Source organism: Rhamphochromis sp. 'chilingali' (assembly GCF_963969265.1).
Source record: "Rhamphochromis sp. 'chilingali' genome assembly, chromosome: 12".
Classification (NCBI taxonomy): Eukaryota; Metazoa; Chordata; class Actinopteri; order Cichliformes; family Cichlidae; genus Rhamphochromis; species Rhamphochromis sp. 'chilingali'.
In genome coordinates, this window is record NC_137939.1 from 33175895 (window position 1) to 33320073 (window position 144179).

At 40.4% G+C, this 144179-nt stretch overlaps 8 protein-coding genes and 1 long non-coding RNA gene across 14 annotated transcripts; 7 read left to right on the plus strand and 2 right to left on the minus strand.

Annotated features, from left to right (window-relative positions):
- Positions 1-11716: 11716 nt before the first annotated feature.
- Positions 11717-24126, plus strand: LOC308407336 (scavenger receptor cysteine-rich domain-containing protein DMBT1-like; the record flags this gene model as incomplete). The annotated part of the gene is made up of 11 exons (XM_080898901.1): positions 11717-11785; positions 16063-16140; positions 16938-17372; positions 17680-18000; positions 18159-18497; positions 19442-19861; positions 20180-20500; positions 20659-20997; positions 21942-22361; positions 22678-22998; positions 23882-24126. Coding segments are annotated over exons 1-11 (3279 nt in total), but the record flags the coding sequence as incomplete, so codon positions are not given.
- A 55-nt stretch (positions 24127-24181) lies between these two features.
- Positions 24182-26831, plus strand: LOC308407589 (uncharacterized protein). Its single transcript, XM_080899364.1, has 4 exons — positions 24182-24301; positions 25126-25239; positions 25635-25678; positions 25823-26831. Exons 1-4 carry the CDS (start codon positions 24190-24192, stop codon positions 25862-25864), a joined length of 312 nt encoding a protein of 103 aa, XP_080755490.1. The 5' UTR covers positions 24182-24189; the 3' UTR covers positions 25865-26831.
- A 2125-nt stretch (positions 26832-28956) lies between these two features.
- On the minus strand, positions 28957-57715 carry LOC308407338 (uncharacterized protein; the record flags this gene model as incomplete). Its single annotated transcript, XM_080898903.1, has 15 exons — positions 28957-29070; positions 31064-31259; positions 31369-31507; positions 31596-31640; positions 33391-33494; positions 33603-33741; positions 33830-33874; positions 34081-34184; positions 34281-34419; positions 34507-34551; positions 35468-35571; positions 35674-35812; positions 35903-35947; positions 36967-37044; positions 57331-57715. 15 exons carry the CDS (start codon positions 57713-57715, stop codon positions 28957-28959), a joined length of 1821 nt encoding a protein of 606 aa, XP_080755029.1.
- A 2105-nt stretch (positions 57716-59820) lies between these two features.
- Positions 59821-70314, plus strand: LOC308407709 (uncharacterized protein). Of its 2 annotated transcripts, XM_080899537.1 has the most exons (9): positions 59821-60211; positions 61679-61728; positions 62283-62474; positions 63320-63370; positions 64612-65010; positions 65139-65573; positions 68365-68478; positions 68623-68663; positions 70178-70314. In XM_080899537.1, exons 3-9 carry the CDS (start codon positions 62435-62437, stop codon positions 70295-70297), a joined length of 1200 nt encoding a protein of 399 aa, XP_080755663.1. In that variant the 5' UTR covers positions 59821-60211; positions 61679-61728; positions 62283-62434; the 3' UTR covers positions 70298-70314. The 2 variants fall into 2 exon arrangements, with proteins under 2 accessions (XP_080755663.1, XP_080755662.1); XM_080899536.1 differs by lacking the exons at positions 59821-60211; positions 61679-61728; positions 62283-62474 and having other exon boundaries at positions 62483-63370.
- A 1530-nt stretch (positions 70315-71844) lies between these two features.
- On the plus strand, positions 71845-80589 carry LOC308407711 (uncharacterized protein). Of its 4 annotated transcripts, none has more exons than XM_080899539.1 (7): positions 71845-71982; positions 75211-75324; positions 75757-75945; positions 76794-76841; positions 78071-78108; positions 78192-78335; positions 78734-80587. In XM_080899539.1, exons 1-7 carry the CDS (start codon positions 71943-71945, stop codon positions 78920-78922), a joined length of 762 nt encoding a protein of 253 aa, XP_080755665.1. In that variant the 5' UTR covers positions 71845-71942; the 3' UTR covers positions 78923-80587. The 4 variants fall into 4 exon arrangements, with proteins under 4 accessions (XP_080755665.1, XP_080755666.1, XP_080755667.1 ...); XM_080899540.1 differs by having other exon boundaries at positions 71846-71982; positions 75214-75324; XM_080899541.1 differs by having other exon boundaries at positions 71945-71982; positions 75214-75544; positions 78734-80589.
- Positions 73028-74158, minus strand: LOC308407444 (piggyBac transposable element-derived protein 4-like). Its single transcript, XM_080899077.1, has 2 exons — positions 73920-74158; positions 73028-73830 (listed from the first exon to the last, which is right to left on the minus strand). The coding sequence occupies exons 1-2, from the start codon at positions 74103-74105 to the stop codon at positions 73282-73284; spliced, it is 735 nt and encodes a 244-aa protein (XP_080755203.1). The 5' UTR covers positions 74106-74158; the 3' UTR covers positions 73028-73281.
- A 152-nt stretch (positions 80590-80741) lies between the features above and the next one.
- On the plus strand, positions 80742-87505 carry LOC308407710 (uncharacterized protein). Its single transcript, XM_080899538.1, has 7 exons — positions 80742-81167; positions 82955-83299; positions 83502-83675; positions 84198-84308; positions 84545-84579; positions 84662-84808; positions 86454-87505. Exons 1-7 carry the CDS (start codon positions 81125-81127, stop codon positions 86628-86630), a joined length of 1032 nt encoding a protein of 343 aa, XP_080755664.1. The 5' UTR covers positions 80742-81124; the 3' UTR covers positions 86631-87505.
- Positions 87506-106029: 18524 nt separating this feature from the next.
- LOC308406716 lies at positions 106030-109165 on the plus strand. Its single transcript, XR_013973580.1, has 3 exons — positions 106030-106587; positions 106808-106848; positions 107737-109165. It is a non-coding gene; the product is annotated as an uncharacterized lncRNA (long non-coding RNA).
- A 2201-nt stretch (positions 109166-111366) lies between these two features.
- LOC308407365 (uncharacterized protein) lies at positions 111367-116506 on the plus strand. Of its 2 annotated transcripts, none has more exons than XM_080898938.1 (7): positions 111367-111683; positions 112404-112739; positions 112958-113098; positions 113657-113758; positions 114079-114116; positions 114199-114336; positions 114785-116506. In XM_080898938.1, the coding sequence occupies exons 1-7, from the start codon at positions 111644-111646 to the stop codon at positions 114971-114973; spliced, it is 984 nt and encodes a 327-aa protein (XP_080755064.1). In that variant the 5' UTR covers positions 111367-111643; the 3' UTR covers positions 114974-116506. The 2 variants fall into 2 exon arrangements, with proteins under 2 accessions (XP_080755064.1, XP_080755065.1); XM_080898939.1 differs by having other exon boundaries at positions 113711-113758.
- The last annotated feature ends 27673 nt before the right edge of the window (positions 116507-144179 follow it).

Below are 144179 nucleotides of genomic sequence, written 5' to 3' on the forward strand. Positions count from 1 at the left end.
CTAAACATAAACCTAAACTGGGAGAACTAATAAACAAAACTGAAAACATAAGGACACCGGAGGACACACGGGAAAGGCACGGAGAAAGCAGGGCAGAGAGACGTGGAGGTGATCAAAGTACACAGATTAATATTGAGTTACACAGACGACGCGACGTCGTTATTTGAACCTGTGTTGATTTTGTAAGTTTGCTCACTAACGAAGAAATGATCAGTATAATTTCAATGGTAGGTTTATTTGAAGAGTGAGAGACCAAACAATAACAAAAAAACGTATTTCAAAAAAGTTATAAATTGCATTTTCATGAATGAAATAAGTATTTGATCCCTTTTCAAAACGTGCTTTAGTACTTGGTGTCAAGACCTTTAGCAATCACAGAGACTACTGACATGTCTTGTAGTTGGCCACACATTTTGCACACATCTCAGGGGGAATTTTGTCCCACTCGTCTTTGCAGAACCTCTCCAAGTCATTAATGTTTTAGGGCTGATGTTTGGCGACTCAAACCTGCAGCTCCCTTTTTCTATGGGATTAAGGTCTAGAGACTGACTGGACTACTCCAAGACCTTTTTCTCAATCCAATCCTTGGGCCAGTTTTTGTTGCCTTGTTGTGTGTTTTGGATCATTGTCAAATGATCTAAAACTGGATCAGTTTTGGATCATTGTAGACTGAGGTATTGGATGGATTTATTTGTTGCTGTTACGGCCCTGGGCTTTGGAGAGAGTGAGTGTGGAATACACCAGGCACAGACACACGCACACACAGGTAGGTACAGCCAACTTCCACATTTATTCAAGTGTTTGTTGTTTTGACAGCTGACTCAGTCACACAGTCTGACAGCTCACGAGCCCAGCTGATCTCTCTCCTGGCCGCTCCTCCTCGTCTCACTATAAACACAGCGGAGGGAGACCATCATCAGTCCATAAACAACATCAGCTGTTCTTACCGGCCTCGCAGCGCCGCCCTGATGAGCCTTCCGCTCCACTCCTCCCCTGCAGCTGCGCCCGGGGCCACGCCTCCGCCACACACCCCCACCGCCCGTTCGAGGCCAGGGAGCCGTCCGGCCGAGCCAACTCCCCCCCCCGCGAGCGAGAGAGGAAATCGGCCACTGCCATCTGCGCCCCCGGCCTATGGATCACCTTGAACTTAAAGGGCTGCAACGCCAGATACCACCGGGTGATCCGGGCGTTGGCATCCTTCATGCGGTGGAGCCACTGCAGCGGGGCGACCGCCCACCGGATGGCCAGGCACTCCTTCTCTACGGTGCTGTACCGGCGCTCGCGCTCTGCTAGCTTCCGGCTGATGTATAGGACAGGGCGGTCGGCCCCCCTTACCTGCTGGGACAAAACGGCTCCCAGCCCTCTGTCCGAGGCGTCAGTCTGCAGAACAAAAGGGAGGGAAAAGTTAGGAGTGTGAAGCAGCGGCTCCCCACAGAGAGCCTTTTTCACCTGCACAAACGCCGCCTGGCACGGCCCCGTCCACTGGACCAGATCCGGGGCACCCTTTCGAGTGAGATCGGTCAGGGGGCTGGTTAGCTGCGCAAACCCCGGCACAAAGCGACGATAGTAACCCGCCAACCCCAAGAACCGTCTCACCTCCTTTTTCGTCCTGGGGCGCGGGCAGGATGCGATAGCCGCCGTCTTCTCCACCTGTGGACGCACCTGCCCGCCCCCCAGGTGGTACCCCAGATACTGCACCTCCCTCCGTCCAACCGCGCACTTCTTCGGATTGGCCGTGAGCCCCGCCCCCCTCAGGGACTCCAGGACCGCGGCCACCCGCAGCACATGCTCCGCCCAGGTGTCGCTGTGGATGCTCACGTCATCCAGGTAGGCGGCAGCATACGCTGCGTGCGGACGCAGTACCCGGTCCATGAGACGCTGGAAAGTGGCCGGGGCCCCGAACAGGCCGAACGGAAGTGTCACGAACTGGTACAAACCGTACGGAGTGGAGAAGGCCGTTTTCTCCCTGGCCTCGGCAGACAAGGGAATCTGCCAATAGCCCTTGGTTAAGTCCAGTGTCGTGAAAAAGCGGGCCGTGCCTAACCGGTCCAGGAGCTCGTCGACCCGAGGCATGGGGTAGGCATCAAAGCGTGACACTTCGTTCACCCTGCGATAGTCGACACAGAACCGTATAGACCCATCCTTCTTCGCCACCAGAACGATGGGGCTACACCAGGCGCTGTGCGACTCTTCTATTACTCCCATCCTCAGCATTTCCGCCAATTCCCTCTGCACGATTTTTCGCTTGTGCTCCGGGAGCCTGTAGGGCCGTGAACGCACAGTCACGCCAGGCTGCGTCACGAAATGGTGCTCGATGAGGGACGTCCGGCCGGGCAGGGGGGAGAACACGTCCGCAAAACGCTGTTGCAACGCGACAACATCCGCTCTCTGGGCCTGTGTGAGATGGTCATCACAAGGGAGGGAGGCGGGAATGATAGAATTTGGCACCTCCCGCACTGCGAATAACAGAGGGTCTAGCCAGTGATCCCAATTGCGTTCATCCTCGTTAATGAACTTCCGAATCATGGACTTTAAAGTCTTATTCAGCCGCTCCACCAGCCCGTCAGTCTGAGGGTGGTAGACGCTGGTCCGAATAGATTTAATGCCCAGTAATTCGTACAGTTCCCGCAGTGTACGAGACATAAACGACGTGCCCTGGTCAGTCAGTATCTCTTTCGGGATTCCGACTCGGGAGATGACCTGAAACAGTGCCTGCGCCACACTCTTTGCAGAGATGGTGCGCAGCGGAACTGCTTCCGGGTACCGCGTTGCGTAATCCACCAAGACTAACACAAAGCGGTAGCCGCGTGCACTCTGGTGAAACGGCCCGATGAGGTCCATGCCGATGCGCTCAAACGGGACCTCAATGAGGGGGAGAGGGCGCAGCGGCGCCTTCGGTATGGCCGGCTGGTTAACAAGTTGGCAGTCCGGGCAGGACGCGCACCAGCGGCGCACATCCGCTCGGATGCCCGGCCAATAAAATCGGGCCGTTATTCGCTCCAGAGTTTTCTCATAGCCCATATGCCCTGCCATGGGGTTATAGTGGGCCGCCTGGAAAAGCGTTTCCCGGCGGCCCTGCGGCACCAACAACTGGGTGTGTGTTTCCTCTGTCTGAGTGTCACGACTCACTCGATATAATCGGTCGTTTAATAAGACGAAACGCGGGTAGGTCTGCGCGGCCTCAGGGCGCACCACGTGACCATCAATAGCCATCACTTGGTCAAAGGCTGAGCGTAGGGTGCCGTCACGAGACTGCTCCAGTGGGAAATCACCCATGGGGGACACTTCCGGGGCCGGCGGGACGTCCCGTGAGGGACCCGCCGGCTCCTCCCCCCCGGAGTCAGTGTCGGACGACCCCGCGTCACCGCTGAACGCCGCGCACACGCTACACCCCGCTTCCGGTCGTGATCGCACCCCCGCGTACTGTCCCAGTAGCTGATGAAACCCCGGCCAATTGGTACCCAGAATCAGGGGGTGCGACAGGCGCGGGCTAACCGCCGCCGTTACTCTATGCGTTTTGCCCTTATACTTTAATAACAGCGGCACTATGGGATACCTGTGAACGTCACCATGCACACACCTCACCTCCACCCATTCTGCCTCCAGCAATGCCCCGGGGCGAACCAAGCTTTGGTGTACGAGGGTCTGCGTGCAGCCCGTGTCCACCAACGCCTGGCGTATACCCCCTCGAGTCCTTACCGGAATACTGTATGTCCCTCCTGGACCGGGGGAGGGTGCTGGGGCGCCAGCAACACGAAACACCTGCCCCACTTCCATAAGCGGACAATCCCTCCTCAGGTGCCCCGGCTGCCCGCACTTCCAACACTCTGTGCTGCTCTCCGTGGCTCGGGGGCGGCTCCACTTGGCTCGGCTGCCCTGGACGGCACCAACGCCGCGAAAGGGTTAGTGGGGCTCAGCGCCGGCAGCCGCTCTGCCTGCCCTGGTGCCGGCACACGGCGCCTCGGGGCCGGCACCGGGGCCTGTTTGTTCGGCCTCCGTCCGGCGTCCCCGGGTTCCCCTGCTCCAGCGGCAAGGTGGTCCTCCGCCAGCGTCACCGCTACCTCCAAGCTTGCGGGCCGGTGGCACCGGACCCATCTCGCCGTCTCCGCTGGCAATCCCTCCGTGAACTGCTCCAGCACCACCTTGTCCACCAGCTTCGTCTCCCCCTCCGATGTTCCCGGTTGCAGCCAGCGTACCGCCGCGTCGCGCAGCTGCCGGGCCCAGGCGAATGGTCGGTCCGTTGTAGCCAGCCGACAGGCCCGGAACCGCCGGCGGTGGTCTTCGGCGGTGAGCCCTAGCCTGTCCACCACCGCCCGGCTCACGTCCGCGAAGCTGCTCCTCGACGCCGGAGGCAGACTCAGGGCCGCTGTTTGTGCCTCCCCGGACAGCAGGGGGAGCAGCCGCGGAGCCCACTCCTCCCGCGGCCATTGGCAAGCCTCCGCCGTGGCACGGAAGGTCTCCAAAATAACCTGTGGGTCGTCCCCGTCCCCCATCCGGGGCACCGCCACCGACAGTGGCGAGGGCTTCGGCGTGGCAGCGGCCCCGACCAGCCGCTCCAGAACTTGCGTCTGCCGGTCCGTCTGCTCCCGCAGCGCGGCCAGGTGGGCACGCTGGTCGGCCGCCTGATCCCGGCTCATCGTCGCCATCTCCGCCAGCATCTGCGCCAAGAATTGCAGAGGCTGGGCGGGTGGCGCGGCCTGTGGGTCGGACATTTCCCCACCGGCACTTTCCTGGGTTTCGGCACCACTTGTGGAATACACCAGGCACAGACACACGCACACACAGGTAGGTACAGCCAACTTCCACATTTATTCAAGTGTTTGTTGTTTTGACAGCTGACTCAGTCACACAGTCTGACAGCTCACGAGCCCAGCTGATCTCTCTCCTGGCTGCTCCTCCTCGTCTCACTATAAACACAGCGGAGGGAGACCATCATCAGTCCATAAATAACATCAGCTGTTCTTACCGGCCTCGCAGCGCCGCCCTGATGAGCCTTCCGCTCCACTCCTCCCCTGCAGCTGCGCCCGGGGCCACGCCTCCGCCACAGTGAGACTACCCTTTTGTTTATGCAAATCTAAGTATGCCAGGACTCGTGAATGACTAGCTGCTGGGAGTCCTGTGCCAGCCTTCTTTTATGCAGATCACAGACCTCGCGGACGATTGGCTGCCTGGAGATCCCATGACCACTCCATGACCAATTGACTGGCTGATTGTCTGCACCTGGGAGTATAAAAGGCTGAAGATCCTTCACACTATAGGGAACGGCTGCTCTGAAGTGAACATGCAGTGGCCTCCTCGTCTGCTTTGCATGTGAAGCTTGTTTGTTAAATCTGATTGCTGTGTTGCTCTTTGTTTAAACCTGGTATACAGCTGAACTTAGTTTCATTAGTTTTGTGATGCTGGCTTGCCTTAGTTAACCCTTAGCTTTTACTCTTGCCTGTTCTTTTCATTGTGTAATTGTTTCCCCGGTGGTCTGTTGAACAGCCCCGTCAGTTTTTAGTTTAATGTTTGTAATAAAACCCCTTCAGATTTCGTGAGAGGGCTTGTGTATGTTTCTCCCCTCCTGTCGCCTAGCAGAGGGGGTCGTAACCAGTGTTGGTCAAGTTACTTGAAAAAAGTAATCAGTAACTAATTACTGATTACTTCCCCAAAAAAGTAATCCCGTTACTACCATGCGGCCCAAACCAGACCAGCAATAAAGTGGTGTGATCAGAACTTTAATGCTAAATGGAAAGATATTGAAATAAAAGTACAGGATGTCCCAGTCCAGACATTTCTTGGAAATGAGCAACTTAAGAAAACCTTACAGCATTTCCTTGATCCTATAACACACTCTAGAGATATGGTTTGGCCTAGTTAAACAAAGTAAGTTGGAAAGGGAGGTTAAGATGTTAAACTGGGCTGCCTATGTTGCTGATGTTATACCAAGTGCTCACGACTCAGGATTCAGGAAGTGGGAACAAAAAGGAATAACAGCGATTTGTACAGTAATGAAAGATGGCCATTTGATGAGTTTCCAAGATTTAAAAGATCGGTATAGTCTAGAGAAAACTGATTTTTACCGGTACCTGCAACTCAGAGACTACTTTTCAAAGGAAGTACGAAGTTCGCGTACGTCTTATGGCATCCTGAATTGCGTAATTAAATCATACAGGGGCCTCCAATTCAAGGAAATTTCTGTACTATATAAAAATCTAAGGGAGAACACAGCAACATCAACTGAACACATAAAAAAGAAATGGGAGCAGGAAATAAAAACTGATATCTCAAATGAGGAATGGTTAGATATGTGTGAAACCCAGAACACAACGACTAACTCAAGATGCTGGAGAGAATTTGGATGGAAACATCTTACTCGATTCTTTATTACACCAAAAATCGAAAGTAAACAGACTCAAGACAGTTTGCCATGCTGGAGAAGATGTGGTAACATGGAAGCACACCATACGCACGTGTTTTGGGATTGCCTGAAACTGCATAATTTTTGGAAGAACGTGACTCTTGTAATAGGCAATATCTTGGGCTATCAATTACCACACAATTTTAAAACTGTATATCTTGGGAATATTAGAGAGTATGTTATGTACGATGACTTGTATTTGACAAAAATCCTATTGATAGCTGCAAAGAAAGCTATAACAAGAAACTGGTACAAACTGGATCCGCCTTCTTCAAAAGACTGGTTAAATATTGTTGAAGAAATCTATGCAATGGAAAAAATGACTTACATTCTCAGATTAAAGGAAGATATTTTCGTTGCTAAGTGGGAGAAGTGGACATTTTATGGCACCAAGGAAAATTAAAGAAAGAACAAAACATTTAAGGTCTATAACTCTGTATGTTTAATGATGCATGCCCGTATAAAAGTATATAAGCTGGAGTATGTATGCTGCGGAGTAAAGGCAGGCATGCATATAACCTTTATTAGTCCCACACGTGGGAAATTTGTTTTGTCACAGCAGGAAGTGGACAGTGCAAAAGTTATGAGGCAAAAATTAGAATACAATAAGAATAAATACAGTACACAACTGTACAGAATAGAATAAAATAAAATAAAATACTATATACAGTAGAATAAAATAAAATAAATATACAATAAGATAAAAATAGAATACAAATACAAATACTATATACAACTGAGTAAAAATACAACGATGACAGAAAGGATTATTGCACTTAGTATTATTGCATATGTATGGATGTGTGTGCTTGATCAGTTAAAGTCTTTATTATGGAGTCTGACAGCAGTGGGGAGGAAAGACCTGCGAAATCTCTCCGTCCCACACCGTGGGTGCCGCAGTCTCCCACTGAAGGAGCTGCTCAGTGCTGTCACAGTCTGCTGCATGGGGTGGGAGATGTTGTCCAACAGGGATGACAGCTTAGCCGCCGTTCTCCTGTCACTCACCACCTCCACTGGGTCCAGAGGGCATCCTAGAACAGAGCTGGCCCTTCGGATCACCCTGTTCAGTCTCTTCCTGTCCCCAGCAGAGATGCTGCCGCCCCAGCAGACCACGCCATAAAAGATAGCAGAAGCCACAACAGAGTCATAGAATTTCTTCAGGAGTGGGCCCTCCACTCCAAATTAATTACTTAGTTACCGAGTTACTTAATTACTTTTTAAAAACACGATTTACAACCTGAATAGGTGATAAAGCGATAGATCTGTCAGCCCAATTCTACTTTTTCTGCATAATCCATCATACAAAATGTAATCAAATGGAAAAGTCTCTTTTTAAAACTTGTTTTATTAGTTTTAATCTTTTAACTTTATGCATCAAGCAAAATCTAATTATATGCAACATTCACTGACTGGAAGAAATTTGTTTAATATTTAAACCTATTTTCTGCACATTCCAGCATATAAAAAAAAAAAAATATGTATTATATATATATATATATATATATATATATATATATATATATATATATATATATATATATTGAAAGAGTGTAAACACTCTATTTGAAAGAGTGTTTACACTCACTCTTTCAAATAGATGCAAGTAAAACACAGCAGAAAATAAAGTCAAAGACTAGCAGTCCTTTTGCTCTATTTTCACCTGTAAAGCAGGGGTAGGGTAGGCGGTGGTTTACCCTGGTGCAGGTGTCAGTGGAAGAATCCGTGAGTTTCTCTGTGAGTTTCCCATTACGTCGTAGCGCACTCGGTGCTTGCTTGGAAGTTTAGGGGGGTTTTTTTTACTGTAAAAAGAAGTTTTCTTCCCACGCACAACGGATGCTAATGTTTTTGTCACTTTTTATGGAATCAAACTGAAAGTAAGGTCAGTACTTCCACGCTTTAAACGCTGAGAGTATGCATGCTCATACTCTCTCCATACTTGATATATTATCCACTGTTGATCTGCACACAGCTGTTGTCACGAATGTCGCACTCGCTTACATCACTGTCATAAGACATTCTCGCAAAAAAAATCACGGTTTTAGTAACGCAGTAACGCAGCGTTCCTACGGGAAAGTAACGGTAATCTAATTACCGTTTTTGCAATAGTAACCCCTTACTTTACTTGTTACTTGAAAAAAGTAATCGAATTACAGTAACACGTTACAAGTAACGCGTTAGACATAAATAAAGCTAAAATACAAAGGTTTGGACACCGTTTTGCATGTTTCCCTACTGTAGGGGTCTCTGCAAGCATACAGAGGGGGTACTCTGAGAGGGGACAAGATGACAACTTTGGAATTCTACTAGAAACAGTCGATCATATTTGTTTGTCAAAGCTGAATTCAGGGCAAACTACGCTAAATTAGCGTTTTTAGCTAGCAGCTACAATAAGCATAAAAGTTACCTTACGGCTATCATTTGTTAACATGACGCTTGTTCTTATACATGTAATACATTTATTACCAACCTGAGAGTTTATCCGCTGGTCATTCGACATGACGAATGACTTCTGAATGTCATGGTCCTGGGTCGTGTGACCCAGTGTGTTATGCTTAACCTATTTTGATGTTTATTGTTTGCTTAGGTTCTTTAAGGTAGTCCAGTCCTTTTTGTAATTATGTTACCCTTGCATTACGTCTCCCTTGCCCTTCGTGTGTTTATGTCTGTGTGTCTTGTACTGTCAAGTTCATGCTGTCAGTTATGTCACCTCCCCCTGTACTACGTCTCCCCGGTTCATGTCTCATGTTTCCTGTTTTACTTTGAAGGCCTGCATTCACTGTCTGTGTATTCAGCTCACTCCTCCTGTCCTGTCGTTAAGTTCATGTGTGTCAGCTGCGTTCCCATGTGTGGCCACTTCCCCTGATCATCCCTCATGTGTATTTAGTCTCTGTGTTTCTTACAGTCTGTGTCGTGTCGTCTGTGTTCCCACCCTCCGTGTTTCCATGCCTGGTCTGTTGTCTTCCAAGCCATAGCCTCACCATAGTTTGTTTCCAGTTTAGGTTTTTGTTTAGCCACGCCATCCCTGCTGTATTTGCACACCTTGTTTTCAGCCATATTAAAGGCTCGCCTTCTGTTAAAGCTCACTCCCGTCTGTTCACTTGTGTACGCACCTGGGTCCAGTACACGCATTCTCCACTCGGTCCGTCATAGCGGACCGTGACACTGAAGTCTTAATTCAGCTAAAGACGCTGTAGATTCCCGTCGGTAACACTTTCGGTCCGCTAGTAAAACGTAGTTCTATTAATCTGCGCTTGAACCGGAACCGGATGTAAGTTCCAAAAAACTGAATTTTGGAACTGAAATTGAATTGTAGAACTGAAACTGAATGGTGAGAAGTGAAACTGAAATTATTCAAGAGCTGAATTTTTAAAGGATAAAATGCAGTTTCAAAGCAAATCAATTCATTTTCAAAATATAAAATTCCATTTCAATTTAGTGATGATCATTTTCAAACCATAAATTCAATTTCAAATTAGACTAATTCAAATTCGGTTTTCAAAAGCATTTATTCAAGTTACAATTCAGATTCAGTCTGAGCAATTCAAATTCAAATTTAACTTATTCAAATTCAGTTTCTGATGGCACAGATTTCTGCCCATACCAATGTTTCTTCTTCCCCTGAAACACTTGTAATAATAACTATCATCACATTATCATTATACGAATTATCATCTGGCTTTTTTGTCTCTTAAAGTTCCTTGCAGGCTTTAGTGCCTTTCAGATTTCCATTTGTTCTTTTTACTTTTTTCCCACACAATGCTTTCATCAAAATTTTTTCAGTTATAACAAAAAAATAAATAAAAATCATAATAAAAGAGCACACTACACATTTCAAAGTCAAGTACTGAGTAGTCAAAGAGCCAGATACAAATACTGTACTTGTTTATACTGACAAAAAAAACAAAAAAGTTATAAGAAATTCATTAATGATGCTATTGTGTCTCTGTTTCTGTGTAAATCAGCGCTCCTCTGAGCCTGGCTGCTGTGGTCAGCTTGAAATCCAGTAATTTTTTCACTGGTGCATAAAAGTGTAAAGCCTTAATACCTAGTGCAGGGGTGTCTAACTCCAGTCCTCAAGGGCCGGTGTCCTGCAGGTTTTAGATCACACCACGTGTCAACACACCTGAATCAAATGATTAGTTCATTAACAGGCTTCTGGAGAACTTCAAGACATATTGAGGACGTAATTTAGCCACTCAAATCAGCTGTTTTGGATCAAAGACACATCTAAAACCTGCAGGAGACTGGCCCTTGAGGCCTGGAGCCGAACACCCCTGACGCTAGTGTGTCATATTTGATACGTGTGTTTTTGTCAGTTTTTCAGACTTCAGCATCATCAGTGGGATCCCCTCCCCTCCAAAAAACAAACAAACAAATTTAAGTAAATTGCACAATACAGTTTGCAAGTACCTTGATCTAGTGGGCTAAATATGCACATTCAGCCCGTCCTCTCCCACAGCAAGGCACATATCTACCTGCTTCTTTACACATAATATTATGCAAAATGAATTACAGAGGAAGAAGAGAGAGAATAAAAATATGTTTAGTATCTTTCATCTCATTTCATTAGTTTTATTGTTGCTGTTCACACTTATCAACTTTGATTCAATCAAAAAATCAGATCAGCTAAATTTACCATGCAATACACACAGCAGTAGTCAAAGTTCACATCTATTCCATAGATGAAAGTAAAAAGCGGAAGTGAAAAGTGTTTAATAGTTGCACACCAAACACAGAGACAAGATATTGAAAGCAGATTTACTGACTTGGTCATTGGTTCAGAAGCAGTCTCTAAGACTCATAATTTGAAGTCAGTAGGTGGCCGCAGCTTGTTTTCTTGGCACACTTTAGGTATTTGATAACTAATGAGTCGGCCTGAGAGCTCTTCCTGATCCTGTGCATCCCTTTATGTCCTCAGTTTTGAATCTTTGAATTCGACATTGGTGCAAAACTTCTCTCTGTGTGCCTGTCCACAGCTTGGTATATCTTTTAATCACTGCTGTTTTGGACAGAAAATGGACAGGAAGTGTTTTCACTGTTTGACATGTTGAAACTACAGTACTGCAAGATGATAAATTAATATTTTGCAATTCAATACAACACAAACAGCCTGTTTTCAGTAGCGACTAAATGAGGGAAAACAAAGAATATTTAAGTTTTGAGGGATAACTTGAAAAGATATAACTTTAATTCATACACAGTTATTCTTTGACAGTGCAGTTGGTAAACCCTTAAGCAGAGGGGAGGAGTCAGGAGGAGGGGGACATAAGAACAAGAGAAGTAAGAAGTTCCTGGTTTGCAAGTAAAAAAGAAAAGAAGCAACATTAACCCATCAGTGACTCAAGATGAAAGTCTATCACATTTTGATCTGCTTCATCCTCCTAAGTGAGTAAATTGTCATCTCTAATATTCAGTGTTACTTGTCTTTTCTTTTCTCATGAATTAATCCTTAAACTTTGTTAATTTTTAAACACTAACTGCTTCAGCAGTTCATGTATTCAGCCTTTCTTCATTTTATTTATTCGGCGTTGAAAATAGGTCAGCAGTGAACCACGACATACACCACTTCCAAGTACATTAAAAGTAAAAGATAACTTAATATAAATAAATATAAACCTGCCAGGAGTAAGTTCATATCATTTCTTTTAGCACAACTGCTATGTGCTACTTATGGTGTGTTCTTTCATCCCTGTTTCATCCCCAGAAATTATTTTTCAGATCGCTGGTGTTTTTCCTCCAGTATAAAAAGAAAAACTCAGAACAATTTCCACTGCTCAAAAAACTTTTAATTCGAGTATAGCATCAAGTTAATTAAAGCTCTGGCTTATTAATCTGGTTAGTTAAGTAGCAGTGGGGTATATTAATCAGTTTAAGCTGCTTTGACTTCTTCTATCTGCTGGTGCTACATACCATGCAGGGGTCTGTCCTTTCATGATGGTTCTTCTCCTTGTGCCTCTTCTCTACAGTATGAGGAGTAACGGAATACATGTACTGCCGTTACGTATTTAAAATACAAAATATGAGTAACTGTCTTCCGTTACAGTTACCATTTAGAAGGGTGGTATTCAGAATACAGTTACTTTGTTGTAATAAATGGATTACACGGCGGTCTTTTCCTGTTTCATATATTAGGCTATGCCCATTCTATTTTTGGTAATTCCACATCATTGGAAACCCAAACCAAACACGCATTAAGAGGCTCTAAGGCCTGTGTCTCAATCTGACAGCCCATGTCACCCCTACTTGCGGCCCGCATAATGACGTGAAGAAATATTTAAAAAAGTTATTCCAAAAATGATTTAATATGAAGCAATAGGCAGAGCGTTACAGGCATAGCCCTAAAGAATCTAGCTACGAGCTGGACACGGAACCAGACACGGAACTCGACGTATTAGCCAGAGGTCCCTTTATGGTTTTACGGCTTTACGGTTCGGAGCCTCAAACCTGTTTTATATAGTTTTCTATGCGAGATCGCTTCAAAAAAGTGGAGCCTTACCCAATGTCCACCCTACTGTTACTCATTTTATATTAAGATTTAAAAATTTTGTTGTCACGGCAGGGTGCGCCAGTGTGAAAATGAGACCCAAAAGTACCGTGACATTAGTTAGTATTGATATGGCGAATAACCTTAAGTAATAGTAATAAATCACCCTGCAATAATACATTTGTGTAATTGTAAAAAGCATGATAATATATGAACTAATCCAAAGTATTCAGAATACGTTACTCTCATTGAGTAACGTAACGGAATACGTTACAAAATACATTTTGGGGCATGTATTCTGTAATCTGTAGTGGAATACATTTTAAAAGTAACCTTCCCAACACTGCTGAGGTATTCATTAAGCACAAGGTTGGTTATGGCCATCTTCCTGATGTTCTCGTGGATATTTGTTGTCTTATCCTGAACAGCGGTTCTGACACTCACCAGTCCTTGGCCTCCTTCCTTCCGTCTTGGGGTGAAACTGTCATGATCCTGGGTCTTTTGACCCAGCGTTTTAAGTTTGAGTTTATTTTGTTCATTAGGTTATCTAAGTTCATTTGGTTATTAGACTCCTTGTGTTTTCTTCCCCTGTATTTAAGTTTCCCCTCAACCTTCGTGTTTCATGCTGCGTGTCTTATGTTATCAAGTTTGTATTATCATGTCTGTCTCATGTTTCCTGTTTTATTTTGAAGGAGTCGTGTGTTCTTTGTTCATTGTATTTAGTTTCACTTCCCTTGTCCTGTCATTAGGCTCATGTCAGTCAGCTGTTCCTCCATGTGTTCCCACTTCCCCTAATCACCTGCTGTGTATTTAAGTCCTCTGTTTTCAGTGTGTGATTGTCAGGTTGTCTGTTGTCCACGCCATGTTTCCTATGCCATGCCATGCTTCCAAGTTTCTTGTCTAGGTTTTTCTTATTGTTTGTTTAGATTCCCCAGTTTAGGTTTGTGTTAATTTTGCTTCAGTTTGCCTTGCCCTTTGTTTGTACCTTTTCTACCAGCCATATTAAACGGCTCGCCTTTTGTTAACATTTCAAGTTCTGTTCCCTGTTCCTTGGAGTCTGCGTTTTGGGTCCTTTTCTCAATTCATACAGTCTGCCCTTGCCAGACTGTGACAGAAACCCTCCATCCATGATCTAGAACCTTTCTTATCTTGATGTCAGTGGCTTCTATCTCCTCCTTTGGCCAGATTGTTATCCTAGCAGGGTATGTGGTCACGGGCAGGATATAGGTATTGATTGCCCGAATCTTGTTCTTTCTATTACAGCTGACTTCTCAGGACTTGCCTGACCCTCCGCAGGTATTTGGTGGTTGCAGCTTACCTGCGGCCTCTTTGTGGTTCCTATTTTCCTGTGGGGATTCCTAGATACATGTTGCCAATGTTACCATCTAGTAGTACAATCCCCTCAGTTCTGACTACCTTACAACTACACTTCTCCAATCCGAATTGCATTCCAATTTCGTTGCTGTGTATCCTGGTGGTGCTCTGTCTACCAGTAGCTGGTGCTTTGCTCCTCTGGTATTCTTCCCAATTCCTTTATGTGTCTTTTTGAGGAATGTGCCTGTTCATCTTAGCCGCTGTGATGCCTGACAGGAGCTTCCATCTGGTACTGAGGCAGGTTCTGGCGGACCCTTGGGGATCAAGACTGTCAGGCCTTCAGTTAGCCATTCTTGGTGTCTCTTATTAACTAGCAGCTGGTTCATTTGTACTGCGAGACGCTCATGGAGTGCAAGCAGATTCTTCAGCCAGTAATTGTGAATCATGTCGGGGCCTGGTGATGTCCAATTCTTCATTCTGGAGACACTTTCTTGGATGTCTGCCAATGTGATGGTTACTGGACCATGCTCGGGTCCAGTAATGGCAGTGCTCATGAGCTTTGCAGTTATGTGTTGTGCGCTTATCACATATGCACCTCCAGTATTGCTATGTCTCTAGCCTTGGTGGTGTTGTTCTTATATTCCCGTGCCACTACGACTACACCTTGGATGGTTCTGTGGAGAACAACTGGTTTATTCTCCTGCCTTCTGTTTTTCTGGTATACCTCTTTGCTCGGCAGTTTCACAGCGTGCTGTACTTGTTAGGCACCTTCTTCATTCTACCTTTCTGCAGTCTAGTCTCCTTCTCCATGGAGGGTACTGCTCCTTGTGGCTGATCACTCACTGATCACTGCTGCTTTGGTCAACTGGTTAGTCTTGGTAATTGTGGCAGCGCTGCATTCACATCATCTAGTAGATCCTCAGGGGGTACTTCACGTAGCCTTGGTAATAGGCTACGGAGGGTCCAGGTTTCAAGTTTTGCCATGATGCCATCTTTCAGGTCAGTTCCTCTCACAATGCGTCGTCTTCCATCGCACTTGGGGCTTGGTACCCAAACTCGGGTGGGGGTGATGATGATATCTCCTCCCTGACCTGTCATCCTGGTGCCGCTTGCCGTAGCATTGTGTTGTACCTCATCAATCTCTAGCCATGAGAGCAGTACCTTCTTCCGAATTTTAGAACACTGAGCTACTAGTTGTTTCATCATCAATCTGGATGCTGGGTATTGAAGATTCCATAGGTCCCTTGTCCTATTCATGTAACCCCTTCTGCTGGGGTTATTTGCGCAGTAGCATTCCAACAGCGCCCAATTTTCATCTCTTGCGCACTTATACCATCTTCTTCTAGTAGCCCACTTCTCATCAGTGTGTCCTGGTTACTCTGTCTCTCGCTCATTCTTGGTTAGCATGCGGGGGTCTAGCCTAGGGACGCTTACAGGATACAGTAGCCCACGACTCCCATTCCAAAGGCATGTAGTCTTACCACTACACTATCCAGCTGCAACACAACAAAAATAAATAAATAAATAAATACCCAATTTCAAATGTTTAAACAAGTTCAAAAGCCTAATTTAACAAGTGTAGAAAAAGCTGAAGAAGATGTCATCACAAACAAACTCAAATCCTAATTTCTTCTTCACAACCTTTTAACATAATCATTATCAGTAGATGGTTTGTGTAGGGAAGGATCACAAAGTTTTGATTTTTGCAAATTCAAATAATTAAGTGAAAATATAGCAAGTTTAACAACTAATTTTAAAACTTTATCACAATAAAATAAAGTAAATATTCAATTAAAGTATAAATATTATATTTTAATGTGTATTTAACAGGACAGTAACTACTGATTGCTTATCTTTTTAACAGATCTTCAGGATGGAATCACTTGTCTTGCCAATCCAGAAACTCCCAACCATACAGAAATGGATGGACGAAACACCACAGGTGGATATTGGGCTGTAGCACAGAACTCAGGGCCCAATATACAAGCATTCCCTGAGTGCCCATTCCTTTCTTTATTGATATCTTTTATGCATCTTCTGCTTTTGGGGGAATGGGTAAAATTCACTTCCTCTTGTTTGTGTTCATTATTATTATTATTATTATTATTATTATTATTATTATTATTATTATTATTATTATTATTATTATTATGATATTTGGCTGAATTTTAGCAATTTTCTGGTACTTTACTTTTACAGATTTCTACTTGAGATTTTATAAAATGATCTGCGGTCAGTTCAACACCTTGGAAAATTTAAATTGTTCATCTTACGATTTTTAATTTATTTATTTATTTTTTGCCAGAAAACCTTGGAATCTATGTTGTTAAATCTGTCCCAGGCTTCACACACTCTTGTACTCCAAATTGCCACCAATGCACCATCATAATGTGAAAGTGCGTGATAGTCAGAAATGTGCTTAAAGCAAAGAATAAAAGTGAGATGTATAAACTCAAACAGGTGTGGATCCTATGCTCCAGTATTTTGCAAAATGTGCAGTCCTTGGAAAGGCAATTGCTGCAATTGCTATTTTGGTGATATTCGGTGCGTAATTTGATAATTCATACAACCAATATCATGCTTGCAAGAGGCAAAGCATGACATAAACGCTATGGACCAGAGTGTCTATTACTGCGTAATACTGGTCAAAATAAAATAAACTGTTTATAAAAAATATGGTTCAAGCATCATTGCTGAAATACTATTATTTATTTGTATTTCTTTTTTAATGTCAAACAGAAGTGAACTCAACAGATCTGGGCTTTGGTTTATCCACAACTACTTCAAGAACACAGACCTCTCCATCTGTTCCGGTTAATGTCACTGGTTCAACAGCAGTGGACAACAGCACAGGAGTTGAGGGGGAGGTCCGCCTGGTAAATAGGGGTTACGGCTCCTGCTCTGGCAGGGTCGAGATCTTCCACAGTGGGCAGTGGGGGACAGTGTGTGATGATTCCTGGGGCCTGGAGGATGCTCGGGTGGTATGTAGGCAGCTGGGCTGTGGTAGGGTCCTGTCCATACCAACTAATGCACAAATTGGACAAGGCACAGGAACCATCTGGATGGATGAGGTGTCATGCACAGGGAGGGAATCCAAGCTTTCTGAGTGTCGCCACTCAGGGTTTGGATCTCACGACTGCCGCCACAGTGAAGATACTGGTGTCATCTGTCAAGGTAAATTTGAGAAGGTGGCAAGCCTGAGGTTCCACCTGTTTGACTGTATGTCCCTGATATAATTTCAACTGGTCACTGGTTTTCAGTGACCAACTATTATACAATTATTTTTACTTTACACTACAATATTTTACCTACAGGCTCTTTGACATTGAATACTACCATTTTGTTAAACATTCAAGTGGAAGGAAAGTATAGTTTAAACTGGGTAGTTTGCAGTGTTGTTTTACAGTATACAGTGCCTTATCACAAAAATTATTATTGAGTCCCGGATTTTATATTTTGTATGTATTTCTTTTTAACACAGAAATTCAAGAAAATGTTCGCTTGGTTAATGGAGGAAACGGCTCCTGCTCTGGCAGGGTGGAGATCTTCCACAGTGGGCAATGGGGGACAGTATGTGATGATTCTTGGGGCCAGGAGGATGCTCAGGTTGTATGTAGGCAGCTGGGCTGTGGTAGGGTCCTCTCTGCACCAACTAAAGCACGATTTGGGCAAGGCACAGGGCCCATCTGGATGGATGAGGTTGGATGCACAGGCCGGGAATCCAACCTGTTTGAGTGTCGACACTCAGGGTTAGGATCTCACGACTGCAGCCACAGTGAAGATGCCGGTGTCATCTGTCAAGGTAAATTTGAGAAGTAGGATTCACTTAGGTGTCCACCTGTTGGACCTTTTGTCCCCGATAAAATTTTAACTGAGAGGTTTTAAGCCAAAAACAATTACTGTAAAAAAAAAAAAGTGTTTTGTTGACACTAAATTTTGTTAATGTCACTGGTTCAACAGCAGTGGACAACAGCACAGCAGTTGAGGGGGAGGTCCGCCTGGTAAATGGCATTTATGGCTCCTGCTCTGGCAGGGTGGAGATCTTCCACAGAGGCCAGTGGGGGACAGTGTGTGATGATTCTTGGGGCCAGGAGGATGCTCAGGTGGTATGTAGGCAGCTGGGCTGTGGTAGGGTCCTCTCAGCACCAACTAAAGCACGATTTGGACAAGGCACAGGGCCCATCTGGATGGATGATGTGCATTGCACAGGCTGGGAATCCAACCTGTTTGAGTGTCGACAGTCAGGGTTAGGATCTCATGACTGCAGCCACAGTGAAGACGCCGGTGTCATATGTCAAGGTAAATTTGAGAAGGTGGCATCACGGAGGTTACAGTTTTTTTACTCTGTGTCTATGCTGTAAAGTTTATTATACAATAATAGAAATATTATGTTTTATTTACTTCAAACTGTGCTACCCACAGGTTTTGTTATATTAAATATTTTGTCATTAAACATCAATATTTGTCAATCGTTAGAGCGCCACCTAGATGTAAGAGAACATATCATGTTATATACTTTAGCATACTCCTCAGAAGCTGACTACATCCATCTCAAATGTTGTCAGAAAAATGATCTTAAGCTTTTTTCTGAATGCAAAAATTATGGGTGTTCATATAATGATGTCCTCTAGTGGCAGACAATTCACCACAAAACATGAAGTTATTGTTAAGAGAGAAGGAAAACTTGAATATTCATAAAACTTGGTTGAAGCGTCCATGATTCTGTTGGTTCTCCTGAAATATTTCATTGAAACAACCCAATCACTGCATTTTAGTTATAGTCATGAAATTCAGAGGCCTCGTTGATTATTGAAAAAGAAAAAAAAAAAATTTTTGTACAATAACGTAGACCCAAGAGGATGTACGCCATTATTAATTTAAGTTGATATTATACTGGTGGTTCCATCACTGCCTCTTTCATTAACAAATTCCCGCTGAATATTTAAAAAGATTAAGATAATCTTTAAATCGTTTCATCTACAGACTTTTTATTTGAGTTATTGTTGTGGGGGTTTCTCTGTGAAAGTACAACAAACACAAATCCTTGTGTTTTACCATAGCACATAAAACTGTTGAAACTCAAATGTGTAATCTCAATGTTGTCTTCAAATTGATTCATTTTAAATTTTAATACACACTAACAAATTAATTTAAAAAAATATTGTCCTTAAACTGTTTTTAACAACATTCCTTCAGCACAGCTGCACTATTATTACTTATTTGTATTTTTTAATTGCAAACAGACCCTGGATTTCCTTATTCCACACCTGCGTCAAGAACACAGACCTCTCCAGCTTTTCGGGTTAATGTCACTGGTTCAACAGCAGTGGACAACAGCACAGGAGTTGAGGGGGAGGTCCGCCTGGTAAATAGCATTCATGGCTCCTGCTCTGGCAGGGTGGAGATCTTCCACAGAGGCCAGTGGGGGACAGTGTGTGATGATTCTTGGGGCCAGGAGGATGCTCAGGTGGTATGTAGGCAGCTGGGCTGTGGTAGGGTCATCTCTGCATCAACTAATGCACGATTTGGTGCAGGCACAGGGCGCATATGGATGGATGATGTGCATTGCACAGGCAGGGAATCCAACCTATTTGAGTGTCGACACTCAGGGTTAGGATCTCACAACTGTGGCCACAATGAAGACGCCGGTGTCATCTGTGAAGGTAAATTTGAGAAGTAGGATTCACTTAGGTGTCCACCTGTTGGACCTTTGGTCCCCCATAAAATTTTAACTGAGAGGTTTTAAGCCACAAACAATTACTGTAAAAAAAAAAAAGTGTTTTGTTGACACTAAATTTTGTTACCTACAGGCTCTTTGACATTAAATACTTCCATTCTGTTAAACATTTAAAAATGAAGGAAAGTGTTAGTTAAACTGGGTGAATTGCAATGTTGATCTGCAGTTTACAGTGAATCATCCCAAAATAATTATTGAGTCCTTGCATTTCTTTATTTTTTGTATGTAATCCCTTTTATCACAGAAACTCAAGGGAATGTTCGCTTGGTTAATGGCAATTATGGCTCCTGCTCTGGCAGGGTGGAGATCCTCCACAGTGGCCAGTGGGGGACAGTGTGTGATGATTCTTGGGGCCAGGAGGATGCTCAGGTTGTATGTAGGCAGCTGGGCTGTGGTAGGGTCCTCTCTGCACCAACTAAAGCACGATTTGGGCAAGGCACAGGGCCCATCTGGATGGATGAGGTTGGATGCACAGGCCGGGAATCCAACCTGTTTGAGTGTCGACACTCAGGGTTAGGATCTCACGACTGCAGCCACAGTGAAGATGCCGGTGTCATCTGTCAAGGTAAATTTGAGAAGTAGGATTCACTTAGGTGTCCACCTGTTGGACCTTTTGTCCCCGATAAAATTTTAACTGAGAGGTTTTAAGCCAAAAACAATTACTGTAAAAAAAAAAAAGTGTTTTGTTGACACTAAATTTTGTTAATGTCACTGGTTCAACAGCAGTGGACAACAGCACAGCAGTTGAGGGGGAGGTCCGCCTGGTAAATGGCATTTATGGCTCCTGCTCTGGCAGGGTGGAGATCTTCCACAGAGGCCAGTGGGGGACAGTGTGTGATGATTCTTGGGGCCAGGAGGATGCTCAGGTGGTATGTAGGCAGCTGGGCTGTGGTAGGGTCCTCTCAGCACCAACTAAAGCACGATTTGGACAAGGCACAGGGCCCATCTGGATGGATGATGTGCATTGCACAGGCTGGGAATCCAACCTGTTTGAGTGTCGACAGTCAGGGTTAGGATCTCATGACTGCAGCCACAGTGAAGACGCCGGTGTCATCTGTCAAGGTAAATTTGAGAAGGTGGCATCACGGAGGTTACAGTTTTTTTACTCTGTGTCTATGCTGTAAAGTTTATTATACAATAATAGAAATATTATGTTTTGTTTACTTCAAACTGTGCTACCCACAGGTTTTGTTATATTAAATATTTTGTCATTAAACATCAATATTTGTCAATCGTTAGAGCGCCACCTAGATGTAAGAGAACATATCATGTTATATACTTTAGCATACTCCTCAGAAGCTGACTACATCCATCTCAAATGTTGTCAGAAAAATGATCTTAAGCTTTTTTCTGAATGCAAAAATTATGGGTGTTCATATAATGATGTCCTCTAGTGGCAGACAATTCACCACAAAACATGAAGTTATTGTTAAGAGAGAAGGAAAACTTGAATATTCATAAAACTTGGTTGAAGCGTCCATGATTCTGTTGGTTCTCCTGAAATATTTCATTGAAACAACCCAATCACTGCATTTTAGTTATAGTCATGAAATTCAGAGGCCTCGTTGATTATTGAAAAAGAAAAAAAAAATTTTTTTGTACAATAACGTAGACCCAAGAGGATGTACGCCATTATTAATTTAAGTTGATATTATACTGGTGGTTCCATCACTGCCTCTTTCATTAACAAATTCCCGCTGAATATTTAAAAAGATTAAGATAATCTTTAAATCGTTTCATCTACAGACTTTTTATTTGAGTTATTGTTGTGGGGGTTTCTCTGTGAAAGTACAACAAACACAAATCCTTGTGTTTTACCATAGCACATAAAACTGTTGAAACTCAAATGTGTAATCTCAATGTTGTCTTCAAATTGATTCATTTTAAATTTTAATACACACTAACAAATTAATTTTAAAAAATATTGTCCTTAAACTGTTTTTAACAACATTCCTTCAGCACAGCTGCACTATTATTACTTATTTGTATTTTTTAATTGCAAACAGACCCTGGATTTCCTTATTCCACACCTGCGTCAAGAACACAGACCTCTCCAGCTTTTCGGGTTAATGTCACTGGTTCAACAGCAGTGGACAACAGCACAGGAGTTGAGGGGGAGGTCCGCCTGGTAAATAGCATTCATGGCTCCTGCTCTGGCAGGGTGGAGATCTTCCACAGAGGCCAGTGGGGGACAGTGTGTGATGATTCTTGGGGCCAGGAAGATGCTCAGGTGGTATGTAGGCAGCTGGGCTGTGGTAGGGTCCTCTCTGCATCAACTAATGCACGATTTGGTGCAGGCACAGGGCGCATATGGATGGATGATGTGCATTGCACAGGCTGGGAATCCAACCTGTTTGAGTGTCGACACTCAGGGTTAGGATCTCACAACTGTGGCCACAATGAAGACGCCGGTGTCATCTGTCAAGGTAAATTTGAGAAGTAGGATTCACTTAGGTGTCCACCTGTTGGACCTTTTGTCCCCGATAAAATTTTAACTGAGAGGTTTTAAGCCACAAACAATTACTGTAAAAAAAATAGTGTTTTGTTGACACTAAATTTTGTTACCTACAGGCTCTTTGACATTAAATACTTCCATTCTGTTAAACATTTAAAAATGAAGGAAAGTGTTGGTTAAACTGGGTGAATTGCAATGTTGATCTGCAGTTTACAGTGAATCATCCCAAAATAATTATTGAGTCCTTGCATTTCTTTATTTTTTGTATGTATTTCTTTTTAACACAGAAATTCAGGTAAATGTTCGCTTGGTTAATGGAGGACATGGCTCCTGCTCTGGCAGGGTGGAGATCCTCCACAGAGGCCAGTGGGGGACAGTGTGTGATGATTCTTGGGGCCTGGAGGATGCTCAGGTGGTATGTAGGCAGCTGGGCTGTGGTAGGGTCCTCTCTGCACCAACTAAAGCACGATTTGGTGCAGGCACAGGGCCCATCTGGATGGATGAGGTTGGATGCACAGGCAGGGAATCCAACCTGTTTGAGTGTCGACACTCAGGGTTAGGATCTCATGACTGCAGCCACAGTGAAGACGCTGGTGTCATCTGTCAAGGTAAATTTGAGAAGGTGGCATCACTGAGGTTACATTTTTTTACTCTGTGTCTATGCTGTAAAGTTTATTATACAATAATATAAATACTATGTTTTGTTTACTTCAAACTGTGCTACCCACAGGTTTTGTAATATTAAATATTTTGTCATTAAACATCAATATTTGTCAATCGTTAGAGCGCCACCTAGATGTAAGAGAACATATCATGTTATATACTTTAGCATACTCCTCCTCAGAAGCTGACTACATCCATCTCAAATGTGGTCAGAAAAATTACCTTGATTTCATTTGAATGCAAAAAATAAGGGTTTTCATATAATCATGTCCTCTTGTGGCAGACAATTCACCATGAAACATGAAGCTATTTTTAAGGGAGAAGGAATATTCATAAAACTCTGTTGAAACTTCCATGATTCTGTTGGTTCTCCTGAAATATTTCATTGAAACAACCCAATCACTGCATTTTAGTTAAAGTCATGAAATGTAGATGCATCATTTATTATTGAAAAACAAAAAAAATACTTCTTTGGCAGGACGTCCACCTATTAATTTAAGTTGATATTATACTGATGTTTCCATTATTGTCTCTTCAATTAAGAAAATCCTGCAGAACATTTAATGAAATCAAGATAATCTTTCATTCGTTTCATCTACAGACTTTTTATTTGAGACTTTTTATTTGAGCAGTACAGCAAATGTCTTTACTTTGAAACACCACATAAAACTGTTAAAACTCAAATGTGTAATGTCAAATTTGTCTCTGAATTGATACATTTTAAGTATGAATACACGCTAACAAATTAATTTTTAAAATGTTGTTCTCAAACTGTTTCACAGCTCTACAATTATTATTTACTTGTATTTCTTTTTTAATTGCAAACAGACCCTGGATTTCCTTATTCCACACCTGCTTCAAGAACACAGACCTCTCCAGCTTTTCCGGTTAATGTCACCGGTTCAACAGCAGTGGACAACAGCACAGGAGTTGAGGGGGAGGTCCGCCTGGTAAATAGGGGTTACGACTCCTGCTCTGGCAGGGTGGAGATCTTCCACAGTGGGCAGTGGGGGACAGTGTGTGATGATTCTTGGGGCCTGGAGGATGCTCAGGTGGTATGTAGGCAGCTGGGCTGTGGTAGGGTCCTCTCCATGCCAACTAATACACAATTTGGTGCTGGCACAGGGCCCATCTGGATGGATGATGTAGCATGCACGGGAAGAGAAGCCAACTTGCCTGAGTGCCACCACTCAGGGTATGGATCTCACGACTGCAGCCACAAAGAAGATGCTGGTGTCATCTGTGAAGGTAAATTTGAGCAGCTGGAGAGTTTATTTTACCAATATGGAAATATTATGTTTGATCTACATTAACCTCCTAAGACCCGAACTCTTCCACAGCATGCATTTTTAATTTCTCTTTGATATTTAGGCATATCGGGGCCCGATGAATGCAAAAATAAAGAATTAGCAGATTTTTATTATTTTTTTTACCTTATTTTTGTTTTTAAGAAAAGTAAGAGCCATATCTGAGGATATTCGTTTGAAATGTTGATAGAATACTAGCAGTATAATGTCCTTGTTCGTGGATATGTAAATGGCCCTTGCAGAGCAAAATTTAGTATTTTGGTCTAAATAACCCAAAAAGTGATGTTCGCATATGTGGACGCCAGGTCCTAGGAGGTTAAAGGTTTATCTACAAGTTTTATTGCATTAAATGTTTTTTCTTTCACAGCTCTTTTGTTCCTGCTTCTTTTACTGTTGTTATTTATATAAATTAATCTTGAGATGAAATTTACATCTCAGCTGCGATTTACTCCTTTCAGGTTATTTTCAGCTCACTTTTCATTGAATCGTATCAGCTCCCCATCCCCAACATCAGTTTTAATGAGACTACTGAATTTAAGGTTATGGCTCTCTTCTCACTAAGCGAGTTTAGTCTGCAGAGTAGATTTCTTAAAAACAGTAATTAATTAAAATGCTACATTTTAATATGTAGTTGCTCTTTATAAGAAAACATCTCATATTCAAAATCTTTCTGCCATTTTCAAAATTTATATTGATGTTTTTTCTATGTAATTTTAACCAATAACTTTTATAAGTGACGTTATTTAATTGTCCCATTTTTTTCAGTCTCTCATACAGGTTTCTCTCCGCTTTTGGTTATTGTATCTGTGGTAGTGGCAGTTCTTCTGTTACTTCTTGTTCTTTTGCTCATCTACAAAAAGACGGCAACGGGCTATCGTGGTGAGTTCTGATCCAGCCTTATATGCTTTTTTAAAGAATTATTAATCAAAAGGATTTTATGTGGCTCCACAGTGTAGTGGTTTACACCATTGTTCAGCAAGGGAAAGGTTACTACTTCAACTCCAGCCGGAGTCACAAATCATTCTTGGGATTGTGTTGGGAATGGCATCTAGTGTAAAAACTGACAAATTAAACATGTGCAGCTTCCTGTTGTTGTGGCCCCTTCTGAACAAGAGGTCAGACAAAAGTAGTATTTCTTTTTTTAATTAAGTATTCTCGTGGAATCGTTTGACTGCTAACCTGCCCCACTTCTTTTCCAACAGGATAAGATCCGACCTAACACCACAAAAATGAGCAAAGCTATAACATAACACGTCTTTGTCTCTTTTCTATAGGTTTCTCTAGGTATAGAAGAAACTCAACCCAAAGCCAAACTGAGGTGATTCATTTATATTTGTTTAATTTCACTGTCATTTGTAGGCTCTTTATGCTGCACTGTGAAGAAATTAACACATTTCACTGGTTCATAAAAGGTTCAGAATTCTGAATTTTGTTGTTTTTTGCTTGTTTGTTTTTTCCCCAGATTGCTCTTACTGAAAAATATTCTACAGTCCTCCACACGTAAAGTCTCGACCAACTAGAGCGTTGATCCAGCCAGCAGGAACCAGGACCAAACCTACTGGACTCTACTGTCACACACACTAAATAGCAAATTATCATACATTCCTTCCGATGAATAGAAATGTGTTTGGGGGTTTGATGTCTTATCTAGAACCATGGTCAATTGTTCTGTAAGAACTAACCATGTCACTTCCCTTGCCCTTACTAGGCCAGACCAGTAACACTGACACTGGCCAGTCAGGCACATAAAACATACATAAAAGCAAGGATGAGTTGACTCAGAATCCATTTGTTAGGCTTGTCATTGTTATCCTCTCCACAGCATTAATAATGGCCATCAACAGTGGCCTGCGCAGAAACGAACATGGATGGATGGCTACAATAAGAGATACGAATAAACTTTATTATCCCACATGTGAAATTTAATTTGTACAAATAGTGCTGTGCATAGAAGTATTCACACAATAAAGCCAGCACCAAAATTCAATTAATAAATATGTTAATAATTCATTCATTCATTCATTCATTCATCACTGATAGTTTCCCATAATTAAACTCCAGGAAACATTTAAGTACAGGATGATGTGGCTCCAGAGCTTTCAAAGTGCACTGAGTCCTTATGTGCAAAAGATGCTGGGATTGATGAGAGCTTTTAGCAGTTTGTTTTACAGTCCCTGAGGGTAAAAACTCAAGCTCTGAAAAAACTGGATAAGGGATGAATCATTAAAACTTTTAGGAGCCTGATAAACAACAATTTTGTAATATTTTGTTTGGTGAGACTAGTGCTCTTTGTTTCCTATCATTGTCATAGCACTTTTGACTTTACTGTAAGTAAGCCACACCAACTGCTATCCCATATCTAATCAAACTTTCAAGCATTGTATTATAAAAAAAATCCTTAGATCTCACTTCAAACATTTTTAGGCCGTTGAAGAAAATTGAATCCGAGCTTATTTGTCAGTAAAAAAATAAATCTACATGTACTTCCCATATTCCCTTAGGGTGAAATGTTATTTCTTTAGTTTTATCAGTGTTCAAAATAAAACGATGATGATGACACCACTGCTGATGCACAGTCATTTGCGTGCAGAAGACTTAAAATAGTTTTATCATCAGAGAATTTGACAGCCAACTATTAGTGCAGTTATCACTATAGTGATTAGCATGCATGGTGAAAAGGAGAGGGGGAAGTCACAAAAATTGAATCATTTAACTTGTTGTCACCTGCTAGTCAAGAGGGATAAAAAACATTTGATAATTAAGGCACATTTAAGAGTTTTGGGCCTGCAGGTATGGACGAACAATCAAATGCAGAACTAAAATCAACAAATAGAATCTGATCATAGGCTTTTGGATCTTCTGAATGCTTCCTTTATTAAATGAATGATATTTATCATAGCATCCTTCACTGTTTACAAACTGATGCGGGTCTAGACTTGAAGATATCTTTGGTTTGATCATATTCAAAATAATTTTCTTAAAACACTTCATCACTACACATGTTAGTGGCAACATCCCTGAAGTCCTTGTTCTCAATAGGATGTGTTACAGACATGTTACCTCTGGTGTAAGAATGATTTTAGATATTCACCATAACTTGCAAACTGTGTGACGTTTGGGAAAAAAGGGCACCATGCATCGGTTAATTCACCGAGCAGCGTTTCAATAAAGAAGCAGACATCAGTCACAAACATTTCTGAGAACCAACTGAAATGGCTTCAAATTAATTTTCACACTATCAGAATCACCAAGTAAGTCTCTACTTTTTATTGATGCAATCTCTAACTTTTTTAGTGACGTGGTTTAATATTTGGGAAATTAATAGCCTCTTTTTTCAGGATTATATTGTTCTTACAACAATTTATATAGTCTATTGTTGGATCTGTAGCCTCATCTAACACCATACTATAGAATAAACTCCAGTATGTGCATATGAAACAACCCATCAAAGTCCCTGCACTGTCCTGAGTCCATACAACACTGCAACACAGTTGTATTTTAGCACAGATTTATACAGCATACCTGCTCCTCAACATATGAACATAAGAAAGGCCAGTGGTAGACTCTCTCTCTACCACCCTTCATTCTTATTGTGAGTATAATTCATTTGCCAAAAAGAGATAAAATACACAGCTTACTAATTATACTTTATTCTTGAAAATGCTTCATGCTAGTCATACAATAATATAATTAAAGAAAATTAACCTGTCGTGGTGAAAGTAATGATAACTTAAAGACTATACTAAAAAGAGAAAGGTTCTTCACCCTCCATACACATGAAGCTTTCTTCAGTACAGCCTTATAAGCAGGCTTTCTCTTTAAGTAGGCTTCATCTCTACCTCTCCTGTGTTTTACAGATGGCTGTAAGCACTCATTGTTGTACCTCTCTCCTGACCTCCTCCATACATACAACATTTTTTGTTGTTTTTTGTGTAAACTGTCTTTTCAAGCCTTTTCAAGTAGTTTCCCTTCCTTAGGAATGGCTTCTCCACAGCCACCCTTCCACCCTGCCTCCTCTTGTTTGTTGAAACATGTGATTTTGCATAGTTTTTTTTAAGACACTTGGCATATTTCAGCTAATAGGTCTTTAGGAATCACCTCGTTGGCACAAAATTACTATTTACGTCTGCCAGACTGTGCTATTAGGAGCATTTTTATGCTTGACTAATACATAGATGAGTGCTAAGTGGCTTAACTAACAAAAAAATACCGGAGTACTTTAAAAGCAGTCAGATATTGAAACTGTGGACTGAACTGTGGCATCAAGACAGACACAACACTATCCAAGCGATTCTGTAAGAAATTTGATGGGAATAAAAACAGGGAATCTAATGGAGCTGTATGTTATCCATGTGATATCCTTTGAGTCTGTTTTTCTTTATCATGCTGACAGTATTTTGATTGTGTATACCGTCTAGATGTACAAGTGTTTTTGAATGTGACTGGCACCTACGTGTGTGACTTTACTGCATTTTCTTATCTTCATCAATAAATCAAACAAAATATGAAAATAAAATGAAAAAGAAAAACAGGTGAGACTGTTTGATGCTCAGGATGTATGTTTATTTGTGTTTATTTCCAATAAAATCATATTTGTTAACACGTTCCAGCAGTGATGTCATCGAGGCTTGACATGCTGGTGGAAGTGACATCAACAGAGGGGATGTGACATTCAGATGTTACACGATGTGTTGATGATATAATCTTTTCCTAGAAAAGAAACAAAAGATTTAAAGTTGCTTTTGAATTTTTTTATTTTTTTATTAAGCTTCAGTTCTTTATATCTTCTTTTACATTTTGCTTCTTGTTTTGATTGACATGCAATGGATGAGTATTTTTTTTTTTAACTTTGAAGCCTTAGCTTAAACCTTAACTCATTTATTTTACTTATGTTTAGTTCTTCTAGCCCCCTGAATGTTCCTTCTGTCTCATCCAAGTGTTTGGGCCTCATTGTCAGTTGTATTTTGTATATCTCCTGCTCTACTTTAAAGTAGAGATGGCACAATACCACTTTTTTAAGTCCGATACCGATATTATAAATTTGGATATCTGCCGATACCGATATGAATCCGATATCGTGTGTTTTAATCAATAAAACTGTTTTTTTAATATATTGCTGCATTTTGTATAAGTTCATACTCAAGTTTAAATAAACAACAACACTAAAGCTATTCTGTTATACCTGTATGTAAAAAATACACTGCACCCAAAATATTTCATAGTTCAGCAATACTGATCAATCTAATAAACTTAAACCTGCTCCATCCTCCCTATTCTGGTATTTTAAAGAGTACTTAGCAGAAATATTAAGCAACCTAACTAATAGGGTTGCAAACTCCCAGCAAAAAAAATAGGGAACCACCCCCCACCCTCCACCTCATGATACTTAATTGACGTAATCAACTTTAATTTGATGCAGTGTGGGGGAAAATGCACAGAAATAAATTATTTTTCAAGAATAATTAAATAGATTCAACATCTTTCTTCAACAGAATTGCAGACTGCACAGATGGTATCTTCCCAAAGGAAAAAGTACTATAGCTTACCTAGGGTATATTAGACTTAACAGTTACTATATACAGTAATGGACTTCTATACATTTTACATAAGATTAAAACTTTGGGTGTAAGATTCAGATAATTATTTATTAAAAGCTAGACATTTTAAATGAGAATAAGAAAGAAAAGTATGTCTTTGTGCCCCCTTTTCCCTGTTCATGCCCTATCGGCCCCCCTGGCTAAACTTTGCTAGATCCGCCCCTGCACAGTTACCAGCCGTCAGCTGTGTAGAAAAAGATCCTGGTGTAGAAAGTAATATTAAATAAATTCTAACAACAGCTTATCAAGGTTAAACGTGCTGCGGTTGTTCAGCTGCTGGTTTCCTCTTTCTGGTGCAAAGTGGGCCAAAAACAAACAAGAGAGACGGACTCGCGACAGAAAAGCCGATCAGCTGATCATTAAGCAGTTTCATGATTGAAGTAGCAGCAGAAGAGGAAGTCGCTCCATATATCGGTTGTTAAGCTTAACGTGGGAATGATTTAAAAACATTCAGAGATGAACTTACAAAACAAACTCGGGATCTCGCAAAACTTTTGTTCCTTCCGGCTGTAGTAGGTCTCGACCTCCCGTTAGCTCGAAGCTAAAGGGAGGTCTCGACCTCCCGGTCGGCTTCGAGCGGGCGTCCGAAGAATGCGGCTAAAACTTTTGCGAGATCTCGCAAAAGTTTTGCGAGATCCCGAGTTTGTTTTGCGAGATCTTGCAAAACGTTTGCGAGATCCCGAGATAGTTTTGCGAGATCTCGCAAAAGTCCGTCTTAATTTTTTTTTCTCCCATGTCCCCTGCAGGGCTCCGTAATCTTTAAACTTTTAAAGTTCAAATAAAGTTTAGTTTGATTTTGCAGCACTACCTTGGTATACAAAGGGTAACTAAGCCTGATGTTCAACTTCAGCTTGTCAACACAATACTGATATTTTGAACAAGATGTATTAGCTGCAAATTCTCCAAAATCTCTTTGTAGAAAAGTAAAACAGTATAAGAAAGAATCTGTCCTATTGGTTATCATGATGTGAATGTCCATTATAAAGCCTCAGACACAGAGGTTTGACCCCACTCAGTGAAATCAACGAGGATGGTCCCTGAGACTGCTTTGGACACTAGCAGAATTATTTTGGAGTTGTATGTGCATTACTGTTTAAGGCACTTACACTGGGTGTGTTGACCCTGGGTGATGTCCAAAACCTGCAGGACACCGGCCCTTGAGGTTTGGAGCTAGACACCCCTGGTTTAAGGTACTTACACTGACAAGTATAAACCACCTCCAGGTACTTGTAGGTGCCACCACAGGGGTCTCCAAATACAGAGTTGCTCGCTGAGATAGTACAGCTGTTTTTGCCATTACACCTTTGATTGCAGATAGAAAGTAAGTCAGCAAAGGGTTTTACACACTGCACATTGTGTAGCCTGGTAAAAGAAAAAAACGTAAAACTAATCAAAGACAGTCAATCTGTACCTTTCAGCTACAACTTTGGTGCTCGTCTGACTTGAGCACTGGACAACTTGGAGCTGAGAGGCCGGACGTCCATCAGAGCATGTGGTTTTGTCACGGCGTCCATAATTAGCTCCGTGGATGACTAAAACCTGTCCTTTTTCTGAGGAAGAGATCATAGCATTAAACAATAACCATGTTTACATTTCAATAAATGAAATTCAACAAAGTTACAAAAAAGAAAACCTCACCACACTGAAGGTTTGCCTGAGATCCTTCACATGTTGCACTCTGGACTGAGAGAAAAACACAAAATACATTAGAAAGATATTTTGGATTAAGTCCTAGCTGCGAATGCTCCACATTATATTGATGTTTGTTCATTTTTTAAAGAAAACGAGAATAAAAAGAGGATGTTCTGTAAAATGTCATGATTCAGTGGCTAAATGTCCATTATTAAGCCTCAGTCACAGAGGTTTGACTGGCGACAGAAAAGGCGATCAGCTGATCATTAATCAGTTTCACGATTGAAGTAGCAGCAGGAGAGGGAGGGAGAGAGAAGAGGCACTCGCTCCATATATCGGTTGTTAAGCTTAACGCGCGAATGCTTTACAAACATTCAGAGATGAACTTACACACTTGCTTTACTTCTCTCTGGGATCACTTCCTAGGAGATGAAATGCTGGTTTGGTAGCGAGGCTACAAATACACACAGCCGCTCTATCACGTGAGCACACTGCTCCGACGTGCTACGGTTATGAGCCGAGTTACGCCGTGTCGCAAGTTTTGTGAGGTGCTTTTCTGATATTTAATGGATCGGATTACATTTTTTATTTCTCTCCGATATCCAGTAATTTATGTCAGCATTGGACCGATACCGATACGTAATATCGGATACCGATACGTAATATCGGATCGGTCCATCTCTACTTTAAAGTAAACTTTTCTTTAATATCTTGAAGTTCAAGTTTTGCTGCCTTCCTCTCTGCTTTTTGTCCACACTCTTATAACCTTCCCTTACTCTGTTCTCCATTAATTTCTCCATTCAAGTCCATTTTCAGTATTTATTTTCATGTTTCAATGTCTCCTTGATTTAGTACTGGTTGCTCATTGCCTTTTTTAGTTCTGTCTTTATTTGGGTTTTGATATGCTACTGTTTGGTTGTCCTCAGCTGTGTTAATTACATGCACCCATGTCTTGTTGCTCAGGGGTGTCTAATTCCCACTTAACCCTCTGTTTGCAAATTAAAACAACTAATTAGAAAAAAACCTTGTGCCGGTTTAGCTCAGTGGGTGAGCAGGCAACCGTATTCCGTATGGCTGGAGAGCAGTAGGCCCAGGTTTGCATCTCTTCTTCTTTCTCATCCTGCTTTCACGTCTATCAACACCGTCTCTATCCACTAAAGGAAAAAAAACCTCGACTTTTTTGTGAATCTTCAAATCAGCTATTGAAGTTCATCTTTTTTAAAATTGTTTCATGTCCTGTAATCTGTATTTGAGTCTTTGAATCCATGTTTAAAATCTATTTTTCTGTCCAATGCCATATTTTTATTGCCTTTTTTTTTTTTTTGCATTTCCACATTTTTTGTTTCTTGTTTGTTCATCTTTAAACTTTTAAAGTTCAAATAAAGTTTCGTTTGATTTTGCAGCACTGCCTTGGTATACAAAGGGTAACTTAGCCCAAAGTTCAACTTCAGCTTGTCAACACAATACACTGATATTTAGAACAAAATATATTAGCTGCAAATTCTCCAAACTCTCTTTGTACAAAAGTAAAATAGTATAAGAAAGAATCTGTCCTATTGGTTATCGTGATGTGAATGTCCATTATAAAGCCTCAGACACAGAGGTTTGACCCCACTCAGTGAAATCAACGAGGATGGTCCCTGAGACTGCTTTGGACACTAGCAGAATTATTTTGGAGTTGTATGTACATTACCGTTTAAGGCACTTACACTGGGTGTGTTGACCCTGGGTGATGTCCAAAACCTGCAGGACACCAGCCCTTGAGGTTTGGAGCTGGACACCCCTGGTTTAAGGTACTTACACTGACAAGTATAAACCACCTCCAGGTACTTGTAGGTGCCAAAACAGGGGTCTCCAAATACAGAGTTGCTCGACGAGATAGTACAGCTGTTTTTCCCATTACAACTTTGAATGCAGATAGAAAGTGAGTCAGCAAAGGGTTTTACACACTGCACGTTGTGTAGCCTGGTAAAAGAAAAAACGTAAAACTAAACAAAGACAGTCAATCTGTACCTTTCAGCTACAACACTGGTGCTCGTCTGACTTGAGCACTGGACAACTTGGAGCTGAGAGGCCGGACGTCCATCAGAGCATGTGGTTTTGTCATGGCGTCCATAATCAGCTCCGTGGATAACTAAAACCTGTCCTTTTTCTGAGGAAGAGATCATAGCATTAAACAATAACCATGTTTACATTTCAATAAATGAAATTCAACAAAGTTACAAAAAAGAAAACCTCACCACACTGAAGGTTTGCCTGAGATCCTTCACATGTTACACTCTGGACTGAGAGAAAAACACAAAACACATTAGAAAGTGTAATAATTCATGTGCAGACTGATTATTAGTTCATGATTTAATTCGTAAGTTGAACTCTTTTGCATCCTTTTCCTCCTGTTTCATCGTTTCTGCATCCTGCAATCTGTCTTTGAATAAAATAAAAACGTAGTATGATTTTTTATACTTGTTTTCCTCTGTAATAAGGTACTTACACTGACAAGTATAATCCACCTCCAGGTACTTGGAGGTGCCAAAACAAGGGTTTCCAAACACAGAGTTGCTCGCTGAGATATTACAGCTGTTTTTCCCATTACAGCTTTGAATGGAGATAAAAAGTGAGTCAGCAGAAGTTTGACATACTGCATATCTGGGAGAAAATTAAAAGTTGAAAAAAGACAGTAACCATCTGTACCTTGCAGCTATTACTTCAATGCTCTCTGGACTTGAGCACTGGACATCTCTGAGCCTACAGTGAGGTTGTAAGTTAGAGCACGTGGTTTGGTCATGGCGTCCATAATCAGCTCTGTGAATGACTAAAATCTGCCCTTTCCCTGAGGACGAGATCACAGCGTTAAACTATAAACAAGTTTGCATTTCAATGAAATGTTTTCAATAAGTTACAAAAAAGAAAACCTCACCACACTGAAGGTTTGCCTCAGATTCTTCACATGTTACAGTCTGGACTGAGAGAAAAGCGTAAATCACATTCATTAAATCACAAACTTTAAAAATTAATGTGGAGAAAAATAGCTAAAATAGACAGAGACATTTCTCTTTCTAATCATTCTTCCATACATGGTAATTAAACTCATTCTCCGAATACTCCCCGGGGGATTTACACTTTCTTGACTCTTCTTCTGTCACTTGTTACTAGGCAAGCTCAAATGCAGTTAGAAGCTAAATGAATTCCTGGCCTTCGGCCTGGCCTATGTTTAAATCATATATGTCTGTAAGCGTGAATGCTGTTTTAACCTTCCATTGGTCCAAGTCACTTACATAATAGATCGGCTGGGACATCGCGCCCACCGAAGCTTAAGACCTTAAATAAACCGAACATCAACTCTTTTAATGAGCGCAACATAAAATGTGTGTATACAATGATTATAGCTGCACCTGTAATAAAAAGGTTAATATGATGCCAGTAGCTTTAATAAACATTTTAATGCAATATTAATGATGAAAGCTACATTGTAGCAGTAAAATAATTTCTTTATTCTCACACTAAATATTATTTCATGATCACAGATTTAATTTGTAAGTTTTGCAACGTTTTCCTTCTTGGTTTGGATTTGATTTTGTGTTTTCCACCTCACATTTTTAAATTTTTGATTGTTCACCTTCTAGCTTTTAAAAGTGGAATAAAGTTGAGTTTGATTCTGGAGCACAATCTTGAAATCCAAAAATTAAATCGAAATGTGTATTTATGCACTAAGTGAAATCAAAAAGAATGGTCCTTTGGTCGCTAGCATGTGTACGTTACTGTTTAAGGTACAGAGGTTTGACTCCGCTGGATGAAATTAAAGTTGATGGTTCTTGTGAATATATTGTTTGCTAGCATTTTTTTGGAGTTGTATGTGCACTACTGTTTGAGGTACTTACACTGACAAGTATAATCCACCTCCAGGTACTTGTAGGTGCCCACACAGGGGTCTCCAAACACAGAGTTGCTCACTGAGATAGTACAGCTGTTCTTCCCATTACAGCTTTGAATGCAGATAAAAAGTGAGTCAGCAGATGTTTAACATACTGCACATTGTGTAATCTGGAAAAAAAAGTAAAACTAAACAAAGACAACCAATCTGTACCTTTCAGCTACAACATTGGTGCTTGTCTGACTTGAGCACTGGACAACTTGGAGCTGAGAGGCCGGACGTCCAGCAGAGCATGTGGTTTTGTCACGGCGTCCATAATTAGCTCCATGGATGACTAAAACCTGCCCTTCACCTGAGGGAGACATTAAACTATAACCATGTTTGCATTTCAAACAAATTAATTCAAAAATAAAAAGACAAACCAACAAAAAATAACCCTCACCACACTGCAGGTTTGCCTGAAATCCTTCGCATGTTACACTCTGGACTAAAAGAAGAGACATAAATTGTTTAATTTTCAGCAATTTTTTGAATTTCTCTGACAAAAAAGAAGTGACATAACACTTACAAATGTGATTTTAAGAGTTCAGTGCTAACAGTGGAGCTCAATGGCACAGACTAACATCTGTCTTTGATATCGAATCAGTATTTATTAGTAGATTAAATTTATTATTTTTTGTTATTTGGACAGAGGTGATGAACAAAACAAAACAAAACAAAACAAAAAAAGAAAGTTTAACCTTAAAAGTTGAAGCCAGTGCTAAAATCCTAAAACCTGCAGTTCCCTGAACATCCACCGGAGTCTCCCGCAGTGAGTCACTGCCATAATAAAAGGTCCACCTTTACATGGCAGCAGAAGTAAAACTGTTTTGGTCTCTATTACTGTTTATTTAAATAACAATTTTTTTAAACAATTATATGTGTGAGGTTAATTTTTTTTTAACAGACCAGTTTAAACGCTTAATGAAAGCATAAATTTTCCATTATTATGGGCGTTGGCTTTTTGGCTGATTGGTTCAATGGGACAGGTGACCCCTAGTAGGAGCAGTTTAAGTAACTCTGGGTCTTGTTTCCAAGTGAGGGAAAAGGGGAGAAGTAGTTGACACAGGGATTAATGCAGTGTCTACAGTTGTGTGAACTCTGCTGGTATGGGCTCAAATTTTGGTCAGTAATATTTTGTACTTGTAAATCAAATGTGTACTTGTGAACTGGGTTTTGTAACCTTGTGAACCAAAATATGTGAAAATTTTTATGTTTGTGTATCTATAGATGAGAATTTGTGTGTGTGTAAAAAGATTTGTGTTTGTAAAACTCTGCACTCAACTTCCCTGGCTGTGTGTGTGTTTGAACTTACGAGCACAAATTTGGACCCAACGTCTGAGCATCTCTGCTTAGACTCAAGCAACATGGACTTCTTTTGCTGGCTTAAGGCACTTCCATATTAGCTCCACTTTTCTAACCCAGGAGGTCTGTACATCTTTCATATACAGAGTATGCTTTTCTTACCGTGGCTCAAGCGGCAGATCTGGCTGTCACAGGGGGGCTTTCTTTGTGGGGACACGGTGGTCTCAGCTCTGGTATAGCCTGAAATTTAAAATAATGAGTCTTTGCTGTATTTATAAGTGCTGTATTGCTAATTTTATAGTCACAATTTAATAGTTTAGTTGTTCCTGCCTTTTTTAAGCAAATAAATATCCAAATAAACAATCCACCTATTTACTTACACAATAGTAAATAAATGTTATATATAGTAACTGAAAACCCAAAGTGCTTTACAGTAGAAAAGCGCTTTTGGTTTCTAGTATGTTTTTGCAACACTGCAATACATCTGCCGTTTTCAGTTCATCCTTTCGTGTCTGCGAGTCCTGCATTTGGGTCCTACATCCTGCCTGCCACACAGCGTATGACATGAGCATAATAACCATCTTGTGTTAACTGTCATTTACTGTCAGTTATTTGTATGGCACATTTCACAGAATACAAGTTGACACCCAATCACATCATTTGGTTGTAATTAAAAAACATTAAAGACGTGAATCTGATGACAGATTCACGTCTTAAATCAGGACAGGATCCATCAGCTGCAAATCGTTATCAGTATTAGTACTTGGTATCAGAATCCAGAATCCAGCGACAAAGGAGGTAAGGCCTGCTGTTGATTCAGGAAACACGCCCACGTTTATTGGTGATAGTCACAGTTAACACAGGCAGCTTCCTGCGCAATTTCACGTAACAGCTTGATGCTTGTGTTTACACTCAGGGTTTCTTACATGGTTTAGAATTAACAGACAGGATGTAAATAAAAGGTCCCATGTAATCAGAGTGAAAGCACAAGTTCAGCAAATCTATTAGATCGGATCAAGGTGGCAATATAAAGTTAAAAACTGGCACATTAGGATAAAAGTGACTGAAACGTGTATTTACCTGAACTCATGAGTAAACATGTTACTCCCAGAACTGAAAATCAGAAAAGAAAAAAATACTATTATTGAGTTTGAATGATTTAAAATCCAACCTAAAAGTTGTTACAAGTAACTTGTAAATAATTAATAACCCATTTAATTAGATTTGAAAAGTTTGAAGTCTTTTATAAAGGAAGATTAGAAAGCACCTCATCTCAAGTACCTCTTAAAGATAAAAAGCTTAAGAAGAGTGACACTTAATCTTTCCCTCTGACTTTATGAAAAACTCTATATTTAAATAATCAGTCTGTTGTACTCACAGAACATCCTGCTGAGTCCAGAGAGCATGATGTTAGTGAAGAGCTGAGCAGATAAAACAGGGAACCTGTGTATTTCTACTGCTTGGCTAAGAAATATTATGTGCATGCAAGACAAACACACAATGCAAAAATGAAAATATTTGCTTTATCAGACGTCACAAATATTTTTTTAAAAAGTAATAATTGAAAGATTACATGTAACCATACTAAAATATGAACCATAAAAAACAAAAACTATAAAAACGTGAAGGAAAAGGAATAATCTAAGGCGCTTGGAAAGAAAAGCGACTGGATTTGTTTGAGTCGAGAAGAAACTCAAGAAACTCAAACAAGTCGAGTCGTTTTTCTTTCCAAGCTCCTTAGATTTCTGTGGCTTAGCTGACTGAAAACTTACACTGGCAAAAATGTATAGGTTGCTGTTAGTACTCTCATTGTGGTATTTTGGATGAACTTGAAAGCACTTCGGGTAGGTTTTCCAAAAACAATTTCATGCTTTTAACAGATGTATCAACTTGTTTTTCAACATCACTCCAAGACGCAAAGTTTTTTATTTTAGCAGTAATGTGTATACGAAAGAAGTCAGCTCTACATATTTCTCACTGGAAGCCGAAGTTAGGGCATCCATAGTCACTTTCATGTGTTTAACCCATGCCTGTAGTTGAACTAATCTTATAATCTAAAATAATTGTTTTATCAGACCATTAATATGATTTTTTTTTTACTGTTTTCTACAGATATTACCAAAGGGAAGCGACATATAAATAATGTAGCTGCTGTTTCTGATGAACACTAAATCCTGACACAAACTTTACAAATAAACCTCATATGCTAATAATCACATAGCTAATTTACAACAGTAACAGTTTTGAGAATTTTTAAGTAAAATTAGATTAATAGTTTTAAATGTAAATATTATTAAGGAATATGATTCAATGTTCAGTTTTATGACACACAAAATGCAGTTTCAACTATATTTTTAAATTCACGCACTATAATTATTGCATTTATACACAACATCTACTATTATACACAAATTATAGTAGAAAATTATTTATTCTGTTTATGCTGTGATACGAACAAAGAAGTTAAGCGTTACCTTGTTAGAACGATCCAGCAAAGCTGCACAGCCAGTATCTGGGACACGCAGCGTTTATGAGTACCTTTTTGGGAGTGTTCACATCATCCGCCAACTGCAAGTTAGGAATTTGTTATTATAATAAAAAGAAACTAAATATTGAATTACACATTGACATACCCGGATGCAACTAAGTAAATATTAGTTAAGAAAACAAGGGTGTTAACTAGTAAATAGTTTAACTGTAGCATGCATTAATGTAATAACGTGGTTAGCCTACTCAATGTAAATTACACACGAACAACATTAAGCTACTCACGCAGAGAAGAAAAGCTGCTGCTGCCATCATCATCCGTCATCGATTGTGCTACACTGGCAGGGCTAGGGGCCAGGACTCTCCTCTTCGGGTTCTTGGGGGATGTTGCTAACTCCGGTACCGATAACAAGCACCACACCTGTAGTAGGTTTGGTGCATTTCTTGCCTTTAAATTATACCCGCTATGGTAAATGGTAAATGGCCTGTATTTATATAGCGCTTTACTAGTCCCTAAAGACCCCAAAGCGCTTTACATATCCAGTCATCCACCCATTCACACACACATTCACACACTGGTGATGGCAAGCTACATTGTAGCCACAGCCACCCTGGGGCGCACTGACAGAGGCGAGGCTGCTGGACACTGGCGCCACCGGGCCCTCTGACCACCACCAGTAGGCAACGGGTGAAGTGTCTTGCCCAAGGACACAACGACCGAGACTGTCCAAGCCGGGGCTCGAACCGGCAACCTTCCGATTACAAGGCAAACTCCCAACTCTTGAGCCACGATCGCGACGCTATGCGTCGCCAGGTGTTTTATCAGATTCGAGGTGTTACCTCCTTTGCACAGTATCACATTAAAGCACTTGTTGCAGGCTGCTGAGTTTGCATCTGTGAAGTACATGCAGTACATGCAGCTGTGAAGTACAGCCAGACTTTTGACCGCTTGGACTTGGGCATTTTTAATCTGTAGCTCTGCTCTAAAAGAACATACGCACCTGGGCCCGCCTACTATCCTTGGAAACGTAAAATGATTAGCTAGAATCTGAAGTGTATGACATCTCAGGAAAAAAAAAAGAACCGAAATAAAGCACCGAAATGTGCGCTGCTTTTCGGTCTGGTTACTACTGTTTATGTCAGAACCGGTGCCATTATGGCATTATGGATAAGATCTTGGAGAAGAAGAACGGGAATTGACACCTGGTGACCAGTGACGGACATTAGACAAAACTGTAAAACTGGATGCAGTTTGTTCGCACTAACCAAAACAACTACCATGATCACTAATGCAGCTATCCCACTGGCGTCAGCTAAAGGCCTGCCAAGGTCGAAGCTGACTGGAACAACAAAAATTCTCCTATGAAAACAGGACTGTTGTCAGATCTCTTTGTCCCTCCTTCAAGGCCTCCTGGGTCCACTGAAGACTGTGAACCTTTGTTTAACTGGGCGTGGTGACGCTTTCTCTCAGCTGAACACGGGATAAACACACACACGCACGCACGCATGTCACCTGGGTAGGCTGGAAGACTGTTTACTTAGCCTGGCAGGGCGAAGGACACTCTACACACCCACATACACATACACTGATACACACTCATCCCCCCTCCCTTTCCAAACGCCTTCGATGCCTTCCATTTTTACATTGTCAGTTACAAACCTGTTAGCATCCAATTTAGAACCGAATACATTACAATAGCACAGGGAGCCCATTTTGAGTACCAATGTAGCAGACGTATACAAAGCAAATAGTTCAGTTGCAGAGAAAATGACACAAACCCTAATCAACAATCACAGTTTGTCATGTTAAAAGAGACAATGCGGAGGTGGAGGTGACAGACATAAATAAGCGACTTGAGTGGCTAATAACTACATTAGAGAGGCAGTACAGGTTTAGCTAATGGATCGAGTAAAAGGGGAGAGGTTGAGAGAGTCTGGACATGCAGAGAAGAGCGATGAGGGTTAGACTGGGGGTAGGATATTGTGGCAAGAGGAAAGACACAGAGGCCCTGGGAGGTTTATGGATGTAGTGAGAAAGGACATGCAGGAGTCACAATGAAAGATACAGAAAACAGACAGATGGAAAAGACGATCAGTTGATGATCCCTGGAGGACAAAACCACCAGCTTCTTGTGGGAGGCAGGCCACCCTACGGAACAGATCCCTGTCTAGCAGTAGTGCATCCTGACAGTAGTTTTTCATCCTGACATGCACACTCTATTCAAATGTCCAGAACCACATGGTTGGTGAAATAGTGGTGAAGTGTGACGCTTGCACAGAATTTTAAAAGCAAAAGGCCCGTCTGCATTTTTCTGTTGAGCAAAACAAAAGCTGTTTTGCTCAAAAGAAAACAACTGTCCCTTTCTTTAACAGAATCAAGCACTTTCGGGTGTATTTGGGTATCGTCCACTTCTGAATGTTCAGTTTCAGACAAACACCTGGTTACTTGTTCCAGGGGGTTTCTCACACTCCTCACATGTTTATTGATTTGTTGCAGGTAGTTTTCAAATAGGAAACAGGAAATGCCATTTAAGGAACAGTTCAAGTGGCTGGCATCCTCATGGAGATGAATTACTCCATGTACACTGTTTATAGGAAAGGTCTTGTCAGGTCACCACAGCACATAACAAAAAGTTTGACGATAAGCATTTCAAATCCACTCATCTGACTCTAGCATTATCGACATGGATACAGTCAAGGACAAGAAATGTTTGCATCTTTTAGGGGACAACAGTTTTCAATACCACAGGACCTGTGTATAGCAAAAAACGACATAGTTCAGTGGCTTTCCACTTATATCGTGTAAAACCCTCATTTGTTGAGCAAATTCATTTGGCATCTTCCCTCTTCCTGCAATTACTTAATGAGAAATTAAATTTTTTTGCCTCATAGATAAACAACAACGACTTTTGGGCCACGAGTTAAGTAAATAAACAGGTGCCTAACTATTCCCAAGATGAAACTTTATTAATCCCTCGGGTGGGTTCCTCTGGGAAATTCAGTTTCCAGTAGCACAGCACCGACAGAAGTTGCATGTTACAGATACAATAAGGGGAATGAGAGTAAGCATAAATATACCATATATACACATATATAAATACAGAACATATAATATGGATAAATAGGATTGAACATTTGAGTGAGTATATTGCACAGTGATTATTGCACAATTGAATATAAGAAACAAATATTGAGTGTAAATAAGCACTACAGCTCAGTTGTTTACGCCCTCCCTTGACCCTGTTTCCCCTCCCTGTCCCCTCCAGTGAGGAGTTAAACAGTCTGATGGCGAGTGGGACAAAGGAATTTTTAAGTCTGTTGGTTTTTGACTTTGGGAGAAGCGACCTGTCGCTTAATAGGCTCGTCTGATTGTTTATGATTGTGTGCAGAGGATGCCCAGCATTGTCCATAATGTCCAGCAGTTTCTTTAATGTCCTTTTCTCTGCCACTGTCACCAGAGTGTCCAGCTTAATGCCGACCACAGAGCCTGTGGTTATTATGTGCATATAATCTAAGACAAATGAGCTAACACAAAGAATTCCAGGGGCTGATACCAGTTTCTTGGTTACTGTACTCCACTATGAAAAACCTTCATCTGTTTGAGAAGTGCATCCCTGTTCCCTTAAAACTATTCTTCCATCAACACGATCACCTCTGATTGATTATCTTTCACAACTCTTATATGGAGTATGTGTCATGGTTGGCTGTGTGGCAGGCGAGCAAGCAGGAGAGGTGGACCCAAAATGCAGAACTCAGACACGGAAGTGAAACTTAAAGCACAGCTTTATTGCTGGGAAAAACCTCGTACTAACTAAACTCACCAAAAGCCAAACAAACTGAACAGAGGAACCGAGGACTGAAACACTGGAAAAGAAATACTAAACTGGAGCAGGAGACGCAACACTCGCAACAGAACACACAGCTAGTGTGTGTTCTGGTACGACGCAACAGGGAAGACAGGAAAACACAGGGCTTATATACACAGGGGAGTAATCAGGGAATGGAAAACAGGAGGGAGACACAGCTGGGAGGGTTTGGGCGAACGAGACACACTGAGATGAGGCACAACCTTTCACAATAAAACGGGAAACAAGAAACAGACACAGACTTGACACTGAACTGAACTTACACTAAACGAGAGACACAACTTAAGAACTAATCCCTCACAAAGAATAACTGAAACATAGAATACTAATAAACAAGGCATGACAAAAGGATCAGAATACAAACTATAATACAAAAGAATAAAAGAACTGAAAATGCTGGGTCAAAATGACCCAGGACTGTGACAGTATGACCTTTAAAACATTTCAGATGGCGCGTCACAAATCAGAGTATTAATATTGACAGTGTAAGTCTGGCCTTTATAAACCATACCATTGTCTTTGCGATTCTTTGAGATGTTTGTATTTGGTCTTTTAAATACTCCCCAAGAGGACTTTGCTTACTTTGCCCGTTAAACAGGTGCACAGTCATCATCATTTTCAATGCCCTCTTGTTCACCATCACTGTCAGAATTGCGTAGGAGTTAATCCAGTTCTCTCTGGCATTTCCACCTCTGTCTAACTCTCAAAGTCATCTGTAAACACAGGCGTTAATCCAGATTAGTTTCGTTTTACTGTTTATTTGACTGAGGGTTGTACAAGTGGAAAGACGATGAGATCATTACACGTACATTGTTAGGTGGTTTAGCTCCTAAAAGGGAAGGACACCTCATTCAATGTCCAAACTGTAGAGTACACACCACCTGACAAAGACGAAAGTGGTTTAGAAAAACCCAGCTTTACAATACTCAGTATTCCATCACACAGCAGTGGTGTTTACCATAAAGAGCAGACATGTTCTCTTGAACAAGTTACATTGAACTATGGACTACAGTTGCATGACATACAAAACAGCCAACCTATAGGCACACAACACCTCATGAGCTGGCTGATAAGCTTTTCAATTACAAAACAAGACTGACAGTTCATAATCTGTTGTAGAGCTGCCAAGGAAAGAAGGATGAGTTCACAATTCACATTAAAATGTCAAAGATACCTTATAGCACCTGAGCGATAGAAAAAAAAATGGGCTAAAGACCTTAAAGTTTTCATCCTCCACTGTCAACCTTGTTTCTGAAGAGATATTATGTGTCTCCAAACTAATCTAACCTAGAGCAGGGGTGTCAAATGTATAATTTTATATCTCTTATACCTTATACCTCTCCAGCCAGATACATTCGTTTGTGTTGTAAGCTTCCTGCTTTTATGATCCTTTTGGTGAGCAGGAGGTCACACACACACACACACACACACACACACACACACACACACACACACACACACACACACACACACACACACACACACACACACACACACACTTGTCTTTGTAACCAAGAGGGGTCTTACGAGGGGAGGTGCTTGTGCTGTGATGTGTACTGTAACAGTTTGTCAATAAAGAGCTGAGGGGGAAGCTGCTCTTTGAAGGATTTGAGCTTCAAGAGCTGGTTCTTGACCAAAACTTCCCTCGTTAGCGAGTGAAAAACCGGTTGAATATGTGCTGTTATGTCTTGTGTTCTTCATGATGAATAAGTCTCTAAACTAGCGGGGCTTGTGGAAACACAGACCCAACACACAGCATTCTGTATAAGCATACAAAAATGTAGTAGAACATAAATACATTTTTTCTATTTCAAAATAAGTGGGCTAAGGATATTTCTTGCTTGCCTTTTGTCTTTCAATGAGACGGTGCAGGTATGCTGTGGGAAAGCTGTGTTGTTAAAATTAAAACAACTGTGACAAATGTAACAAATTGGCGGAGGGAAAGGAAATAGGGGTCACTCAGAGGCTGTATTAAAGTAAAAAATCTAAATCTGTCGTTAAAAACAGACAGCGGGTACAAACAGAAGGACAATGTAACGATCTTTTGCATTTAATGCATTGGTGAACTGTATGCCCAGATCTTGCTTTTTTGCACCATCTGGTGGTGAACCATGGACAGTACAGTTGTTTGCAGTTTAGGTCTCCACCCGACTCCTCTTTTGCTAGTCCACATGGTATCTGCATGCTGCAGCTCTGGCTTAGCTCCACACATGGAGAAAGTAATGTTCAAAATTAAATAAATTGAACAAATAAGTAAGAAAGCAGATAGAGAAGATGATAGTAAGGCCATAAAGGCCCGTTTTGCCCCTCCTGGATGGCAGCTCAGGTTTGTGTACTTTAAATGTTTTATTTTCTCCTTTCTTACTTTCTGATTGATTGACACAAGGTATGTGTGATGTGATTTTTTTTTATTGTCTTCTTCCGTAAGCATCTCTCACAGGTTGTCGAGACTAAACCCTGTTCAGTCCACATAGGGCAGTCCTTCGAAGGCCGGGTAGGCCGAAAGTGAGCGGCTGTGAATTTGGATGGTCTAGGCTTCAGATGTGCATTACCAGTGGAGTTTAATAAACTCAGCCGTCTGCTCATTTCTCCCTAAAATATAACAGGACACTGAATAAATTCTCTACCATCTCACACTTCTGTTTAATCAGTTTTCTGTTTGAGGTTTATTCAGCTGTGTGAAAACTATAAAGGTAGGACAGCTTGACTTATTTGTTTAATTTATTTATTTTGGATAGAAGTAATTATGCCACAATAATAAGGGAACATTCAAATCTATTAATCTCTGCCAAACCGATTTACTTAGGATCAAATAAAACACTGAGAAAAAACAAATTCTCGCCTGAAAATATGTAAAAAGTTTATTTTGTGACCCAGAAAGCTTAGTAAGAGTAATTAAACTTAGTAGCAGCCGCCATTGTTGGAAACTGGTGTTTGGCTGGGCCGTGCTATGAATTCTGGGATATGGTAGGCCACGAAGGACACACCCGACCCATCCTTCAAAATCGGGGAAAAGGAGGACGCATTTGTAGGCAGCATTCGGAGGAGTCTACGAATTTGGACAGCCTTCGGCACGTTGCTGTAATGTAATCGGTCTACAAATGCGGCCTCAGGACGATGCAGCCCATGGATCTGGACACGACCCTTGTCTTGAGCAAGAAACATCATCAGTTACTCCTCATAGCCCCACCATGTATTCTTCTGGCTGCTGGCCTCTGGAAAGAGGTTCTGTAGCATTAGGTGCACTAGCCTTTCATTCCAGGTCATCAGACTGCTCTACTGCTCATACTGGATACCATATTTCCATATTCTTAGAGGAAAAAGGAACCTTCCCATAGAACATTTTTTGTATTTTCCTTCCTCTCTAGATGTAAAAATGGCCTGCATTTGTATAGTGCTTTTCTAGTCCCTAAGGACCCCAAAGCGCTTCACACTACATTCAGTCATTCACCCATTCACACACATGTAAAAGAGCCAACCCAAACACATGAGATATAAATGGAAAGCCCAGGATTTGCTCTATTTAGTACACCAGGACTACGCAGGGTAGCTCAAATAAGTCAAAAGATATAGACCAAAAAAACTAATGTCCATTATGGAGGACATAAATGAATAGGATGGTTTTCAGGAGGATACCATTACACTTAGAGTTTTTCATTGCTAATATATTTTAACATTGTGTAGCAGGATGGTTTAAGCTTAGTCTTAATTAATATGTCATTGCCAGCAGGGGTATTGTATATATAAGGATGCTCTATCACCTCCCTGTCTATGCTTATTCATGGTCGAATTTCCTGGCATCTGTTGTCGCTCCCTGTTTGGTCGGCTGCATGTAAACAGTGGCATTGACATGAGGTATGATTGAATGTGTAGAGTGTTAAAGTAATGTTTTTCCTTGTGAAATAAATTTACATTTTGAATTGTGAACTCATGTCTTCTGCCTATTTAGTGGAACAAACCTGTGTACCTAAATGGTGTTTCTACTGATTTCCTTGGATGGAATCCCAAAGGTGGTGTTGTTGGCAACCTTTGGCTGTCCTAGCAATCGTGACAACAGTGAGTTTAAAGGGCAAAGTACTGAATCACTCTTTTTTTAAACCCCCGTGCTGCCACAATAGTATTTTTATTTTTATGTTGTTGTTTAACTGCAACAAAAAATAATTCCTTGTACACTGAATGACAAAGATTGTCTAGGAAACAATATTGTCCTGTGTGCAAAAGAAAAAATCATCATCATGTTGTGTAAATGTTAGGTAAGCACAACAAAGGTGCACACAAAATATAAACTGTAGCTTTGATCCATGTAAAACTTAGCTGAGCCACCCTAGTGTTAAACAGCAATTAGCTAAAACCAAAGCATAATTGCTCTGAACACATCTGGGATACACTACTGTCTTGATCCTGCCTCACTCCTAGAGATGGGAATTGATAAGATTTTCACGATTCCGATTCCATTTTCGATTCTGTTTAACAATTCGATTCTTTATCGATTCTCTTATCGATTCTTATTTTTAAAAAAGGAGAACACTAAGGTTGATTAGCTTAGAACTTTGTTTTATATCTTCTCTTTGAACAAGATAGAAATTTAGAAGTAACATGGCCTTACAAACCCAACAGTGAGATCTTAAGAGATCCACAGCCTACGGCTCTTCAGTGGGGTGTCACAGGGTCCCCAGAAAAAAAAAATTGTAAATGTAAAATATTAATAAAATAAATATTCTTCTGTAGCAATAACAAAGTATAACATAAATTATTCTGTAGCAATTACACAAGAATATCCAGTAATGTCCCTGCCTACAATTAAACACTTACTGAAAATTGGGCCATCTGCTGTGGCAAATGGGTGCAAGCCTTTGACCACAAACTTAGTCACTGCTCGGTGACATTCGTCTATCCTGGACTAAAAGGAGACGCTACCGGTAGACTGCAGCGAGAACTGCCAGCATCTGAGCCAGCCAGACTCTGTCTGTCTCTCTCATCTTGGTCACCTAAATGCACAGTAATGGCAGGTTTTCTAATAAGGCAGATCGCGCTAACGTAATATGAAATGTTAGTTGATTATTTACCTGCCGCATTAACGGGAGAAGACGTGCAAACGTTACCGCTGCTGCTGGGTTGAGATTCACGAGTCAGGAGCGGAATTAAAAACACGACATTCATTTAAGGTCATCGTGTGTTTTGTGAGCAAATGCTTTTGCATATTCGTAGTGTTTCCTCCCTTAAATGAAATATCTACTTTGCAAGTTGCCCTGTTGTCATCTGTTCACGTAAAGTGTAACCAAACTTTTGAGCGTTTGAGCCGCTTATGCACCGTGTTTCCAGCCAGGTAAATGAGGCTCTGCAACGTGGCAACGTCGAGGTGACTGGAATCGATAAGGGAATCGTTTGCAAAAATGATAAACAATTCCAATTAATTGAAACAGTGGGAACCGGTTCTCAACAAGAACCGGTTTTCGATTCCCATCCATACTCACTCCTTTGTTTAGATCTATCTGGTCTTAGATAGTAATCTGTATTGTATTTGGGCTATTGGAATTTTTTTTTGCAAGCTATGTTTGTTAGTATGACGTTTTCAGAATTACTAAGTAAAAATAGTGGTGTACAAACATTTGTCAACTTTCTTCTTTTCTACAGGTTTGAACATGGCTGCTTCCACAAAGCAGATGGTATTTTTCATATTCATGTTCAGATTTGACTGTCTATGTGTGTAAATGGACTGGTTTTTGGGCAGCACGGTGGCACGGTGGTTAGCACTGTTGCCGCACAGCAAGAAGGTCCTGAGTTCAATTCCAACATTAGGCCGGGGTCTTTCTGTGTGGAGTTTGCATGTTCTCCCCGTGTTTGCGTGGGTTCACTCCGGGTACTCCGGCTTCCTCCCACCGTCCAAAGACATGCAACTTGTGGGGATAGGTTAATTGGATAATCCAAATTGCCACTAGGTCTGAATGTGCGAATGAAAGTGAGTGCGAATGGTTGTCTGTCCCTGTGTGTTAACCCTGCGACAGACTGGCGACCTGTCCAGGGTGTACCCCGCCTCTCGCCATATGACAGCTGGGATAGGCTCCTGCGACCCTGAAAAGGATAAGCGGAAGCGGATGGATGGACTTTCCTTCTTTACTTGAGCATTCAAGCGCACTGTGTAAGAAGCCTCATTCAGCCATTCATACATGCACCTTTTCCTACAAATAAATGCTTTCTATCTAAAATTTGCACACTCTAATGAATGCACCTTGGGTTTAAGTATGTTGCTCGAGGATACTTAGGCATGCAGATTGGAGCCCGGAGCTCTATCTCCTGGGCTACCTTGTGTACACACACACATGCACACGCACAGACAGCTGACCTCAACTCTTTGGTAATGGCTTCTCTCTCCTCTTTGCTCCTCGTCATTTATGTGTAGACAGAAACCAGCTCCATTTTAAACTATGACAACTGCATCTTTCTTCTTCTTCATTGATCTTTTTTTCACTCTTTGTTTTTATGCACCACTCTGTATTTATTCATTTGTTATTATTAATTTTTGGCTCTTTTCCACATTGTGTCTCTTGTCCTGTCTTCCTCCCCTCACTCCCAATGGGCCATGGCTGATGGCTGCCCTTGCTTGAGCCTGGTTCTGTTTGTGGAGGTTTCTACCTGGTAAAACGGAAATTTTCCCTTCCCACTATTGCCAAGTGGTTCCTCATAGGTGCGTCGTCTGGTTGTAGGGGTTTTCTCTGTGTTATGGTAGGGTCTTGATGGAATGATTCAAAATAAATATACGATGATGGAAAATTTCTGTTTCAACTCTCCCGACCTCTGCCTTATTGTTATGTAGTTGTACCTTAAACTGTGTTCAAGGCCATGACGCCTTCATTATTCATCTGGTACTTTTGTGATGTTGAGAGTTTAACTGACAATTTTCAAATAGGAAAGGCAAGTAAAAATGCACATAGAACTACTTGGTTTGAAGTCTACTGTCATATGAATTGTTCTTTAAACATCAACACTCAACCTACCAGAGCCAGTTACTTGGAGTTCACACAGTTGTAATTCCATTGGGTCTATGACTCTGTAAATAAGCAGCTGTTCACTAACAACTTTACCAAAAGTGTATGTGTGTGTGCGTGTGTGTGTATGCATGTGTGTGAGTGAGGTTTGTTTGAAGAAGGGACCACATTATAAAAGAGAAGTGAAAACGTCCTCGTTTGAAAGTGAAAACAGAAGAGAAGCCACCTGAATATCAGTATGCCTCAGAACCTCAGTATGAAAGTCTTCCGTGCTTTGGTCTGTTTCATCTTTCTTGGTGGGTCAATTTATTAATATTTCTTTAATTTTGTTAGTCTCCGTATTATTTGTCTTTGTTTCCTTTTTATTTCTAGTTGATCAGTAAGTTTAAGCTTCTTGTTGAGCAGTTGTAGCGATAAACTGTTTCAGCATTTTTTCATTTTCTTCTGCCTCTTACATGTTATTGGTTTCTGTGGTTAAATGCAGAGTTGGAAAGAGTCAGTCAAACATGCAGTTCACTGGAAGTACAACTAAACCTGTGAAGAACTAAAAACTGCTTTGGCAAAGACAAGAAACCCTTGAAATGATAGGTAAAGCAGTTAAATGTTACCATCATTTTCGAAAGGTACTCAGAGTTGGTTCCTTGTTTGCTGTACCATTCTCATCTTTTGTGAAGCAAAACATTAGAGAACAAGTGTTGACAACCTGAAAGCTTTGGATGTTAAGCAACAAAAAAGACAATTTTAACCTGTAAACATCCAAAAAGCAGATTAAGATGTCGTCATAAATAAATGAAATTCACAGTCATTTGTCTATATTTGTTGCAAGTTTGTAAATTTGCATATTCGTAGTGCTTCCTCCCTTAAATGAAATATCTACTTTGCAAGTTGCCCTGTTGTCATCTGTTCTCGTAAAGTGTAACCAAACTTTTGAGCGTTTGAGCCGCTTAGGCGCCATGTTTCCTGCCAGGTAAATGAGGCTCTCAACAAGAACCGGTTCCCACTGTTTCGATTAATTAGAATTGTTTATCATTAAATTTGTGACTCTGAGTCTTCCTCAGCAAAAGGTTTGTGTAGATGCCAACAAAAACCAGGAAGTCCATGGTTTGCAAATTCAAATAACTAAAACATAAGTTAAACATACTGAAAACGCTGACTTAACTTGAAAAGTTGTGTTAAAGTGAAGATTTGTCTTCTTTCATTTTAATATATCTTCTTAGACTGCAAAATTTTACGAGAAGAAAGTAACTAGTGATTTATTGTATTTTCAGCAGGACTGCAGGATGCAGGATACTCTGGTTTTGTTAATGCAGAAACTCCCATCTATACAGAAATGGAGGGTGGAAGCATCACAGTTAAATGCACATTTTCTTTAACTGGAAGAAGGAGACTCTTCTGTACGGGAAAATGTGAAGAAGGAAACATTCTCATTGACACAACTGATGACTCAGCGCAGAATGGCAGATACAGCATTAAATATAAAGAAGGATTTTATCCATTACATAAGACAGTTCTGAATGTGAGCATCACACAGCTGAGAAGATCTGACTCTGGAATGTACAGATGCTCTTTGGACAGAATTTTGCCATTTGATTCAAATGAAGAATTTGAGATTGTTGTCACAGACGGTGAGTTGACTAAATGTCATGTTTGTGAAGACATGAAGAATTATTTTCTTTCAAGTGACTCATAATATTTAGACAAAATTGGTTTTATAAATTCTTCTGTAAAACACAGAACAACCCCAAACTGTTTCTCGCATGAACACATACAAACTTCTTTGAGTAGTATTGTTGTGATTGTGGATGTTTCATCTTCACAGCTTCAGTGACCTCAAAACCAAAGTCTACTGTGCAACCTTCGCCAGTTTCAACATTTCTCTCATCAGCCCCCATGACAACAGCAACGGTGACAACATCACCAAAGACCCCAACATCACAGAGTTTAAATTCCATTTCAGGAGGCACCACACCTTCACCAGCCTCCTCTTCAACCTCCAAACAGACACAGACACCTCTTCCAAATTTAGGTACATTATATATGTATATATATATATATATATATATATATATATATATATATATATATATATATAGATACAGACGGACAAAATGGTGGTGGCTAACCAACCGGACATAGTGGTGGTAGACAAACAGAAGAAGACGGCCGTAGTGATCGATGTAGCGGTTCCGAATGACAGCAATATCAGGAAGAAGGAACACGAGAAGCTGGAGAAATACCAAGGGCTCAGAGAAGAGCTCGAGAGGATGTGGAGGGTGAAGGTAACGGTGGTCCCTGTGGTAATCGGAGCACTAGGTGCGGTGACTCCCAAGCTAGGCGAGTGGCTCCAGCAGATCCCGGGAATAACATCGGAGATCTCTGTCCAGAAGAGCGCAGTCCTGGGAACAGCTAAGATACTGCGCAGGACCCTCAAGCTCCCAGGCCTCTGGTAGAGGACCCGAGCTTGAAGGATAAACCGCCCGCAGGGGCGTGCTGGGTGTTTATATATATATATATATATATATATATATATATATATATATATATATGTATATATATATATATATATATATATGTGTGTGTGTGGACTAGGATGTCCTCCGGGCCTGTTAAATTTCAAGTGTGTTTATAACTGAGCCACCTGCACATCCTTTAAACGAGTAAATGGTTGGAATAGTATACACGCATCTGTTCTTTTAAGTAAAAAGTTCAATAAGTGTAAATAAAACATGTAAAATCAGGCAAATATTACACTAAACTGCTCTGAGCAGCTGTAAAAGTTTCAGTCATGCTTGATAAGCAATTTGTCTGGTGAATGTTTCAATATTTGTGGTAAGTATGCCAGTCCATATGACACTGGGTGTATGCAGTTTTTTCTGAAAAGTGAGTAAAGCCTTTAGGCCATATATTTACACTGTTTGACTAAAACAAATATCTTGTGGTAAGTTACTGCAGGTACGCTGCCTGTGGTGGCTCTTATTCTGATCACTGTCTTACCAGTGGCTTTGCTGATTTTCTGTAAGAAGAGGAGGGCCAGTAAACCTAAAGGTGAGCCTAAAGTAAACATGAACATAAGACAGTGTCTTCATCACTTCAGAAAACACGGTATTGATGTCTATCGCCAACCTTAAACAAGCTGCCTTGCAAAAATGTATTAATATATGTAGCTGGTAATTCTTAAAAGTGCTTCTGCATCATGAACCCTGATTCCTCCCCAGCTCCCTAATCGAAGCTTGAGGCTTATGAGGGCGACTTATGGCAACTTTCTCACTTTAAAAAAAGGGTCGCAAGTTGCATAACAGTATCATCGCTCTGCCATATTTACCATAAAGTTTCTGTTTAACACCTTATATTCTTAGACTCCTAATGATGATACTGTTATACACTATGTTGTTGAACAAACATTTAGAGATCTAAGATTGAGTCAAAGTAAAAATATATATATAGCTTTGAATGACCAAAGAAACCACAAAGTTTTATCATCACTTCATTATTACAGTAAAAGGGGATCGAAAAACTGGATATTTGATGAGTGTTTAAAGTTAAAGTCATAAACACAACATCTGAGGTGCAGCCAGATGTGGCAGCTTCATGGCTTGTGATTTTGCTGTGGCAGTGAATGCAACTCTAACACCCATCTATGCCTCTCTATTTTTAACCACACGACCAGATGTTCATTTAGGATTCAGAACCGTGACTAGTCACAGCAAGTTATTGAACTCCTGACAGTTGTGAAGTCAGTAATCTTTGCAGTTTCTTATTAGAATAATGAGTGAAAAATTTTAATCAGGATAATAATCTTTGAACTCCTTTGGTGTTAATGAATTGATGACAACAATGAGGCAACACCCCCAAACAGGAATCGTTTTACAACTGGAGACCACTGACAATTTTACCTTCCCCATCTTTTGTCTTCTGTATTTTTGACTAATGTCACTACTGGTAGAATGAGGTGATACCTGGACCTTACACAGGTTGCATAGATAGTCCAACTCAGCAACATCAGCAGGGCTGGTATTTGCTACTTTGTGCAAAATGACCTCCAAAAGGTGTACTAGTGTGAAGGTCTCTGACTAAATAATCAGAAAAAGACTTCATGAGGGTGGCCTGAGTTGCCAATGTACTTTAGTGGGCCCTCTGTTCATTACCTGGCACCGTGGAGCCTGACTGACATTTGCCAAATGAGATTAATTGACATCTGATGTGTTTTTAAAGTGTTCCCTTAGGTTTATTTAAACAGCGTTGGAGCAGCATATTAAAGACAGATGTTTACTGTTTGCATGTTCTTCAGGGCCTCCTGTGGAAACAGAGCCCCCTGACATTACAACGGTGAGTTTTAGGAATTACAAGACACCTGAACTTGATTTTAGCTTCATTTGATTTCAATTAACTTTTTTTTTGTCCTCCAGGCCAGTCAGTTGTATGAAGAGATCAGAGAGGAGGACAGATTGAGCAATTTACCTCCTGAAGGAGTATTTTCAATTTACACCACTGCCAAATGCCCCCAAGGAAACAGAGTTGAAAGCACAGATGACTACAGCCTTGTCATCTGTCCTCAGAACAAAGTAAGTACTTGATTTTTCAGGTTTCATGCCAGAGTATTTTTGGATTTTATCAGGTAGTGGGAACTGTGGAATCATCCATATAAAGATCATGGTCCTCTTACAGTCAAGGATTCAGGATGATTTCATAAGAAGCACTTTGTGTTGCTGCAATTTGTTTTTGCATCATTATAGTATCTATTTCTGTGATTTCTACCTATTTTCTTTTTCTTTTCTTCTTTTCCTTTTTCTTTTTTTTCCCTTTTTTTTTTTTTTACTAACAAGGCACAGCTGGGTGTAACCCCCTTTTTTTAAATGATGTAAACTGTGAAAAAAAGAAATGTGAATTTGTACTATATAAATTTGAATCTTTGTGCATCTGTACAATTTAATTTGTTTAGAAAATAGTTTCTAAAGACTGATTTGTATCTTCCAGAGTGAAGAGAACTTGAGTAAGCTTGCTGCCACCAACAGCGCCCCCTGTGGCCATGCAGATGTTTTGTACTCCACGCCTCATGTACATTTCAGCACAGCCAACCACACCAAAGACGCCTCACCTCCTCTGTATTCTACTGTTGGAAACCATCAGTAGTTATGTTATTACAGGCTTATTGCTATGATAGTTGTAGTTTGTTCAGACCAACTGGTAACACAAACTTTCTTCCATTAATCATGCCATTGTGATTTTTATTAGTCAGGGAAACAAGCAACTGCTGAAATAATGGATTTCATAGTGGATCAACAGGCATAACTGATTTGTAGCAACCTGATCATAGTCCTTTGGATAGTCCACCTTTGTATTTAGCTGAGGAGTTTATAGAAAGTTAGCCTGTAGTTGATAACTACTTAAAAGTAGTTGGTACTAACTTCACACAACTTTGCACATGAAGAAAAGTTCTGTTTTAGTGCAAAGGAAAAAAAATACACGAACAATAATCAATGATCAAAGGTAATAAAGTAGTTCACACAATGATGATTGACTGATGATTCAATGACTAATGATTATCAAATAATAAGAAAAACAGTAAAATTATAAATAACATTTCCAGTGAAGTTTATATTAAAGCCCGTTTTTTACATAATCTTTGAGAATTTCTGTATTTTGTTCACCATTTTTTTTTCTTGGGCTATTACTTAAAATTGAGATGAATTGAATTGAATTTGCATACAAGCAGCAATGTCATCTCCTGCACATTTTATGTAAGCTGTTTTTACAAAGCAAAACAGCCGATTTCAGTTCGCAAAATGTAAATATGCAGATTGGGGCACAATTTAAGCTGTATGTTTATGATGGAACTGCAGTCCTTACAGGCAATAAATAAATAATAGGCGGGATTAGTTGATCTCTAGCGACAGTTTCAGCAGATGCTGAATGGAGTGCTGAAAACAGAACATTAGAAATAAATTGATACTTAATCTTTTACTTTTTCTTCACACATTTGTGGTGTTACATTCTCTAACATGCATCTTATATGATTTGCTCTGGGTAAACTGCACAGAATGTACTGAAGAATGCCAAAGACCACCCAAAAAATTGGACATAACTTTCAACTATGGCTGCAACGACTCATCAATTAAATAACTTCATTTAAAAAAATTCTTGACAAAATGTATTTTCTTCAATGCATTGTGTGATGCGCGGCTCTGTGGTGCACCGATGTAAATGCAAGTGTTTCACCCACATTTGCTATGAAACACAGACCTGCAATACAAATGTATTTAGGAGCAGCGTATGAATAAACAGTCTGACAACATTAAGCAGACGCAGCCTCAGTTTTAAACATAAAAACCATTGGCAGCAGAAATGATGACGCTGGCACATTTTATTGTGAAGCTGGATTCTGTTTACACACCAGGAAGAGCAAAGAGGCTGAGCTGTTACCAAGATGGTGAGCTCAGTGTAGAGTGAAAGAAAATGTGTTCGTTATCATATCGAGACTAGCTCTCTAGAGAGAGATCAAATTGGTGATTGTTTGATCTCCACTTGGTTGCATGCATGTACTTTGTGTGGCACACTGTGTGGTTTAGGAGGCAGGGTGTGTCTGTTTACCTTTGTGGTTGGGAGCCTGTCTCTGTTATAAAAAAAAATTATTAGATTGTTAAAAGCTTATAAGCTACAGTGAGACTAGTTGCTGGCACCTTGTCTCACGGTCTTGAGGGTTGCACAGTAGCACTGTTGCACGCCTAGGGTCCTACAGCCAGTCGTATCCCCTGGCGTATTGCCCACGGTTTTGCGGGTTTACATAGCCAGCAGGACCTGGCTGTGGCTAGCGCGTTAGCTCAGCAAGCAAAAGCTTCTCTGGCCTGCTAGAGGCCTGCTAGAGGAACCCAGCTTGTTCTCGCAAGTTTCAGTCTCAGGCTTCCCAGTTCATAACATGTAACATCAAGCATTTCATTCACACCATAAGATAAACAATAAGAGCAGTGGTGTGGCGATGCTTCGTGTCTTACCCGTTGAGACATGGGAAACCCAGTGAGTGTGTTTGTGTGTTGTCTTCTGGTTTCTATGTTATGGCTGTCTTTGCCCTGTGTGAGTACGGCAGCCCGAATGTCTCATAAACGTATGACATCCCTCTCTATGCCTCTAGGAGACGGGCATGAAAGATGGTTGACATAGATGGGGTGCCCAGCAACTTACAATTCACATACCTGTGCCCTGGCTACCTCTTGGTACCTGGACCTTGTCCTCAGTGCCATCTTTCAAACAGCTTGAGGACACTGACCTGAAATGTCTGTCCCTGAAATTGCCTTCTTGCTGGGTATAATATCTACCAAAAAGATTAGTGAACTCCATGCTCCGTAGGTCCACAGGCGTTGCTGCAGGTGGTTGCCGGACAGGAAAGGGGTGATCCTCCAGCCCAACCATGCGTTCATGCCAAAGGCTACGAATAACTCCCACTGAGGGCTTGAAGCAGGGATCAGTGCCAGGCTGCCCTGTGCACTGTTCGTGTTTGTGTATGTCAGGCATATCCAGCCAATTAGGAGGACACACTAGCTCTTTGTGAGCTCCCACTTTAGGATCCCGGGCAGACATCTGTCTAAGTAAAATAAGAAATATTGTATTAATTGCATTAATATTCGAAAATGTAAAAAAGCCAAAATCAATGTACATGGTCCAATTAGCCATACAGGTTGGACACTGAATTATTATTATTAATAGTAATTAATAATAATAATTCAGTGCTGCTGAAAACATCTGTTTTGTAACATTTAATGTAACATGTTACCAACCCAATTCAGTCATTACATTAGAGTTACAATCATGGCATTATTTGTCTTATACTTTCTGTTAAATTATTGTTTTTTTCCCCCAGTTGTATCCATAAAGGTTGAGTCGAAAGAAAACAAATCAAACAGGCTTTTTGTTATCCTGTGAACTCCTCCTCAGCTGATTTCTGTTCCTGAGGGAGAGGAAGATAGTGGAGCAGTCTACAGCGGAGATATGGTCATTGTAACTATATATCAACTATATATTTTTAGTAAACTACCTGTCACAAACCTCACGGTAACTCACAGTTTTGTGTCACTTTTTGATGCAGCAATAGGGCTGTGCTCTTCATGCAAACTGATCCCAGGTGATTACGATATGATGGCAATCTGTCTGTGTTTATAAATTAGATTGTGATTAACTGCAAACCTGCACCACCAGGATCGGTTGCCTCATCCCAGGTGATTTGTGGACTTGCATTGCAACCATAGTGGTCGCCCAGAGGTTGAGTACGCTGCATGCTCAAAGCTACAACACAGAGCAAACACCATCCCCAATGACACAGCGGCCAGGGATGCAGAAGAACAGCACATCAAGAAGGCCCTAAGTAAATGTGATTATCCCACCTGGACTTTTGTCAAAGCTGGAAAGACACCTAAAGAAAGCTCCAGCCGATCCAGGAGAGAAGGACAACCGCTGCCCAAGCGAAAACCTGCAGTGATCCCATATGTGTCAGGAGTATCGGAACAGTTGAGACATTTTTTCTAAACACCGGGTCTCTGTGGCTTTTAAACCCCAAAACACACTGCGCCAAAAATTGGTCCACCCCAAGGATAGAGTCCCCCGACCAGTGTTGGGTGCAATGTGTTACTAAGTAACGCGTTACTGTAATTAAATTACTTTTCCACTGAAAAATTAGAGTAACTAATTACTGTTCATTTTTAGGTATTTTAATTACAGTTACTTACAATGTACTTGCGTTACATTGTAAAATAATTAAACTTGCTGAATATCATTATTTAATTTCAACAATTTATCTTCTAAACGTAGAAGTAAACTCTGCCGCTTTAACATCGTTGCAGTGCAGGTGCACGTCATTTTGCGCCAGTTTGCTGCATAGTCGTATTCTAAAGCGGAAGATGTCGGACTCGGCTGAAGCGAGTGGCTGTTTTTTGAAATGGACATATACCCGTCTCTTCACTTTTCTGAAACAAGCAGACAAGAATATTACAGTAATATGTAACCTATGTCTGTTAGATATTTTATTATTATGGGAGCATGTACTGGGTACCTTTTTTGATGATATTAGACAATGTTAGGGAAAATATTATAAAACACTTCTTCAGTAAAGACTCAGAGAAGAGAAACACAGAACTTGCTAGCAAGGGCAGTCTCTCAGACTCGCGCTGAGCACTGCCCCTGGTCTTTATTTTGTGCTCCATTGAGCGTGTGTATGTGTGGGTGTGTTCAGAGTGTGACCCCATGGGCGACTTCCCTTGGCCTGCTGGTCTGGAAAATCCAACAGTTCATCTATATGTAAAGAAGGCACTTAAACTGGAACAGGCATAGCTGCGTTGATCCTGCCGTGGAACAATAGGACAAGGTGCATTCCTGGAGTGCACACCAAGCTTGCATCCTGCTAAAGATCACACACAATTGATTATATGCCTCTAGGTATACATGGTTAAACATTTCCTAATGCAAATAACTACATGCAGTATTCTACCATGTGCAAACTTATATCACTAAAGGATTCTAACTGTCTAGTGTTTAACGGACCTGTCAAAGGTATGATGAGATTATAGAAGGCCCCTTTCAGAGGTAGGGGGAACTTCCTTATATGGTTGTAACTTGAAGCTTGTTGACACACGAACCCTTCCGCCTACAAAAACCCTGCACAAAAGAATAAATCTTTGAGTTGATTTTGGGAATGCAACCTGAACAGTCTCTGTATCATTTTGTTCTCCTAACTGCTCCCGACGTCGTAACTAACCCGCTGACGGCATATCTGAGTGCTACTTGAGAATATTGCTGAGTGTTACTTAAGAATAATTTTGAATCTTATAGAGTAAAGACAAAACCACGCCTCGGAGAAACCCGATCCACGGACCAAAACCCGGGACGGAGTTTCTTTCAATGTCCTGGGGAGAAAAAACTATCGGCTGCTGTTAATAGCACAAGTAATACTGAAGCGCCTGACACGAGAGCATAGACGAACACTTCTGAGTGATTCTTGTTCATCATCCATGGATAACGCTGCGGCTACTCCTGCTAAGCAGGCAAAACCTGATTTTACTTCAGCAGCACAGAAAGCGTCTGAAGGTGAGCTTAAAAAATGATTGCAGGCTACATTGTGGAAGAGATGCTACTGCTGCGTACTGTAGAGTCTACGTCTTTAAAAAAAATGTATTTATTATTTAAAGAGTTTAATTTCTATTGTTTGCCCACTCGAGGTTTATAGGGATTTTAAGAAGTATTTAGTTAAATTACTTATTTAGTAATTAAGTTACTTTTCTGACACAGTAATTAGATAAATATTTTAAATACAATATTGACTAAGTAATTAGTAATGAGTAATTAATTACTTTTTTAAAGTAACTTACCCAACACTGCCCCCGACACAAACAGAGTAACATAGTGTCAGTGGTCATGAGAATTTGCACAATTATGATTAAGGAACTGACCTCCCAGCCCATTGTTCCCTCAGTGGGCTGGTTTCAGTCATTATGCAAATGTACTGTTTATAAGATTGAAACCTGCAGTCAGCTGAGACTGAAGAAGTCACTTGGATGAGTGACGAAACATTTCTCCCACAAAACGCTACGTCCAGATGAACAGATTCAACTTTTGGAGAGACAAAGGGAAGCAAAAGTAGACACACTGACATAGCACACAACACTGTCAAAGTAAAACAGGAAATACGACACATACGCACAGACACTCAGAGCTTCACACAACAACATAACAGACTCGGTAACAGAGGGAACAAGGGTGACTAGATGTGAAACGTGGGATCAGGAAAAGCTAAAGACAAGATAAACAAACCCAGGAATAACAATAATCAAAGAATTTCTTTTCTTTCTTTTTTCTTTTTTTCTTTTGCCTGTCTCGTAACATGAAATAAGCAGAAAAAGTATCCCTTTTGTTCATGTACATGGACAAAATTTTCCTTTTTCCTTTTTATAAGTCAGCATGTTTTTTTCCTTTTTTTGTGTCTGTAACTTGTCGGGGGGGGGGGGGGGGGGGGGGTTAGGATTGTTGTAAAGGCAGTTTTCAGTTATCTTCACCTTTGGTTCCTCTGTACAACTGATGATAGAGCATTTAGTGTTTTTATCTCTTTGTTGTTACTGTTTAAGTTCAGTCTATTGTGCATTTGTCAACTCAATGCAATCTGAATAAAACCTGAACAGTAAAAGTTAATTTAGTAGAGTAAAAACTAAACATTGTACAATACAAAGATAATGAATAGCTGTTTAAACACCAGCAAACTGGCTAAAAGACATTTCCCAGTGTTTCTATAACTTATTTTGTCAGAGAAAAGGGAAACAAGATTTCCCTCGAAACTTCTCACACCACAAATGCATGGTTCACTTCCTTTTTATACATAATTAGCATATCTTAAACACTTTAAACACACAACTTCTGTTTCCGTCCAGGCTCACTTACTGTTACTGGGTGTATTTACTGTATGTCATCATACAGTAAATACATGTTAAAGCTTCTGCTTTTTTCTTTTATGCATGCTATTAATTTTTGCAAAACCAATAAATTTTCTGTTGCTTTGCACAGCTGGCTGCATTCACCAATCCACACAGCAGGTGAATCCACTTGGCTAAGAGGTGAGTGGTTAAGAGGTGGCCATTTGGGGGCCAGCCTTAGTAATATGCGGTCTATTTCCTTCAAACAAATCATTTTATGCAAGTTGGGTTTGGCTGCTGAAATCCCATCATTACTGATTATCTGTTGCAGATTTTTCTTTCTCTCCGTTATATTTTATTCTGCCTCTTGTCTGTGTCTATTAACGCTTCACTTTTTCAATGTGTGTACCAGATTACAGTGTGTACCAGAGGAATTCACTGTATTGATGATTTCCTCTCACAGTCTGTACCCTGTTTGATGCTAAAGAAAAAGAAATAATAACTGACTTTTCATCTATTTGTGACTTAAAAAATATCAAGCAAATCGTCTTTCAACTCTGTGATAGTTTGTGATTATTTAATGTGTATTTCTTTATGGAATTTAACTCCTTGACACTTCTGAAAATGGACCCATACTGTTGGTTCTGTCTCCTGCATCGGAGTATGTAATGAGACTGGGATTTTGTGCAATTCTTGCAAGGTCATAAATTACATATTGTTATAATTACACAAAATCTGTTCCAAACCCTAAACAGTCCCTGACTACTAGGACCTCCAAGCCTGTGGTCAGCTCTTGCATTGGGGGGGGTGCAGAACAGAGAGTGACGCATTTGAAGGCAGAACTACATTGCTGAGAGAAGATAGTTTCTGGTTTGCAAGTGAAGACGGTAAAGAGGGAGCATTAAATATGAAAGTCGGTCACACTTTGAGCTGCTTCATCTTCGTCAGTGAGTAAATCTTCCTATTTCTCAGATTTTCTCTGTGTTAGTTGTTTTCTTTTTTTATTTGGAGTTCATTGGTAAATTTTGCTCATTGTTGAACAGTTTCCATCTATCTCCTGTGGTTAAGCATGTTGTTCAGATTCAAAAATACACTTACACTGCAGTTTACTGAAAACACGGTAACTCCTTAATATAAACCTGTGTGGAATTTACACAAGCATCATTTAGCACAACCACGGTTTGCAGCTTATTTTTGTTAGTTTCCTCCCACTTTGCTCCCTAGAAATAATCTTTATAATATATGAAGATGTTTTTCTTCCATACTATTTCAAAAAGTGCAGTTTAACTTGTACAACTACTTAAACTGCACTGTTTCTTCATAACAAACCAGAGAAAAGAGTCTTAAAAGAGACCTCGGCTCAGATATTTATAAGCAGTTAAATGATACCATAATTTTCAAAACTACCCAGAAAGTTGGTTCCTCCTCCTTTTTCTTCCGTTTAGAAAATGTTTACAAAGCAACAATCTTTTTTTGCATGCATATTTATCAACACCAAGGGGAATAACATCGTTCAAGTGTTAAACTTAGAACTTGAAGTGCTAGCCAACAGTTTAAAAAATGTCATTTGACAAAGAAACGCACTAAAAGGAAATTAAGATGTCATCCCAGACCAATAAATTAAATCCATTTTCTCTCTTGCCGGATCTTAATTAAATCTTCCTCAGCAGATGGTTTGGGTACATGTCAGGAAGAATCAGGAAGTTCATCTCTTTTGAATTTAACGAACATAAAACATATTGCTGTATTTTACAGGAATATAGTGAGTGTATAATATTTATCATTTTCACAGGCCTGCATGGAACCATTGGCCTCGCCAACGCAGAAAGTTCCATCCATACAGGTAAGTGAAAACATCACAAGCGAATGCAGATTTGTTATCCCTTGAAGGAGAATGCTCGTGTGTGTCTCTTAAGACTCATTGGATTACCAAATGACAAAGTGTGATTTGTCACTCCGGAGATCACGTTAATGCTCTAGAGTCCTCTGACGCTGTGCATTGTGCTTGGTGATCATGGAAAACCCATTCCATGAAGCTCTGTACACACTGTTCTTGAGCTAATCTGAAGGCCACATGAAGTTTGGCGGTCTGTAGCCAATGACTGAACAGAAAGTTGGCAAGCTCCGGGCACTATGCACCTCAGCATCTGCTGATCCCACTCTGTGATTTTACCTGGCCTTTCACTTTGTGCCTGAGTTGCTGTCGCTCCTGATAGCTTCCCGTTTGTTATACTAACACTAACAGCTGACTGTGGAAAATTTAGTAGTAAAGAAATTTCATGATTGGATTTGTGGCACAGGTGGCATCCTTTCACGATACCATGCTGGAATTCACTGAGCTCCTGAGAGTGACCCTTACTTTCACAAATGTTTATAGCAGCAGTCTGTTTGCCTGGGTGCTTAATTTTATATGTCTGTGGCAATGGAACACCTGAATTCAATGATTTGGATGGGTGAGTGAATACTTTTGGGAATATAGTGTATATTAATGCCTAATGAGGGAAAAGAATAAGCAGGTGGGAACACAAGTGGAATTATCAGGGAACAGGGGACTAAGGAAGAAAAAGTAAATATGGAGCACAAGAGATAGCTACCAAACTAAACAAATACATTGAAAAAAAACCATAACACAGAGACAGGGATCCAATAAAAAGAAAACACTAAGGAGACTAGTGTCAAACAAATACAAGAACAGAACCCAGAAGATATTTTACATAGAAGATACGATAAATAATAAAACTTAAAAGGAATTAAATCTAAAGATAACTAATGAAAAAAACAAACTAAGAAGCATAGGAGGATATTTAATATAAATGAGTGCTGTCAGCGTTAATCTCGTTAAAATGACGTTAACGCTATAACTGCATTAAGGCAGCAAATCTTCGTTAGGGAGTTAACGGGAATCGCCCTGTGAGAGGGCTGCACGCCATCAATGCGTTGGCGCGATTAGCTCGTTAACATGTTTATGCCGTGCAGCCCCCCGTGCGTATGCTAGAAAAGTGCTTGAAGCACAGAATAAAGTGCTGTATGAATATGGGTGAATTTGGCTTGCAGTAAAAAGCCTTTGTCTTTTTTGTCTTTCAGGGATGGACTGCAGTAATTCCCAGTGTGTTGACCCCTGTCATAACTACACTGTACTGAATGATGACTGGCGTTCAACGAATAACACAGATATTCAGGTCCTACACTGTGATAAAAACATTGACTGGCAAGGTTGGTATCGCCTGTTTCTGGGGGAATCTGGTGCTCATATTCCAGAGAGGTGTCTAGACCCCAACAGGTGTGGAACTCATGCTCCACTGTGGATAACACAACCTCATCCCACACAGTCGGGTGAAATTCTAACTCGCACTGTGTGCAGTTCTTGGGAAGGCAACTGCTGCAAATTTGAGTCACACATCATCCATGTCAAACACTGCTATGGAAACTACTATGTTTACAAACTTGTGAAGCCAGCCACATGCCAGCTTGCATACTGTGCAGGTATTGTTCTGCTTTAAATAAGATTGCACTGTAAAAAAAAATTTCTACCTTGTCCTTAAATTCTGCTGTTTATAACAAAAATGATTTCAACACTAACGCAGTAATATCTTTTTATTTATTGTAAACAGAGGTGAACATAACAGATCCTGCAGTTCCTTTCACCACACCTGCTCCAACACCAAAGGTCTCGTCACCCTATCAGGTCCATATCAATGTTACAACAGCAGTGGATAACAGCACAGCAGTTGAGGGGGAGGTCCGCCTGGTTAATGGAGGTAATGACTCCTGCTCTGGCAGAGTGGAGATCTTCCATGGTGGACAGTGGGGGGCAGTGTGTGATGATGCCTGGAGCCTAGGGGAAGCGCAGGTGGTGTGTAGACAATTGGGCTGTGGCAGGCTCCTCTCCATACCAACAAATGCAGAATTTGAACAGGGCAAAAGACACATCTGGTTGGACAATGTCACATGTTCAGGCAGCGAAACACAGCTCTCTGAGTGCCATCACTCAGGGTTTGGATCCCACAACTGCAGCCACCATGAGGATGCTGGTGTCATCTGTGAAGGTAAATTTGTGCAGCTGGAGGTCTGTTTAGTCGAGAGGTTTGCAATCACTAACAATTATAGAAATATTATATTTTTGAATTTTACGGTATTATAACCACATGATTTTAACATAAAATATTTTGTCTTTTCATCCTGAATTTTTAGAAATAAAGTCTATATTTTTAATCTTTTGACTCTTTTGAGATGACGTCCCCAGCAGCTAATAATCACTCTAAAGATGCTCTCTATAATGACTTCAGCCATTTGAGAGGTGCATGAGTCTCTTTTCAGGACAAATTCATTCATATGCATGTGCTTAATCCTAGTAAGACAGAACAAAACAGAATTTGAAAAAGACCATTACTAATCACAAATTTGGTTGTATATTAAGGGGCAGGGATAGCTCAGTAGGTAAAGTGGTCGCCCCATGATCGGAAGGTCGGCGGTTCGAATCCACTTAACGGCTACCCTGAGGTACCCCTGAGCAAGGTACCGTCCCTACACACTGCTCCCCGGGCGCCTGCTTAGTGGGCTGCCCACTGCTTCACTGAGTGAATGGGTCAAATGCAGAGAAAAACAAGTAATTTCCCCATGGGGATCAATAAAGTATCCATTATTATTATTATAGTTTCTCTCTTGGTCTTCTCTCAATGAGCTTCATGATGTCGTCACCTGAAATGGGTTTCACTTCACAGGTGTTCCTTGGTGGAATTACTTCCCTTCTTAATGTGTTTGAACCCATCAGTTGTGTTGCGCAGAAGTCAAGTTGGTACAGAGCTGAAGCCCTATTTGACAACTGTTAGAATTCATATTATGGCAAGAACCAATCAGCCAAGTAAAGAGAAACGACAGTCCATCAGTACTGAAGGTTAGTCAGCCTGGAAAATTGCTAAAACTTTAAAAGTGTCCACAAGTGCAGTCTCAAAAACCATCAAGCACTATGACAAAACTGACTCACGTGAGGACCGCCCCAGGAAAGGATGATAGTCATCTGAGTCACCAGCCTCAGAAATCACAAGTTAACAGCATCTCAGTTTAGAGCCCAGATAAATGCCACACAGAGTTCCAGCAGGACAATGACCCCAAACACACTTCCAGACTGTGTAAGGACTATTTAAAGGAGGAGAGTGATGGAGTGCTGCGCCAGATGGCCCGGTCTCCAGTCACCTGACCTAAACCCAATCAAGATGGTTTGGGATGAGATGGACCGCAGAGTGAAGGCAAAAGGACCAACAAGTGCTCAGCATCTCTGGGAACTCCTTCAAGACTCAGTGAAGCTCATGGAGAGAATGTCAAAAGTGTGCAAAGCAGTAATCAATGCACAGGGTGGCTATTTTGAAGAATCTAAAATATTAAACATGTCTTGAGTTATTTGACACTTTTTATTTACTACATAATTCCCTATGTGTTCATTCATAGTTTTAATGCCTTCAGTGAGAATCTACAATGTAAATGGTTACGTGAAAAAACACTAAATAAGGTGTGTCCAAACTGTTGACTGGTAGTGTGGCTACTCCTGTTTAATGGTTTACTATCACGTTTCTCTCATTAGCTAACAAAACTGAAATTGTGTTTGCTCAGCAAGCATCATCTATTAGATGTTTCCAACAGGTAAGCTAAGATAAACATTACTGTACAAACATTAACATAAACATTACTGTTGTGGGCAAAAGACCTGCAACTGACAAATAAAGGCTATCTCATCTCATCTCATCTCATCTCAAATATTAACATACAATTTACTGTAGAAACATTAAGATAACCATTACTGTACAGACATTAACATAAACAAGGTATCAATGCAACGCACTCTAAAACTGATCTATTCAGAGTAGATGTCACAGGTGCTGCCGTGCACTGTAGTAGTGCCGTCGTGGAAGGAAAGCTCCACTTTGTACAGTCTGCATTTAACTTTGTTTTCTATGAAACACTTTAACATTTTTTTTTTTAAATGTCTTTTTCCAATTTCTTCTGCCCTCCTGGTCGTGCTACGTTCTTCTTCATTAGTATTGAGTACAGTGTTGGCAGACGAGAGGTGATACTGCCCCGTAGCTTCCTGTAATGTATTACAGTTACAAAAACACATTTAGGTGGTTTTAAAATATGATGCATCAACAATAAAATTTAATGTCAACAAATTTTTATAGTCAACATCATTGATTATGTCAACGAATCGTTGGAGCCCTGCCTGTTATGAGTGTAGCCTATTGGCCAAGTATTCATACTGATGTAGCTGAGACCTTGCTTTCTTTTCTCATAATACAGTATGTATTGAAAAATCAAGACTATGCAACTTAAAGTACACCCAGAAAATCAATATAAACTGAGAATACTGCTAACAGGACCATTGCATAAACTCCTAACACCTTATAGCAATATGCAAATAGTGTTTACTATAACTATAAACTACACAAAGAGTATTTAAATTTAAGAGGGTCAGTTTCCTGATATTACAATGAAAATAAGAAATATACCACATTAAAGTCCTTTTTTGTTGCTTAACTGAAATTTCAATGAATTACTATCTTATTATAAGCCGGCAAACCAATATAACAGAAGATGAATGATGCAGGCCTGAATATGTAGCTGGGGATCGACTTAGCTGTCACTTCGTGGATTTGGCAGTAGGCAATTTATGGATTTGAGTAATAGTTTTTACCACGACTACTGAAATGTATGTAATTGTTCATTGGGAAGAAGACATTTCACATTTAAAGTATTAATGCTATTATTATTATGCATGTCATATAAACAAAGACTGGTTCACAGTTTAGATTCTTTCTTTCTTTCTTTTTTTCCTCTCTCATCCAGGCTCTCACCCAGATTTCTCCCTGCTTTTGGTTGTTATAATTGTGGTCATGGTAGTACTAATGCTGTTCTCTGTCCTGATGTTGATCTACAAAAGGAGGACCAAGACCTCTGTTGGTCAGTAAACTTCTACCACTATCTGTACCTTTAACAGTTATTCAAATTATTTATCTTCAGACCTTTTATCCAACAGGATAGACACCAACTTCACTCACACTTAATTTAATCTAATGATGTAAAATATCAATATCTTTTTTCTAGATTTGGACAGAAGGAGAAACTCAGACCACAACCAGACTGAGGTGACTCGTCTGTATTTGCTTTACTATTACTCTGTAACAAAACAAAGCACAGTGTGAATTTGTAGCTCAGAAAAAGTCAGGCTTTTGCTTTTTATTTAGTAAATACAGATGTTCTCTCACCTAATGGAACAAATGGTTTTCCACAATTAACATTCAAATTCACTTTCCTAATTGGTGATTTATACCAAGAATGTATCAGATGTCTTTGTGTAGTTTGAACATTAACAATCCCTCAGAGGGATATGAATGAATGATAAGAGGCAGGTCAAGTTTGGAGGAACACCCCTTTTAATCAGCATCTACATTTATGACAAAGGATAACATAAAAGAATTTTATCTCTCGAGGACAGAGGGTAAGCTCACTACATGAATCATCCATTACTCACAATCCCCTGTAATTACATTATGTCAAGAATGGATGGTTATGTCTCTAAATGCATGGAGTGATCTCTGTGGGAAAAGATGGCACCACATCAGAATTATCTAGCCACAGTGCAAATTATTTGATCCCGTGTTATATTTGTAGGTTTGTTCACTTCCAAAGAATTGAACAGTCTCTAAAGTGATTTTATGGTAGTTTCAGTTTATTGAAGAGAAATAATCAACCAAAAATCTAGAAAAGAAAAAACCCCCTAAAAATTACATAAAATCACATAAATTAAAAACACTTATCAGGATGAATTTTGCCCCACTCCCAGTTGATCCCAATAGCCTTCAGTTTATTAACAAACTCCTGTGAAGTTTTGGGCTGATACACTATCTTTCTAGTTATTATCCTTACCCCATGAGGATGGTTGCACTGAGAATGATTGATGGTCATTTTATATTGCTTCCATTTCCAACAGTGCACCAATTGCACCAACAGTGGTGAACTTCTCACCAAGCTTCTTTCTGATGGTCTTGTAGCCATTCCAGCTGTGTTCAGGTCTGCCGTGTTATTCCTGACATCCTTTGACAGCTCTTTGGTCTCACCCATGGTGGTGGAGAGACTGGAATGAACAAAAGCATTAAAAATCCACAAAAGCTATTATTTAACACAGCCAGATGAACTTCTAATTGCATTCATATTTATGTCCATGACACACAAGCACATACCTCTGCATGAATCCCCTGTTACTCTGAAGATTACCCACAGTCCTTTGCAATTCCTAGTCAATGTAGGGTGACATTTGAGACAGTAGGTGGTAGCATTGGCCCATTAACATTAATCTTTTTTGTGAAACCGCAGACACACGATTCCTTAGTATCTCTTAAAAGGGGCCTTACAGCTGTTATAAATTTTTTTTATAGTTTTTAGTGCTTTTCTACTCTACCGGAGCACTCAAACCATCAGCTTTGGCACGGGATATGTGTCATGCAGACTGGAGCAGCCAGGGATTGAACCACCAATCCTCCAATTGTTAGACCTGCTCTGTCTCCTGAACTACAGCCACCTGTGTTATTTTCTATTTTTCTTTTCTTTTTTTTATTTGAATATTATTTAAATAATTTATTTTGCTTTCTTTTTTCCCCAGATTGCCCTCTATGAAAATTTTTGTCCAGTCTCCAGATGTGACGATTCAATCTACCAGAGCCTCGATCCCACCAGCAGCGACCAAGACCAAACCTACTGCAGTCTCACGCACTCAAAATAGACAGTTTCAGACATGCATTCAGATCATCTCATATGACACAGAAAATGCTTATTTTTATGCGCGTGCACAATCTTGGCTTTTACAGAGGAAGTTGATAATGTGATACCCGTTATCTCCAAATGAGGTTTTAGTTTTCATCGCGCCATGTAATTCAAAGAAAGCCTGTCTGTGTTCATAGTGTACCCCTCTGGTCAGACAAAGCTAAACAAACACTTAACCTACTGGTATATTTGAAGGATTTTGCTCATTATCAGTTTAAAAGATTTTGGCTAATTTTTTAAAGTCAGTGTTCACCTTTGTACCTTTTAATATGCTCGATGTAGTGAGTTTTTCATGTTCACCTGCAGCTTTGGCAATTCTTGATAACTGAGCCTCAGACAATGAGATTCACTGAGCAATTTACACAGCAGCAGTAAATCAAAGTTTATATATTTAGTGAAAAAAGCAAAATATGTTGTTTAAGGTTAAAGTCAATTATTTTTGCAACAGCAAATACGATAGTAAAGGTATCATTTTTAGAGAAAAAAGCGTTTGACTTTTTAAAGAACGTCAATAACATTCAGTAATTTCAAGAAAAATACCTCCTGGTGATGCAAAATGAGTGGGTCGTGAGTTAAACTTCTCATGGCAAGCAACTAAAGCAACCACCAATGAGAGTAGAAATAAAAATATTGATGATCAACCTATGACAGTATAGATTAGGCAACCAGAAGCTGTAATTTCCACTAGGGGCTGAATGTTAGCGGCAAAGTGATGCACAATGTGAGTCACTTCCTGTGTGAATGCCCTTTTACTTGTTTTGTAATCACTGCCTAGAACAAACTCACAGTTTGAAGCCACCATGCTTCTGCTGCTGATGCTCTCATGGTAGGAGTCTTCTGTGGTCACTGTTTAAGTACCTTGATAACAAAGCAGTCAAGGTTTTATTGCCACATCCTTTCTGAGTACTTTTTCCTGATGATGTGCGTCAGTTTACCAACTTGTAATGTGACTTCCAGGAGAATAAAGCACCATTCAACAAAGCAAAAGTCATCTCAAACTGGTGTCATTAACACTTTGTTAAGCTTCAATCACCAGAACACTTTAAAGATACAGTGAAACAGAAATTTCCAGCTGTCAAAATCTGAAGAAATTCGATTGCAGGATTCATTATTTTCTCTGTGAGAAACATCTTTATTACTCAGAAAAAAGAAAGGATTGAATTTTTCATGCATTTGTGAATCTTATATACATCATGCCGTGCAAGTGGTCCAACCACTGTGTGTCAGTTTGACAGAAAACTTGCAATCTCATCTGTTTTACTGCTTTATGGCAAAAGTTTTGTACGAGAAAAAAACAATTATATATCTTGTACGCCAATTCAACAGCCTGTCTGCATCAAACTCATTAGCCACATGCAGCGAGAAGCCAGTGCATACACAAGAGTGTCTGCTTTAAACTTTTGGCATAAGCATGATTTCATAAACACAGCAACACAGATGAGATGCTTTTTAGGCAGAAAATGAAATGCGTGTGTGTGTGTGTGTGTGTGTGTGTGTGTGTGTGTGTGTGTGTGTGTGTGTGTGTGTGTGTCATTATTGATAGAAGTTCCTGTTTTGTGAGTTAAGAAGGAAGAGGAACAGCATTAAACCATCAGAGCCTCAACATGAAAGCCTGTCACACTCTGGTCTGCTTCATCATCCTTAGTGAGTAAATTCTAAATTTTAATTTCCGTGTTCTCTTTCTTTCTTTGTTGTTTGCATCTTTATTTTCTTTTTATTAAAAACAGAAAATGGTGTCTGTTTATTAAAAATCAATCACCAGGTTTGTTTGTTTATTGGTTTTTCATGTTGAATCATTGATTTCTGTTGAACCACAAACTGTTTCAGTCTTTCTTAATTTTCTTCTCTTACATGTTTGTTTTGTGGTGTTTATAGCTGGAAACATGTAACTTGAACATGCAGGTCACTGAAAATAGAAGTTTTAAAACAATAAAAAAAATGTCTGTGAAGGTTCTCAGTCATCCAGGTCATCGTAGTCTAAGGAGTTTGGAAAGAAAAGCGTCTGGACTTCTTTAAGTTGCTTGAAGACGTTTCACCTCTCATCCGAGAAGCTTCTTCAGTTCTAAGGTCAAATGGTGGAGAGTCCCAGATTTAAACCCAGTGGGAGTTAATCCAGTTTTGATATCTCTTCCCAGACACCTTAATGCCCACTCACATCCTGGGCCATCTGACCTCAGGAAATCACATGATAGGGCGGGGCCAGGTTTCACAATGAGCTCACCCGAAACCCTGGCTGATTGTGACCCACACTCGTTTTCACACCTCGGCTCATGTGATTAGAGGATCATCAGGGGGTCCTTTTGTCCCTCTTTGGGGGGAAACTCCCACTGGGGTTAAATCTGGGACTCCCCACCATTTGACCTTAGAACTGAAGAAGCTTCTCGGATGAGAGGTGAAACATCTTCAAGCAACTTAAAGAAGTCCAGACGCTTTTCTTTCCAAACTCCTTAGAATAAAAAAAAAAATCACATAAATAATATTCTTTAACACTAGGAAGGCCCAGAGCCCAGCCATTTGGCTTTTCTACCTATAAAACCCGGAGAGTTGCCAAATGGCTTTTAGCTAGGCTTTAGCTTCAGCCAAGTGGAAGCTAAATTGGCTAGTCATTCATATGTAAATTGGGTTGTTACCTGGGAATTCTGGAGGGAGGGGAGTGGGGGTGTGTGATTGAGGGGGTGGGGGAGCTGCTAAAAGCTGTGCACAGTCACCAACTTGGAGTGTTTCAGTTTGATGCATTCTCAATCATCCAGGGAAATAAATCTCCAAAAGTCACCAACTTGGAGTGTTTCAGTTTGCCATCTTAGGGAGAAATCAACACACATGGGTGTATGTCCTTTGTTGCTGAGATTTATTGATAAAAACAGTACAAAAAACCAACCATTTGTACACATTTTTACAAATAATGATAAAAAGTGAGTGAGTACATTCCAACATTTTCAGCAATCACTCACAATCCTGGCACTGCCATGGTATCTGTAGTCTGCATTTACCACATGTGTATCTGTTGCAGTGAACACATCGCACAGTGGCATGATTGTTCTTGCAATTGTGTTTGACCTGACACGTGGCTCTTTTTCCAGGGCTCGGTGTGGAGGGTTGTGTCCGAAGCAACTGTTCTTTTCTTGCCTTCTTCGCAGCTACATGAGAGTGAGCCAACTCTCTTGCAAGCTCCACCAGGAAGTCCACCCGTCTTTCCTTCGTCCCGGTGCATGCTTGATACAGCACATGTGCATTCAGTGCTGCCATGTCAATCATGTTATAAAACACGGCAACTGGCCAGCGCCGTGTTCCTTTGCGGACAGTGTACTCCCGAACCATCTGGTCCATCACATCCACGCCACACTTTGTTTTGTTGTAAAGGGTGACCGTGTTTGGCTTCCTTTTGGTAGTGTTATCAGTCTGAACCACGCTGTGCATGCTGCTAAGAATATAGACTGTCTTCTTCCGTTTGGCCGCATACGCCGTCAACGTGGCAGCAGAGGTTGAAAACACCTAAGAAATAAGATAAATTGTTATTTCCATAGCCCTTTTACACACAATGAAACACATAAACATAGAACCACAAAAGACCTGCAACATACCTGAGTGGTGAATTCACTGCGATCTGTCTGTCTAGTGGATTGAGGAATTTCCCTGCGAATCTTGTTGACTGTGCCGAGGATGGTGGTTTTCCGTCCAAGAAGTTTTTGCGCAAGTGAAAGCGATGTGAAGAAATTGTCCGTGGTAACATTTCTGCCCTTGTCTAGGAATGGTTCCATCAGCCTCATTACTACATTTTCAGAAAGTCTCTCCCCAGTGGGACGATTGGGGTCCTTGCCAAGATATGGGAAGACTGCACTGGGTGTTTTTTGTACAGTGTTTCAACAAAACAAGGTGTGATCACATTGATGCCACAATGGACGACTGATCAAGCCCTGTCACCCTTTACAACAGGCAGTGCCAGGATTGTGAGTGATTGCTGAAAATGTTGGAATGTACTCACTCACTTTTTATTATTATTTGTAAAAATGTCCTCCCTAAGACGGCAAACTGAAACACTCCAAGTTGGTGACTGTGCACAGCTTTTAGCAGCTCCCCCACGCCCTCAATCACACACCCCCACTCCCCTCCCTCCAGAATTCCCAGGTAACAACCTAATATACATATGAATGACTAGCCAATTTAGCTTCCACTTGGCTGAAGCTAAAGCTTAGCTAAAAGCCTACCAGCCATTTGGCTGGTGGCGGGTTTTAAAGGTAGAAAGGTAGAAGCCTGGTCCTCCCAGTGTAAGCTGCATTTTGCTCCTTACTTCTTGTTAGGTTCATCCTAATCTCATATGCAGAAATGGCTATTCTCGTTTTTGTTGTATCTTTTGTGAACGTTGCCCATACTAAAACTTGCAGGTGTCTTTTCATGTCTCACTGTTTTGCCAAATACAAATGTATCCAAGCAATCTAGCAGGAAATGTATATTTAGACACAACTAAATTCTATGAGCATTTTCGAAACCCCACATGCACCTGGTTCCTCTTTTTTGAACTAATGAGGCATCAGTCAGGTTTTTTTAGGCTCACAAGAAAAACCACAGCATGCATGTTCAAAAAATGAAAATTTTAATGTTAAGCAACAATCCCAAAACATTTTCCACAATAGAAACAATTATTATTCAATACACTGTAAAAAAAATATGGAGATGAATACATCATTAGAAGCAAATGACACTCAAGTAACTCTCAGTCAGCAGATGTTTGTGTAGATGTCAGAATCAGGAAGTTTGTTTTTTAAATTTTTTAAATATTTAAATAACAATATGAAGAATTTAACTGTACAATTAAAGCACATAATGATCTGTCTTTATAGGATGATGGTAACTATTGAATGCTAATCTTTTCAGCAGCACAGCAGGATGGTCTTGTCAATGCAGAAACACCCAGACACAGAAAAATGGAAGGAGAAGACGTCACACTTGAATGCAGGTTCCTTATCAGTGGAAGCAGGAGGCTCTTCTGTAAGGAAGAATGTGAAAAGGGAAACATTCTGATTAATACAACTGCTGACACATTTCAGAGCGACAGATACAGCATTCAATATCTCAAAAAAAAAAAAATTTAGTTATGATATTATGTATGTGAGCATCACACAGCTGAAACAGTCTGACTCAGGAAGGTACAAGTGTACTTTGGACAGCACTTTGAACCCAGATTATTTTGAGATAATTGTCACTGAAGGTAAGTCTCTACAAAAATTGTATTCATATTTCTGAAGATGTGAACATATTCACATCTCATTGGCAACAACATTTCTTTCAATTGATCTCCATCCAGTCATTTTTTGAATATAAGCTTAGCGTTGCCATAAAACACCTGTTAACCTACATTACTCGCATGCAGACATACAAACTGCAGGATTGTTTTTGTACTGATTGTTTCTTTGTTCACAGCTGTAAAAACTTCAACACCAGGCTCTACTCCAAAAGCTTTTTCATCATCAACCTTTCTCCTATCAACCTCAACAACAGCAACAACAGCAGCAACAACAACACAAAGTTTTAACTTCAGTTTAGAAAGCGCTACATCTACATCCTCCTCCACTGAAATCCTGAACCCTTCTGAGACACCTGCTGGTCCAGGTATGGGTTCGTCTGTGTATTTATCAAAAACCTCAACCACATTCAAGAGCAGTAGAAACATCGCTCGGTCATATTACTAAAGTGTAAACTTAACGTGTAAACTTTAATTCATTAACTAATGATGCGTTGTCAGCTTTGACAACGCATCATTAGTTGATTTTGTAATTTTAAGCACAATGTACAAAATGAGTAAAGTTTTCAAACAAATGCAGTGCATAAACAGTGCAAGAGTTAAATGAAGAACTCAGGAACTGCACATGAACAGCTGAGTGAGACCACGTTTGACTTCCTTAAAGCACCATGACATGAGATCTAGATGACAGATGTTATAGACTTCCACTTCTGTGTGGTTACCTGTTACTGTGTGGTCATATCTCAGTGTTCTATATGTGATCCTATGACTATTATGCCATCAAAAAGTAGACAAAAATGCAGTGGGGAAAAGACTGCACAGAACTGGCCAATCACATTAGCTGTGGGCTACATCGACCTGACATTACGTTACATTTCTCATGATGTGCATGCAAGCTTAACGTAAAAAGTTAGACTTGATAGTCACACACAGGACAGCCTCATTTGAGTAGTTGGCACTGCATGTGATGGAGGATTCAAGTGCAACAGTCGAAACTGAAACTTCATCTGAAAATAATTAGGAGGACCAAAAGTAATTTCATACAAATGAAATGTAACTCAGACTATCTGTGTTTTGTTTGCATAATTCATCGCCAAATATTACGAGTGTGACAGTAAAAAGAAATGTGTTCTCTTGAGGTGCAGATAAGCCGCTTTATGTGATTCTGATTCTGGTCATTATGATGTCATTACCCTGGTCATTACCCTCTTATCAGCCGCTTTGCTGATTTTCTACAAGAAGATGAAGGCCAAAAAACCTAAAGGTGAGTCTGTAGCACAGTGAGAAACCTCTGTTTTTTACCACTTCAGAGCAACTCTGCAGATTAACCTCAGGGTTAACCTTAATTAAGTTTTTATGCTGCACTGCAAAAATTCAAAAACTTACCAAGTATATTTGTCTAATTTCAAGTCAAAAATATCTCATCGCAGTTAAAATAAGACACAATCAGCTACACAGTAACATTTCAGTGAGATATATGAACTCGTTTTTAGACAGTGCATCTTGGATCTGGAGAATTTTCACTTGTTCCAAATGCAGATTTTTTTTTCACTTATTTCTTACAAAAAATTTTTTTTTTATTGTATTAAGTGAAAAAAATCTGCCAATGGAATAAGTGAAAATTCGGGCGTAGTCAGTTTACAAATTTGATTCAGGTCACAAAGTACAATGTTGGTGTCGAGTTTTAGGATGGTTAAATGCTTATAGAAAAATAAAATTGTTGTTAAACTGTTTGCTGGCAACAGAAAAACAATCAAAGAATAAAGTTGAGTCTAAGAATCTTTATTTATTCCTAATTCTCATCAGACAAACTCAGAGACTTTCAACACAACTGAAAAACAGACTCTTATATTCTCTCTGCAGAGGTCTGATAGAGAGGCTCCTGGAATAATTACAGTATTTTCTGGAGAACTGATTGGTCAGTAGGTGGTGATGTCAAACCTGTTGATTTCTGATCTGGAAAAAGCTGCTGTGACAACATTCGATTGTTTGACTGAAAGGTGTTCAGCACAGAGTCACATTGACCAGTTTTCATACATTGCTAAACCATCGACTTAGGAAAATTCAAATTCATTAAAAGAAAAACGAAAAATGATGTAGTGACAGAGGTTTTAACTTCAGTAGACCTATCCATGTCTGTGACTCTCAGATGCTTCTACACTAGAAGCTAGAAGTACTAGACTGATACTCACTGGGTTGACTTATTAAGATGTTAGGATATATGAAAGCTGACAGATGTCCCGGTAAAGCTGAACATTTCAGAAGCACAACATCTGCACAGCTGGAAAAAAAGATGCAAGATGTAGCAGATTACAATAGGCATGAATTAAGTCAAGTGTGATTTGGCTGTGGCACTGAATACATCTTTAAGATTAAGTTGAAAGATATTCAGTTTTCATTCTTTATATTGTTCCCAAGTTTAGTTTCTTTTTTTGTAGTTGGTTGTAGTTCCTGGAAGGTGTTTAAGTTTGTGTTCTCACCTGCATTTTTCAGGACCTCCTGTAGAAACAGAATACGCCAATATCACACAGGTTAGTTTTAGAAATTATGAGACACGCAGTCTTCATTACCTTCTGATTTTTATCAGCTGGCCAGTATGTTCTCTTTTTTCCAGAATAACCGATTGTGTGAAGAGATAAGAGACGGCGGTTCGCCTCCTGTGGAAGTGTCTTCAGCTGATGCCTTTCCCAAAACCTGCCAGCGAGCTGGAGTTGAAAACCTCGAACTTTACAGCCTCATCACCTATTCTCAAAGTAAAGTAAGTAGAACTGCGGTCTGACTGGTCAGAAACCAGAACAGACCTGTTTGAGTAGTGTCATTAGTAATCATTGATAGGATATTTTCTTTCTGCCAGCTAATAGTAAAAAATAAAAAATGTCCAAATTCAGTGAACACGCTCTGGTTCAGGGTTATTAGGCGTGGCTAGTTTTTTTTTTTTAAGTCCAGGACAAATCCTTTGTTCCTAAACGTTATAATTTTCAGCTTCTGTGAGGTGATAATTTAATGCAGTAGCTGAGGTTGTAGGTTGAAGTGATTTGTTTAGTTTCAGTAAAACAAGTTTAGTAAAGCAAAAAAGTTTTTTTTCACTCATGTTTTATCTGCTGGATGGGTTTATTTTTTAAGTATGTTTAAAGTTTAACCTCACTTATTTTTCAGGCTGAAAATGACACAGATGAAGTTGATTACACTGAAGTGGATTTTTCCCACATTTCTGTAACTAACAGCGCCCTCTGTGGTAAATCAGGTGATGTTGTCTACTCCACACCTCAGATACATGCTAGCCCCAGGAACCATGTTAAAGATGCTTCACCTCCTCTGTACTCTATAAAACCAAAACTGAAATAAAATACAAACTGAAAAAAGTGCAACACCTGAAGAGTCTTCCACTGTCACTGCAAAGAGAATAGAGGTTGCAGAGGGGCGTAACAAAGTGTTTGAGCAATGTTTTTTCACAAATGATTCAAAGTTTAACTTGGAAGCCACGGTGTGAAACAAAAGACTTCACATGATGTGATGATGGAACAGAATATTTATGTTTTATTTACACTTTGTATGCAGTAAATTTTATCCGACTGGATGTTTAGTTTTTTGGAACGAAGCTTGTTCTCAGTAAAAGCTGTTTGTTTATGTTGTTTTGTACTAACAGTAGTTTTATTTGAAAAACGACCTATACTGTCTTCTTTCAGTTTGGTTCTGTATTCTTATTTCACTGTTCTTATTTCATAGGAAACATATTGTACAGTGGGCTGAATTCAAAAGCCAGTTTATCTGATTGATTATGTTCACTATGTAAAAAATTATCTAAATCTAAAATATGCAGTCATTGTCATCAAAATATTTTTGTTATAAACCTGCGGTGAGTTATAAATATTTTTAATAACAGAGTATCGATGTTGACCTTTGTGTCCCTCTGGTGGCTACTTCTTTTAACCTTGCACAGTACACAGTACTTTAATGAATGTTACACTATGTTCCTGAACTTTTGCCTCCTACTAAAGGCCTCTAGTGCAAAAGAGGATTTCCTGTACTACAAAGTTTCACTTCTTAAAGTTTACCAGGGTATATCACCATGGTAACTGGTATTAAACCTAACCTGCCCTGGAGCAGGTATTCTTCTAGAGCTGATCAGATATGAAATAATTCCCTAACGACCAGTCAGTTCAACAGATGTTGGTTTCACCGTTGCTGAAAGATCCCTCAGACCTCTGTGTGTGGATATTAAAGAGTGTAAGTTTACCAGTACACATTTTAAAATATCCTCTTTCCCTAATGACTATGCCTTGTTTTAATCCCCCCACTGATTACAAACAATTTTATGCATTTATTTACTTTTTGTTTTTGTGAACTTCAGGAATGTATTGAAAGGTGTCCTTCTTTAAAACAGGAAGCTGATGACTCAGCTAAAGGTTGAGTCATCTGTCATCTCATGTTCTTCTGCATTTCATTTTGAATTCTGTTTTATTTTAATCCTTGCTCTCAGATAGTTGAAGACCACCGACACCGCAACTGAAAAAAAAAATATTTTAAATATGAATATATCTAAATTGTCATGGTCTCCGTGCCTGCCCGGTCGGCCCCACAAGGCTACATTTGCTGTTTCTGTTCTCTCCCTCTCTGCCTGGGCGGAGCTCACTGTGGGCTCCCGCCCTTGGCCCACACACACACCTGACAACAATCACCTGTCATCACCGGGAGCACTATTTGAGGCTGGAACACAGATCCTCTCGTCGCTGGATGATTGTACTACTGACGTTAGTGTTCTCACAGCTCCTGTGGACTTGTGCTTCATGATTTGTGATTAGTTGGTGACTTTCCTTCTCTTCTGCCTCAGATCCCCCCCCCCCCCCCCCCCCCCCCGGGACCTGCGACCTCCCTGCCGTGTGAACGTGTGTGAATGTGAGCAAAGAAGACGTGAGCGAGTGTGAGAGAGCTACCCTGTGATTCCCCGGAGTTTTGGATCCCTTCACTGTACATATATTGCACTGGCACTGTAAATAAACTACACCTTGGAGACACCTAACCGCTCTGCGTTTGAGTCCCTGTAACCAGATCGTGACATAAATACTCAATTGTATTCCAATTTTCTAGTCTTTACTTAATCTTTATTTTTGCTGGCTTTCTTTCTATTTCAATTCATTATTTTTGTCCTTTGCGTCTATAAATTCTTTCTTACGTATTCTTTATTAAATATTCGTTGTAAATGAATATCTTCAGTGAGCAAAAAGGTTGAATTCATAATCTTTGTGACTTTCTCTTTTGATTATTTTTTTTATTCATATCCATCCATCATTATTTCTACAGCAGTGTGTCACGTTCTTGTGTTGAGCTTGCTAGCCATCTGGCTTGTTTAGACTCCAAGGATGTAAATCCAGCCTAACGCAGCTTTAGAAGTGATGAGACACAAAAGCTAAACCAACACAGAATCCTTCACTCTGCAGTTCAAGAAGTTAAAGCAAAGGGGAGAAGTGTAGAGCTGTATGATGTGTGTGGGGGAGGGAGTCCATCATTAAGAGAAGTGAGAAGTTCCTGGTTTGTAAGACAAGCAATATGAAGACAGTATGTGGCACTGCGGTCTGTTTCATCTTTCTCAGTGAGTAAATTTTTGTATTATTACTCCTTCTTGCATATCATTGCTTTATGTGGTTAAATATGTTTATTGGAACATGACGTTTGTTAAAAATATGAGGTAACTTCCCCAAATATAAACCATGCAGGAACCTTTTTTAAGCATGGCTCCATTTTTTATTACCTAAGGTTATCTTTTTTTTTTTTTCCAAAAATTCTCCAAATTTTTTTGCATTGCACTTCAATATTTAATAAAATTTCCACGTATATACTTTTTTTTAAAGAGTAGTGTTATAGTTGAGATTTTTTATGGGGAACCGACAGTTTACAGTATCACTGTTTTGCAACACACTGGGAAAACTAAAAAAGCTGGGCTTAACATTTGGACTGTTGGAGCTGTTTTGCACCTTTGATGAACAATTGTAAAGTTTAACAGTGTTTCTTTGTCAGAGTGTTTATGGTTAAACATGTTCAGAGGTGTAAGTGCCTCTGAAAGTACAACTTAACTTCCCCATTTTTATTTAAGCATGACTTCAGTTTATTTTGTTTTTCAATAATTTCAGTTTTTTTAAGAAATTATCCTGATTTTCTTGTATTGTTGTTGAATATACAGCCAAATATCTGCATACACTTGTTTTTTATTTATTTTATTTTAAGGATGTATTTATAGTTGACAAGTACACACTGTTGTTTCAACCTCACCGCTTTGCAACACAAAGGAAGGAAAAAGAGAAACTGGTCTTAACGTTTGTGTGTTATTCTAGTCTGTGCGTGTGTGTGTGTGTGTGCGTGTGTGTGTGTGGACACAAAGAAAGTGCAGCCACTGTTGGGCCTTCTTCACCTGAACGCTGGTGTTGTGGGTCCAGGTGAGATCAGTGGAAATGTGGGTTTCCAGAAAGGGGGAGACAGATTTCCCCCTGTTCAACATTTATAATCAAAGGGTTGGGGATTTGTCTGTGCCTCCTGAAGTCCATTATGAGTTCTTTTGTTTTAAGGATGTTCAGCTTCAGGTTATTTTCTGAGCCTCAGCAGGAATCATTCTCTACCTCCACCCTGTATGTTGTCTCATCTCCATTAGAGAGGAGCCTGTTCACGGTGGTGTCATCGGCATACTTGAAGATGATGTTCATTGGTTGGATTGATGCACAAATATGTGTGTACATGGTGTAAATTAGGGGGCTGAGAATACAGCCCTGCGGAGACTTGATGCTGAGTGACAGTTGGGCGAAGAGTTGGAGGCAGTCTGACTGACTGAGGTCTGTTTGTGAGGAAATCTTTGATTGAGGAGCATTTGGCAAGGGGAACACGAAGGTGGATCAGTTTGGTGGTAAATTATGTTTAACCATTCTTTGCTTGAAGATGATGCAACAGCAATGTTATTTTTTTCATACTTGTTAAATATGAAACATAAAAGGAACAACACTGCGTGAGTGTTGATATCCCGAAGTCTCTGAATGTTCAGCAACACATCTTCGTTTTACGTGCGGAGGTCAGAAAAGCGGACGAAGATGGATTCTGAAACGAGTAAAACTCAAGATGATATTCTAGCTTTTACACAAAACTTCAACTCTGAGTCTTCTTCAGCTGATGATTTGTGGAGATATTAGGAAAAAACATGACATTTGCTGTTTGTAAAATTACTTTACTTTGCAAGTAAAGTAAGAATTTAGTGAATTCAACTAAACATTTATGACCGTTCACATGAAGTGAATAAAAGTGAATAAATTCAATTAAATTAAATGTACAAAAATGTATTATTCATAACATATTACAGGGTACATATTAACTATTGACTGTTCATCATTTCTACAGCACTGCACGATGGAAACTCTGGTCAAGTCAATACAGGAATTCCCACCTATAGAAGAATGGAAGGAGAAAACATCAGAGTTGAATGCAAATTTTCTTACTCTGGAACCAAGAAGTTCTTCTGTAAGGGAAAATGTGAAAAAAGAAATATCCTAATTGAAACAACAAAGAACGCAGCTAAAAATGACAGATACAGCATTCAGTATGTAGAAAAAAGTGTTCTGTCATCTGATATTCTGTATGTGAGCATCGGTCAGCTGAAAAAGTCGGACACAGGACCATACATGTGTTTGAGTAAAACCTGGCTTGGTGATCTGAGCCATGAGTTTTACATTCTTGTCACAGAAGGTGAGTTCCAGCAAAAATATATTTTTATGTCATTGCTTTACATAAACTTAAGATTTAGTTTTTATAAGTTCCACTGATGACCACAAACTAAACCTTACATGCAAACACTGAATCTGCTTTAAGCATAATTTTTAAGATTTAATCTCATTGTTTCATTGTTCATGTTGTTTGTATACTTCAACTTTAACATTTCTGTCATCAGGCTCAACAACAAAAACAGAAACAGCAACAACAACAACATCAACAACAAAAACAACAAAAACAACAAAAGCAATACCAACAACAGAGACTTCAGTCTTCAGTTCAGAAAGTGCTGGAGTTTCATCAGTGTCCCCCGAAACCTCAAAACAGCCCCAGAGATCGCCTGCAAGTTCAGGTACATTATACATTTTATGTTTAATATGTAATATACTGATGTAGATATGATCTCGGTTATTCAGACCCTTTTCCATTAGTACCTGCACAGACTTGTTACGGTTCGGGTACCAGGCATTAAAACAGTACCTGCTCGGCCGGGTTTCCAAGAGATCCGAACTTGGCATCACTCGATGAGTTATGATAGCACCTTGTTCACAAAAATCAAAACCACCATTTTTGAAACCCGACATTGAGGGAAATGGCTACAAGAAATGATGCCGTGGTCCCCCGACTCTGGCGAAAAGCCACAGACCAAGCAGCAGGTGTGTCGACATCAGTGTTGCTTCATGTTGCATAATTACATCATGGCCTGCTCACGCCACGTTGCTATAACAATGACCTCGCACATTAGGCAGTACTTGACTGTCATGGAAAACCAGTCAATCTGAGTCAAATTTTGGCGAGACATTGCGAGTCAATCCGAGTAGATAATGAAAAAAATCATTAGACTCTCTGAGTAAAACAAATGTGTTCTTTTAAGCTGCTGCAGGTATGCTTCCTTATGTGGGTCTGTTTCTGGCCATTATGATCATCCTCTTCTCGGCAGCTTTGCTGATTTTCTGCAAGAACAAGAGGGCCAGTAAAGACAAAGGTACACACACACACACACACACACACACACACACACACACACACACACACACACACAGACAGAAAACCTGGTTTTGAAAGGTACCGAAAAACATAAAATGCATTATTTATCTACCTCGGAGATGTCCGTGTGTGGAAGAAAGAAAAAGTTTTTAAAAGCAGAAATGAATGAAAATAACAGAGTTTCTGGTTTAATTCTTCAAATGTGGCTTATTTTTTGTCCTGCATGTTTTTCAGGACCTTTGGAAAATGAAAATGGTGACATCACACAGGCGAGTTACAGGAATTCTGAGACACCTGAGCTTCATTACTGCTTGATTTGTATGAATAACCTGGGTTCTTCTTTCTCTACAGGTGAACCAGCTCTATGAAGAGATCAGAGAAATGGACACTTTGCCTCCCCTGGGTGTGTCCTCAGCTTACACGTACCCCAAATACTCCCAATCACATGGATTTGAAAACATAGACTTCCACAGCCTCAGCACCCCTCCTCAGAACACAGTAAGTAAAATTGTGGTCTGATTTTAAGCTTTGAGGTCAGAAATCTGGATCTTTATATTAAATTAGGTAACAGTTTGAGTAAAAAAGTAATGAGGACCTCAGGTTATGGCTGAGCAAGTACAGCGTCAGCAGATTAGAAATACGTTTTGATGACGGGGCTACATAGGGCCTTGGAAAATTCACAAAAAAAATCTTCAAGTCAATTCTCAAATTAACAGGTCACCAGTGAAAAGAAGCTAAAACAGGGCTCATGTGTTCTCAATTTTTGGTTTTAAGTAAGAAGTAAATGGTAAATGGCCTGCATTTGTACAGCGCTTTACTTAGTCCCTATGGACCCCTTTGCACTTTACACTACATTCAGTCATTCACCCACACACACACACACACACTGGTGATGGCAAGCTACACTGTAGCCACAGCTGCCCCTGGGGCGCACCGACAGAGGCGAGGCTGCCGGACACTGGCGCCACCGGAGAAGTAAGAAGTCTGACTGTTGCATTTAGGATCAGCTGTAGTTTCTGTAAACTTTGTTCACCATTTAATTTCTTTAATTGGGTCATTCGCTGCACTGAGTTTAGGAATGTCAATGGGAAAGAGATGTGCAGCTGATGAAACCTTCACTGATGAAATTATGTTCACTATTTGTTCAAAATGTATTTCGAGAGATGATTAATCAAATTTACGAAGATTTTGGAGGAAGTAGTTAGTGTTGCTGTGGATTTGTTTTGCATCAGTAAAGTAGCTAGCTTGTTTTGTACACTCCATTTTTGTATATGCAACAATGTCGAGAATAACTGAGGATGTTAGAAAGATTTGGGACACAAAATGTGGATTTTTACTGTTTATGCATATATTAAGGGCAGAGCAGGCTGTACCCGCTGTGGAGACTCAGGTCTTTTGGAGTGAAGGGCCCACTCCTGAAGACCTTCTATGACTCTGTGGTGGCCTCAGCCATCTTTTACGGTGTGGTCTGCTGGGGCGACAACATCTCTGTCGGGGACAGGAAGAGACTGAACAGGCTGATCCGGAGGGCCAGCTCTGTTCTAGGATGCCCTCTGGACCCAGAGGCATGAGTGACAGGAGAATGGTGGCTAAGCTGTCATCCCTGCTGGACAGCATCTCCCACCCCATGCAGGAGACTCTGGCAGCACTGAGCAGCTCCTTCAGTGGCAGGCTGCAGCACCCATGATGTGGGATGGAGAGATTTTGCAGGTCTTTCGTCCACTCTGCTGTCAGACTCCACAACAAAGACTTCCACTGATCAAACACACACAAACCCACACATGTGCAATAGCAATAACACTAAGTGCATTACTCTTTTTCTGGCATCGCTGTATTATACTGAATTGTATATAGCATTTGGATTCTATTTTATTCGATTGTATGTAGTATTTTATTTTATTTTATTCTATTCTATTGTGTACAGTATCTTATTGATATCTTATTCCAGTGTTGTTCTCTAATTTTTCTATGCAACTTTGCACTGTCCACTGCTGTAACAAAGAAAATTTCCCACGTGTGGGACTAATAAAGGTTATCTTATCTTATCTTATCTTATCTTATCTTATCTTAAATAAATCTATAAAAAATAATTTGTTTCAAATTGCTTTTAAGAAACTAAAGTTTGTTCTCACTTTTCTTTCAGGCTGAAGACAACTCAAGTACTCTTCATTACTCTGAAGTCGATTTTTCCCACATTCCTGCCACCAACAGCGCTCCATCTCGTAATGCAACTGATGCTATTTACTCCACACCTGTGGTATATACCAGCCCTTCCAGCCACACCAAAGATTCTTCATCTCCTCTGTACTCAGCAGTTTAAAAACGGTATTAATGCTGCCAATGGCACCTTCCCTCTCACAAAGATCAACAGGTGTTCGTAATTCATAGAAAATGAGGTTCTTTTCTGCTTATTTAAGTGAACTGAATGTTCAAACTATTAGCCTCGGATTAATTTATTTAATTACTTAGTAATATCTACTTTAACTTAACAGATAATTGCATGCATACTTCTTGGAAACTGGAGTATTTTCCATTAACAAATACAGGAAAACCCAACTGACATGGAACATCCATTGCTGTGTGAGAGCATGCAGTGGTCTCAGCTCAGTCAGCAGGTTGTTCTTGGAGAAACATCCATAAATGGAGTTAGCAAAACAGCTTCTTTCACATATAGAAATTTACCTCAAGTGATGTCTTTCTTGCCCAAACCCAACAAAACTGAGACTGAAAAGTGAATAATGGCATGAAAAGCTGCAGAAAACTCAAAAACATTGTGTCAGAAAACCCTAAAGACAAGTTCACTAGAGACAGTTTCTGTATACTTTCTGTTGGCAATGTAAACAAGCAAAAAAAACCAAAAAAAAAATGGGTGAATTGATTTAAAATATTCTTTTAATAAAGCTTTTGGGACTGCGCTCTTCTTGCCTCATTATCCAGTGTTTTCGATCATACTTGGCTCCCATAATCTCTATAATACATGGCGCAGTCTTATTGTTCAGGCCTGAAAGTGAAGCTGATTTGGAAGGTTCAACAAATCCAGCAAATCCAACCACATGTTAGACTTTAATGTGAAGATGCCTAAATCCACAGATGAAACAAAATGCAACCCACCATAAAAAAACAAATAAATGAGCAAAACACCAAATTGAATTATAGGCCCCCAGCTTTGCTCACAAACCTGCTTGTTTGTGTAATTTTGTACTGACACAGACACTGAAAGTACTGTGTTAATTGTTTTTATAATCTTAACAATATCACAGTTCTGTGGGTTATTGGATTTGCACAAGGATCTTTGTGTTCTTATTTTAGTTTGCTTCACTGTGCTCAACCTGATTTTTAAATCTTAATTAAAATAAACATGAACATCAACAGTTTTAACTGTATGGTCTTGATTGCAGAATATTTTTATATATAAAGGTACATGGACTGGTTCTTATACAGCAATTTTTACTCTATTTGAACACTCAAAGTGCTTTTTACAACACGCCTCGTTCACCCATTCACAGACATTCATTCTTTTTTCTACATCTAAATTGTTTCCATCCAACATTTACACACATTTATACTTATGCATGTTTCTGCTATTAATTCATAAATACAAACTGTCCTCTAGTGCAAATGTAGTAGTACAGGTCCTGTTGTGCCTGGTTATTTTCCCCTCTGCAGCTGTATTGTAACACATGGTGAAGTTTTTATTGCTATTGTAAACGTATTTATGGTATAGCGTCTGGTTCTGTGTGAAGTCAGATGGAAGAGGACTGTGCAGTGTTGTACTGCAAGACCTCCCTCTTCTATGTGGTGATAACCCAGCTATAAACCTTACCAGCATCTACAACGCTGGTATTTTTTCCCAGTGAGGAAGCACTACATCATAGTCGATGGATCAAAAAGGCACCACCTAGTGGCGATGTATGAGAACTCAGAAACGGTGGTGTCGTAAAACAAATTTTCACTTCCATCTTTATTCATGAATGGATGCAAACACACCTTTTCTGCATTCATAATTTTAACAAAAATGAATTGTCTGCACCACAAGTTTGACTGAATGAGACCAGCAAAGTTGGAAAATAGAATACGTGTTTGGTGCAGGTAATCTAATTTTTAAAATCAAAAAGAGGAGGGGGAAAAATCAAGCTTTCAAATTTGCATAGAAAGAACAAGAGAAAAAAAAGGTTTGCCTTCAAATGTCAAACTACAAACTGCATCACAAAGCCACAGCACTGTCTAATAATAGTGCAGACAACAAGACAGCAAAATTTATTATAAACTGTGTTGTTTGCAATGACTTTTATACTGACTTTTTATATTGTTCACATAAGTTTGTGACTTTAATATCAGAGAATTTCATATATTTTTCCTTTTTCTTTGGAGTAATATTTTCACTTCATGCAAATTTTTAGATGACTGCTTATTCAAACTTCCTATTGGGAATTGTTTTAATGCAACGTTCCTTGTGAAATCCAATGAAAATATAGTTACATCAACATAAGAAGAATGTGACAACTCGAAGGCAAAAAAGCTGTTTTGATAAAAAGGCTACATTTAGTTTTGACTTTTATGAGATTGCATCATGATGTTTTCTATTTTGTTGTTATTTTAAGTAACGCTTCATCTGGTGAACAGAACAAAAGCTCACTGGCACTAAAATAAGTTTCTCTGAAACCCAACGATTAATTTGTGAAGCAGGATTTCATCTCATCCAGGTTAGCCCTGGGTTCACTTTTCAGAAAAGCAAATTATTAATGAGAGCTAAGGACTAATCAAAACTCACTATTGCATTGCTACTTTTTTGTACTACAGCGTAATCAGCTGATTCTGTGCTATTTCCACCTAATCACGTTTATCTTCACAACCACATCACGCCTTCCTTTGTTAACTTATTTTTCTTTAGAATTTCTTCTTAATAGTTTAATAATTATTCACCATTTACTTTACTACTTTTGTTTTTGTCATTGCACTATTTTTATCTACATTTGACACACAAACTACCCTGTGTAGTGTCTTTAAATGTCCATCATATTTCCATGAGATGACACATAAGCCAAGGGACGTAACATTGTGCATTGGCCTCAATATACAGAAACAGAGATATTTTTGAATAGTACAAAATGCACACAAATGAAGGGTTTGTATTTTTCTGAAATATCACTGATGACATTTGTTTCCTATGGATATAATTATCATTATAGTTAAAACAGTAATAATAATAATAATAATGGATTGGATTTATATAGCGCTTTTCAAGGCACCCAAAGCGCTATACAATTCCACTTGTTTCTACTCTGGTCGAAAGAATCCACGCTTCGTACTGATGTCCACAATTCTTTTATTCCTCTCACAATCATGGAGCACCGTGAAAACTAGAAACAAGTAAAATAATATCGATAGCACATATGATATTCATCTCAGCCACTTATTTCCTTTCACAAGGTGCACAAGTGTTAAACAAATAACAGCATAATGATTTTTTTACCGTGTACGCCTTGTAAAACCAGCAGTAGAAAAGTTGTATATTCCGAAAAGTCCGCCGTGTTACCGTTCTGTCTTGTCTCTCCCGCGCACAACTTCCGGTTCCCGCAACTCACAGGAAGTGACTACTTCACAATAATATTTTAACAGAAACATTTCTTATAAGCAGGATATATCACTGGATTCATAGATTACCTTTCCTACTGCAAATGTACACAAGCATGAGAAGCAAATAAAGAAAACAAATAGAAAACAATAACGATCTCAGATTCACTTTGGTGTTGTCATGGCAACCCACACAAACATTTCAGCGTCAGCTACACCACTATTCATTCACTCTCACATTCTCTCACATTATCACAAGCTACGGTTGTAGCCACAGCTGTCCTGGGGCAGACTGACAGAAGCGAGGCTGCCATATCGCGCCATCGGCCCCTCTGGCCATCACCAGGAGGCGGTAGGGTAAAGTGTCTTGCCCAGGGACACAACGACCAGGACAGAGAGCCCGGGGATCGAACCGGCGACCTTCCGGTTACAGATGCGCTTCCCAACCCCCTGTACAGTACAGAGTACAGTACTCTGTACTGTACATATACAGTCAATTTCTAGTTTTCAGCACTCAGGTACATGTGTGATTTTGGATGAGGATAACAACGTGAGATCTTTTCAGGGTATAGAAAACATGAGATATAATATAAATAAATAAGTAGAAATGCAGAGCTGACGAATGGGTCTCATCATTAAGAGAAGTGAAAGGTTCCTGGTTTACAAGTGAAGAAGGAAGACAACAGCATTAAACCATCAGAACCTTAACATGAGAGCCTGTCACTTTTTGTTCTGCTTTATCGCTGTAATCTTGTAATTTTGTGCTTTCTGGGTGTTACTTCCTGTTTTTAGAGAATAGATGTAGAGAAGATAAACCGCAGCTCTTTCCGAGAACATGCAGTTGTAGAAAAGGGCAAGAACCTGTTGATTCTGAGTGACGTTGTTATTTTTACACACACACACACACACACACACACACACACACACACACACACACACACACACACACACACACACACACACACACACACACACACACACACACAGACATAAGACCTATAAATAAACTACGCAGGCAGACGCAGAGTGCCGATCTCAGAAGTTGCTGCCCACGCGTGTAAAAACGACTGCAGTCTTTGTGTTTTCTAACTCAGGTGTCTTAGCTGAAGAATTACAGGGTGATCTAAAGAAATCCCCTGTCATTTAGTTTTCTTTTAATTAATCATTAAGTTTTGCATGGTTGATGAAACATTTTAATGGTAAACTGTTTTAATATATTTGTTATATAGTTTTAAATATATTGTTATTATATTCTGTTTCTTATGTATATTGTTATTTTCTGTGGTTCTCGTGCTCGTTTTTCTGCCTAGAAATGGTTAACTTGTTGTTGAATATCCAATGAAATATCCACCCCTGTACTTGGCTTTTCATTCCACTGAAATATACCTTAGAAACTAGTCTTAAAAACAAGGATTAAAATAGATTTAGAAAACATATTTAAATAAACTAAATGTTAATGTCATTTGCTCTGTTTGTCAAACCGGTTTCTGCTTGGAGCTGATGCAGCAACAATGTTACTTTTTTTAAAATGTGAATGATAATGAGAGAAATAGCACTGCATAGATGTTGACACACTGAAGTCTCTAAATATTAAGCAACACATCCTCATTTCACATGCGAAGCTCTGCTGTAAAACACACATTACCTCCCATTGCTCTCATGCAGACACACAAAAATGACAAAGATGATATTTTCTTTGTTCACAGCTTCAATCATTTCAACATCAAACAACACTTCGCAACTTTTTCAACATCAGTCTCCACAACAACAATAACACAGAATTTGAACTTCCATGACTCAACCATGACAGAGAGTCATTCATCGGGCTCAGGTAGGTAGGTGTGATGTGAGCGTGGATCCATCCACGTGTTTATCAAAGCAACTTGTCCCTGTCCTCCTTCAAAGTAAAGTAAGAAATTGGGAGTTCAGCTGAACTAATTTGAACAAGTTACGACTTTTCACATAAAGTGAATTAATTGTACACAAAAATATTTCAACAACATATTTATTACAGGGTACATATTAACTATTGATTGTTCATCATTTCTACAGCACTGCACGGCGGAAACTTTGGTCAAGTCAATAGAGTAATTCCCACTTATAGAATAATGGAAGGAGAAAGCAGAGTTAAATGCAAATTTTCTTACTCTGGAACCAACAAGTTCTTCTGTAAGGGAAAATGTGAAAAAACAAATATCCTAATTGCAACAACAGAGAACACAGCTAAAAATGGCAGATACAGCATTCAGTATGTAAAAAAATGTATTCTGTCATCTGATATTCTGTATGTGAGGATCGCACAACTGAAAAAGTCTGACACGGGACCATACATGGGTCATTTGAGACAGACTGCAGGCTATAATATCTGTACACAATAACCTCACTAATATTTGGTAGGATTGAGGTCAGGGTCATTTGAGAAGTGTAATGTTAGCTTGCTTTTTTCCAAAACTTGTTTTGAATTGTGTTGGGGATCACGGTCCTGAAGCTTCACCCCAGTTTAATTTAAGTTTAAACTGCAGAGCTGTTGATTTGGGTGAAGCTGAAATATTTGGATGTAGTCATTTGTCTTCATTATTCGATCCACTTTGTGCGATGTACAGTACCACAGCAAAACAGCCCCAGACCATGATGCTACTTGGCAAAGTGCTGACACATCCAAATAACTTTTACTTACATACAGTTATTTGAACTGATAATCTTGGAATCTGCAGTTGTTTAGAAATGGTTCCAAGAGATCTTCCCAGTTCGTCTAAATATACATTTCTCCTTCTTGGATGGTAAAAAATTAAAGTCAGTGTAAGTATATATTTGAGTCTGTATGTATACTTTTGATGTTGTGTAGAAAATCCAGAATAAATTCAAACTTGTTTACCCGGTTCTATTTTCTTTCTTTCCTGTATGAAGGCAGTAATTTCTTTTCTCAGATTTAACTGGATATTCTGTTCATGTCCAATGATTCCAAATAACTGCCCAAATTGCCCAATCTGCCCATCTAAGTACCCAGATATGTTTCAGTATGGCTGCCGAGTAAAAGGGCTTTCCCCTGGAGAAACCTCTGCAATTTGAATGTAAATACTGATCCATAAGAACTCTGTGGACTAAAAGTTCCTGCCACAAAGTTGTGCTATTGAGTAAATGAGGAAAATTCTCAAGCAGACGTGTCACAAAAGAAGGAAGTGTCCTTATTCTTACCTGCTGCACGCAGTTAAATCAGATTTTTTGTAGCAGAGGTTTCTAAGGGTAAGCCAACACATGTTGCTTAAAGGTCTGTTAAAAATAAAAGTAGTGTAATTTACACAGCTCCACAGTGTCGGCCTAATCTCTGGTTGGTATGGGCAGAAGTCAAGAGGCTGCTGCTGGTAGTGTTGCAGTTGTGGGAAGGTTGGCCTACTTGCTTAAGTCATGGTTTTAATGTCACAGCCTGTCTTAGTATTCGTCTTGACCACATGCATGCCTGTCTGCCTGCGGTGCACCGTCATCTCAAACTAGCAATAAGTTTTGCAATAAGGAGATTTATATCTTGAACAAACAAAGACTTTCATTAAAACTATATCAGGGGTAATTTTCTCTGTGCAGAACCCTTTGCTTCTAAGAAATGTTTGACTGAATTGAAATCCATTAGTGCTGAACAGTATAAATATCAGAATTTTATATCCTACAGCACAGTTAAGGAACTGTGTGTTGAGACTCACAGAAATCCAGCTGAGTACGGCTTTAGAATAACTTTGATTGTAGAGTAAAAACAGTTGCTAGGCAGTGTTTGCAGTTTGACGGGTTTGTGTTCATTGTTTGACCCGATGAAACTACAATACTGCCATCCAGTAAATTCATACATGTAATTTAATTAAACCCAAACAGCTTGTGTCAGTAGAAACTAAATAAAGCTAAGAAAACCAAAAGGATAAATAAATGGATTCTGTAGGACCACGTTTTTTTAAATGAAGAAGGGAAGAGTGTGTATCTGTGTGTGATGTGTTTGAAGGAGAAGTGTCATCATTTTAAAAAACCCAAAAAACACAAGTTCCTGTTTGTGAGTGAAAAAGGAAGAGAAGCAGCATGAACCCACCAAAGCCTCGATATGAAAGTCTGTCAAGCTTTACTCTGTTTCATCTTCCTCAGTGAGTAAATTAACCTCACATTTCTCTCATTTCTCTGTTCTCGTCATCGCTGGCCTTTATCTTTGTTTTTTAGGAGATCGTCTGTAAGTTTTGTTCCTCATAAACAGTTTTGTCTGCATACTGTTTCATCACTCACGCGTTTTTTTTTTCAATGTGGTGTTTAAAGTTGAAAACATCCTCCTGAGATCCAGAAGAAAAAATGTTTTGATATTTCGATTTTAAAAAATGTAAGCATTGCAAATTTCTTTTCAGAATCATTATTTATCTATTTATTTATTATTTTCTGTCCCTTGAAGTGGAGATCAGGTCTTATTTGATCACACGATGATATGATCCTATGAATCCTATGAAGGGAAACATCTTTCCAAGGCAGCCTTGTTGAATTCTGTTTAATTTTTCTTCTTGTTATTTCTCTGGACTGCCCAATCTTGAAGAACCTGTCTCAACTCATTGAATTGGCTATAAATACGAACCGGTAGACTCAGATCCTAGTCTCTCTAAGGCCACAGATATGTTGAAGAATATTATTGTTCCAGAATGTTTTCATCTTTAATGCTAACTTCAGAAATAACCATCTCCCTCTTATTTGTGTACTGATTTTGTTTTCTAAAACCTGCTGCCTGTTTTCTTTTTGGCATAATGAGAGGACCACCTGTTCTGTAGTTGCAGGCAGCTTTGTTCTGTTTTCATATTTCATCCTGAAAATAAGTTCAAGCCAGTTGCAGCATTGTTAAAAATGAAATGATAAAGACAAGAAGCACACAGTTTAATGCACTTTTAGCATATATATTATGAATAATGTAAATTGGTCATTAAAATTAAAGTGGACTTAAACAGTATTTTTAAATCACTAAATGCTACAAGTATTTTACAGAACTTCAAAGTTTTTTGAATGACTCACCATTTAGACCTTATGAAGCCTTAAAAAATTCATGTTTTTTAAGTCAATGTGTCAACAATTTTTTCAAGCTAAAAAGGAACAGCACAGCCTCATGGTGACAAACTGAAAACCTTACAACATGTGTTAAACAACAATTTCAAAAACCTCATCTGACAGACAAATACACAAAAAGCAAATAAAGAAGTCATCACAAACAAAACTAAGCCTGTAACTAAGCTTTCGAGCTTAGCCTGACGCTGATGTCTTTTTGCAGCTGTAAGGAAGAATTGGAAGACTTCTGTTCACAAATTCAAAAGTAAAAGTAGAGATTTTAGGTAAAATTGAATTGAAACTAATTTGAGCTATTTTGTTTTAAATAATTACATCTTTTCAATTTAGTTTAAAATATTTATTCAGACTGCAGGTAACTGTTCATATTTTCAACAGACCTGCAGGATGGAAACACTGGACTTGCCAACGCTGAAACTCTCGTCTATGAAGGAGTGGAAGGAGGAAACATCACAGTCGAATGCAAATTTTATATCCTTGGAAGAAAGACATTGTTCTGCAAAGATGAATGTGAAAAAGGAAACGTTCTCATTGAAACACCTGATTACACAGCCCAGAGCGGCAGATACAGAATCAAATATGAAAAAAATTATTTCTCAAAGGATATTGTGCACGTGAGCATCACACAGCTGAAAAAGTCTGACTCAGGATGGTACAGATGCACACTGGACACAACTTTACAACCATGTGATTTCAAGATCTTTGTCAAAGAAGGTGAGTCTCTACTAAAAAATCTTCTTCATGTTTCTGAACCAACATTTACTTCTCAGTAGTAGCTTGTTTTCTATTTAAATAAACTCTATATGTTATTACTTGCATGCAGACAAACAAACAAGGAAAAAATCAGACAAAAGACTTGCTTGTTCACAGCTTCAATCATTTCAGCATCAAACACAACTTTCTTCAACATCAGTATTTCTCTTTTCAGGCTCTACAAAAACAGGAAAGAATTTGAACTTCCATGTCACAACCACAATGCAGTGAAACTAGTCTTAAAAATGAGGATTAAAATAGATTTACAAAATATATTTAAACAAACTAAATTTAAACATTGTTTTCTCAGCATTTTTAAAATATCTGTGATAATAAGAGATGCATGGATGTTGACACACTGAAGTCTCTGAATGTTAAGTATCACATCCTCATTTCACATGCAAAACACACTGTTAGATTTGTATTGTTGATTGTCATTTATGCTTAGAAATATTTACTTATATATGCTTAGAGTTTTGTAATTAGTTGTAGATTGGTAGAGGTTTTGATCCTTGATAGTCTGCAAACTTTGTGTGTATTAGACAGCACTTTGGGAGCATGAGAGGTCATACCGTGTCTTATTGTTTTATGGTAGGATTAACGTAGTTGCGTCTGTTCTAGTCTAAGTGCTCTTTGTTTAGATGAACTGCAGGACTTCCTCACCGTGTTATCTAGGATGAACCATCTAGGGTGAGGGGGAGGCTACCCTCTTCCTGACCAAGGATGTTTGACCCTTTGATCAGCAGTCCACACACACACACACACACACACACACACACACACACACACAGGCAAGGTACTCTTTGTGTATGTAGACGTCATATGTTAATGAACTTATGCATATTCATGTAACCACATTAAAAGGAGTGCTATGGGGAGCCTGGCTGAGAGTCTGATGGAGGTCAAGTGGTGGAACGACACTTGGCTCCAGCCAGGTCTCCCTCATGCATGAGTAAATATGAAGAAGTTTGCCTACTTGCGTCTTGCTTGCAGTGTAATTATATTGTCTTAACGTTCCAGCGAATAGGTTCAAGCTACAAACCTAACATTAATTGGTCCTTCGATGCCGGCTCCCTGGGATCGCATTCACCGAGGGGGGGGGAGAGGCACGCTGAAAGACTGACGTCAGCCAGGAAGTTCCTGTGGATTCGCTGTCTGTCCTTCTCCTCGATGAATGGCGATCGGCGGGATTCAGGCTGATATTACACGCTAAGCAACACCGAGTAAGTTTAGAGTCCAACTCTATAATTGTACGTCTTCGCCTCTCAGTGGGGCGTTGTCCGTGGCCGCTCAGTGGGGCTAAAATTCGCCGTCTAAGTGGGGCGATGTACAAGGCCGCTCAGTGGGGTTTTTTGTACAGAAGCATTAAGTCGCAGAGTTGCGCAGTTCGAACTTTTTTTGATTCGCCGTCTTAGTGGGGCGAAATACAGACCGCTGTGTGGGGTACTGTAGTGAGTTCTCCACCGCTCAGTGGGGTGTTGAGAAGTTCCGCGGGGTCCAGATTGTGCTGGACAGTAGGCCTATTTTGTGTTGTTGTCATTGTCGTCGTTGTTGTTGTTGTTGTGTGTGCGGAGCAGAACATGTGGTCTGTGACACCGACTGTTGTTGTTATCACGGGTTTCTAAGCAACCAAGAGTGAGTCGGAGGGAGACAGACGTTTGTGCTGGACTTTGCTCCTGGCAGCACAAAGTATTTATGTAAAAAAAAAAGAGAGAGCGACGGCTCCACAGCTGCGCGGGTTCACGCGAGCGCGGTCACGCGGACCTGAGCCGTGCGGTTAATCGCAGGCTTATAAATGGAAGAGATTCAAATGTTAGAAGTTTTCAGAAAACACACCAGCCTTGGAGAGCTGTGGAGAAGGCCAGCCCACATCAGCAGCACTTAAGATATGCTCTGGTGAATGGCTTTCCCCCCACCCCTTGCTGACACAATGTTTATTCTTTAGCTTGCCCTGATCGACAGCAGCCTGTGTGCCAGACCATAGATTTAATTGAGGTGGATAGTTGTTAAAAGTAATCTACATTAAGCTTGTGGTTGCTTAAATTCAGTACAATGACATGTGAGGTGAAGTGATATAGGTAAATATTTAAACTCATGAAGTGCATAGAGGCACTTGACCTGTGTGAAAGACTGTCGTCTTGTTATGAGCCATTGTTGAGATATAGAGCACATCTGTGAAAACAACTAATATGCTCAACCCTGTATGAAACATCTAAAAATACATGATGGAGAAGCTGTGTTGAATATGTAAGTGTAAGACTTTGCCACTGTGGGCAGAGCATGCAACTACTGTGTGATGTCGCGTTGCAGTTTTGTTTTTGTTTTTTGAGCTGATGAGCAAGCTACACATTATCAGATCAAGAGCTGTCTGAGAACTACTCAAAGAGAGGGAAACAGAGAGTGTGCAGCGTTTCCATGAGCAGTTTTTCTGCACCTTGACTCGTGTGTGTGTGTAGCATCAGCATCATGTTTTTGTTTATTTGTTTTGTTGGATTAAAAATAATTAAATAAACTGGTGATCATGCTTATGGATCACCATGGCACATATCTCCAGCCATATGGTTTATTTATGCAGATGAAAAAGTGAGTGTGAATGTGTCTGACATCACAGTGTTTTTGTGCACTGTGCAAAAGTGATTGCCTCTGATTGTGAGTGAGAGCGGTGATTTTGCAGACCACCAGCTATTGTGAAGAAGAAAAAAAAAAGAGTGAAAAAGAGACAAATTACTACATTGTAGACGAAGAGAAATAATCATAGGAAAAAGGTTTTGTGTTGATCAGCCGAAAAACAACTACAATGTCATTTTCTGCTTTTAAGAAAGGATTGTTCACACAAACACAGACAGAGAGAGAGAGAGAGAGATGTGTGTTGATTAAGCAGTGATGATAATAATGAACATGTTTTAGTTTGTCACTTTCAGGTGAAAAGCAGACCTGTATCAATTTTCCACATGCAACAGTCGGAAGAAAGTTATAGTTTAACATCATTGGAAACATGCAGGCCAAGTTTCTGGCTGACTTATTTACAGTGCCATGTGTTTCTCAACCTCACAAGCGAGCTCACTCCTCCCTGAAGATAAGGAATGCAGCTCCAAAGCAATAACATGATAAAGAGACAGCAGCAAGTCCTGAGCACAAAAAGTCCCAGCAAAGCAGTAGCAATGTGGATAAACAGCAGCAGAAGAAGAAAGCAAACCCATCTTCCTGTCTGATTGGTTGAATTTCACGGAGGGGCGAGCAAGATGGCAGCGTGAAGAGGAGTTTTTGTTTGAGTTCTCAGCACGAGACACTTATTTGACGTCTTTCTGGCCTTCGGGACTTTTTTGGAGATCAGCGCGCTAAACTTGCTGGATCTGAGGCCAGGGTCTGCGGCGGCAGCATGTTGAAATGCTCAAAAAGGACTGAGTGACTCGGGCAAGCCACATGCGGCTAGCGACATGAAAGAAATGGACCCTTCATGATGCGTTCAACGTGCCAGCGCTGTGGTGGGAAAGGCTCCATCATAAACACGCCCTGCGCCCTGCGCCGAGGTTCAGGCCAAAAAGAAGAAGACGATGACTTCCAAGCCCAAGAAGGTCGGCCTCAGCGTGGGCGAGCTGATTGTGAAAGCCGTGGCCGCTTCCAAGGAGCGCAACGGCCTGTCTGTGGCCGCTCTCAAGAAGGCTCTGGCTGCCGGAGGCTACGATGTGGACAAGAACAAGGCCCGTGTCAAGACCGCCATCAAGAGCCTGGTGGCGAAGGGCACTCTGGTGCAGACCAAGGGCACCAGGACCTCCGGATCCTTCAAGATGAACAAGGCTACTGAGAGCAAAGCCAAGAAACCGGCAGCAGCTGCTAAGAAGTCGCCCAAGAAGGCAGCAGCAGCACTTCAGCTACTAGACAGGACAAAGCTGAAGGAGAACTGCCGGGACTGTTGGAAGTGGGAGAGGACAAAAGAGTGAGAGGACAACAGAGTGAGAAGACTAGGTGAGAACACATAGGAATTATTTAATGTGGGAAATCAAAATTTGGGTTAGCAAACCTGGGGAAAAGAAAACTGACTGCTTAAGTTGGAAAATTGAGACGGAGTCTGAAACATTGCGAAAATAGAAACATATACAAAATCACACACACACAAGCAGAACATGCATTAACCCTACTAACAATTCCAAACACAAAATGACTCATGAAGACTCATAGCACATTAGTTAAGAAATGATTAAATAATAGCAGAGAAGTGTGTAGGAAAGGCAGCTTTAAGAACATGCTCTGCAGGAGATGCAGCTCCACAGACATGCATTAGACCTGCCTAATAACACAAACCCATGCAATGAAAATTAGCTTGTTATCTTTCATCAGTGTTAAAATAGTGTCAATTTAGCAGACACTTGTTATTAAATACTGAATTTATCCAATGCAAAAAATTGACTCTCCAGGTTGCAGGACAACAGTTTAACTTTTGTGGGAAAAAAGATCCTGGTTTGACCAACCAGTGATCAGACAATAAATTTAGTTGTTAAAATGGTAAATTGGGAGAAGCTTCCTGCTTGATTGAGGCAGCACATGTAATTTACTGTATGAGGGAAATTGTCTTTTGTGATACTATTTTGAACATGCTTTTCTGTCGTCCTGTCAACTTAGTGGGTTAATAGCTGATATGCAAATTAGTTGATCGGTTTTAGATTAATGAAAGGTGACTGAATTCTAGCACGAGTGAATGAGATGTGTTGGAGTTGTTGTGTGTTGAGTGGAGACTCTAAAACACTGAGTTTCCTGTTTTGATGTGCGAGTGAATCCTGTATTTAGATACACAACTCTGAATACATCAGAACAAACGTCTTTTGTGAAGTGCGTGACAGCATGTCACATGTTTTATGATGAAGGGAAAAAGGAAAAATTGAATAAAATAGATCTGTGGCTTAAATGAGTGAAGAGCACAGACCGGGTGATTAAACTCATAGCTAATATGACATTAGGGTTATGTTGTGTGTTGTGCAGTTGATGGTTGGTTTGGAGTGAATCTAGCTGATGATTCTTCTCCTGTTGTGAAGATGATGAGGAGTTTGTGTCATGACTTAACAAGGCCTTTTTATTTTGATACTTTCACAGTGCACTGAGAGTTTGGTTTGATAATCTCTGTTATTTTTTATTTTTCATTTTTGAACAAGCACTGATTTTTGCTTGTGAATTTCTTTTCTTTGAGCAGATCTGCAAGTCGGGAATTAAAAGCGTTACACGTCGTCAAGAAAATTGTTGCAAGTGAGTTTCTCCACATTTAAAATGGGTTCAGGAGGAAGCCACTTATTTGGGACAATTAGGAAATGAGAGTCCCCCCCCAAAAAGGATTCAACGAGGAAATCCAGTCTAAATTATTTTTCTTTTTGAAATAACGTCGTTTTGCTGAGCGTGGAAACGAATGCGATGATAATTTCCACAATTAGCAAAAGAAGGAACCACTGAGTGAATGAGTAAGAATTTTAAAATAACTGACTGACTGACTGAACATGATTGTGTGAAGCTAACCCCCACCTGACAAAGGTGCAGATGAACCCATGTGTTTCCTTTTACAGGAGCAGAAAGATGACAGCAACACTCGAGGTTGCATGATGATTTAACCTTTTAAATGCCATTTTCTGTGTCTGTGCATTTATCAGCATGCCAGTTCTTCATGTGAATTGATGATGCGATTTATACCAGGACAACTGGTTGATGTTTTTTCCTACTACAGGATTTCTGGGTTTATGTGTGAGGAAAACTGTGTTTACAGGTTATGAGTGGTGATGCTGTTGCATTGTGTTGATGGGAAAATGTGAAGGTTACTTTGATAATGTGAATAACATGTGTGAAATTTCCTGTGTTGAGAACTGGTGTTACTTCTTTCCACAGCTAGGGTTGACTTTATGGTGTTTTTATGGCACCTCTGGAACCTGTTGACCTGTGTCTGACCTCTGTCTGACTACAGTCAATGTGTATTGCTAATGTTAGTTTCTTTGAGAATGCTGTGGAAGATTCAGCTGAAACGGACAAGTGACATGAGTAAAACAAATAAGAGATACAGTGCTTCTGGGATAGTTTGATATGGGCTCATTAGCTGGCCACTTTTGAGCCCATAGTAATATATAAGTGGAGTGACTTTGCTTAAGAGCAGTCACCGATTACATTAATGTTGCCTGAGTACATGGGATGATCCATGTCTGAGGCGACTTATGAAAATAATTGTAGTTTACTGATTTGAGAAAACCTGCACATGACACTTGTCTTGCTGATGTTGAATGCTTCTTGTCCTTATGATACAATTGTTTACAGGTATGGTGTTTGATTTTACTTCCAGATTTTGTTTTCCAGGCCATGATGGTGTGTATGCAGGCTCCTGGGAGAGCCAGGTGTTAAGCAAACTTAATATGCAAAGCACTCTAACATTTTCATTGCAGGATTATAGGTCCAGGGTGGTGCTGCTCCAGGGGAGGAGATGCCCTGATGTTGCCTGGGATATGATCTAGCTAATCTTTTTCTTTAAGACTGGAATCCAGGTTTGGTGAGTTGACGCATGGGTGTGTCCATGCGTCAAGAGGAGGGGTCCAAGGATTAACATTAAACAATGATTTTTATTATTGTTGCAGTGATTTGTGTGATTAGCCGTTTTATTTACAAATATTAAACCTATGCAAGTGGTGCACCCATGTTCAGATGAGGCTTTGATGGCCTATAAGTGAAGTTCACTGAACTAAAGAATGTGGTTTGATGATTGTTGACATACTCTCCAAATAGTTTGTCTTCCTAGCAAGGAAATACAGGTGCAGCAGTAATCTCCTGAGAAATCTTCAGAGGCCCAGTGAGAAGCGCATAGCTGACAGGACCAGGCAGTGGTTGAGGTCAAAGATCAAGCTGGTTGGGGCCCATCATGAAATCAGACCTTGGAGCCACAGCAAGGACCATGAAACTGCCTGCAAAATAGAGGAGAGGATCGTCCACAAGATGGGAGAGAGACTTCAGGAGGATCAGAGATCATCTTCAGCACAGCAGACATCACACAGAGAGCTGTGCTACTAAGCTTCCAGGAAATCAAGAGGAGACTTCCCACAGCAAGATTTTAAATACAATGAAAGATTCAATATTGACGCTGAGGAAGACGACTAAGGTGTACGACGTGCTCTGCCTTAAACCTTCAGCAGCGTTGGAACATAAACACTCAGGGGATGAGGAGCGTGCCAAGCTCCATCGACAGCGTAAAAGGAGTTCGAGGATGACATCATGATTCTGTGAAAAGCACAGGAACCAGAAGCTATGGTGGTGATAACAGCAGTTTCCTATGAACATCACCTAACGCTGTGCCACTATACTGTGCATACGATGACACTCTGAAGGCTGCTGGGATCATAACAGCAGTAAGATGACGGAACCCAGCACCCTTTCCACAGAGAGCTTTTTCTGCAGAGCGTGGACAATTAAGGAGTCATAAATATCCCCCTCACAAGACGAAGGTCTGAAGTCAGGTGATGGGGGCTGGTAAGAGGCCATAAAACTAGAGTGCTGAGAGGTCTGCAGCTTGGAAATAGCTGAGACCCATGTTGATGAACAACAAAACCAACTGGTATGTTTGAATGTCTATTCTACATACATTTGGACTCTGGTCCTATGGACAGTGATGGAAACAACTGGAAGAGACATTCATGACGCCCTGCAGAGCTTAAACCACCCTGCAGAGAGACATGTGATGTGCACACCCGGAGGAAGCACCACCAAGCTGAGATGTTTTTGAAAATGTTACTTTTTTAGTTTCACTATTAAATTAACAATTTCTTTGGTTGCTCGTAAGATGCAGTTTGCCATGAGATGAGCTCAATGAATGGGGTAACTGCTAATACATTTATTAAACTGTGTACCTTTCAGTAATTTAGGGTGATTTGACATATGCTGAGTATAAAAAGGTTTGCATTGATACTGTCAGGCATGAGGTATTCATACCTGGGAACTTTTCAAGCATAAAGGTCAAAAAGGGGGGAAATGTTAGATTTGTATTGTTGATTGTCATTTATGCTTAGAAATATTTACTTATATATGCTTAGAGTTTTGTAATTAGTTGTAGATTGGTAGAGGTTTTGATCCTTGATAGTCTGCAAACTTTGTGTGTATTAGACAGCACTTTGGGAGCATGAGAGGTCATACCGTGTCTTATTGTTTTATGGTAGGATTAACGTAGTTGCGTCTGTTCTAGTCTAAGTGCTCTTTGTTTAGATGAACTGCAGGACTTCCTCACCGTGTTATCTAGGATGAACCATCTAGGGTGAGGGGGAGGCTACCCTCTTCCTGACCAAGGATGTTTGACCCTTTGATCAGCAGTCCACACACACACACACACACACACACACACACACACACACACACACACACACACACACAGGCAAGGTACTCTTTGTGTATGTAGACGTCATATGTTAATGAACTTATGCATATTCATGTAACCACATTAAAAGGAGTGCTATGGGGAGCCTGGCTGAGAGTCTGATGGAGGTCAAGTGGTGGAACGACACTTGGCTCCAGCCAGGTCTCCCTCATGCATGAGTAAATATGAAGAAGTTTGCCTACTTGCGTCTTGCTTGCAGTGTAATTATATTGTCTTAACGTTCCAGCGAATAGGTTCAAGCTACAAACCTAACACACACATTAACCCCCATTACTCTCATGCAAAAAGTCTTCAAGCAGGAATCTTATAGTTTTGATTGCTTCCGTGTTTGCAGCTTTAATCACGTCACCATCAAACAACACTTCACGACCTTTTCCAATATCACTATTTCTATTTTCAGTCTCCATGACAACAACAAGAACAACAACAATACCTGACTCAAGTACGTCATGTGTGCATGTCTGTGTGAATGGAGTGTGCATCCATCCATATGTCTGTCAAAGAACCTCATCCATGTTCATGAACGAAACATCAACAGCTGTGTAAGCACCAGTCTGATTTATTACTGAAAATGCAGAAATGGTAAACGGCCTGTATTTGTATAGCGCTTTACTAGTCTCACACACTGGTGATGGCAGCTACATTGTAGCCACAGCCACCCTGGGGCGCACTGATAGAGGCGCGGCTGCTGCTCTGACCACCACCAGTAGGGTGAAGTGTCTTGCCCAAGGACACAACGACCGAGACTGTCCAAGCCGGGGCTCGAATCGCCAGCCTTCCGATTACAAGGCGAACTCCCAACTCTTGAGCCACGATCGCCCCACAGAAATACACAACTTTGTTAGAAGTAACAGAAAACGAAAGTATTGGCACTAAAACAGAATTATCAAAGTAAAAATACAATTTATTTCATAAACGGGGACATTATATTTTTTGGATTTTAACTTTAACGTCTGTTAACTGTAAAATGGACTTGCTTCTAATTTTCTAGGATTGTGGGATTAAATTACATTTCGTAACATTAAGCTGAAACTATAGAAGAAGAAAAGTTATGACATAGATGTAATGAAGTGAACAGCACAACAGTTAAATGAAATGTCAACAGCTTTGAGGGACTTTCTCAGAGCATCACTACATGTGGTCTTGATAAAAGATAAAAATAAATTCTATCTATAATTATACACGTTTCACTACAACAGTCACAGACAAAGGAAAAGCTCAAGTGAGTGAGTGTGGGTCTGAGTCCTGTCAGGGCTATATGCATCTACAGCTAGAAAATGTAATCTTCTTGTATTGTGGCAATTTCTATCATGTTGTTGGTGTTGAAACAGTGACTATACTTATTTTATTTTTGGCTGTATTTTCAAGCATGAACCCAAAAGCAGAAGAGATTTTGAAGCATCATCCTGCTCATAGATAGCATCAGTTTCAAGCACAACTGCGTCTTATACACATGAAGTTTAGATACAGTTACTTATTTGGTTTCTTTGTTTTTTATGGTTTTGTTTTGTTTTTGTTTTTGTTTTTGCAAAAGCTGCCTTCAGAGGAATCATATTCTCTCACAAATCTTTATAAGGTTTTCTTTGCAGATAAAACTAAACCATATAAGTGTCATTTTATTTCACTTCAACTCATATTGATACTGTATTTGGAAAAAAAATAAAATAAAATGTGGTCTTTTTTTTTTTAAATCTAGACTCTACTATAAAAAAAATACTTTAGGATTTACTCCTACTGAAATGCAGCACTTGATTACGCTCTGCCTCTCCTCATACATCTAGAGGATTCAGAACATTTATTCTGATTAGTGCTCAGTTCTAAACCATGAAAGTGTCAAGAAAGAGCTGTTTTTGTACACCGAAAATTCACCGAACTTCAACGATAGTATTTCAACATGAAAAATCGTTTGTGTCTAAAAACATGTGTCTAACACGAAAGATTCACGAGCTCCTGTAGGACTTTATATTTTATAGATTATTTCCTGTAATGTATTTCTGTTTCCTAGCGATAACCTTTATCGAACAGAATTCAAGACATGGAGCAGCAATTTATTTGCTTAACAGATGATCCATACACAGAACAATAAGGTTTTTACTGAATTGTGCTCTTCCTTAAAAAGAGTAAAAGGAAAATAAATCATATTTCTTTAACAGAAGCTCTTAACCAGTAAACATGAGGCCTCTCACTTCTACCAGTCTGCAACAGCTTATGATCAGTGTGTACAATTTACTATTTACAAAGACTGTTTATAATTACATCACTGCTAACAGCAAGGCAGCATCAAATGCACACACACACAAATGCTACACATGTGATCAGGGATGATAGTATTTCACTTTATATTTCACCAGGATTTACCAGGAACTGTGCGTCTCCGCCTCTCTTGTCTTTCATCCAGGTTTCTCCTTGCATTTGGTTGTAAGTATAACTGTGGTGGTGGTTCTGCTGCCTGTTGCTCTGCTGCTTATCTACAGAAAATGGGCTGGTGGCTCTTTCGGTGAGTTACCTTCCAACATTATCTGCACATTTGATATTCATTAATTCAAAATATTTCTTTTGCCACTGATTGGTTGCTGACGTGCCCAGGTTACGTCACAGTTTATATCCAACAGGCAAAAGCACTCACATAGCACTTTGCTGAAAATGTTTTAGGTTCTGAAAAAACATGTAAGAATTCAGTGAATAAAGTTAATAGTAACTTTCTGTCTTTTCTACAGGTCTGAACAGCAGGAGACACTCAGAACAAGGCCAGACTGAGGTGACTTATCAGTTACTTGTTTACTCTCTTTGTCATCTTAAAAAAAAAACTGTACTATTGAGCTGGAAAGAAACAAAAGATCAGGATTTCCAATTTATGTTTATGTGCTGATCTAATGGGAAACTTTTAAGTAATATTGCACTTCAGCATGTGCCTAACATGCATTAACATTATACTACACTAAAAAACTTTTTGTTTGTAATTTGAACATTAATAATCCAAAAGAATCATCACCTGATTTTTTAAATCCCACTCAGCTTATCTCGGTCTTTTGTGCCGTGCAGCTTAGTGTTTTAGTCACAATGTTGCTGTTTCCATCAACCCAAGTACGAGATCTGACAGCAACCACACACTACAAGAAAGTAACATATTTAGTAGTTTCAGAAGCAGATGTGTTTTTTCTGGATATGTATGAAACTAAACTCAAGATAAAAACAAAAAAATTAAGACTTCACTGTTTTTCGCTGCTTACATGTTTGGTTGAATAAATATTTGTCCTCCACAGGGGCAGCAGTGATCAGCTTTCATTCAAATAGTGACATTTTCCATCGTATACTTTTACATTTGAAATAGATTTTTTTTTAGGTCTGGTTGGTAAAACAAAAGCAGCATTTCAATGACTCTGCTGTGTTACAATAAATTCATTTTATGAAGCTGAGCAAACTGAAAAACTGCTAATAAATAAATAAATAAATAAATAAATAAATAACTCCACTTACACCACTTCTCTTTATACTAAGCAAGTATAAAACACACAGCTTCTGTTTCCATCCTGACACTAAAGACCTGTAGTATGTCATCAACTTTAGGTCTGTTGTGTCACTGCTATTGTTGTGTTTCTGTCTTTTCTTCTCAGTTCAGTTAATTTATTGTTGTTTTTTTTCCCAGATTAGTCTCAGTGAACGCTATCATCCAGTCTCCTCATGTGAAGACTCGATCTACCAAAGCCTCAATATGGCGAGCAGAGATCACGACCAAATCTACTCTACACTCAGACACAATAACCAGTTTTCAGACATGAGCTCCTGTCAGACTGAATGACTGCATGAAACATGGCAATAGTACTTCTATTGTTTACGTTACCAGGCTCAGTGACGTGGATTTTGTCGTCAGACTTTGAGCTCAAGGTTTTGTGCAGACGTCCACGTGCCTGCCAACTTTTAATGATGGCAGATATGAGTCATTTGCAGATGACAGGAAACTCCTCTACAGTGCACCAACTATGAGTTCAAGGAAATGTAACGGAGTAGTGTCAGAGACTATTGTAAAATTATAATATTATTTTATGCCATGTCATACCCCTAGTTAAAGATTGTGAATTATTATGTAGTTTTAGTTTGCATTATTCTCCTGAATTAGAGGAAGCTGATAACTATTGCATTAGTTAAACTGATTTGCATTACATTAGACTGCTGATTTATTGTGATGAGAACAAAGCAGAACGAGCAGCAGTGGCAGCAGCTGAACTCTGACCTGAACAAAAATCTTGACTTGGCTGGGAGAGACAGAGGAAGAGCTGGCGCAGCAGCGTAGACTGGAGCTTGGCACGGACATCCAGACGATTGAGCTGCGTATCAAAACCAACTGGACGACACTGGTAACTGCAGCAATAAAATAAAGGCTAAAAGCTCCTTGGACAGAGGTTCTAGGCTGAGTAAGTGTGAAGGGTATAAGGTAGCACCAAATAAAGCTGGGGGAGAACTGGGGAGTGTCATCTGTGCCGGCTACTGTTGTAACAATAGTTTTTCTTACATCTGAACTGCGCAAACACAGAGGTCATCTCACATATGGTTTGCCCATCAGGGGGACAAAGGACCTCAGGAGTGAGAAGAGATGAACCCGGCCACACTGGATTATAGGGTGTTGGTGAGCTCATTATTCTAATGAGCTCATCAGGGGGAGTGTAAAATTATAATATTATTTTATGCCATGTCATACCCCTAGTTAAAGATTGTGAATTATTATGTAGTTTTAGTTTGAATTATTCTCCTGAATTAGAAGAAGCTGATAACTATTGCATTAGTTAAACTGATTTGCATTACATTAGACTGCTGATTTATTGTGGATGAATGATATTGTTTTATGATGTTATAAGAAATACTGTTTGCAGAAAGTCATCGCCTTATTTGTCTGATTAGAAGAGAACAGAGTGTGCTGGAGTTTTCTGCCCCATCTCAGCAGGAGCAGATAAAACAGGGAGCCAAGGTCGTAGCTTAGGCGCCGTGTGAGAGAAAAGCATGTGAATGTTTAGGCTTTTATGATAAGGTGGGGGCACCAGAGGCTATAAGAGTTTGATTAATGCTCCACCATTTGGAGATCTGAGGCTGTCTGCATCAGTGTCCATCTCCCACGCGTGTGACTATTAAAATCATCGTTTGACTTAACCCGGCCGGACCAGTGTTGTTATTGTGGTTTTTCTCTTGTCTCCATCCCCAATTTTGAACTCGTAACACTATCTTGGTTTATTTTCATACACTTGATTTATTCCTAGTTTTTTAAGGATGTACCAGCAGCCTTAGCACGCATTCAAAATGTTTTGTATTTAAAATCTGTGTAACTTTCCTCCAGATAGTAAAACATAAACATAATGGACAAATCTGAACCTCAGGGGAGTGACTTTATACTCTCTAATATCAAAAAGGACAAAGATATTGAAAATGAAATAACATAAAATAAAACCTGTAATATCATGAAAATTTTGGATGTAATTCATTTGCCTTTTTTTCCCACCTGTCCTGATTGGTTCTTTTGCCATCAGAATTGTTGTCTAAAGGCAAAGAAAGAAGTCCAACGGATTTACTTTACCAAATGGACCATCCCAGCCTTGCCGTATTGGTCTATTTGTTTCACCTTTGCTTTAATTGATTATTTTATTTTATTTTCACTTGCTAAACACGGGACAGACTTGACTGGGGGAAAGAAAGGGGAGAAAGAAAGAGGGAAAGAAAAACAGCGGGGAAGAGGGACGGTGATAAAGGGCAAAAAACAAAAACCAACAAAACAAACAGACAGAAAATACAAATATCAATCACCCGGATCACCTGCTGAGAAAGAAAAAAGAGAAAACAAGCAAAAAAAAAGAACAATATAATAAACAACATCATTGTGATGATCTATGTGAATATAACAGTAAATACTAAATATTAAATATTATTGTGCAGCACGTAAGATCAACAGAACACAGTGTGCTTTGAGGTAGGAGCCAAAAAGGGTGTAGTTTGTGTGTGTGAGCACCCGTGTGTACACCTGTGAGCATGAGCGCGCTTGTATTTAAAAGGTTCCTTCATGTAATGATCTGCTGGAGGGTGTGGGGAGTCATCCAGTCACTCAGCTGTGCCAGAGTGACCGAGCCACAGGTCGAGAGGCTGAGGGCACCCCACCCCCGAAGGAGCCCGAGCGAGCCCCAGGCTCCAGGCCCTGACAAGAAGCCACCAAGGAGTGAGCCGGTGCGTACCTGGATGCCCATCCCCGAACACAAAGAACCACCAATGCACCGATGTCTGAGGGCGTCTGCCAATGGCAGGGGGAGTGGTGGGGGGAGATGTCCCCAGAGAGGTGGCGTCTGATACCCGACCTGACATATAGACACAAACATACAGGCACACACAGATACAGACATCTATTCCCACCCTCATGCTCTCATATGCAGTTACTCAGCACTCACCCAACATGGAGACAGACATAAATAGACACTGTACACACAATCGCACTCCCCACGTGTACTCTAAGCCCCAGGTCTACTTACCCTTGCTCCTGGAGGGGGAAACTGCACCCAGACCCAGGTGGTGTTACCCTTTTCCCTGGGGTGGAGAGAAGCAGACCGCCCGACTCTGCAGCAGCAGGGAGGCCCCACATTCCAGACCCCAATCGGACGGCCAACTCCTCCTCCCAGCCCCCCCGCCCAACAGGCAACAGAAAACGGGGGTGTGAAGACGCCATACCTCCCTCCACCCGCTCATATGTAGTGTTGATGCATGTGTGTTCTAAGGTGATTTAAAACCCAGGGGGCATGGACCTACCTGCCAGAGAGCAGCAGGTAAGCGCATAGCCCCTCCTGATAGTAATTTGCTTGCACTATTCATTGGTTCCGGGATTCTTGAGCCTCGCATGTCCCACAGGGACACAAGTGGACAGGTGGACAGGTCACTAGACTGTCTCACGTGAAAGTCTTCTGACTATAATAAAAGTCTTACGAGTCCCACAAAGAGAGGAACATCTGATCACCCTAACTGTGAAGCAAAGCCAAGCATTCACTTGATAGACAGTCTTTCTTTTCTTTTCTTTTCTTTTCTTTTCTTTTCTTTTCTTTTCTTTTCTTTTCTTTTCTTTTCTGTGTATGACGTCAGTTAGAGGGGATATTTTAGATGTTGCAATCTTTGACACACAGCTCAGGAAGCTCCACCCACCTGCCGTTACAAACTCATGCTTACAAGCCAATCAGGAGAAAGCTGACTTAAATGAAGGCTGGTCTTAACGGAGGGGTGAGCTGAAAGAGGATGGAGGAGGAACTGAGGGAAGCAGTAGTACACTGTCAGACAATTATTTAAAAGAAATTGTCATTGAAGTCCATACAGTCTGTTTTGGTAGAGACAAAAAAGAACTCTGAAAACCAAAAGAGTAAAGTTTTGGAGGATAATTTAAATGGAAACAGACACTTATCATGTCTCTGTGGAAAAACTGCAGACAGGAGGAGTGTTTATTTTAAGGAAGGGGCACATTAATAAGAGAAGTGACAAGTTCCTAGCTTGTAAATAGAGAAGGGAGAGAATCAGCTTGAACTCTTCGGAGCATCAGTATGAAAGTTTGTCACATTTTGTTCTGCGTCATCTTCCTCCGTAAGTAAATTTTCTTCTTCTTCATATTTAATTTTCTCTCCTCTCGGTGTTTATTTGGTTGCTTTCTTATAAGAAAGTTGACCTCTAGGTTTTGTTCCCTGTTGAACCGTTTTAACCACAAACTGTTTCTGTCTTTCTCTGTTCCTGTGGTTACACATAGTGTAAGATCACTCAAATTTTGTTTCGTCTCACTGCCTTGCCCAGAAATGTTTTATCTCAGTTTGTTTCCAGTCAAATGTTTTTTCTATAATGTCTAAAAAAATTAACTTAAGGTTGCCTTTTCTCACACAGACAGTTAAAATGCAGACTGTAGTCTTATACTAATATATCTGTATGGAAGTAAATAGTGCTGCTTCCTTCTTTCTGAATTATTCAGAGCTTGTAATGCAACAATCATTTTTCCATGACGTTTTTATTAAGCTAGTTAAGAACAACAGGGCAACACTTACGCAGCATCGTCAAATTGCCATAAACTCATAAACAAATGAAAGGTTGGTTTTCAAGAGATTAATTCTGAGTCTTTTTCAGCAGATGGTCTGTGTAAGTCTGTACAAAGTCTAATGACAAGTAAAAATGTAATTTAACTGATGTACTTTTAAATGTTGCACTATAATAAAGTGTATAAGTATCTGTTTCCAGTTTTATTTATTTAAAATACTTTATCATTGGACTGCAGTGTTTTACATGATGGTAAGAATTGATTCTTCCTGTTTTCTACAGACCTGCAGGATGGAAATACTGGACTTGCCAATGCTGAAACTCCCATCTATGAAGGAGTGGAAGGAGGAAACGTCACAGTTACATGCAAATTTGTGATCCTTGGAAGAAAGACATTGTTCTGCAAAGACAAATGTGAAACTGGAAACATTCTCATTGAAACAGCTGATTACACAGCCCAGAGAGGCAGATACAGCATCAAATATGAAAAAAAAATTTTCTCAAAGGATATTGTGCATGCCAGCATCACACAGCTGAACAAGTCGGATTCAGGACGGTACAGCTGCACACTGGACACGAGTTTTCAACCATGTGATTTCCAGCTTGTCATCACAGGAGGTGAGTAAAAAAAATATTATTCATGTCCCTGAAGATGTGAAAGTCTCAATGATCACAGTTCCATATCTTTCAAATAACCTACATGTGTCATATTTACACTACACGTTTAGTTTCATGAGTTGTGCTGTAAAGACACATTAACACCTATTACTCACATGCAGACAGAAAAGCTGCTTCAAGCAGGATTTTTATTATTCTGATTGTTTCTTTGTTCACAGCTTCAGACACTCCAACACCTCATGAGCCTTTATCAACATCAACATTTCTCTTATCAGCTTCCACAACAACAACAACACACTTCAGTTCAGGAAGCTTCACACCTTCATCAACCTCTCCTGAAACACTGTCATCAGGCTCAGGTATCATATATGCACGTGTGAATGTGTGAGTGTGAATCAGTCTCGTGTTTATCAAAGAACCTTCATCCATGTCCATTAATGACACATCAGCAGGAGTGGAAGAAGCACTTTGATTTATTCCTGAAGTATAATTAAAAACAGTTGCGGTGAAGAAATACACAACTCTGTTAAAAGTAAAAGAAAAAAAAGTATTCACATTAAAATAGAATTAAAGTACAAAAAGTAAAGTACAAGAGTCATTTTATTTTAAGCTTAATTTCGAAGTTATCAAATAAAAGTAGTGCAGTATGGCACAACATCTGAATGAAGAACTCAAGAAGTTTAAACCACCGGGCATTAAAAGCTGAGTGAGAACATGCCTGACTTCATTAGAGTTTCACTACATGAGTTCTTAGTGGCAGACAAAGATGTTGTTGGTCCATCACTCAGCAGTTTCTCAGATTTCTTTCCATGAATTTATACAAGTATCAGTGTAACAGTTTGTGTGTCTTTAGTTACATCAGTTAACCTTTATTGATTAAGAGAGTAACACTAAAACTCTGTTCTGCTGAGGTGCAGATAAGATGCTTTACATGATTCTGACTCTGGTTCTTGTGATCATCGTCTTATCAGCAACTTTGCTGATTTTCTACAAGAACAGGAAGGCCATTAAACCCAAAGGTGAGCCTACAATAAACACACAGCAGTGTTTTATCTTTACAGCGCACATCACACATTAATTTCCTGGAGATTAACCCGACATTACAGTTAATCTAAACTTATGCTGCAGACCTAGTCATCAGGTATGAACTTAACACCCACTGATCTCTGCTGCTGACAGAATAAAAAAACTGACTCATGTACATTTTGTTTAAATTCTATTGTGTCTTAACGAAAAAGCTGAGATATCTTACAAAGTCAGTAGTTTTCCAGCCTGGCTTTAAACAGGTCAGACTATCAATTATGTTAAATGATGTTTGTTTTATGAACTGCATTTTCAGGACCTCCTGTGGAAACAGAGTATGCCAACATTACACGGGTGAGTTTTAGGAACTGTGAGACACCTGAGTTTCATTATCGCTTTATTTGTATCCACCATCTGGTTTATTCTCCTTCTCCAGGCCAAGCAAGAAATAAGAGAGGGGGCCCCACAGAGGAAGGTGGAAGTGTCTTCAATTTACACCACTGCAAAAGGCCCCCAACCAGATGGAGCTGAAAACATCGACCTCTACAACCTCACCACCTGTTCTCAGAACAAAGTAGATACAACTCGTTTCTTATTTTAAACTCTGATGTCCAAATCCAGGACAAACCAGTCTGAGTAATGAAGTAATTCATCAGTAGTCATGGATGGATATTATACTATTATTATGCCCTGTGGATATACTGTTGCATTTCTTTCTGCCAGCTAATAGCAATGACTAGAAATGGCCAAATTCAATGCACAGGATTTGGGTCCAGTTTATTAGGTACAAACACTTTCGTTTTATTCACGAGACATTTGTTTACTTTTTGTTTAGATATAACTTAAAGAGCAATTCAGAAAACATGGCTGAGGGTTATGTTTTTAAAGATTTCACACTCAAAATGTGGGTACAACTTATGTGTACAAGAAAGAATGATGTCTCAGGCTGTAGCTCCATAAACCTTTATTTAATTACAAACACGTTTTTAAGGGTCTGAAGGTTGATCTCACTTTTCTTTCAGGCTGAAGACGACATGAATAAAGTTAATTATGCTGAAGTGGATTTTTCCAACATTCCTGCCACCAACAACACATCCTGTAGTAAAACGGATGAAGTCGTCTATTCCACACCTCTGGTACATACCAGCCCTTCCAACCTCACCACAGATGCTTCACCTCCTCTGTACTCTGCAGTTAAGAAACAGTATTAATGCTGTTGATGGCACTTTACCTCTCACAAAGATCAACAAGTGATTATAATTCAGACAAAACTGAATGTTCTTTTCTGTTTATTGCAAATATTAATGTGCTTTCAATCAGTTAATCTCAGGTTAAAAATGTTTCTTTATGGTAGTTGATAGTTTAGTTTAACTTAACAGAAAACTAATCCTGTTATTCCCATTAACATTTCCATAGAAACTCTGTAGGACAGATTTAATGAAACAGTTGCATAAAGCTCTGCAAACTGACCTGTGAGTAGTACATTGCATTTAGCTGTTGGATTTCCAGATAGTAATCCTATAACCAAGCCTGTGTCTGTAATCATGCAGCATTATTAGAGATCCCTAATTGTATTTTTTACTGTGGCTAACAGTCTGGATAGAGGTTTACCTCAAGACCATTCTGTCTCAACTCATGCTCCATAACTCTGGCTAACGGTGTGCATGGTTAATCATTTTAAAAGCATTTATTTTAATCAAATAGTAGTTTGTTTGTTTTTTACCAGACCTGAAAAAACTGATACTAAAAAGAAACAAATTAAGGAAGCTGCAAAACAAAACAAAAGCAAAGAAATTGTTATTATATTATGTTATTATTCCAGTTTACTCTCACCAAAGCCATCCTGGTCCTAAACAACTTTTACCTGTGTATAAAATCACAGCAGAAATAAACTGTGACCTGCTACAAGCAGGTGGTTGACAAGCTGTCATGGTGGCTACATCCATCTTTCATATACATTCTCTAACCTCCAAGGACCTGACATCCACATATGTGGAAAATACATTTTGGGTTGTCGACACCAAAATACCCAATTTTGCTCTACAAGGGCCAGAGATCCACTTACGAGGACATTATACTGCCGCTGTTCTATCGAAATTTAAAACAAATGTCCTCTTATGTGGATCTCATTATTCTCAGAAACAAAAATCAGGTACAAAAAAAATAATCAGGTAATTCTTTGATTTTCCATTCATCAGGTCCCAATCAGTCTAAATAAGGCTCACATATCATTCACTCATACTAAGAGTAACTAAATACGTATTACTATATAATCTTAATAATATTACATTATTATTTTTCTGAGATATTGCATTTGCACATACGTTTTCTTATTTAAAATTGGTTTTATATTTATGTTTTAATATGTGGGGATAGGTTAATTGGATAATCCAAATTGCCACTAGGTGTGAATGTGCGAGGGAAAGTGAGTGCGAATGGTTGTCTGCCCCTGTGTGACTGGCGACCTGTCCAGGGTGTACCCCTCCTCTCGCCCTATGACAGCAGGGATAGGCTCCAGCGCCCCCCGCGACCCTGACAAGGATAAGCGGAAGCGAATTGATGGATGGATGGATGGATGGATTTATGTTTTATTGAACAATGTTAATGTATTTTTTACAGTGTTGCTGTAAAATAATATTTCACTGGAAGGATTATACTATTTAAATAAATAAAATGTAAGAATATTTTGATGTGTTTCAAGGAAATGAACGATCAAAAGAAGTACATAACATGTGTTTTCTCAATAAAAATACTCCAAGTCTGGATACACATTTCTTCAGTGTCTGCATTGAAAGGCAATTTATTCTCCAATGTAGCTGTTGGAACTACAGGACCTGTTATCATACTGTAGAACTACAATACAACGCAAGTGTGTGTGTGTGTGTGTGTGTGTGCGTGTGTGTGTGTGTGTGTGTGTGTGTGTGTGTGTGTGTGTGTGTGTGTGTGTTTATCACATTTGTATGGCATGCAAGCAATGTTCCCTCTAAGCTGCGCACGTGCGCAATTGCGCACTGCTGGCACGGTCTCTGCGCACATAAATTCTGCGTTGTGCACAAAAAAAATCTAACCTGAATTTAAATTAAAATTAAAACTTTAACAATTCTGTTTTGCAGTGTTAGTCAGTGAGTGACTGGCTGCTCCCATATGGGATTAGAACGATGCCACCTTATCCCATAGTCCAGCCAATGATGCCTATATATGCAGCCAATCAAGGTCGTTGACAGGCTATGACAGCGTCCTTATGCGCCGACACCGGTGTTTTAGCGAGCAAAGCGGTGTGGCTGATGTGGAGTGAAGCCACGTTAATGACAACGTGTACAACCATTGGAGATGTGAGCAGGACAGACGGAAAAATTGACGGAAAAAGTGTGGACTTTATACCAGTTTTTAAATTCTGTTGATCGGCCACGTAAAACCAGAGTTATGATAAAAAAAATATGCAATGTTTGGTTTTCTTCCTGAATACTGTCGTTGTTTATATTTACTGCAGGAAGAAACGGTAAAAACGGCATTTAAAAAAAAAAAAAAAAGGCTTGAAAGCACTCTCCACCTGTGAGCAAAAACAAACCCCACCCCCCTGTCCCTTTCCTATTCGTCCAAAAAAGTACCATGTCGACCAATCGAAAAATGATATGGCAACATGGCATCTAGTTGTTAAGAAACGGGGGGAAGTTTTAGGAGTGACGGCGGTGCTTTGAGATGTGAGAGATTTGAGACGTTTAGCGCAAATCTTGTGTAGTTAGTGTGTAGTGTAGTCAATAGTTTTATTGTGTGTGTCAGAACAATGAGGCGACTGCTGAATGTTACAGGAGTGACAGGAGTGACACATCTCCTGTTGTCAGGCCTGCAGGTATCAGGCTGTTGTTCTTCTTTATCTCATAGTGGACAGAAATTATTTTTGGAGTGGCACAAATAATTTGTGTGGCATCAGATTTGATGCAGAACAGCTGATTGTTCTGTAAATAGTTTGAAATGTTTATTTAAAAATGCCTTGGCTGCATTTAAAAAAAAAATAGCTGCAAAAAAACTTTGTTGTTTGCCAAACTCAGTAACTTTTTTGAAGAAATAACTATATAATTAACTGCCCAGCATTGGTCATTATATACTGTATTTTGCAGACAGAGTTACAGGACTCTCTCCCAGACCACAGACTCATACTCATAATACAAGTCAGAGCTTTATAAAAAAAAAAAGAAAGAAAAGAAAGTTGTGTTTTCGAAATTGGAGTTTCAATTTCAATTTCAATTTCAATTTTATTTCTATAGCACATTTAAGAGTCACAGGTACAACAAAGTGCTTCACAGACGAGCCATATTTGCAGATTTACAACAAAAGAGAACAGTCAACAACAAAGAAATACAGTTATAGGATGGTAATATTATTACAAGCACGAACCGGGAGGAAATTATACTAAGTAGTTTGAAAGGCGAGCTTAAACAAATGGGTTTTTAACCGTGACTTGAAAGATTGAATAGTTTCCGACGCACGGACATCAACTGGCAAGCTGTTCCAAAGTTTTGGTGCAGCAAAAGCAAAGGCACGATCCCCTTTCGTCTTTAGTCGAGACATTGGTTGCATTAGGAGCCCCTGATTAGAGGATCTGAGTGCCCTTGTGGGGATATATAAATTAAGAAGGTCAATCAGATAACTAGGTGCCAGGTTATTTAAAATTTTAAGTTCTACATACTACACAGGTCATGAACAAGATTTTTTTAAATTTTCATTGTAAGTGGGCTAAAGCAGTTAATTAAAAGTAGCCTAACATAAATGTAAAAACTGACAATGAAAACTGTCGGTTTAACCCTGCCTGCGCTGGCCTGACCTGCAAAGTTTAAGGTGTGCACTGCACAATTTACCCCACAAGGTTGTGCTGTTGAGTCAGATAAGTTCTCATGCAGAAGTGGCATAGAATAGAGATTGAAAATGTGACGTCATTCAAGGGGAAACCCGCAAAGGATTGTGGTAACTCGTGGCAAGAGCTACTAGCGCACACAGGCTTTCAATTGAAATCAGTTACACAGCGATAAAAAGAAACCAAAAATGGCAAGAAGCTGTTGTATTATTAACTGCACAAGCCGGGCGAGCAACAGCCGTGTGAAGCCGACGGGTAAAGCGATTGGTTTTTATCGGATTCCGGCGTGGAGCAGAAATATTCCAAGCCATGTCTCCGAAGTCAAGAAGAGGCGACGGATGGCCTGGATTGCCGCTATCCGAAGACCTAATATAACGTTCGAAAACACTCCACCTCACATGTTAGTCTGCTCCAAGCATTTCCACAAAGGTAAGTGTTTTGTAGTAGTTAATACGTCTTATTTGGCGCTGAACAGAAATCATCGCGCTATGCTCCTTTGATCATAAAATGATCTTGTCTTTGTCTGTATGCATGTGTGTTTTTCAGCACCTGTCACTACGGAAACTACAGCTGAGATCCAACCACAGCAGATAACTCCACAGCACGAGGATGAAGATCTGCAGGACTGTAAAATGTGTTCTCTAAGGTTACAAGAAATAGCACACCTGCAGGAAGAAAACCTAATATTACAAAAAGAACTGTCCAAAAGGAAATTAGACATGGAATTCTTGAAAGATAACAACTCTAAAGTTAAATTCTACACAGGGCTGCCTTCTTTTGCTTTACTAATGGGGGTGCTACAACAAATCAGCCCGAGCTTGCCAGACACTGACAGGAAAATTTCCCAGTTTCAGATGCTCTTGTTGACTCTCATGCGTTTAAGACTCAACCTTCCAATTGCACATATTGCACACCTCTTTGATATTAGCCGGACAACCACATCCACTGTATTTAACATTACTGTAAATGTGCTATACGCTCACCTCAGTCCACTGGTGCACTGGCCGGGAAGACATTGCATACAGGCCAGTATGCCACACCAGTATGTTGAGATGTTTGGTGACCGGGTGACAGTTATTATTGACTGTTTTGAACTGTTCATAGAGAGAGCACAAAATTTATGCGCCATGGCGGAGACGTATTCCACATACAAAAGTAGACACACAATGAAATATCTCATTGGCATCACACCACAAGGGACCATCTCTTTCATTTCTAAAGGATGGGGAGGGCGTACCAGCGATAAACGAATAGCTGAAACATCTGGCTTTCTACAGAAGCTGTCACCTGGGGACACAGTGCTCGCTGACCGGGGTTTTGATATCAAGGAAAGTGTTGCCTTAATGGGTGCCACTTTAAAAATCCCAGCATTTACACGGGGTCGTAGTCAGCTACAAGCAAAAGATGTGGAGGACACACGAAAACTGGCACATGTCAGGATCCATGTTGAACGCGTTATAGGCTGTCTACGGTCCAAGTACACTATCCTAAATGACACCATCCGTTTAGGTTTTGTGGTGCCATGTGAAGGTGAGAACATGACTTTGCTGGATAAGATAGTCGCTGTGTCATATGCGCTCACAAATATGTGCCCAAGTGTTGTTGTGAAGCATGCAAGTGATGAATAACTGTTTTCCAATTTGTTGTATCAATTGTTTGTTGTGGTTGTTATTGTTTTGTTGTGCAGCTGTTTTTTTATACAAATCAGCAAATAATGCACAACGGTATACTATTTTGCCTTTGTCCTGTAAGCTTCTGTCACGGTCTCGCTGGCAGACCGTGGGGATGTGGGGAAAGGAGGATCCAAAATGCAGGACTCTACAGTGCAACAGTGTTTATTTACAGTGGTGACAATCCAAACAACAATAAATCCCCCGTGCGATCCCAACTCCCGTTCCGTGTCTTCTCCTTTAGCCCGTGCTCCGTGCTCTGTCTCCGTTCCCTGTGTACTCTCCGTGTGCTGCCTCCTGGTCGCCACAATTCCTCGGGAAGTCACTCAACGATCCAGCGTCGAGGAGCTCTCAGCCACACTGTTTTGAAGCTCCTCTGACGAGGCTTGATCGGCGCCAGGTGTGTGGATTCCTGGGTGGGACCGGTCAGCTGGCAGGGCCACACCCACCAGGCCTAAAAGTGCCTGCCACGACCGCACCCTCACACACACACACACACACACACATGCACATAAACACCTGACAGTACACCAACACGGAAAGCAGGACAGCGGACACAACCATAATAACAATAATCACAATAACCACGATAATAATAATAGTCCACACTGCTCACGGACCCCGAATCCCTGGAACTGGGTCCGTGACAGTACCCCCCCTCTAAGGGTCGACTCCTGGCGACCCCAAAACAAAACAAACAAAAAACAGGAAAACCAACCCAGGGCGGGCGGCGGGGGGAAAACAGGACGGAGGGCCGGAAAACCCCAGTTCAACAGTCCAATCACTGCCATGGTGGGAAAACAGTTCTGGCGGCCTACCTCCAACCCCGTGATGGAAGCAGAACGCTTCAGGCGGCCTGCCACGGATCCGGTGGCAACGGCGTTGCAGCTCCGGCGGGCGGCCACGGGTCCGGTGGTGGCAGTGTGACTGCTCCGGCGGCCTGCCACGGGTCCGGTGGCGGCAGTGTGACTGCTCCGGCGGCCTGCCACGGGTCCGGTGGCGGCGGCGTTGCTGCTTCCGCCTCCGCACAACGCACGATACCCGATGTACCGGCCGGGCTGCAGGACGTGGCGGCCGGGCTGCAGGACGTGGCGGCCGGGCTGCAGGACGTGGCGGCCCCTCCGGCACGCAGACCGCCAGCTCTGGCTCAGCGGATCCCTCCGGACCTCCAAGCTCCTCCGGTGGCAGCGCGGGCTCACCTAGCTCGCCGAGCTCCTCCGGCTCGCCGAGCTCCCGCTCGGGCACGCTGAGCTCCTCCGGCTCGCTGAGCTCCCGCTCGGGCACGCTGAGCTCCACAGCTGGCGACGCGGGCTCCTCCCGCTCGCTGAGCTCCCGCTCGGGCATGCTGAGCTCCTCTGGCTCGCTGTGCTCTTCCGGCCGCGGCGCGGGATCCCCCTGCACACTGAACCGGTCACCTGGCGGTGACGATGGCGACATGGCAGCAGCAGGCGGTGGATGTGGTGGCAGAGTAGTTCCAGCAGGCATACCAGCCTCCAACACAGCTGGCTGTAGGAAAGCTTTAGAGTCTGGCTGCGGTGAGGCACGCCGGCGGCGCAAGCGTCGCTTCTTTAACGATGCCGGGGCCGGCGTATCAGGCTGAGGGTCCACCAGCTGGCCGGACAGGAGAGCAGCTGTGTGATTTTGAGCCGCCGGTCCTTGGTCCGCCAACTCAGCAGGTGCCGCAGAGGTGAGTGGAGATGGGGTGAGGTGCAGAGGGCGAGTGAAACGTTTCCCCCGCAATGGAGGGTCCAACAAGCGAGCTGCAAGCGACGGCGGGGAGGCTATCAGCCTATGAAAAAAGAAATAGGCAGCAAGGGCTCCCAGGGAGTTTGCCACATCCTCCTCGCCCGGACAGCCCAAACCAAACAGCTCAAAACAGGAACTTTCCCTCAGCGTGGTTATAATCGAAATTAGTCTCTTAATGTCCAAAAAGCTCACAGATGAGGTGATTGATGATAAGAAGGAATCAAAAAATACGACCTGTAAGTGTCTCTGATGTGGATCTGCCGCCTGGATAATGCTCCGACAGTATTTCCAGAGCTGGGCGAGCAATTCCTCCTGTGAGACGGTCCTTGAGTCCGCTGGGCCCATAATGGCTGGATCGTTCTGTCACGGTCTCGCTGGCAGACCGTGGGGATGTGGGGAAAGGAGGATCCAAAATGCAGGACTCTACAGTGCAACAGTGTTTATTTACAGTGGTGACAATCCAAACAACAATAAATCCCCCGTGCGATCCCAACTCCCGTTCCGTGTCTTCTCCTTTAGCCCGTGCTCCGTGCTCTGTCTCCGTTCCCTGTGTACTCTCCGTGTGCTGCCTCCTGGTCGCCACAATTCCTCGGGAAGTCACTCAACGATCCAGCGTCGAGGAGCTCTCAGCCACACTGTTTTGAAGCTCCTCTGACGAGGCTTGATCGGCGCCAGGTGTGTGGATTCCTGGGTGGGACCGGTCAGCTGGCAGGGCCACACCCACCAGGCCTAAAAGTGCCTGCCACGACCGCACCCTCACACACACACACACACACACACACATGCACATAAACACCTGACAGTACACCAACACGGAAAGCAGGACAGCGGACACAACCATAATAACAATAATCACAATAACCACGATAATAATAATAGTCCACACTGCTCACAGACCCCGAATCCCTGGAACTGGGTCCGTGACAGCTTCAATAGTAACATGTAACACTGTTGTCAGTTATAAATAAAGACAGTCCTGATGAAAGACTTGTGCAACACTTACTTTATTTGTATTGGTTCTGACACTGTATATTAGTACAAACTGAAAAGAAAGAGATTGCGTCGGCCCATTCTGGACATAAAGAGATAATTTACAGCACAGCTGTAAAGTGCAGTGGTGCAAATCGGCAAATATTTACAACAAAGTATGACTGTTGTGACAGACATTTATAGCAATGTAAACATCTTATAATTCACTGTGAGTGACAGAACACCAGGTAACACAAACCATAGAGTGCAGAGTACAGGAAGATGGGTCCACCTTAAAGTGACACTAAACATGAAATCACAATAAAGTCCTTCAATATAAGAGAGTTGTCTCTGAACGGGTGTAATTGAAATACTGTCTGGTTAGTTTTCTATGCAAGCTTTTTTCTTTCGTTTTTTTTTTTTGTCACGGTAACATCCATGGAATGTGGCCCTTGTGAAACACTGGGTTCTGGACCAGTGTAGTGATTGGCCAAGAGCTCAGGCATCACAACTTTGTAGAAGAAATCCTGAGCGACAGGCAGCATTTTAGCCCACAAGTCTACATCTGGCATCACACGTGTAATAACACAAGCTTCTGTTGTCCACACAACAAAGTCACAAAAGTGTATTGGAACCGACAATGAACTTCTTGCGGTGCTGCAAATGCGTGCATTTGATGCGGCGCTTGGATCGTTTTGCCACGAGTTACCGGCATGCAGTGCGCGAAAGTCACGTGGTCTGTCAATCTCTATAAAAGTGTTTGATTATCGCTTGTAGCTGATGTTGCACAATGTAGCAAAACAATTTAGCAGCAGACGGTAAGCCAACACATGTTGCTTCAAATTCTCTTATAATAAATGGAAATTAAAATTAGTTTAAACAACACAATTTCCATCTAATCACAGCAGAGATAGTGAAGGTAGATGAGTTTCAAAACCTTGGATAAGTCCAGTCTCCTGGAAAGAGGTTGGACTATATCCCAGTATCCCCTTGGCTTGCTACCAATACGTTGGTGTTTCTCCCTGTAGACAAGAGGGTTCCCTGAAACCTCTGGTCAGGTAATGGCCGGGCTTCTTGGAGTCCCAGGGTGGGGTGCTCCACCTGGTGACTCCCATCGTTTTGGGAGACTTCAGTGCTCATGTAGGCAATAACAATGTAACCTGGAGGGGCACAATTGAGAGGAACAGTGTGTTCTGTTACTGAATTTCTGTGCAAACCACAGTTTATCAATAACAAAGACCATGTTTGATCATAAGGGTGTCCACCCTCGGCCAGAAGGTCAGTGATTTTACAATTGTATCAGCAGATCTGCAGCTGTATGTTCTGGACTCTAGTGAAGAGAGGGGCTGAGTGTGAAGCAGCGTGAATGAGAATCAGCACCTCCAAGTCTTAGGACACCTCAGTCAGAAGTAGGTGGAGTGTCCACCCCGGGTCAGAAACAAGTTATTGGCCCAAGTGGAGGAGTTCTTGAGGTCTGGTTCACAAGTGAAGACAGAGGATAGCAGGACATCCACTGACAGATTGGTGTTGTGGCTGCAGTGATGCCAGCCATACTGGTCCATCATGGTGAAGAGAAACCTGAGTGTAAATACAAAGTTCTTGATCTACATCCCTACCCTCACCTATGGTCACGAGCTCTGGGTAGTGTTTGAAAAAAAGAGATGGCAGATACAAGCAGCAGAAATTAGCTTTCTCAGAAAAGTGGCTGGCCTCCCCCTTAGAGATAGGGTGAGGAGCTTGGCTATCGGGAGGGGCTCAGAGTAGAGCCGCTACTGCTCCACATCAAAAGGAGCCAGTTAAGGTGATTCAGACATCTGACAAGGATTATTATTATTATTATTATTAATATTATAACTTTATTTCAGACATATACAACCTCCTGGGTGAGGTGTTCTGGGCATATCCCACCAGGAGGAGGTCCCAGGGCAGACCCAGGACATGCTGGAGAGATTATATCTGTCAGCCTGAACGCCTTGGTGTTCCCCCGTATTGGAGGTAACTGGGGAGGTCTGGGCTTCCTTGCTTAGGCTACTGCCCCCATGACCCAGATAAGTGGAATTAGTTTTGCTGTCACTGAAGTTTAAAATTAACGCCATCCAGGCTTTGATTTCACTGAAACATTCTAACAGAGCCTTTAATGAGCTGCCATCATTTCACGGTGTGGGACGGAGAGATTTCGCAGGTCTTTCCTCCCCACTGCTGTCAGACTCCATAATAAAGACTTTAACTGATCAAGCACACACATCCATACATATGCAATAATACTAAGTGCAATAATCCTTTCTGTCATCGTTGTATTTTTACTCAGTTGTATATAGTATTTGTATTTGTATTCTATTTTTATCTTATTGTATATTTATTTTATTTTATTCTACTGTATATAGTATTTTATTCTATTCTGTACAGTTGTGTACTGTATTTATTCTTATTGTATTCTAATTTTTGCCTCATAACTTTTGCACTGTCCACTTCCTGCTGTGACAAAACAAATTTCCCACGTGTGGGACTAATAAAGGTTATCTTATCTTATCTTATCTTATTTGTATGTATGACCTCTGTATCTCTGACCTCTGATGGAGGAATCCAGACAGTGAACATCCAGCAACATCAGTTACAATGTGTTTCCTCAGCACACTTTAAAATCAACTGGGTTGTACGAGCCATTTATAAATAAGGGCGTTATGTCTCAAACAAGTGACAATTTTCTTACAGAAAAGATGAACAAAAATGTGCGTTTGAACTTTAAAAAGCACAGGCTACATAGCCCACTTCTCCTTAATGCACGTTCACTTTCTATATCTTAAATACAACTTCTGCTTCTACCCTGAAACTCAAACTTTACAACAGGTCATGGCCGCAAAGTATTCTGTAATTCATTCCTTCACATATAAGAAGATGAAACACCACATTTTTTTTACCTGTTCTGCTTTTTCTTATTTTCTGTCAGACGCACATTCTTATAATACTCACATTCAATATGGCCAACTGAGAACCTACCTGATTATTTTTGCTGACCATGTCCAGCTTTATGATCATAATGTACCTACCATCTGATGGTTCCTTCAAGTAAATAAAGTGCTGTGTCACGAAACTCAAATGACTTCAAACTTGTTTACTGAAGATGAAAGTGAGTTAACTGTACTTAGATGATCTTCACGATCACCCAATCTCAGTACAATTGAGTAATAAGGTGAGTGAATACATTTTTGTTTGAAATTTTCTATTTTGATGGCTCAAAACTTCCTCTCTGTCAGTGTCAAAACTTTTTTAGTAGTCGAGTTGCTTTTAGATGATGCAGTGTTTTTGGTTTCACACGAAACTGGAGTACAGCCAGACAGCTAAATTAAAGTGAATTTGATCAAGTCTGAAAAGTCTGCTTTGTGAGACGCAGGACAGACTTCCAGAAACCAAAAGAATCAACTTCTGCAACTTCTGAAGGACGATTTAAAAGAAACCCATAAATAAATGGACACTTAATCTTTGACTCTGCAGTAGAAAAAAACCCATCAAAGCGCAGGAGTGTGAATTTGAAGGAGGGACTGCGAGGATAAGAGAAGTTAGAAGTTCCTTGTTTCCAAACAGAGAAGTAAGAGAAGCAGCATTAAACATTAAGCCGTCAGAACCTCGAGATGAAACTCTGTCACATTTTCTTCTGCTCCATCTTCCTCTGTAAGTAAATTCTTATTATTTCTGATTTATAAAAATGTTTGCAGGTTTTGCACTACATCAGAAAGAGTGCTGAAAGCAGAAGCAGAGGCTGTCTGTGAGTGAATGTCCACAGCTGGATGCTTCGATACTGAACCGCGGTCACAACATCCACACTTAAAAACAAAGTTTGTGCGCCTTCAGCGTTTTGTACGCTACAATATGGGTTCGATATTCATGGTGGCTTTAGGTGCACCTCGTTAATTCAGCAATCTATACTCCCGAACACATCAGAATGTTTAAAAGGCTGGTTCAGTTTAATTTTGCTTTCTTGGGATAAACATCTGTAATTACTTTGTTGTTCTATTTGATGCAGTGTTTTATATAATTCAGGCTAACATCATGACTATAAGGAAGCTTTTGAATTTTTTTTTTATGTCAAAACAAGTTCAATTTTTCATCAGCAAATTCTACAAAATATCATCTAATTTCTTTATCTGTGGATTTTCAAATACCTTACTACACACAAGTCAGTGGGATAATACTGTTGAATTTGATGCAGCAGTAACAGAATTACAGTATACTTTGTTTGAATGAGGACATACCCACCACTTCGAGTTTTCCAGGTAACTTGTGGCTTTCAGTAAAGAATAAAAGGTCCTGGTCTTGGCCAGTAAGTCACGTTTCTGTGAAAGCTAAACTGCAGCAATCTAACTGTGGGCAATAACTGGCAAAAGACAACAACGTTATTTGTGCCTTTTTACTAAGTTCAAGAGGAACAGCACAGCTTAAATGTTAACAGACTGAAAACTGAATATTAAGCATCTATTTCAAAAGCCTGAAAGCAGATCAATTTCTTATCTCAAACAACTAAAAGGTCAATTTTTAAACTTTTAACTCTGAGCTGAGCTGTTCTTCAGCAGATGGCTTGTGTCGATGTCAGGAAGAAGCAGGGTGATTTTGTTCAAATGAAAAATATAAAGAGAGTGAATTTAAATGAACTACTTTAAAATGTTGTTCTGAATTACAGTGAAAAATCATCTGTCTTATTTTAATAAAATATCATCAAACTGCAGTGTTTACAGGAAGTTGGTAATAATTGATTGTTCATATTTTCTACAGACTTGCAGGATGGAAACACTGGACTTGCCAATGCTGAAACTCCCATCTATGAAGGAGTGGAAGGAGGAAACATCACAGTTACATGCAAATTTTATATCCCTGGAAGAAAAACATTGTTCTGCAAAGAAAAATGTGAAAAAGGAAACATTCTCATTGAAACAGCTGATTACACAGCTCAGAGCGGCAGATACAGCATTGAATATGAAAAAGAAAAATTCTTAACTCCTATTGTGCATGTGAGCATCACACAGCTGAACAAGTCTGATTCAGGACGGTACAGCTGCACACTGGACACGAGTTTTCAACCATGTGATTTTCAGCTTCTCATCACAGGAGGTGAGAAAAAAAATCTTCTTATTAATGTCCCTGAAGATGTGAACTTCTCACTGACCACAGTTACATATCTTTTAAATAACATACATGTGTCATATTCACGCAACAAATTTAGTTCAATGACTTGTGCAGCAAACACATATTAACCCCTATTACTCACAAGTGAACAGAAAACCTACAGAAAAATGATTATTATTATTATTCTGATTGTTTCCTCATTCTCAGCTTCAAACACTTCCTCAACACACCTCATCAGCCTTTTTCAGTATCAACATTTCTTCTGTCGGCCTCCACCCGAGAAGCAGTCTGATTTATTCCTGCACTATAAGAAGAAACAGCCACAGTGTAGAAATACACAATTTTCATATAAGTAAAAAAAACAACACCTGCCCCTCCCTTCCTTCCCTCCCCATCTCCAGCTGCCTCCCTCCTCCCGCTCCACCACAACCACCCACACATGCAGGGCCTTGGAGTAGGGGTATGTCACCAGGGTGCAGAGGAGGCTACCCCCCCGTCCCCTTCTGGCTGCCTCTGCCTCAATTTTATCCCACAACTTAGACATTCACATTACTCACACTCTCATTACACATACATATAGGATCTTGGGGGTGGGCACAATACACGGAGTCCAAGTTACCATCAGGGTGTACACCTCACCCCTGGCATCGTTGCCCACCTCTCAATTTTAAATACACGTAGACATTGAGGGCTAGCAGGAGGGACTATGCGCTTACCTGCTGCTCTCTGGCAGGTAGCTCCATGCCCTCCTGGGTTTTAAATGCACCTTAGAACACACATGCATCAACACTACAATGAGCGGGTGGAGGGAGGTTTGGAGTCTTCTCTCACCCCCGTTCTCTGCGGCCTGCTGGAGCGGGGGGGCTAGGAGGAGTTGGCCGTCCGACTGCGGTCTGGGGTGTGGGGCCTCCCTGCTGCTGCGGAGTCGGGGCGGTCTGCCTCTCCCCACCGCAGGGAAAAGGGTAACACCACCTGGGTCTGGGTGCGGTTCCCCCCTCCAGGGGCAAGGGTACCTAGACCCGGTTTGTAGGGTACGCTTGGGGAGTGTGATCGTGTGTACAACGTCTCTTTATGTCTGTCTCCACGTCGGTTGAGTGTGAAGTGCACATGAGAGCATGAGGGTGGGAATGGATGTTTGTGTCTGTGTGTGCCTGTATGTTTGTGTCTATATGTCAGGTTGGGTATCAGACGCCACCTCTCTGGGGACATCTCAGGCCCTCCAAGGTTTGGAGGCCTATCTCCACCCACCACCACTTCCCCTGCCGGTGGCGGACTCCCTCAGGTGTCGGTGCGTTGGTGGTTCTTTGTATCTGGGGGTGGGCGTCCGGGTACACACCGGCTCACTCCTTGGCGGCCGCTTATTGGGGCCTGGAGCCTGGGGCTCGCTCGGGCCATTTCGGAGGTGGGGTGCCCCCGGCCTCTCGGCCTGGGGCTCGGTCACTCAGGCACAGCTGGCTGCCGGCGGAGCTCACGGGCGCGTCACTGCAACCCCCCCTGGCTTCTGCTCCGCGGCTGCTGAATGAGCCCTCATCTGGGACTCTCCTCAGCTCTTACTGGGACAGTGGCGCAGCTGCCCCTCTGTGGGTCTTCCTTGGTCTCTTGTGTTCTGGGGGCCTCTGGATGTCTGGAGTTTTGATCTCCTCCATACCTGCTTGATACCATAAAGGACAGGGCTGTGGCTCCCCACACTCCCTAGCAGATCATTACATGGAGAAACCTTTGGAATGCAAGCATGCTGATCCACACAGGTATGCACACAGGTGTACACATGGGTATTCACAGACGCGGACTACAGCTTTCTTGGCTGCTGCCTCAAAGCACACTGTACGCTGTCTATCCTGCGTGCTGCACAATATCGTTTATTATTTAGTAACTATTGATATCTACTGCTAGCTAGTTTATTGTGATGGTGCTTTTTTTTTTCTCTCATTATGTTGCTCTTTGTTGTTTTCTGTCTCCTCTGTTTTTTTTTTCTCCATACAGGTGACCCAGGAGTTTTTTTTTTGTTGTTGTTGTTGTTTTTTCTCTCTTCCCCCCCTTCTCACCGTCTCTTCCCCCCTTTGGTTTTCTTTCTTTCTCTCCCCCTCTTTCTTTCATTCTTTCCCCCTGTCCTATCCCACAGTTATGTCTGTCCCGTTTGCAACTGAAAATAAAATAAATTCATAATTATAATAAAGGTCAACCAAATGGACCAATATGGCAAGGCCATGATGATCCACTTGGTAAAATAAATCCGCTTGGCATCTTTCTTGGCCTCAAGACAACAATTCTGATGGCTAAAGATCCAAACGGGACAAAAAAAAAAACAAAAACATTTCTTCTGTCGGCCTCCACCCGAGAAGCAGTCTGATTTATTCCTGCACTATAAGAAGAAACAGCCACAGTGTAGAAATACACAATTTTCATATAAGTAAAAAAAACAACAACCCCCCCCCCCCCCCCCCCCCCCCCCCCCGGAAAAAAACCCCAAAGTGGTATTGACATTAAACTAGAGTTAAAGTATAACAGAAAATTAATCTGAACTTATAAAAAAGTGAAGAATAAATGTAGTGCTGTGAAGGGCGTCAGAGTGTCACTGCATGAGGTCTTGATGGCGGATAAAGATGTGATCAGTCAATATTTGACTTCAATGGTTCTCAGATTTCTTCCTATGAATTTATATAAGCATCAGTGTAACAGTCACACAGGAATGTTGCGTGTAGGTTAGTTTTAATTGAATATTTTAAGCAGAATGAGGAGGTGTTCAAGTCTTACCAGCAAGCATTACAACATGACATGATACACATGACAAACATTTTTTTAAACTAGTTTTTTTTTTTTTTGAAAGCCCCTACTTCAGATGTTATCAGTTCATGCTATGTCGTTTTTTGGTGAATCTCCATGACTTACTTAAAAAAACAAAAATAAATTAAACTTTGAATATGTATGTGTACAACTTTATTGATATAATGTATTTATTACATATTTTGATTGTAACAGTTAAATCTGTTCTGTTAATCAGTTTTTCTGATTTTCATCATGGAGATGAGGCTCATTAAATCCAAATCTTCTGGACTCACTCTGTCATAATGTTCAAAATCTGTGTGCATGCTTAGTAGGAGTGTAGCTTATAGGAAAAACACATTTAAAGTCTTATTTTCAAAAGTTTGGGGTAAAGTTGTGTGAAGAGAAATTATTTGAAGGCAAAGAAACTTAGACTGAAGATATCTTTTTCATGCATACATGGACGATTTCCCGTCCCTGGTCCGATCTGCCCTGCGGTATCTGTGCAGAACAGATGTGACCAGAGGAAAACCGCGCAGGGCTTTCAGAGCTTTCTTTATTTATACTCAAAACAGGTTTCAAGGAAGTAGGAGTGGCATGTTCAGAATACAAAAACATTTCCATAAAAGGAGAAAACTGTTCACTTGTCTGCTGAAATGGGAGATAGCTTGGTATGTATAGAAATTCAGACATTCCCAAAAAAGGAGAGAGAGAGAGAGACCGATAGCTTCTCTGTTAACACAGGAGGTAGTATCATGCATTCTTCTGCACATATGGCTTCACTCTCTTTTCCTGTGGTGGTCCCAATTCACAAGCTCTTCTTCCTTTAAATGAAGCTACAACTAAACATAATCACAAAACTAAAAATCTTTCATCAAGTTGCCAAACTGACTAAAGTAGTCAGTCCAAAAACACCAACCCCATTGAATTTACCCGTCACCACTCTTCATCTGTTGTTTTCTAAAAACTCGTGAAAAGCAGCATTTGAAGTTTTGTGTCTGTGTGTCTGTCATCCAGGTTTGTCCTTGGAGCTGGTGATACGTTTATCTGTGGTGGTGGTTCTGCTGCCTGTTGTTCTGCTGCTCATCTACAGAATCACGGCCGAGGCCTCTAACGGTGAGTTACCTTCAAACATTATTTAAAACCTTTAAGATTCATTAATTGACAACAGAGTTATTTTACTTTTGTATTTTGATGTCTTGTTTTCAATTCAGATTATTTTCAGTTAATTTCCAGAGTTGATTTTCATATTTCAGTTTAAGGTTTATTGTAAGAACATGTTTAGTTTTAGTTGAAGTTTTATTTGTCTCAATTATTATCCTGAGGAGGGCATAGTAAAGCTAATGACACTTATTACCTGTCTGTTCTACAGGTTTGAACTGCAAGAGACGCTCAGCATATGACCACACTGAGGTGACTTATCTCTGTTTGTTTTCTCTCTATGTCATGGTTTCAAAATCTGTACCAGGCTGGAAAGAAAAACAAACAAACTGAGATTTCATGGTTAAAAAAAAGTTCAGGATTCTGAATTTAAATTGGTAAATGCCTAAAATGTTAAAACATTATTTCTTTTCAGTTTCAATCATATGATTAATTTTCATTTAAATCTGCACTAGTCTCTGTTTTATATTAAAAGATGCAAGCGGTACTAAAATGAACCAAAATAAAGTTCAAAATCTACTTTTTCACTTCTCTGTGTACTATAAATAGAACACACAGCTTCTGTTTCCATCCTGACACTAAAAACCTGCTGCGCATCATCATCTTCTGCTTTAATATGTCGTTGCTGTCATTGTGTTTTTGCCTTTGCTCCTCAATTCAGCCAGTTTGTTATTTTTATTTTCCCAGATTGGTCTCAGTGAAATCGATCGTCCAGTCTCCTCATGTGAAGACTTGACCTACCAAAGTCCCAATACAGCGAGCAGAGATCACGACCAAACCTAGTCTACACTCAGACACAATAACCAGTTTTCAGACATGAACTCCTGTGAAGCTGAATGACTGCATGAACAGTCATTTTTCCTTCTGAAGGAAAAATGACTTTTTAAATCAAGTTACCAGGGTCAGTGATAAAGATTTGATCATCAAACTTCTGTAAAAGCAGGAATGAGATTATGGACCTCTTAGAATCCACAAGTCAATCTCATCCATGTCACCTTCTCCCATTGCTTCCTCCTTTTCAACCAAACAGGTAATAGACGCGTTGCTCCACCATGTACATGTCACACTTTGCCCCTTTCAAAACTGAAATGCACACTCATGCAGAAGTTGCAGTAAGTTGCAGTAACAGCAGAGGAAGATTTTACTTCAAGCCAAATGGTAAATGGCCTGTATTTGTATAGCGCTTTTACTAGTCCCCCCTAGGGACCCCAAAGCGCTTTACACAACCAGTCATCCACCCATTCACACACACATTCACACACTGGTGATGGCAGCTACATTGTAGCCACAGCCACCCTGGGGCGCACTGACATTAAAACAATTACGGAAAAGCCATTAAACAGAAGTTATTAACACATTTACACACACACATATTATATTACCTGCCTAGTTTAACTGTTTCTGATGATTAAGGACTAATGTACTTCATACGTTTGTCCTCGCCCTGCTGGTAATGCAACTTCTGTATGGACGCGTCCATTTCATGTTTTGTAGAGGCAAAGCGTGAAATGGACACAGTGGACCGGTGTGTCTATTATATATCGGTTCGATCTTTTAGCTCAGTGGTTCCCAAAGTGGTGAACGTGCCACATTGCATGGGGGGTGCGGTATGAATTTTTGTGAAAAAGAAGAGTGGACACTGTTAGTATAATAGGCAGGTTTTTTGACGGGGCTCCCACACAAATGCAAAGCAGAAGATGAAGCATCACCAAATATGCTTCCAAACCAACTTCCTTCCAAGCCAAACACAAACATATGATGAAGCATATCTTGCCTTTGGCTTCACCTGCACAACAGCTGTCAAACCAAGGGTAGGTCTCCCCGACAGAATTAGTTTCCCCTGTGTCGGGAGCACACGCTGGGCTCTCCAAATCACAGACAAACAGTATCCCACATTCTTGATTTTTAGTTCACAAACACTATAACGACTAACTACTCCTGAAACTTTGGAGGTTTTAGCTCTTTATACAGTAAAGTTACAGGAGGATATAGATAATTATCAGGCAAAATGTCCTTCGTTTGTTAATCCCACATGAGAACAATAAATATATCATTTTCTGCTGTAACCCTCAAACTGAATGGTAATGTAACGACACTCATTTTTTACTTTTTCATAAAACTAAAACATCACTACTTCCACGTCTAATAGTCTGTAATGGAGGCGGAGTAAACTGGATCCGCACTCTGTGCCGAGCGAATGTTCGCGACACAGGGGGAATACATTTTGTCAGTGATACCTACCTTGGCACAACACTGACCCTGCCACAATTTGTTCCCCCGGTTCAAATCACGGAAAAACAGTATACCACAGTTGTTTATGTTTTTAAACCCATTTTGCACAGAGAGGCATTTTTTGAAGAATGTATTGACAGCAGCGTTGACTGTAAAATGAAGAGGGGCCTAGCAAAAAAAGTTTTAGTCACAGTGTAAATGAATGATGTAAATGGATCTACAGTCTGCCCAAGTCACCTATTAGAAGGTCTACTTTTTAATTAAAATAAAAGTCATTTCAAAGTTTCTAAACTATCTGGAATCACTCGTCTCATTCTTTGATTAAAACATGATGTCAGGACACATTTGTGTGTTAGGAAGAGTGTGGATTTCAAACACAGGACTCAGCAGAAAGACTTGAACTCAAAACACAGCGTTACAGTTTTTTCTGATTGCTTAAGCCCTTTTTTTGCAACTATTGGCTAATTTTGCAAAACTCTTCACACAAATAAGAAAACCTGTCACCCAATCATCAAAACATTGTAGTTCTCTTGCAAAAGCAAACACAGCTAGATTAACTCTACACACCTTCGTAAAAATGGTGTTTCCGTATCAAACAGTACACACAAGCCATCATCTACTAAGCACACAATGCGCCAACTGCACACTGATGGTATGAATACAAAACACATCTGGCTTTTGCTTTCTCTGTGCACAAGGTAGGCTATGTCAGTTTGAGCTCATACTTCTGTCATAGATCCATAAGCATAGAGGGATCCAAACTTCAAGTACTGGTGTTTATTCACACACATCAAAACAAACACAAGTGGTTATTTCCAAGTATAGGATTATTTGCAATCGCCATAATGACTATATGGGTTACTTGGTCTGCAGTGAACATGCTTCCTCTGCCCCCTCCTCGTCTACCTCTTGCTCCTCCTTGTCCTTGTCGTCCTCTTCATCCTACTTCTTCACCTCCACGTCCTCTTCCTCGGCCTCCTCTACTTCTCACTCTTTCTGCTCCCTCCATTGTACTCCGCACACACAGCTTACCTGTATTATAGTGCTTAGGCTGATTGCAAAGTGAACTAATTATCTAAGAAAGTCTTCACATGTGAAAGTGTGCCAGACAGTTGGCAAATTAGTGTTACAGTTTTTTCTGAATGCTTAAACCCTAACTGTGATTCCTGTAGCACAATTCCTAAAACTATGCAGACATATAGCAATACCACTCACTGAGTTTGCAAAACTAAAAGCACAAAAACTGCTTTGCACTCAGTTTGCAATTTTGTAACACACACTTTGCAAAACTGTAGGCAGAATTCACTGCACAACACTCAATTACCAAATTTCCAACACACTCCTAGCAAAAGTACACACATGTATGGCTATCATTAACACTAATTTGCCAACTGTCTGGCACACTTTCACATGTGAAGACTTTCTTAGATAATTAGTTCACTTTGCAATCAGCCTAAGCACTATAATACAGGTAAGCTGTGTGTGCGGAGTACAATGGAGGGAGCAGAAAGAGTGAGAAGTAGAGGAGGCCGAGGAAGAGGACGTGGAGGTGAAGAAGTAGGATGAAGAGGACGACAAGGACAAGGAGGAGCAAGAGGTAGACGAGGAGGGGGCAGAGGAAGCATGTTCACTGCAGACCAAGTAACCCATATAGTCATTATGGCGATTGCAAATAATCCTATACTTGGAAATAAACACTTGTGTTTGTTTTGATGTGTGTGAATAAACACCAGTACTTGAAGTTTGGATCCCTCTATGCTTATGGATCTATGACAGAAGTATGAGCTCAAACTGACATAGCCTACCTTGTGCACAGAGAAAGCAAAAGCCAGATGTGTTTTGTATTCATACCATCAGTGTGCAGTTGGCGCATTGTGTGCTTAGTAGATGATGGCTTGTGTGTACTGTTTGATACGGAAACACCATTTTTACGAAGGTGTGAAGAGTTAATTTAGCTGTGTTTGCTTTTGCAAGAGAACTACAATGTTTTGATGATTGGGTGACAGGTTTTCTTATTTGTGTGAAGAGTTTTGCAAAATTAGCCAATAGTTGCAAAAAAAGGGCTTAAGCAATCAGAAAAAACTGTAATGATAGCCATACATGTGTGTACTTTTGCTAGGAGTGTGTTGGAAATTTGGAAATTGAGTGTTGTGCAGTGAATTCTGCCTACAGTTTTGCAAAGTGTGTGTTACGAAATTGCAAACTGAGTGCAAAGCAGTTTTTGTGCTTTTAGTTTTGCAAACTCAGTGAGTGGTATTGCTATATGTCTGCATAGTTTTAGGAATTGTGCTACAGGAATCACAGTTAGGGTTTAAGCATTCAGAAAAAACTGTAACAACACATACAGATGAGTAAAACAGGAGCAAACAGACTGAAAACTAACACTGACAGAGAGAAGGGAGAACACACAACATGAGGGGAGATCACAACAAGGGAGTGAAGGAAACTAAAGGCTTAAATACACAAGAGGTGATCAGGGAGATGGAACTCACAAGAACACAGGTGAACTAAATCTGACAAACAAGACAGAGGATGCAAAACTGAATGTACGGGCAGGAGACGGGGGACTAACAAAATAAAACAGGAAGGAACACACTGAGACTGAGACATGACACTTGGACTGGGGATAAACAGACATGGAGACATGACAGACTGGGGACACAAAAGGATGAAACACTGAAATGAAGATGGGAACAGGGAAAAACCACAGCCAGACAGACCTAAACACAACTGGGGAGACCAGAGGTAAAACAACACAGGGACACTGGAGACACAACACAGGGACGAAACTAACAGACTGGACACAAAAGGACAAGAAATCAAGAAATATAAATAACAAACTCATAGACAACAGAGTTTAACATATGCAGGAAGTAGAAGCTAAATTAACTTAAAACTTTCAAAGACACATAATTACATAATTTTGTATGTGGCAGGTGAGTGAACACAGCTTTGTATTAAACAGTTTTTATTTTGACAGGAAGCCCCTCAGTGTTGAGCTTTCTGTCAGTGTCACTGCTCCTTTAGTAGGTGAGTTGCAGATGGATTCACACGATGAAACTGCAGCCAGTTAAATAAGATTAGTTAACTCCAAACTCTGTTTTAGAAGACAAAAAAAAAGGTTACATTTCAGAAAATGTAAAACTAAACCATAAATAAATGGACAAAAAAAACCCTGTGAAAGCAGAGGAGTGTGGGTTTGAGGGAGGGACCACAACAAATGCAAAAATTAGAAGTTCCTGGTTTGCAAACAGAGAAGAAAGAGAAGCAGCATTAAGCCGTCAGAACCTCGAGATGAAACTCTGTCACATTTTGTTCTGCTTCATCTTCCTCTGTGAGTAAATTTGTCTTATTTCTGATTTATAACAATGTTTGCAGGTTTTGCACTTCATCAGAAATAGTGCAGAAAGAAGAAGCTGAGGTTGTCTGTGAGTCAATGTCCACCACTGTTCTTACAGAGCAGATGAAGAGCAAAAACGTCCAAAATTTCAGAAGTAATAAGGCAAGGCAAGGCAAGTTTATTTGTATAGCACAATTCAACAACAAGGTGATTCAAAGTGCTTTACAGAGACATTAGAAACAAAAACAAATAAAAAGCATGAGCAAACAAACTAATTAACAAACAAACAAACAAACAAACAAACAAAACAGTGTATAAAATCAAAACAGATAAAATCAGAACAGTAGATGAAATCAGTAGTTAAAATGTAACTTTTGAAATTTAAGCTTAAAAGTAAAACAGTGCTTTACAGGATTTGGTGCTTTAGTCAAATGCAGCTGAGAACAGGTGAGTCTTCAACCTGGATTTAAATAAACTGAGTGTTTCAGCTGATCTGAGGCTTTCTGGGAGTTTGTTCCAGATATAAGGAGCATAAAAGCTGAATGCAGCTTCTCCGTGTCTGGTTCTGACTCTGGGAACTGATAAAAGACCGGATCCAGATGACCTGAGGGATCTGGATGGTTCATACTGGGTCAGGAGGTCACTGATATATTTTGGTCCTAAACCATTCAGAGCTTTATAGACCAGCATCAGAACTTTAAAGTCTATCCTCTGACGGACAGGCAGCCAGTGTAAAGACCTCAGAGCCGGACTGATGTGGTCCACTTTTTTGGTCTTAGTGAGGACTCGAGCAGCAGAGTTCTGAATGAGCTGTAGTTGTCTGACTGATTTTTTAGGTAGACCTGTAAAGATGCTGTTACAGTAATCAAGCCTACTAAAGATGAATGCATGGACTAGTTTATCCAGGTCCTGTTGAGACATCAGATCTTTTATCCTTGATATATTCTTGAGGTGATAGTAAGCTGACTTTGTTATTGTCTTAATGTGTTTTTCTAAGTTTAGGTCTGCATCCATCACTACACCCAAATTTCTCGCCTGGTTTGTGGTTTTTAGATGTATAGATTGAAGTTCTCTGGTGACCTGTAATCGTTTTTCTTTGGCGCCAAAGACTATTACCTCAGTTTTGTTTTTGTTTAGCTGGAGAAAATTGTGGCACAACCAGTCATTAATTTCCTCAATGCATTTACCTACAGCCTGTACAGGACCTTGGTCTCCTGGTGACATTGTGATATATATTTGTGTGTCATCTGCATAGCTGTGATAGTTTATTTTGTTGTTCTTTATAATCTGTGCCAGTGGGAGCATGTAAATGTTAAACAGAAGGGGTCCCAAGATGGAACCTTGGGGAACTCCACATGTGATGCTTGTCTGCTCAGATGTGAAGTTACCTATTGATACAAAGTATTTCCTGTTTTCTAAGTATGTTTTGAACCAGTTTAGTACAGTTCCTGAAAGACCTGCCCAGTTCTCCAGTCGTTTGAGTAATATGAGATCCAGTAAAACTAAGAAAACACAGTAATGATCAGACAGGCCCACATCAGACACAGTAACCTTTGAAATGCTCAGGCCCTTGGAGATCAGTAGGTCAAGAGTGTGTCCTCTATTATGTGTGGCCTCTGTTACATGCTGAGTCAGCCCAAAGTTGCCCAGAGTGTTACTCAGGTCTTTAGTCCCTTTGTCCTGAGGGTTGTCCACATGGATGTTAAAATCCCCAACAATAATTACACAGTCGAAATCAACACAGATCACAGACAGCAGTTCACTGAGGTCATTAAAAAAGTCTGTGCAGTATTTGGGAGGCCTGTAAACATTAAGAAACACAACTTTGGATGGGGCCTTCAGCTGTAAAGCCACATATTCAAAAGACTGAAAACTTCCAGGAGATAGCTGCTTACATTGAAATGATTCATTAAATAAGACAGCAACCCCTCCTCCTCTCCTGCTCACCCTGGCCTCACTGATAAAACTGTAGCTAGGAGGGGTCGTCTCGATGAGAACAGCTCCACTGTTACTTTGGTCCAACCAAGTTTCAGTTAAAAACATAAAATCAAGGCTGTGCTCAGTGATTAAATCATTAATTAAAAATGTTTTCCCAGCTAAAGATCTAACGTTTAATAAAGCCAACTTAAGTGTTTTAGAGGTATTACTTGTCCCCTCGTGTTTGGGAGCAGTCTGTGGCACACAAGGTATGTTTACTATATTTAAAGATCTTTTAGAGTGCAGCTCTCTGTGTTTTGACCAGGCCACATGTCTCCTTCTGTCACCTAAAAGTACAGAGATTTTAAAACCTTCTAGTAAACAGGGTCCCAGCTTCTCCTGGGAAAAGTCACCACTGCCATAATCCTCGCAGCCCGGACCCTTCACACATCACAAATAAGTCATTATTAGAGGTGTTTGTGATCTAAAAGCCCAGTGCGCGCTCCCGACGCAGGGGAAACAAATGCTGTCGGGGATATCTACCTTGACACGTCACCTGGTTAGCAGCTGCTTTTAGACCGACAGCAGCTCGTTTGTGTTCAGAGTGCTGCTTCCTTCTTTTCCAAACTACCAAACCACATTTAGAGCTTGTAAGGAAACAACCTTATCATTGAGTTCAGGAGGAACAGCACAGCTTTAATGTTAACGGAATGAAAACTCTGAATATTAAGTAACTATTTCAAAAACCTCAAAGCAGATCAAGATCTTAATACAAACAAATAAAAGGTCAGTTTTCAAGCTTTTAACTGAGCGGTTCTTCAGCAGATGGCTTGTACCGATGTCAGGAAGAACCAGGATGATTTTGTTCAAATGAAAAATACAAAGAGAGTGAATTTAAATGAACTACTTTAAATTGTTTTGTTCAATTAGAGAGAATAATTATCTGTTTCAGTTTAATTTAATAAAATATTTAAAATCAAATGCAGTGTTTACAGGAAGTTGGTAACTGATTGTTTATATTTTCTACAGATGAACAGGATGGAAACACTGGACTTGCCAACGCTGAAACTCCCGTCTATGAAGGAGTGGAAGGAGGAAACATCACAGTCGAATGTAAATTTTATTTCCCAGGAAGTACGATGTTGTTCTGCAAAGACAAATGTGAAAAAGCAAACGTTCTCATTGAAACAGCTGATTACACAGCTCAGAGCGGCAGATACAGCATTACATTTGTAAAAAAGAATTTACTGTTAAAGGATATTGTGTACGTGAGCATCACACAGCTGAACAAGTCGGATTCAGGACGGTACAGGTGCACACTGGACAGAAGTTTACAACCATGTGATTTTCAGCTTGTCTTCACAGGAGGTGAGTAAAGAAAATGTATTCATGTCCCTGAAGATGTGAACTTCTCACTGACCACAGTTACTTACAGTATATGCGTGATTGTGGATAAGAGTGTGGATCTGTCATTGTTTATCACAAAAATAAAAACCCTCATCCATGTCTATTAACAACACATCAGTGTGGAAGAAGCAGTCTGATTAATTCCTGAAGTATAAGTAGAAACAGCCACAGTGTAGAAATACACACAAAAAAGTATTGACATTAAAATTTCATCAAAGTATCAAAAGTAAAATTACCAGAGTTGTTTTATGATGAGGTTATGTTTGTGAATTTTTATCTGTTAATTGCTCCCAATGGCAACCTTTTCATAATTTAAACTGAATTATGTATTTGATGTAAGAGACAGCTGAGTGTAAAAGCGAATATCTGAATTTACCAATCGATCTACATCCCTGTCCTCACCCAACACCTATGGTCGTGAGCTGTGGGTAGTGACTGAAAGAATGGCGGAAATGAGCTCCCTCCAAGGGTGGCTGGTGTTTCCCTTAGAGATGGGGTGAGGAGTTCGGCCATTCAGGAGGGGCGCAGAGTAGAGCTGCTGCTCCTCCACATCATAAGGAGCCAGTTAAGGTGGTTTTGGCATCTGACAAGGATGCCTCCTGGGAACCTCCTGGGTGAGGTGTTCCGGGCTTGTCCCACCGGGAGATGACCCAGGACACGCTGGGGAGATAATATCTCTCGTCTGGCCTGGGAATGCCTTTGTGTTCCCCTGGAAAAGCTGGCTGGGGAGAGGGAGGGCTGGGCTTCTCTGCTTAGGTTGCTGTGCCCGCGACCCGCCCTTTAAAGGTGGAAGAAGATTAAGATATTACATTTTGTAAAATGAATATAAAATTATGAAGGAAGTGAGGTTATGAGATAAATCTAGGAATGTAAAGAGCACAACGTCTAAATGAAGCACTTAAAAACTTACCACCACTGCAGATAAAAGCTGGTTGAGAACTTGGCTGACTTCTTCAGTGTCACTACATGAGCTCTTGATGGCAGACAAAGATGTGATCAGTCAATATTTGAGTTCAGTGGTTTCTTAGATTTCTTCCTATGAATTTATATAAGCATTACAGCAGATACACATGACAAAAACATTTTGGTGAATCTCCAGGATTTTATTAAAAAAAATAATGGAAAAAAAGTTTAACTTTGAATATTTGTGTTTAGTTTTGTGTGTACAAATTGTAACAGTTAAATCTGTTCTGTTAATCAGTTTTTCTGATTTTCATCATGGAGATGAGGCTCATTAAATCCAAATCTTCTGGACTCACTCTGTCATAATGTTCAGAATCTGTGTGCATGCTTAGTAGGAGTGTAGCTTATGGGAAAAACACATTTAAAGGCTTATTTTAAAAGTTTGGGGTAAAGTTGCAGAACATTTGAATATGATGAACTGGATGAGACCACAGATTCTATTCACTGAGTTTTTAATGTCCCAGTGACCATGGAAATGAAAGTGATGGTTCTCTCCCAGTTTGTTTAGATGGATGGGAATTTAAAATAATTACCAAGATTTGACTCAAGCTGCTGAGCTAAAAGGCTGGAGCTGAAGCTCAGTCTCATGGCAAAACATGAAAAACTGACAAAAAGTTGTTTGTGTGCACAGAAAACTAACCCTAACCCTAACCCTAGAAATTATTTGCTGTGGTGCACGTCTGTTTCCTAAGACCCTACTGTTAACCTACACAGATCATACTTTATGTTCACCCACTCTTCACATTTCCAAGACCAAATTCCAGCAGCACAGAATGATTCAAGACACTGAGCAGCAGTTTATTTACTTGACAAATGATCCATATCCAGAACAACAACTATTCCCTCACAAAAAGAAACAAGTTATAATTCTCCAACAAGAGCGAAGCTCAACAACATTTCACGTCTTTTTCTGAGAAACTCGTGAAAAGCAGCATTTGAAGTTTTGTGTCTGTGTGTCTGTCATCCAGGTTTGTCCTTGGAGCTGGTGATACGTTTATCTGTGGTGGTGGTTCTGCTGCCTGTTGTTCTGCTGCTCATCTACAGAATCACGGCCGAGGCCTCTAACGGTGAGTTACCTTCAAACATTATTTAAAACCTTTAAGATTCATTAATTGACAACAGAGTTATTATACTTTTGCATTTTGATGTTTGTTTTCAATTCAGTTTATTTTCAGTTAATTTCCAGAGTGGATTTTCATATTTCAGTTTTATTAGTCTCAATTATTATCCTGAGGAGGGCATATGTCAGAGGCAAGATTTAAGATAAGTAGTACAGGTATTACAATAAAAACTGTATTAGCGACACACCTGCATTAGACCTGTCCAGGGTGTACCATGACTCTTGCCCTGTGACAGCTGAGAAAGGCTTCAGCATCCCCACAACCTTAATAAGGAGAAGTGGATTTAATTTAAATAAATTGCATTTTTGTTTTTAATGTATTTTAACTGTAATAACCTTTATTCAAAATATTTCTTGTGGTACTGATTGGTTGCTGATAAACTCAGTGTTTCACAGGACAGGCACACACACTGGACACACAACATTTTGTTAAAATTGTATTACGTTTTCAGAATAAGTAAGTCAAGCTAATGAAACTTATTACCTGTCTTTTCTACAGGTTTGAACAGCAGGAGACACTCAGCATTTGACCACACTGAGGTGACTTATCTCAGTTTGTTTTTTCTCTATGTCATCTTTTAAAAATCTGTACGAGACTGGAAAGAAATGGCATGGTCCTGGGTCATTTTGGCCCAGCGGTTTAAGTTTCCTGTGCTTTTTGTCATTTTTTGCATTACGTTAAGGTTGGGTTTCCTACGTCACTCTGTTCAGTAGTCTCCCTGTGTTGTTGCCTTCTGTGTCTCCCCCTGGGTGTCTGCATTTATATGGTTGTGTGAGTTCTTGTGACATCTTGTTTTCCCCAGCCTATCATGGCTGCCTCTCTCCCTCATGCTCCTCATGTTCTCTCTCCCTCTAGTTTAGTTTATATTTTTATATTTTATAGTTTTGTATCGTTTTCCCTCGAGTCAGCAATGAAGCTGCATTTTGAGTTCGCCCCCATGTGTTGCGAATCCTGCATTTTGGGTCCAATCTCCTGCCTGTCACAGAGCAATTCATGACAGAAAAGAAAAACAAAAAGTGATTTCATGGTTTACAAAAAGTTCATGATTTTCAATTTAAATTGGTAAATGCTGACCTAATAGGAAAATGTTAAAACAATATTTCATTCCAGTTTCAATCATATCGAGGCGATCGTGGCTCAAGAGTTGGCAGTTCGTCT

Coding starts and splice junctions, on each gene's coding strand:
- LOC308407589 (XM_080899364.1), top strand. CDS start 24,190: ATGGATGATGTAGCATGCACGGGAAGAGAAGCCAACTTGCCTGAGTGC. Junction 25,240..25,634: donor GACGGCAACGGGCTATCGTG/GTGAGTTCTGAT, acceptor TCTTTTCTATAG/GTTTCTCTAGGTATAGAAGA. Junction 25,679..25,822: donor CAACCCAAAGCCAAACTGAG/GTGATTCATTTA, acceptor TTTTTTCCCCAG/ATTGCTCTTACTGAAAAATA.
- LOC308407709 (XM_080899536.1), top strand. CDS start 63,211: ATGTCAGGAAGAATCAGGAAGTTCATCTCTTTTGAATTTAACGAACAT. Junction 63,371..64,611: donor AGAAAGTTCCATCCATACAG/GTAAGTGAAAAC, acceptor TTTGTCTTTCAG/GGATGGACTGCAGTAATTCC. Junction 68,664..70,177: donor CAGACCACAACCAGACTGAG/GTGACTCGTCTG, acceptor TTTTTTCCCCAG/ATTGCCCTCTATGAAAATTT.
- LOC308407711 (XM_080899539.1), top strand. CDS start 71,943: ATGAAAGCCTGTCACACTCTGGTCTGCTTCATCATCCTTA. Junction 76,842..78,070: donor GAAGGCCAAAAAACCTAAAG/GTGAGTCTGTAG, acceptor TGCATTTTTCAG/GACCTCCTGTAGAAACAGAA. Junction 78,109..78,191: donor AATACGCCAATATCACACAG/GTTAGTTTTAGA, acceptor TCTTTTTTCCAG/AATAACCGATTGTGTGAAGA.
- LOC308407444 (XM_080899077.1), bottom strand. CDS start 74,105: ATGAGGCTGATGGAACCATTCCTAGACAAGGGCAGAAATGTTACCACG. Junction 73,831..73,919: donor GCAGTGAATTCACCACTCAG/GTATGTTGCAGG, acceptor CTTATTTCTTAG/GTGTTTTCAACCTCTGCTGC.
- LOC308407710 (XM_080899538.1), top strand. CDS start 81,125: ATGAAGACAGTATGTGGCACTGCGGTCTGTTTCATCTTTCTCA. Junction 84,309..84,544: donor GAGGGCCAGTAAAGACAAAG/GTACACACACAC, acceptor CATGTTTTTCAG/GACCTTTGGAAAATGAAAAT. Junction 84,580..84,661: donor AAAATGGTGACATCACACAG/GCGAGTTACAGG, acceptor CTTTCTCTACAG/GTGAACCAGCTCTATGAAGA.
- LOC308407365 (XM_080898938.1), top strand. CDS start 111,644: ATGAAAGTTTGTCACATTTTGTTCTGCGTCATCTTCCTCC. Junction 111,684..112,403: donor GTTCTGCGTCATCTTCCTCC/GTAAGTAAATTT, acceptor TGTTTTCTACAG/ACCTGCAGGATGGAAATACT. Junction 114,117..114,198: donor AGTATGCCAACATTACACGG/GTGAGTTTTAGG, acceptor CTCCTTCTCCAG/GCCAAGCAAGAAATAAGAGA.